Source organism: Trichoplusia ni, chromosome 6 (assembly GCF_003590095.1).
Source record: "Trichoplusia ni isolate ovarian cell line Hi5 chromosome 6, tn1, whole genome shotgun sequence".
Lineage (NCBI taxonomy): Eukaryota > Metazoa > Arthropoda > Insecta > Lepidoptera > Noctuidae > Trichoplusia > Trichoplusia ni.
In genome coordinates this window covers 15,076,392-15,220,570 of record NC_039483.1, presented here as the reverse complement: position 1 = coordinate 15,220,570, position 144,179 = coordinate 15,076,392, and the positions used below count along the sequence as shown (strand labels likewise).

Sequence of the window (144,179 nt, the reverse complement as noted above, 5' to 3'; positions counted from 1 at the left end):
ACTCGTTATACTTTTTCAAAGTATGCTTACATAAGTTTTTATAGTTGCTAAGTGTATTTTGCTTTTTCTCCTGATTAATTTATTACTAAAAGTGGCCACTTAAACCACCTTTTAAGTGATTAGTTACGTGTCAAAGTAACAAATACTTGAATGTCAAACCCAGCTTTCACGCGAACACCTATCAATCTACAAGGGCTTACAGACCCTTTTTTACACCTAAGATTAAAGCCTATTTAGCTCAAGACTAATGAAACGGAATGTCTAATACATCATTTAATCAGCTCTTTTCATTTATCAGGGAGGATAATGGGTCTTTATTTCGTCATCTAAATCATTCAGTATTTGCCGAAGCCACCCGATGATTGCCGAAGTTACACGAAGCATCACATCACATGTTTTGTATCATATAGAAGCGTGAAATTGCTTGTCGGATTATGATGTCGGCCCCAAATGGGCACTCGTAATTATATCCTTTGAGGTCTCCCCTCACCGCGGCCATATTTGAATATCAAGGATGAATGAAAAAGAAAATTTCGTAATAAATTCTTTAACATCTGTGCCTGAATGGACGTCTTGAATTAGTTATTGTGTCTTTTGAGTAAGGATGTTTGGAGCCTTGATTAAAAGATTAAGGAAGGATGTAAGGTAGGAATATTATGCAGGCCTCAGCTCCAAGGAGTCTTTAGTTTATTATTTAAGGTAATTTTCCTGCTTCGGTCCTTTACATGTTGAAAGAAGTCGTATATTTTGATCTCATTAAATGCAACTTCATTATGTTAATTTTAAGATCAGTACAATAACACCTTAGCATCAAAATGATCCTGTCAACTAGAACAAAAAAAACCATGAATAAAAATTACTTCAAAACAGCATTTTTTTCTGTGACACGCATTAATACAGTTATGACCTAATTCCACGTTACTTTCCGTTGCTTTATTTTAACAATACACGAAAAAAGGTGGAATAAATCGCGATGCCCCGCTGAGCATGGCCCACGAACGAATAGCGCAATAAAACTATAAAATCATAAATCCCTATGAAGAATGCTTGAGCGTGACTCCCTAGGTCACCATGCTTTGCTAATTTGAAGGAATTTCATAACAGTTATTTTAAAATGTAGCTGATGTGACTATAGTAAAAAAAAATTGTCGTCGATATTGCACTTGTTTGAATGTAATAAGTTTTATGTATGAATCTCCTTGCCCTACAGTTGTTACTAGGACGTCTATTGCTTTTGGCATGTCACAATATCGGGCGCATCAATTTAAAAAAGAAGGCCGTGTCTGCCATTGCCACAAAAATAAAAAGAATTTCCTATCATAGTAAAGTATAAGTTGTTTTTTTTATTTTGACACATATGTATTATTTTAGAAAATAGTATCTAACATCTACAGTACCGAAGGCACAAAAATAATTTGCTGTCCATTTTTTGCACGAACGGTGTATTATAACTTAAATGTTAATAGAAAATAGTACTTAACCTATGTAACATTTAGGAAGAAGGTATATAAAAACTAAAGACATCCGAAACAACAAGTCTCATTCATTTTTTCTCCGCCTTTTCTCAAATGATCAATACAAACACGTGCATACGTTTGAAGAACCCTAACGCTAGGGTATTAGTACGTATTAAGACGCGTGAAATAAAGGTAAAGTAAAAAGGCTGTATTGTGAGCTGGGGCGGGAACAAAGAGAGCCCTCTTATTTGCGGTGTGCGCTATCGTTCTATCGAGATCCGGTATTCTTGTCAATGTTGCTGTGTTTGATACTGTATGTTGTACTGGAAAACAATACAAATATTATTAAATGACTAGCTGTTGCCCGCGACTTCGTCCCCGTGGGTAGAAGATATAAGTTATGATTTAGGTATACCTGCCCAGTTTTTTTCACACTTTCCATTATATCTTAGCTCCTATTAGTCGCAGCTTGATGGTTTATAGCCTAAAGCCTTCCTCGATGAATGGTTTCTTCAACACAAAAAGAATTTTTCAATTTGGAGCAGTAGTTCCTGAGATTAGCGCGTTCAAACAAACAAACAAACTCTTCAGCTTTATATATTAGTATAGATAGTATAGATGAAACTGTTTAATCACGTTTAATTATCGGGTTGAAAGACTAGTGATTAAGGACTCCTGTTGAGTCCGAAACTAGACGGGCAATTCCGATAAATACATGTACGAGTAAATAAAATACAAATATTTCATACACATAAGGTGTATGAACCGAGTAAAATAATAATAGGTAATAGGTAATCCAGATATGTGATACGTATGTATTGAATATAAAAGTACAAAGGAAGAAAACAGATCAATAAGTCGTTTCTAAACCATTTTAGAGGATAAAACAAATAGGTGATCAAATAATCAAAACCTATTTTTTTTTTGTAGGATTAACTTAAAGTTACTAAAAATGGAGCGTATGATTAGAGAAGTACAAGTATTACAGAACGTCCAAAAAATAAAAAAATAATTAAACATACTACTAAATATCTTACTTAGTTCGAATGGAACGACATTAACGAGAATATTCGCTAAATCGTCGATTGTTTGACGTCGGCATTAAAACAGCGAAATGTCAATATTTGTCGGCAGTGCTCTGGCAGAGGGCAGGCCGTAATCCCCTGTTCGCAAATACTGGGAGATTCCGCCGATGTCGCCGTTCGGGCCCCCAACGCCTTTTGTTTACATACTCATTAATATACATGGAAATTTGCGGTAAGACGCAATGTTACGCTGAAGGATTTTTTAGTCTTAAGTGGGTAAGAAGTGAATTTTAAATTAGACGTTAATTAATTCTCTTGTTCGAAGCGTTAGTCTGAAAGCGTTGGCGGAAAAGATTACTGAAACGTTTGAGGTTTTTGATGTCAAAAATTAACTTAGCTTTTGTTTATGTTTTATGTGTCTATACAAAATAAAATAGAGTTGTTGTAAATTTGACATTACACGCAGGTTAATACATAAGATTATTCAAGTATGAAAAATTTGAATAACACAGTAAAACTATCGTAAACCTTAAACGACCATGAGATATGAGTGCAATTTTTTTTTTCACTATAGAGTGATGTAAAACACAATTCGTAAATCTACTACTACAGAACTCTCACGAAATTGGTAGAAAAAACCAACTGCAAGCTCCAACACAATTCCCACACCACAATGACACAAAAACCCCAAAAAATCCCATATATTAAACACACAAACAAGCCGTTTACCCCACATTACAAAAGGTACACTTGTAAATAGAAAAAAAAATGCAAATAGGGTAGACCGCTATCAATTTCCCGCAAATATCTCGGGACAAAGCTATTTATAACTCGTATGTGACCTGGACACCTACCACTAACTCTTAAACAACGACTGTCACAACTGTGGAAGGGAGAGGCCGCTAGTCAGAATGTAGAGCACTGTCTCATCTCTACATTTCAAATGGTACTGATTGAAGAGATGTTGGTCGTCCCGCAGCGACTCGCACTTCAACACCAGAGACCCTTTGTTCGTTTGTCCGGTGATGTATCGAGGGCCTGTCAAAGGTGGGCGCTAAATCATTTAGTTTTTGTTGATAATATAATAGTACCTACTTGTCCATTGGAATTATAATTTCGATGGCTTATGATATTTTGTAGAGATGATTACAAGATATTTTTAAGTTACTTGATTTATTTACGTTTACTATATTTTAACGTACGAAAAATAATGATACGTATGTCTACACCAATTAAACACACCACTTACTGTAGAAAAATAACTTTACCTTAAAGTAGAGCTTAATACTTTACTTGTATTAAAGAAAAAGCTAAATAGGTTTCACTTTCTATCCACTGAAAAACTCATTATGACTCATTCACGAGAACATTCTGCAGTGTGCAAACATGAAAAGAAAATATAAACTTCAGTAATTCAATACTTTCCACTATTTTCTTTCACAAAACACTTCAAAATCGAATACTTTAGAAAATCAAGCTGTATAAGCGTATCGATATCTTAGAGCGCTTTGTATGAGAACGTTTTCACTTCATTTTAGTATTTGTAAAGTCCTGGAAAATAGAATACAAGTTTTATATATTTTTGTAAGGTTCTTGAAGCTTTTGTAGTAGTGATCTGCAAATAATCATGTTCAAAGTGTATATTCGCGAAACAAAATCCTTCTAATATCACGACTATTTAAATTTGTTCTACCGGTCCAAAATACTTTAGTTTTTGAATAATGTTTCACTATTTTTCTATTTTTTTAAGTATGAGCACACATGTATTTAAAACAATTTGTTTCGGTGCTTGCGGTACGAATATTTTTTTGTCCTTCATCAAGATAACGTTTAAAACTAATACCACTGTAATTCACTTGTTATTCACTTACAAACTCGATAACAACACGAAGATAACTCGCGTAAGTCAAGTTTGAGCGCAGACTGTCGGGCGTCGCCCACTCGAGCGGAAGCAACGTGAAATATTGCGGACACACTACATTTAACCAGATAAGCGGGTGAGAACGTTCTGACGTCCGTGGTAGCGGTAACGTGAGTAATCATCGAGTTTAGACGTGTTAGTTTAGATGTTCGGCTCAGAGTTTGTGGGTGTGTTAGATTTAAATTCAGAAACGGAGGTCAACTGAAAATGTGTTTGCATTATTATTGGGGGAAATTCCTGAAAAAGTCAAAACCATGAAATGTATATAACGTAAAAATCTATATATTCTGAGAAACACACGTATTGGCCATTACTAATAATAGTCAGCAATGCAGCAATTTTAAAACTTTTATAAATTGAAATTGAAATTGTGATATATAATATGTGAACAGTCTGAAAGAGACATACAAACTCTATTTTTTATATTCGCAAGAAACAGTAAAAGCTTGAGAATAAAATATTATATTTTAATTTACTTAAAACGAAGCAAGAAGCTGTTAATCACGATCACGGCATTCGTAGCAGCTGCTACGAATTTGCTACGGAAATGCTACGTCGCTTCACAACATTCCGGCCATTCGTAGCAAGAGAAACGCAAGTGTTTATTATTTAAATGTTTACTAGTTTCTTGTTTTTTTTTAATGTACAGTCTATTTCAAAATTACCATAATACAAAGGAATAGTATAAAACGACAAATTACATTTCAAATACAGAGAATTTTAAAACAACAAAGGCGGTCGTTTTATGACAATTATTTCCCGATAGCTGTCGGATATTCCAGCAATTGCCTTTTGCATGTATAATTATTCTAGCCGACAATCACTTACAGAAATAGCGAACAAAGAAAAGGCAGTACAAAGGTATATTTAATGTCACTTGTCAAACGCCTCTGTAATATCTAGTGGATGTCATTGACAGGTATTTACTAAACAGGTACTCGAAATTACAGGTTGTTTCATTTATAGACCATTTTCATTTTCATATTACGGCCCTGTAATCAGATTTGATTGTTTGTAAATCACATATTCAGGTAATAATATTTGTACTGTTTTGGAGCTATATAATGTAAATGTATTAGTTCAAATTACTTTTTAAGATTATAATGATTGGTTAGGACTGTTTTGATGCGTTTATTTAAAGATTTGTTTCTAGAAAAGTATGCTTAATTACCACTAGCAATTAAAACTACATTTTATTTAAGTTTTAGCATTGAGTATACTAAAAGTTGATTAAACCGTCGAGACAAAGACATTTAAGTTTAAGTTTTATTTTCATCTGTTAGTCAACATTGTTTAAACTTTTAAAGTAACATAAATCCCACTTCTAACAACACTCGTATAACGCTACACATTATGTAGTTAAAAATACAATGTGTAACATTCGATTATCTTTCTATTTAAAATCAGTATTAAAATTACTGAAACAAAAGTGCCTAACGGATACAACGATTTATTGATGAACTATTTAAAGAGGGTCAAACTCCTTAACAACGACCTATTGAAACAAATTACAAACTAAAACAATTGAACGATCAACTACTAAAAGTATTCAATCATTACAAAAAAGTTTCTATATCACTTTTTTCTTCTTTTAATTTCACTGGTTTTAAACACAAAAAGTCAAAGTTAAGTTGTCAAGCAAATGTTTGTTGAATAAATAAAAAGTTAGGTATGGCAAGTGTCCGTGCGTTTATTGGCCGGTATTAAAAGAAAGCGTCAGTATCGTGACGTGCCGGGTGGCAACGTTCCCTCATTATTTATTTAAAGCTCGATCCGATTGTCGTATGTACTCTCTGATTGTATGTATCAAGTTTTGAGAGGATAGCGGATTGGCAACTAATGATCCAAGATGATGTTAGCTGTTTGAAAGTCGGTTTTACTGCAGTTTAATTTGTTTTGTGAAGTAGGAAGTTAGTTAATTTAATATTGACTTAAAATTAAAGTTTAATTTGCAATAGATAAGTGTTTGCGTTTGTAATAGAATTAAATCTGTGTAACACAAATTTAAATGAATAATACTGTGTATCGTGACTGGCTGTAAAATATCAGTAGTGGTAATAGTAGCCATACAAGTAATCTCGAAAACTTCAATAAAGGATGAAACACAAAACCAGAGAAATCAAAACCATTTCAATGCCAATATTTTACAAATTAAGTCAAGAAAAATACTCGCTTTCTCTCACTCTTTAGACCAAAACTGGTTCCAGACGGAGTGCTTTTAAAACTTAACCCTTATTTTCTCACTTTGAGCACTTTAAGGGATTACAAGAGTTGCGTCTGTCCTCTTCGATCGGATCGTAAAGATGCGTCTGATTCCTGCATCCAGGGAGCCTATTACCACCTTTTAAAGTCACACTGTTGCAATTGTGGAAGCGAGAGGCCGCTCTACACTGTGTAATTTGCTGTCTTGCTTCCACATCTACCACAGTCTTTATATAAGATGTCGTAGCAGTTCTTCAGGTCCAACTTCCCTTTTAAAATTCCTCGTTGATTTTTTAAAGAGCAAAATGTTAATCGGTTCCAGTTTACTTTGTTGAGATTTGATGGTTGTTTGTTTTTGAGCAAAAAGTTTTCAATGTTCGTTTTTACTTCTTAAAAACTCTGACTATTTCGTTTTTGTAATATGTTTTTGATAGTCGTTAAATGTTATAAAAAGGACTGGTAATTCTTAGGATCTCCCAAAATAACTTTAATGAATAAGAATTAGTTTTTCGCCGCGTCATTTTTTGTCCATTATTACCTTCAACAAAAGCTTCTAAGATATATTTCTGACATCGTTTCGACAATTCTTGCAACCTAGAGTAATGATCTCCACACAATAAAATAATTTAATTAAAGTATCAATTGCCTTCAAGTTCACTTCAGTTTACCTTAAAATTCATAATAATATGATGTGACAATTACCTCTACGTTCAACAACATTAAAAACAGCTCTATTATAAGGCACCAAGGTTGAATTTTGCTAATCACTAACGTCTAGCGTATCTTTACCTAGATTATTAAATAGGTGATATATTGATCTCCAATTATGATTGTTATTTGATGTGTGGGCAGTGTGAGTGGGTGCCTGTCTAAAGTAGAGCGAACTCCCACTGAGAACTAATGACGCATAATATTAAGAAAATAAGGTATGAATAATATACTAATAATACTTGATAGGTTATTGTGTGCTAGGTATAAATAAATGAAAGTTAATAAATAGTGTTTTTTCTATTATCATCTAATGCCTATTTGCTCGAAATTATGTTTTGTGAGTACAACTTTCATTCGATATTTCATAAACTCGATTGATTAGACGTTTCATGAATTTGCAATTAAACATAGTCACCTCCATCCCCTCTTTGTAACAAACAAAATAGATAAATAAAAAAAAGACTCCTATCGCGGCTTACTAGGCCTATATAAGCCTCCTCCATTTTGCGTCACAACACTCCGTGCAACCGGCTACCAGAAAATATTAACTTACATAATAACATAACACCACTAATCTCATTAACATAAAATATTTACCACAATAGAGACAAAAACACAAAACAAAAGACGAAAACCATACTTAATCCAAACAGTCCGTTTAATCGGCCGCATGATACTAAAATTTGAGAAATATTTAAAGAGGCGGGCTCGAGCTAAGCCCCACGACCACATACTGTGTACTTCTGAAAAAGCATTCCATATAAACCGCAAAGGGAAAGTTGTCCTGTAGCGGGCTTTGTTTATGTGGACACCGGAACGCGGCTACCGGTAAGTAGCCTATGTGTTACTGGAAGCGACGGTTGTTACACTTTCTAGGCCTCCCTATGTTTATTGAATACGCTTGAATATATGGAGATGATAAAGTCACGTGACTTATCGAAACAACATGGCACTGACTGGATAGGAAAGTGGTTTAGGTCTCCACGCCAAACCCACAAATAGAAATAAGAACATAATGTAGTTAAATTGTAGAAATGTCGATTGGCTGGTTGGGCAGTAGTTCTAATAAAAATAAACCAAAGATTTGCTTAAAAATGATAATGGGTAAACCATTTATAAGACACACATAACACCATACTACGACCGAGCAACAAGAACAGCAGTGTTTAGCTAGTCAATTTTCATAAATGCGAAATGTTTGTGTATTCATACAATATTATTAAAAACAATCAAAGAAGGAACCATTTTAAATGACTCACTTAACAAGAATCGCCAAGCGTTACCGCCCTTGAACCTTACCCTACATACAAATCACCTTACAAGGAGACTCCCACATAAATACTTAAGGAGGAAACACATAAACAGTCCTCTACTACCACATCCAGTAGTCGCCTTGCATCCGTGAGAGCGTGTTTCGGGCACGTGAGGTGGACGATAAATTCTATGCTTTGTGCTCCTATGCAGTCTGCTTGGCGTTTTTTACAGCGCATTTTGTGAGCTAGAGACGGCCGCGGCTTGAAATGATGTAATGGCACTGAAAAATGTATGTTTGTTTGTTTTGTTGACGCCACACTGCGCTGGGTTTGACGGGCCACTTTTATTGTTAAGTAAGCCCGAGTTGGGAGCTCGTTCAATTGTCAACTTTTTTCGAATGAGTCGAGTAGAATGTTATTGAGGGTGAATAGTTTTGAAGTAAATGTCGGTACTGTTTAGAATTTGATGTTATTACATACAATTTGTAAATGCCTTCAATTTGTATTATATCATTTTGTAGGGTTTTTTTAACAAAATATACGTTGCAGTGCATAAAGTAGAAAAGTATTTTGAATGTTGAGACCAACATCATTAAAAAAATCAATTAAGGGAAATTAATGTGCTTAATATTTATTAGTTATTTCAAGTAAAAAGAAAAGATCCTTAAAGAAATGATATCTGGTTTTAACCTACAACAATAGGGATGGCGACAATTTATTTTTGCAGTGTCCGTCTTGTAGTTTTTTTGTATAATAATGGACACGTATTTTTTAATTTGTCCCGCAAACATAAATTGACCAAATTACAGTGAATGAAACTTACGCATGACGTCACGATTGAGTATAAATTTTACTCTATCGTTACGTCACAAGCCCCCTCTTCTAAACTTTAAAGCAGTTATTCCTTGTCAATTCTAGTTTTTCTGAAAAAGGAAAAAATACGTGTCTCATACTTTTCAATTATCTAACTGAGGGACTAATTAGATTTTTTCCTTTTATACCCAGTCGACATCCCTATTCAATAACCAATAATAAGCTTTACACGTTATCTCAAAAGCAATATTCTTTTGAATTCCTCAGTATGAGCCAGGAATAAAGTATTCACAATTCTATAGCGATATAAAATCCCCGGAGCTGGTTCCGTACAATGCAACGTCACATTACGCTGCACCCAGCATTACTTATTCACCCGTATCTTGTGACATACATGCTGTTTCCCTGGATTTACCTGCGTTTATTCGTATTTTATCTGCAGCGGTAATTTTCAACAAAAGGTTTGTATTTTTTTTAAGGTACTTCCTTTTTTTTGGATTCACAAAATGTATCGTTTGGTTCCTTAATATGTATTGTTTATCAAATTAGAACCGTTTTTACTGCAATAAAAAACTAAATGGTGTCACATTATTTTAATAGTAAATTTATTTTTAAGTGAACGAAAAATAATCAAGGCTTGGTTTCCGTTATGCTGTCTTTTCTCGGCCTTTTTAAGCATTCAGTATATCAAAATCTAATTATCAATAACAAAAAAAAATAACCTTCATTTATAATGAGATTTTATCAAACGCCACATAATTGTTGTCAAAGAATCATTAAAAAGTACAATAAAATCACTTCAACAAACAACCGACATGACAAATATTTCGCACCAGTTAACGAATTCTAAAGTGCAGGAGATAGGCATCAATCTTTTACATCACAAAGCGTCTTCGGAGGGTCCGCAATAAAACTGCGACGCGCCGCTAGGTGGCGCGCTCACTGCACAAAAATCTATCTCAAATCGAAAAGTACCGATCAGTTTTATATTCTATCGAATTATGTTTATTTTTAGGGTTCCGTACCTGAACCGTTTTCTGCCGTCTGAATATCTGAATATCTGTAAGTCCATCTGTCATCAAGCTATATGTTATGAACTGTGATAGCTAGACAGTTGAAATTTTCATATATGATGTATGTACATAAGAACTTGTTGCTACTACTTATGAAAGGCCACAATGAATTTCGACCTAAAGTAACCGTTCATAAATTTGATGGATGAGGATATCGCGGATGATTTTGGAGGCAGGAAAAGAGTCATGTAAATTAAATGATGCCTGTCTAGACCAATTGTTTGCGTTTTAGTATTATGCTAACAGACATTTTGCGTTACAGACACACACTTTAGATCTTAGTCGCATTAAAATTTTTACATAAGTTCTAATTCATGCCAGGTCTGCCTGGTAAAAAATGTAAAGGTAAAAATGGTTTATAAAATAACTAATATTGTTCATTTAGATTACCGATTGTTTTTTTAACGTACCGATATTTGTAGTCAAAATCAATTCCTCTACCAACTCACCAAAAACATACATCAAATAAATAAGAAAAAAAAATACACGAAGAATTAAAACATTGAATATAATAGTGAAAAGCGCAAATAAATCAGGTCTTCCACTGTGTGCGGGTATTTGTGCCGCGTGTCAATAAGCGCGGCTCAGTCGACAACGCGGGAGCGTTAATGAAAACAAATGAAAGCACGGCTCCAGGAAACTGTTAGGCAGTGGACACAGTACCTCGTGGAATGCGGAATGTGAATATTATACTGGCTGAAACAAATAATCAGGGAAAAATTTTGTACTAAAAGAACGACTCTCGCATTAAGAAATTTAATCCTTGTGTCGTGGTCCTTACATAAATATTCAAGTCACATGCACAAAATCACCGAGACTCAGGACAATGCAGGGATTCGTGGATCCACACAAATGTTCGTCCTACGCGAGGATTGAAGACTCGATACATCGCGCACAGTTGACCTCAACCTCAATCATTTGGCTATCCGTGCAGTCATACTGTATGGTTCCTTCTTAGTCTAAACTAGATCCCACTTTTGGGCAATAGCCTTCCCTTTCGCTTTACAAAACAAGTTCTTTGCTATTCTTCTTCTTCAAAGCTTCATTTTTATAACAATTTCTTTGAGAAATATTTGATTTTTGCCTCGTACTTTACACCATGAACACACCTTTACCAGCATCCGACAAAGCAACACTTCCCTGCCGCGGGCTGTGACTCGCTACAAATTAAATCAATTAAAGACCAACGTTTTTGTCATCAAACGTCCACCATTTGTCCGAATTAAGCTTATTTTTAAACCTTTTTGTTTTGCACTGTACTTTCAGTTAGAAAATTATGTGATCAAGGGGAAATAGATGAGGCAGTTTAAATTAATAGTTAAATTTGATTACGGTTTACTTTGGGGGGTAAATGACGTAATTAAGTGACTTTGAAATTGATAAATTGATTTACTAATTATGAGTTAAAGTCTATGAATGTAGAGTCGAGAATAATATCTGTGTCTATTGGTAGAGATTGTTTGTTAAGCGATCTAAACCTATTCATTTGCACGGTACGGGTACTATACGGGCTCGTTATTAAGTGTTCTCGTTTCAGCAGTTGAGACCTAGCTGTTAGTCTACCAATGATTTGTGTGCTACGTCATACAGTGTTGCCATGATTACGATACTTGAGAAACATTTGCGTTTCAAGACTTAACTAAGTATTTATACAAAAACACCTTACATTTTTCACTTAAACTCACATACACATGATTAAGGACTGATGAATCTTTAATACGACATTATAAAACACCGGTTGCTCTAATGCACGTCCGTAGAGAAATACGACCAAACTAATAAACCTAAGAAAAGCATAGTTAACCAATAGATAGAACCAGTAACCAATAGAACTGTTTAATTGTAGGACACGTACCAAGTTATTCCTCTGGGACAACGCATCGTTTTGTATTGTAAACTACTAATACGTGGGTCAATTTGTATTCGAACTAAATATAGGGAATTGTGCATTTGCAATTAATTCTTGTTGCATTCGAAACGATTCGGTCTTACATCTTGTTTGTAGGTACCTTTCTTTTCTCTATCCTTGTAGGAGTTGTTCTTGAGGAAGGAAGAATAGGATAGTAATTAGGTCATTTTTAGACATTTAAAAGTCACTTTGTAGCGCAGTAAAGTGTACAAAATCTTAATTTCGAATCGATATTTCTAAGATTACATTACTCTACAAAAAAAACAGTAAACATTTTATCCTGCAAAGTGTAGGTATGTGAGCTAATCATATACCAGAAAAAGGAGTTTCTGAAAAATAAACAAAGATCTTGAGCGTTTTGCACCAATTTATAAAATTAATAAAAGCTCTAACCCTGTAAAAAAGGTTTTCTACTCACCACTCACATTTCAAACCAACTACGTATCCAACGAAAACAAAATAAATCAAACTCCTTTACAAAACCAGTCGCATATGAAACAAGCAATGCATTGAACAATTTAATCTAACAAAACTCGAAAAGGGTACAAAACAACACCGCATTGTATAAAGAATAATCCACATCGGAGTTTTTGTCACCGCTCTGCATATCCAAATGCCTGCAAAGCGCAACTCTACTCATAAAACATTTCGGAAAAGCAAAAAACGCGTACAAACTCAGACAGAACTGCGGCAAAAAGTTGTAGAACAAAGAGACTGTTGTTTCTAACTTTTGCGACGTTAGTTGTTGTTTTTTTTTTTAATTATTATTTGTGAAGGTGACTGGTTATGGCGTTGTATTTGAAGCGAATACAGAATAGTTTTCATTGCTTTATGTCTGTTTATTATTTTAATCGTTTTCTTTAAAGTGCTACCAAACGTAGTACAAATATACATTCAGATTTTGTTTTTCAAATTTTTTCAGATTAATTTAAGACAATATAATAACATTATTTATTTATATAAGTATTTAGGACAACAACAGTTTCATTTCCCGAATATTAAATTCACATTTCCATTTATGTTAATTTAAATAAATACAACAAAATTTTGTGCTAAATAGCTACATAAATAAATAGCGAGATAATATACAGCTATTACTTATAATGGAATTTCGAAAGTCCTGAAGTCCTTTCTTGTATGTCCAATAGTATACAACTAAAGACTAATCAACATTCAAGTATCAAGTTCAACAGTCGTCCGTCAGAGCCTGCGGTCACATTCGACGATTGTTTTTTGTTTTCCCCACTGCTATTTCGTCGCTCACCTGTTGCCATCAACTACATGATATATATGTTGCTATATATATATGTATGAGAAATTTAGGATAGTGTTTATTTCAACTGATAGAAAGAACAAATCCTGAACAATTTTAATGTATGTATTTTTTTTAATTTGACATTCAAAACGGCTAATCGTAGAAGTAGGCTAAGTATTTAGTGTTAGTAATCCTGTTAATACTGTACATTAAAAAACTAGCTGATCCAGCAAACGTTGTTTTGCCTAATAAATTATTTCTAGTTGTATGTATTTTTAATACCACATTATAAAAAGAAACCAAAAAGTTAAAGAATACGCATATAAAATTTGGTAAAAATCGGTTAAACCGTTTCGGAGGAGTACGGTAACTAACATCGTGACACGGGAATTTTATGTATTAGATACAGATTATTATTATCACAACTGCTTACTAAAGACAAATACTCCTGATTTTAAAGTCGACTTAGCAGAAAAGTTCTTAAAAACCTCATTCCATCAAAATAAACTTCCTTCAAATAATTTATAGCGTAAAAGTTTCCTTTAAAACTGTAGCAATATTAAAATTTCCTTTGAACAGTATTGCGGTGAACCGACACACAATATTTTAGAGTGAACTCTACTAGACGTCAGACCCTGTACTATGATTATCTTTAGGTGAGCTGCTTTCTATTGTAAAAGTGAGACAGTGCTCTACAACGCACGTAGCGGCGTCTCGGTTGGACAAAAGCGACAGGTCTACGTTAAGGTATCATAGTACAGGCACTGAAGCACGTAGATTTACAATCCCATTCGATGGACAGACACGAATTATTATGTCAAATTAAGTTAAAGTATTCGTTACGAATGGCAAAGCTTTTTGCTTCGAGTTGAGTTGTCTTGTTTTCATTTTAAAGTTTGTTAGTATAAGTAAAGTTACTCAATTGTTAGTAGACCGTTTGAAATGTTATTATACCCATCTCTGAACCACTGTTCTTTTAGTATGTTACTTCACTGAAAAGGTTTAAAGTACATAGCGTCTTATCGAATCTCAAATATACCTACTGCAATTTAATCCGAAACAGGAATCATTGAAAAAATAATAACAATTTAAAAGTACAAAAGGTATAAAAAAAAATTGAAAGTCCTTCTTTTGAACAAAAAAAAAAAGAATTTTCACTTACGACTCATCTGAAATTCACGGACGCAAAAAAGAACCCAAACATTTAAAACCTTAGAATTAAAAGGAAAAAAGCAGTGTCGGGGCAACATCGACATAATCCCATTAATCTTAACGTGACAACATAATTCAATGGCGTCTCAGATAGGACGGGGAACAAGAAAAACGATGGAAAACCGTGGAAATACCAGGTCAGTGAACTATTGTAGTGGAAATGGCGCCAAGTCTGCACTTCTTGTTATTTACAACATTCATCAAATTGGAAATTAATAATATATTTTATGGTGTATCAGCTCTTTTAACACAGCGCGTAAAGAAAATTTTTAGATACCAACCTTAAGATTGTTTGTATTCCGACGTTTTGGGTTATGCCTTATTGTTGGAACTTTTTCTGTAAATCAAAATATTACGATACACCTAATGAATTATAAACCTTAAAGATTAAAATTATCAACACTGTTTTTAATTTTTTAACACTAAACTAACATTATAGAAACATGTACGTATCTATAAGAACAATTAACAAATTCCTTTTAATCAAAATCAGCGAAAAAGTCGTCTCACAAGACGTTCCTTATTCATCAGTCCGTCGCATTACCAGATTATTACCTGACGAATATAAAAAGGGCCTTTCTTCTATCATCGTTGATTAAGGAGCCTCCCTGTTCAAATTATCCGGGCTGGAAGGCCAAGTAATGCACCTTATTGGATTATCTTAAGCTTTGATGTCCGTCCCGAGTTTCCTAGTCGTTTACAGCGCGTTAAAGGTAATAAAAAGCAAGTAATTCTTTAAAGGGAGTCTTATTAGGGAGGAAGAAATGCAAGGTAACTAAGTGAAGTGTATCGGAGGCGAACGATCCGTCTGATCTTGGATGCCATCTGCCGGGACATACAATTTGTGAAATAAGATTTTCATCGAGCTCTTTTTGTATACTTGGGTAGACAGGAAGGTATTGCAATCAGACTGTAGGTACAATCTGTGTTCTTCAGTAATGTCGATAAAAGATATTGCTTAATTTGTTCCTTATATTCGTGATAACAGGTGTATTAAAAACACCCTGTGTCTCAGTTAAGGAAGGTTTTAATAGGAATAACTTCGAAATGAATAGTTACAATAACAATTACTTATACCTTATTTTATCAATAAAATATACAATTATAACTTCAAATATTTTTCTAATCAGTCACTAATGCCTATCAATACATTTTTGAATGCACACATCGTTAATTCCGTACAAACATACAGAGTTCTCTAAAATCATAACACAGTTACATAAACAAACAATTTACCGAAACCATTGAAACAGTCCATCGCATGCAAGCAAATCAGCATCATTCACACATTGGATCACGGCACTAGAGTAGTTTGCAATGATAACTGACAACAGACTGTTTCGTCCATTCATGCCCGCATCACGATCGCAATCCACCGGATCGATCTAAACACGCAAACAGACAAACAATGAAAGCAAACCGAATGACGCGAGCAATGCTTCTCAAAGTTTTTGGTTTTTGACAAAACTGACATTTTTGTATGACTGAGTTGAAAAGTTCGATGTAATGTGAAATTTGAATAACGTAACTAAGTCTTAAAAGCTGCATAAAAACTAAAATGGATATGAGCTGGTCACATCACGAGATATAAAGAGATGGACTTTGACAGTAACATCGTGGAACGGCCCAACTGAGAAGATAAGCGGGGGAGACAATCAACGAGATGGGAAGACGACCTTAGATGGTTAGCTGGCCTAAATTGAACCGACGTAGTACATGATAGACACGCATCTTTGGAGGAGACCTATACCTAAACCTGGGTTGTAGTGACAAAATGTACGATCCTAAAAAACCTATTCTGTATACATAATCTTGTTATAATTATTTAAAGTATGTAAAACAAAATATGCTAGAAATAAAAGGCTTATCCACTCGGTGTTGCACACAGTGGTATCTAACATTAAGATGTTTTTATACCTAGCGAGAGTGGCCTTCATTTGCAGCATAAAGTTTTATTACGAAGATGAGAAAAAAAAATAGATACTTACACAACTAATAATTCAAAAATACGTTCTCTAATAATTTGGGTTTAATAACACAATTGAATTGATAAAAGAACGTAAAATTAATAAAACGCCATCAAGCATGCAATATGGCGCACACTTTTACTCAAAATTGTCTTACATGAATAGGGTCGTTCAGAAGGGGCCATGCAAATTGCATTACACTACCCTACGACAAAAGTCCGATGCATCTATAGACCTCTCTAGGGAACATTGAGAGCCGCTGCGTAACACTATCGTATCCTAACGACGGTTTTTGCTAATCAGCTATCCAACGAACGCAAGGCACTGAATTATTGCAGCCGCATGCTAATGTACGCAGTTATCTAAATGTTAATCTGTATCGCACTAATTACGATCAAGATTCCATTGCTACTGCACATCGTTCAGTAGTCTTTATAAGCTTTGTTTATTATTGATCTGATATGTTAGGGCAAGGAATTTATTGTTGCGTTCGGGTGGAGTTCTTATTTGTCTGGTTTGGATTATGTGGTGTCTAGAATTTGGAAAATGGTATGAGGATATCTCGCGTCTAACAATTTACCGTAATCATGGATATGACTAAAATTTTGATTTGTCTTTCAGATAAATGGAATGTGACAATTATATAACGTTTTGTCTTAATATGTTTAACTAAAAAAAACTCGCAATGACCACTTGATCTGTGATAAACTTTTTTCACCATTGATTCCATTTTGTCATAGTATTTACCAATTAAAAAATTACATACCCATGGATGATCTAGTATTGAAAATTCTTTACTATACTATTATGACAAAAACAGCCACCGTTCGTAAGACCTAAAACACTAAAAACAAAAGAGAGTTCGAGGTAAATTTCATGTTTAACAATGAAATAGATTCTGGTAAAGGATTCATGCGTTTAAAAGCGTTCATTTATATTCACGGAGAGCGGGACTACCCACATGTATACGTACGTGTGGTCGCTTGCACCTCACTGAGCCGGCCGAATGTTAAACACCGTGTTTTATCGTTTCCACTTGAAACCTCAAATATATTTGTCGAGGAACGTATTTTTTTTTGTAATAATTATTAATATTGAACTAGACTTTTCTTTTAATTTTTTCAGCTGAACTGGTATCCTTTCACAACTCTGACGACTCATATGGATAAATGCATAATTAACATAGTATGTTAGTCAAAAATATCGTACTTATTGTCATTTACTTCGTATACTTGTTTTATTTCTATCGTACACAGAACTTTTGACGTATCTCTCAGAAAGTGAACTATTTAAGATTCTAGTACGTGTAGTAGTTAAGGGCAGTCAGTAGTATCATAAACGAATACATAAATAAGAAAGAAAGAAATAAATGCATAAATGACAACTAGACGCGGAACAAATCATCATCCTAGTCACATAAACATTTGACTTGGGTGGTGAACCCACAGCTTCTGATGTAGCAGTCAATGCCACTAACCACTAAAACAACAGGTGAGTATATCTAATTATAAAAGTAGTATTATACAGGTACACTGAAGAATTTAAAAAGATTTCCCTTTATTTATAAAGGTTTCAGGATGCTCTCTTAAAAACCAGTTTCACAAAACTCGAATAATTTTTCTTTCCCTTAAAAGCTAAGGAAGTCACTTCTGGCAATATTTCTTGAGTGCAGGTGAAATACTCTTGTACCGAGAGAGGAAACGAAAAATTTTGAGTAAATTTTAAGATGAAAATGTAATAATTTTATACTACTCTTTAACATAGTATAAAACATAATATAAATGTGAAAAGAATTGAGAACTAAAAGGATAGTTTTGACTCAAGCACAAATAATAATTTTCCATTTTATTGTTTAAGAATACACCGAACTAGTGAAAGTATCTAAACAAAAACCAAAGTAAAACTTGGTTTGTTATGGAAATAAATGACAAAAAGAACTAAAGAGGTTAGCTGTAAGGCTTTATAAAAGTTAAATTATAATAAAGTAAATGTTTAATAATAATAAAGTTAAATAAACAAGCTTGAACTGCGAGGATTACAGTTGAGCTGATATTAAAAATTTAAGTAAGCAAAAAGTACAATTAAAACGGTTTTAGATCTATTTAAAGAGTTTTGTTTTGATTTATGTAGTTAAAGTTGAACTGTTTAGAGCTGATGTGTAAGCTGTTTAAGTCTAGTTGTATGACCGATAAGCAAAAATGATGTAACGATTTCTAGAAACTAATTATCGCTTGCTAAAAACCTTGTATCAGAGACCTACGGCCGGTTTAAGCTATGACAGCAGATTGTACATTAACTATACGAAAGGATGAAGCTAATGTGTAATAGCAACTCAAATGATATTAATACATCTGAAAAAGATTATAAATTATATTCACAAACAGTGATAATATACCAACAACTTTAATCCGTTGACCAAAAGCCATGATTAATTAAAAAGAAAAATCCGAAACTCTGACAAACTCAATCAAACCTCGACTGACTACCGTCAACTCTACAACCCGTGAAACACCACACGGCTACATTTGTACCCCGGCCTTTCGACTGCACTTCGCACGTATAATTCCAGTAATTTTCGAGCCCATTGGCCGGGAAAATATGAATTTGCGGGCGATAGTTCAAAGAGCTTAGAGAATTAACTTGACGAGTACTTGTGTATATTTGTAATTACAGGCTCCGGTTGGAGAGACAAGATATGTAGGGGTAATTATGACGGTTTCGTAAAAGTACTATATTAAATTGGAAGGTTGGGAAGGGTTAAAAGTAGATTTTGTGTTTTATTTATGTTTGTATAGTGAGATTTTTGGTTCGATATAATTTGACAAAATTTTAGAATAAATCAAAATCGTAATAAATAGGATAAATGATATCCTAAATTAACTACAAGTAAAAAATTTTGTAAAACTGAACACTCTACTATCGGAGGCATGGTGATATGTGTGTAAAAAAAGCATTAATCTTCATTCGCATCAACAAAATCTTATAATCTTGCAATATTTACTCAGGGTTTTGATTTTGTCTGAACTCATTGGACGTGACGTAATAACTTAATTCGGAAGTAAACTGTTTCGTATGATTTCATATTAGTCCATTTACCTACAAAAGATAAATTATTTATTAGGTAACTCAAACAATCAACGCCTTACACACAATTTCTCCACAACCACTTAACATCAACGAATTTCACAAAACTCTACAAGCACAATACAATTCTTCCAAAAAGTGTCCCGCGTCGCATGACGTCACTCTTCCATTCGCGTTCGGTCACCGTTCACCGTTCACTGAATGACTGAGTCAGTGAGCGTGACCGACACGTGCCTACGTCAGTGTCGAGATCAATTGTTCTAAGGGGACGCTTTTGTTCGAAAAAATCTCGACTGACTAGTGACTATTTTTGTAGTCGTTTTGTATTTGGATTTATGATGCAGTAGTTTCGTATTAGATACTTTTTATAACTTCGATGTAATACATTGAAGTATGTAAGTAGTGTGTGTAGTTTCTAAGTTATTAACGGTGTGAGTTTAATGATGTGCATCGCTCATTTTTTTATTTGCCAAAGAAATGAGATCCGAAATTTTTTTGCACGTCTCTTTAAGAATGCTGTCTAGGTCCCAAACTAAATTTGTATTAGAAGCACTAGACAACTGATAAAAATACTTGTATAAACATATCAAAATAATCTCATATTAAGGGCAAATTACACCTTAGCAATTATACAATATACTGTATTTTTCATCTGACAGTGTCAGTACTCACCCCATTTTTTCATCACACAACGCAACTAAGTCTTCTAAAAGAGCACTAACTATCCTTAATTCACATAATCCTTTACAGAAGCTTATTCAGTATACTTTGACATGAGACAGTTGCAACTTTGACACATGATCATCGGCGCGAGATCACAGCGGCTCGTTAGATGGCGCGTGTGTCGCACGTGCGTAAGCGCCGCCTAAACTAATTGATTATAATTACGACCCTCAATTTGTCCCCTTTCTTTACTGAATTGCACTCTAATTGGCGAACGGTTTTTTTTTACAAAATAATGCCCTTGTTATGCGTGTGACTAAAATTTCAGAATCGTGTTGCTTTTGTTATTTGGCTAATTGTTTTTAGATGTGTGTTGTGCATGAGGTAGTGGATATAGGGTTGAAAATTGCGTAAATTGATTTTGCTAAGTGTGATTAAATAGCATGTTTAAATAAAATGCTCAAAAGTTGAAGGAACTTTCAGCCATTTTTAATAAAAAAAAAGACTTTGTAAATGGTATGTTTACTTATAGATCCTGATTTCTTTGAACTTACAGAGGCTGTTATCCTTTTTATTAAATATGATTTGCAAACCTATATATGTCTTAATCAATATTCTAAAGCAGATTTTGTATCAAGAACTAAATTAATTTTAAGCTTAACGACAAATCAATAAATTCATGTTGACAGGAGAAAACTTATTTTCTACACCAATGAATTCAACAATAATAGATTCATACATGACACAGAATAAAAAAATCTCAAACAGATCCCTTTGAGATAACATCTAACAATTACAACCCTTGCAAAGCCATAAACATGTGGGTAAAAAAATCAATTGAAACATGTCTATTTTGATTCGATAAAAACCGGGTCCACTTCAAAGGAAGCTTATTCCTTGTAACGAGACCGAAGCCATATAAATTATGTATTAACGTTTATGTTAAGCCTATTTTCGTGGCGCCGACTGCGGTTCTTTCGTCACAAATAGGATCGCCCTGTGAGCACAAATCTGGACGGCCATCTGTGCCCGAATCTTTAAAGGGACACACGGGCTGCAAGCTTGCGGTGGATTTAATTTTTTAGGGTTCCGTACCTCAAAAGGAAAAAACGGAACCCTTATAGGATCACTTTGTTGTCCGTCTGTCCGTCCGTCTGTCCGTCCGTCCGTCCGTCCGTCTGTCAAGACCCTTTTTCTCGGGAACGCGTGGAGGTATGAAGCTGAAATTTATATCAATTACTCAGGTCTACTGTCCCTTGAAGCTGTGAAAAAATCAAACTTCTAAGGCAACGCAATCAAAAGATACAGCCGTTCATGCCGCAAATTTTCGACACTTGCAAGGGAATCAAAACCTACAGGGTGCTTCCCGTGAACTCAGAATCTTGAAATTTGGTACAAAGCAACGTCTTATGCCATAGATAAAGGAAAAATTACAAAAACCATAAATTTTTAGTTACATCACATAATATTTTTTTTTTTAATAATTTTAAACTTACTACCTATTTCCTCATAAACGCGTAGAGGTATTAAATTGAAATTCATACCAAATACTCAGGTCTATAATACCTTTAAGCTGTAACAAAATCAAACTTCTATGTCAACGCAATCAAAAGAAACAGCAATTTAAGCTGCATATTTTGAAACTCGCAAGTACTCGCAAGGGAATCAAAACCTAAAGGGTACTTCCAGTCGACCTAGAATCTTGAAATTTGGCACGAAGCAACGTTTTATAGCACACATAAAGGAAAAATTCCGAAAACCTTACATTTTTAGTTACATCACATAATAATTTTTTTTTTAATAATTTTAAACTTACTACCTATTTCCTCATAAACGCGTAGAGGTATTAAATTGAAATTCATACCAAATACTCAAGTCTATAATACCTTTAAGCTGTAACAAAATCAAACTTCTATGTCAACGCAATCAAAAGAAACAGCAATTTAAGCTGCATATTTTGAAACGCGCGAGTACTCGCAAGGGAATCAAAACCTAAAGGGTACTTCCAGTCGACCTAGAATCTTGAAATTTGGCATGAAGCAACGTTTTACAATCGAATCATATATATTTATATGACTCGATTGTCGTAATGAACGAACTTTGTAAACCTTGCAGGTTTGTACGGAACCCTCGGTGCGCGAGTCCGACTCGCACTTGGCCGGTTTTTTGTTAAAGCTTTGGCTTTCTGATGAGAAATTTATATTTTTAAAAGTAAGTAGAGATAGAAGACTGGTTGTAATTCAAGAAATAGAGTTGTTTTATTCGGTCGTAAAAATGAGTTTATTCACACCTATCTACACTCCAAAATTGTTTACCAAGATTTTTATAAGTGCAAATAAATTATTTAGGAGCATTTCATAAGGTTCTTATTTTGTTTAAAAATAAAAATTATAATTAGGAATTTTTAACAAGATTTTTAGAAAACGTTTTTTGTACAGATTTTGTTCCAATTAGTTATTTCCTTTCAGTTAGAAAATATATATCATTATCTTTAAAAATTAAAAATAAAATGCTCGTGATGTAAATATTTTACCTGAGCAAAGACAAACGTGCCTGCCTCTCCAATCTGTACGAATATTTAATATTTAGAACACATAGCTTAGATACACTGTAACCTCAACATTATTCTCCGTATGTCACGAATATTATAGGTCATTAAAATTCAATTGTTGCTGGCTCCCCACCGGCCGCCCCTCTATTGAAGTAATAAGTCCATTGAGACTGCATAATTGCAAATCATTTGTGGGTTTTTGTCGCTAGTTCCTGAGACCTCTATTATAGAGTGCGGTGAGACGCAAATTCTGTTTTAATCGATATCTCATTAAGTACTCGAGAGTCGAGAATGAATTGAGTATTTTGTTGGGGTGTAAATGAGGATGATGCAAAAAGTTTCGTCGTTAATAACATGTTTATTTGTCTTTATTTTTTTCTCATGCGCAGGTACAAAATTTTTGTCGCTTAAATGGACTATAGTCAGTAAAACCTTGCTAAATACAGAATTTATCAATGAAACAATGAATCTTTAGTTCATAACGAAATTGCGAAGAAAAATCATAATATACATACAGTCAGCAAAAAAAGTTGACTAATGGGATCGAATACAATTATTTTTATAACCTCACTTTCTATAAATGTATTCCATATGTAATCCCCATTAAATACAGACACAAAGTCCCCGAAACCCAGACAGTAATCACTGAGGCATAACAATAAAAATACAGCACCTATTAACATTAAAGTACCCAAGTCTGGAAGAAACCTTTCAATATCCACAGTTTTCCCTGACTCTGTCAGCGAGTGACTCATCCAACGGTCAATGTCATGCGATACGAGAGCAAACTAACATACGCTTACACCCCAAAAAAATGATAACACTCTTATGTTGTCACACATAAAGTTGATAGTCGAATGGTTTCTTGTGAAGTAGGTGTGTGAATAAAATTGTATAGTAAAGAGTGTAAAAAAATACTTTTATCCCTCTTATGTCTTGATGTTTAAGGTTGAGATTCCAATGGCATTTTGTTTTATAGCTGTAATGAAAGCTTGTTTATAAGGGTGTATGTAAGAATGCGTAATGGGGTGGACGCGACGTATTCGTGAATTGGGGCCGAGATAAAGCTGTATAGCGTTATTATCTGAATATTGGTCGTGTCACGTTCGGAAAACATGTTATTAGACGTTCAAGATTATGAATAGATTGGGATAGTAAGAATATTGGTTTGTTTGTCAAGTATGGTAAAAGGCTTTTTGAATGGCATATTTCGTGAGATCTGAACTAAAGTGCAAGTGTTAAGAGGTTTTGTACTAAGTCTATTTATTAACTACAGATTGATACGAAAAAAAAACAAAAGAGATGGAGAGGTATGTTGGTTTAGTTTTTTCAATATATTGATGCGTTTCTGTGATCTTATTATATTACTTTGTAAAACCATAAACGCACACTTTATGTGTTTATTGGCTTTGGTTTATTGGATAGTTTAATTATATTTTTTTTTAAGTATTCTACCAAGTACAATAACAAAACTCATCTTTCGTTTTCTAGCAATTACAGCAACAAAACAATTTACGAAACACTCTTCCAACCCCAAAAAAGTATCACTTACCTACCCAAATGGCAAAGATTTATCCCTCTTTTCCCAGTACTTAAACCAGTATAAAGTATAACACTACAATAGCAATCTAATTGCGTAGTATCGGTAAGGAAATCTACAGGGTGTCCAGACAACTTCACAACCGCACGCTGGCAGTAGGCCAAACTCCGGTTATCCTGTTGGTGGTCTTCGATACACCGCCAAGACAGTTTATACTGTTGCCATTTATAAATATATAGGTATACATGTGTTATGAGCTTAGTTGGTATGGCATTTTGATGTGATCATTTAGTGGTAAAAATAAAGAAAATATAATATGTTTATTTAATTACTAGGTGTTGCCCGCGACTTCGTCCGCGTGTTTAGAAGATATAAGTTATAATTTATACCTGCCTACTATCTATCTTGTAGGATTCAGTCAGCGTTTGCAATGTAAGCGCAAAAAATGTGTTTTTTACGACCTCTAATTAGAAACCTCAAAAATTTTAGCCTATGTGTTATTCTGATGTATAAGCTATATTGTGGTAAAGTTTCATTCAAATCCATTCAGTAGTTTTTACGTGAAAGAGTAACAAACATCCATAAATCCATACTTACAAACTTTCGCCTTAATAATAGTAGTAGGATTAAGTAGGTAGCGAATATTAATTAAATAATAATTCCAATATTTGGAATTGACAAACATTGAAATTGATAAACATTGAAAAAGTTGCATTGGTACTTCACCTGCGTAGGGATCGAATCTGCAGCTCGCTCATACAACTCAGCACATAGAATGCTATGCCAAAATGATTTCACGCAAGTATTTTAATCGTTTTTAACTGTCTTAAATAGACACGAAAGATATTGTAGAGTCCACTTTTTATAGACCTATTACAGGTATCCACAGAATCGTGTCAAATCCTTAACTGCCATAGATACCTAGTACTGAAACTTACACTACTCATACATAACCCGCTACATAAACTGTAAATCCACAGACAAGCAGATTGTCAATTAGCAGAAATAATAAATCCGGCATGGTCCTGTTTATCTCGGATGGTATCGCCCCTCGCCGCCAGGGGGCAGTAGCAGGCGATGCCGGAGAGATAGCGGGCGTCTGGTCCACTGTGGGGTACTGATTAAACGCGCATACCCAAGGATTGGATTGGATTTGTGAACTTGTATGAGCTATGAACTTTTGATTAAGTTTTTGATTCGAATTATATCAGTATATATCAATAGATAATAGTATATCAGTTATAATTTCGTTTTTTGTTCTGGCTTTGTGGTTTTTTAATTTTAATTCTACGGTTAGGTGTTTTCAATCTACCTTGATAGAAAACCCAAAGTTCTTTAATAAAGAAAGATCTGAGTACCAGATTCCAGAATCATTAAGAATTATTGGCAAAAAAAAATGTAAAGGAAACCAGTCGTAGAGAAAAATTACTAGAATCAAGTAAATATTCGTAAAAAAAATGGTCGGGTGAGCCGAACTTGCGACACTTTGGGTTCTATACAAATAGGCTAAAGGTAAAACGCCCAAATATTTATCAATATCGTGTGATGTGTGACACAAATCAGCAAAGGATATTTCCAAAACTTTTCCTCCAAAAGTATACATATATTTCCAGAACAATAACATCAGTAACAAAACGTCACTTTCCCCCCAATTAGTGGAAACACTGGCTCAAATACGAGTGATAATCCGTCCAATCGCAACACAAGCCGCCTAATACCGTAAGTCTTTAAATAAGCCAGACAAATGAGGTTAAACACGTAAAGAATTAGCGAGCCCCTGGATAATTGCCCTTGGCCACCCCTGACAAGTGGCAGAGAAGGGTGCAAAGTGCATGCTCTCTGCCTATTACAGTAGTTTTTAGCACTATGTACTTGTAACCTATTATGCATGTGTGATTTGATGTAATCTGAGGGCACGGCAGTGCCCCTGCCTTGCTTTATTGCGAGCAAAGAAAATCGTTTAGGCTTGTGCTTTGCTTAAATAGCCCGCGAGACTGACGTTTCCGTGTAAATAGGCTGAAGAAAAAATAATTGTTTCACCGGTTTAGACTTTAGATATCCCGGTTCATGAGATACTGCCTGGTGACAGATCGGTGGACAGCCTGACTGACAACGTTGCCTCAGTAATAGGGCTGACGTTGGGTACGTTCTATTTGTGATATAATTAATGTAACTAACTCGTGCGTATCCAGGTCGTGCGAATTTCTGAAAATGTATTGTTCAATGTAATTTTTGACCAAATTATGAAACAAAAAGTTATTTACTAAAGATTATTTTGTCAGTTTTGGAAACGCAAATAATCCTGACCAAAACCAAAAAAATAAGACATCAATTCAACTGCAGCCCAACAAAAATCAACGTCAACAGCTTACTACACAAAATAACACACACAACACAAATTAGCATACCACAGCTTTTTCTAATTAAGTGTCCTTTGCAATGATAATTACCGATTCAGCCTTTGTAGGCAGGTTTAATCACAAGCCTTTACAACAATTCTGCTTACCGCTAATGACGTCACGATGACATAGTGTTCAGGATAGGGCTGTACTCTGTAATTACCCGGAATCAGGGTAATTCGGCGCGCCGAGTATGCCAAGCTTTTTGCTCGTTAGGTTTGGGGTGGAGTTGCAGTGTAAGCGATGGGTGTAGAGAGAGTTTTAAATATGATACAGGTACTGTGTTTTTGGTTCAATGTCTGTCAAATTTTAGTTTGTCTTGTTTAAAGACCCGAATCATAAATGCAATTAAAACTAAAGAAATTCTTTCATGACTGTCTTTCGCTCCTTGACAAAAATTCATTAAAGTGCAAATATAGTATAAGTTTTTGTAAAGCTGATTTTCGTTTAAATTCAATAATAAATAAACAACTCGCAGGTTATTTTTCTCAATGCAAACTTGATTCTCAAAAAAAATGACAAATCGAAAATAACTATCGCTCAAAGATAGGCTCGAATGAATAGAGACGTCACAAAAGTGCGTTACAAGGTTAAGAAGTGAAAAACAGCGAACAAAAAAGTTCGAAATAAAGATTATTATACGTTTTTATTTGTTCTAATATCTATTGATCATAAAAAATAAAAACAACTCAACCTTAGTACCTTCTATCTCTGTAACTGTGACCCCACACAACCTCCGTGCTTCATAGAGCGTGGAAGAGCCGCGTCACCGCCGCTCAGATTGCCGGCGAAACGGCTGGAACGAGGGATGTAACCTCTCGACATCAATACACGGCAATAAAGGGACCAGCAGATTTATGAGCCTGTAATGAACAATCTTAAGTATTTTACCCCTTTACTATAAACAGGGGTAAAATTACTTTGAGTATTGAGTAGTCTTGTTTTTTGAACTGAAGTTCGTGTTTGTTTCATTTTTTTTTTGGATAGTGAAAATAGAGCTTAAAATAAAGATTATAAAAATAATTTGAGTGCATTTCACGACAGCCGTTTTTATTTCTCTGTCGCGTAAATATGAAAATGAACATGAAAATTATCAATTAAATATTTTTTTTCTATCAATAAGGTTTTTTGATTGCAAATCAAAAAAAAATCAAAAAAAATAACTGAATGTAATTGTGATAATAAAACGTTACACAACGTTACTGTTAAACAAAAAGTTAAACAAACACCTTTTTTATTTTAAGATAAAGACGTTAAACAACTAAGACGTAAATAAATAAAAATGCAATAATAATTTCAAACTATTCAAAATTAATTCTTTACACAATTGTTTCGGCCTCTGGCAAACAAACGAATCTTAAAGTACTTAATTTCATTAGCCAACTCCAAGCCACAAAAATAAAGAGACATTTTTAACGAAATCACCAAGACGTTTGCTGGCTTCGTAATTTGATAAAGACAATGGACAACATTACCATATAAATTAAAACTGAGTTTTTAAAAACTAAGTTTAATATGATCGAGTTTAAAAGTTTGTTACATGAAAGCAAAAATTGAAGAAAATTTTAAAATCAAAGCTCAGGAACCGATTTCGTTCAATGATAACAGTAGTTGAGAACTACACTATTATTTTACCTATTCCTAAAAGTCAATTTTCGCAATCGCACAGTACATTAGTTTCAGGCACTTGAGCTGTCGAAACGACGGCAGAACTGGTTCATTTTATTGTGAAATCCGTCTCAAATGTTTAAGATAAGTGAGTATCGCGGTCTACCAGTGCTTTGCAAACAATACGACAATTAGACAAAGGTCTGTGAATAGCTTAATCTGGAAGCAAATGCTGTTAACATCTCCCGTACCCTGTTGGAGACAGACGGGCGTTCGGGACGCTGACCAGAATTTTAATTAAGTTCTTAAAGTTTAGATATACTACTAGTACAGCTTAATGTTCAATTTCCACTTCAGAGAACATTTTTGTACTTTTTTAGGGGTTCGGTAACTGTCCTTTTTTGTGAGAAAAAACTGTTCTGTATCTCTGTTTCCTGTCCAAAAAAATCTAATTGAATCAGATTATTATTGTAATATGAGTATTTTTATCAATAGTTAGAATGTTTAATAATGGGGTTCAAGAAGAAAAGAAGCAGACACATTTATAATCAATGTTATAATTGAGAAAAAAGATTCATACCATCTTCATAGCTAGAGCACCCTTGCTACGAGTATTCTCGAAGCAGTTACAAGCACGTTGACCTTAATAAAATTTAAAACATCAGTCCATTATTTATAATATAACCCAAACACCATTCCACAGTCAGCCTACTTCTATCCAACGATATCACACTGCATTCCTCTAGATTGTCAGCCCTCTCGTCTGCATCTCCCGTCTTTTGTTACCATCTCACTGTCGCCACGACCTGGTTTCTCAGAAATCTTCGTAAGCGTCATTTGCACTTTTCTTACGGTACAAAAACATCTCAGAAATGAAAAATGAAATATCACGAGCAGCCCTCGGTTCACGAGATTTGCGCTATTTGTTTGAAGATAATAGCTTTCTGAGGAAACAATGGATAAACATTTCATATGGAACGATTCGCTGTAAATTGTTTGGAAAGATAATATTTAAGAGTAACTAATAAAATAGTAGATAACTTTAAGTTCCCTGTCGGTAGTTCAAATTTATTTTAGTAGTAAAACCTATTTAGAGTTCCGGTAAATGCAACATAGTTCGTAGAGGCATTTTTAATTGAATACAAATAATACAATCAAGAAAATCAAACGGTTATTTGCGCCAGTCGCTGTTAAAATCTACCGAGGTCGCATATCAACAAGAGTTTGAATTTGTTCATTGTATCGAGACACATATTATGGTGGACAATAGTTTGCAACACATTCAACGTTTTCAAAAGTAGAGATAGATATATTTAGATAGACTGAATCTAGTTTATGAGATAGAGTCAACATTATTTATGTTAATTTTGTCAAGTTTTCTGAGATATGGACTAATCACTGATTGCGAAACAAGCGTCAACTGTTTTATAATTTATGACATGAATTACATTATTTTAGTAGAAGCTTGTCCCACTTTATGGGCTCAAGGTCAAATTATGACGTCCCAAGGTCAAAATCCGTCCACTCATAATTCGAAAACAGATGTTATATCAGCAGTGTTTTTGAACGAACAAATATATCTTCAACAACGTCATACTGATCATTTCCGTCATTCATACGTGACACAAACACACCCACGTCATCGCGGGTCCAAAACAATTGTACAGGCAGTGACAAAAGGCAAACACGATCAAATTTACAAAACAAACACCCTATAAAATATATACAACCTAATGTAACACAAGATATGTTATGAGAACTAAGAATCAAAGTTGGAGTGCAGTATGTCATAATTATAAGTTCAATTGTTTTATAAATTTGATTGCGTGTAATACATTTTTGTTGCTCCTTGTACCACAGAAACACACATCTATGTAAGTACTTACGTGAACATATAAATATAGAATGGCACTTCACGAAATCCTTATTTATATATATGTTGTATGTTATCCTCTCTCAAAGCTCCGATCAGCCATTTCCGTAAAGCGACAACCTTTTAGCGCACTCCTCTTTCATCGTGACATGTATCAATTTGTTCTGTAAGACACAATTTACATGTACAAAGTGTGTGTAAACCTATACGCTGTTACCTTTGTGATGAGTATATATATAGTATTTCTTTAATCGGACGTCTTTCTTAACAATGAAGCCACAAGGATTTGACTTTGGTATGGGAGTTCTATTTTACATTTAAGATTGTTTTGTCTGTTCCTATTAATAAGGTTATAAAATATAAAAAAACCTCCCTGTCTTTTATCTGCTTGCGAAGTTCCTTAACCTAAAAAGATTTTGATGACAAATATACAATTGCTTAAACACCAAAATAAGCCATAGGCCAATTTTGTAGCGATAACTTATTTACCAAATGCTGGCAAAGAAAGTTTATAATAAAAATAGCTATAACTACAACATTTACAATAACAATCTAGATACTGTGCCAAAAAATATGTTTGTATAATACAATACTCTTAAAGACTTGATTTTATTACTACGCGAAGTTTTCCTGACCGCAATTTTCTTTTCTTTGTGTCTGTGCCAAAAACTATTTGGAACAACAGCATCAATCATAGGAGCCTAGATATAATCGAAATAGTACTTTCTCCTCACAAATAATAGTAATAAATATGAGTCCTAAATTAGTTTTCTTTGGGAAAACTAGGTTGTTCGAAATTACGTGTCAATGTCCAAAACGGTTTTACGCCTGAAATCATTTTTTTTCTCTACATAAAGAAATTTACGCACCAAGATTGTTGACCCTTTGAAGTATTTAAGTAAATGGAGTATATTAAATGTGTCTGAGTCTCTATCTAGTGCTAAATTCGAAAGTTTAGTCCGGTTCTTATTTAAGTAGGAAGTCAGTCTGGCAGAGACTCAAACGAAAGCTAAGTTTTCAATTTGATAGCCAAAGTCTGCTCTCAGGCAGACGGACTGTATATTTCTGAAAAAAAAACCTTTCCATTTAAATTTCTCGCTTTCAAATACAAAGACCAAACAGACCACTCAAAAAGAAAACACAATCGGATGTAAGCCGCGGAAATGGCATTATACGAAAGACATCAAGACGTCTGAAGGCAAAGTGAACGGAAAGTATCATTAAGTATTGACGGACGATGGGGTTGATCCGGAAAGCAGACTCATGTCCGACTGGCGCGCCCTCTGTTAAGTTTTATGGTGAACGTCATAAGTTGAGACACAAGGGTTGAAAGGTAGACAGTTCCTCTTAAGAGTTTCTGGACAATGCATTGTTGATGAACGTGACGAAAAGGGTTTAGGATTGTCGAATGTTATTGGGTTTTTTTTTAACGCTGTTACTGAAACACTGCTGTCTGTCCATCTGAACGTTTTCGGGCATCATTTTCATTATTATAACTATCACGATTTATGAGCGGAAAGAGATCAAGGTTGATCAATGCTTGTAACAGTTTACAACGGATTGATTAGCTAGCCTATGTAATGTACGGAACGACAAAAAAAAACTAGCTTTCTTCTATCTTCCTTAGCAAATTCGTAAGTGTGACAAATATCTACATTATTAAATTGCCCTTACGCAGCAAGAGCACTCAGGAAGCGATGCAGGGAGGATGAATCTGAGTACTGTCCATTGAATGTTGACCTCCAAAAAGTATTATTCTTAGCCAATTTTTTATTAACCACTTCTGCTATTCTCAAATTGCTCTGTGTATCGTAATAAGTAATTAACCTTACACGCAACTTCTCATATACTCGCATTTACATAAGAAGTGCAGTTAATTCGCGCACATCCGATCGCGGTGCAGTGTTGCGGTGCGCGCATAAATTGTTGTATCGTGCCATTCGTGCCATTCGCCGTTATTTACGTATGCCGTGGATGCGCGATCTCAGACGCATAAATACGAAACGGAGATTTGGTGAGCCACTACCAGTGGTTACTGCGGAAGGTAAAGAAAGGATTAACGAGAATGCTGGTACATAAATATGGGAGAAGTAGAGGTTAATGAGTATTGGTGGATGGTTGTAACGTTTGTTTGTGTCAAGACTTATGTTTAACAGCGTGTTGTTTTTGGAGGGAAAGGAATCTTGAGAAAAATGTTTGTGTTTGCAGTGAGTTAGGCAATAAATCGATGGTTTGTAAACTTAGAAAACGGTCAGACATGATAAAAAGCAAATAATATAAACGTTCGAACTGTTTTAGAAGTCGTTGAATTTATTTATCATTACATATAGTGCTGAATGCTGGTATGTGATAGGATTGATTTATACACAATTATAGGTATATGGAAATATCTATATCCACATGAATAGCAGGTTTTAATTTTATTTATGAGTTAGAATTAGGACACAGTTGTGTAAAAAAATAATCAAAATTAATAGAGACTTATTAAACTACTTGTCAATCCATTTTACATGTGCATATCGATTTCCAAATCTCAACATAAATAACGGTCATCACACCTAACACGTGTCTTGTCCCCAATACAAATAGTAGGGGTCCGTTCACGATCGGCTGCCTCTCTGAATTATAAGACAGCACTAAATTCCTTCCCTCAATTTATGAGTTATCGTAAATTTTGACGAGTTCCGCTATCATCTTATTTAATTACGCAGTAGTAATCATTTCGCCGGTGTTTCGAATCGTCGCAGATGACGTCACGAGTATATTAATGTAGTATTTTATGATCCTATTAATATTCTTAGACGACAAGCAGATTACGCGTTTCATTTGTTATTTTAAGTCTGTGACGTAATTATATGAATGTTTTAATTTGGTCATGGAATCTTAAAAAAATAAGTATCGTGATAAGAACCCCTGCTGATAACAAACTTTTTCATTAAGAAGACCAACTTTAAAAAAATAATGTGCACACATTCATACATTTTCAATGTCCATTTTGAACGGAGGATCAGATCAGATTTTTTGCGGAGGCTGTTACGTTTAGTCAAAAGATCAAAAATTAAAAGATCAAAAGTTAACATGTTTTTCTTATCAAAGAACCGCCTTTGTGATTTTAAAAGATACGTGGCAAAAATTGACAACTCAAATATAAAATTGATTTTTGAATTGATAGTTAGAATCAGAGTTACCAATTTTACATCAGCAATCTTTAGGTATTTTATGCAAGGTTAAAATGTATGTTTCTTTCCTTTTCTTACTTTAAAATACTTCATTGGTGACAGGTGATAAATTAATAAAGATTTTGTTTTACTGAAAAAAAAAACCAATTTAACGAACCTTATCGCAAAACTCGTTTCAAATTTTCCTCTTTACATTGAATATTATATCTCCTTGTGACCCATATAAAATATAACACACTATTAACGCCCAAACACCGGCTAACGCCCGCGGAATCCGGACCCAACGTTTTTGCAAACTCCCAAAGTTTCTTTCAACGGTATTCTATACATCGTTATCACTGCTAGTGATGTGAAGTTATGATATTTCGGATATGGATGCGGATATTTATATTATGCTTTTAATTTTTGGCTTACTCTGCATTACATAATGTACGACTCAAATGGTTAATTGCAGATTAAAAAGAGCAGAATAATTTATTAAATTATCGTGATGAACGAAAGCTTAAAAAATGCATATCCAAAGTATTTTTGTACATGCAAGTTAAATATTTTGAATAATAAACTAATAATCCAGAAACCTGAAGAATTAATAACTGGGCTCGTCCAAAATAACTGAAATACCTAAGAGACATCACAGCTGCACTTAATTAAAAATTTCCGAAACATTTCGGATACCAAAACATTCGGTTACATATCTTCATCTACCATCACTAGTCAGGTTCTATAGAGACGCGACGCGACGCACGGTGATTGATATTAATGGTGGGCGGTGTGCACACGGCCTTATCTCAGTCGCCGACATAAATCCAAGCGGACGACCTTTTCATAAACTGGGACGGAGATGCCGAATAGTTTGTAGTATTAAAGAGGCTTCAAGCGAACGGGTATGGTTAGGCACGGAAGGGAATTTTAGAAATAATGAGAGTTGGTAGAATCGTGATTTTCCTTTCCCAAATATTTTGTTATTAATTGTAATTATGTAGAGCATTTATGATGAAGGAATAAGGTTAACATTATTATGTTTGTTAAAACCCTCTGCTGGGGATATAGACCTTGTTTGTGCTATTTTTTTCTTTTTCTTGAGCTTTACTTCCATTTTATACCTGCTATGTTTCAATGGCATATGCTTAGGCATGAGTGTCCTATAATTAAAAACAAGAGTGCCCAGATAAAAGTAAGATGGTTTGTACATTGCATTATAATTTATAAACATCCGTCTATTTGATAGCTCTTTTATTCTAAAAGCAATATATTAGTGGTGCACCACGGAGGCGTTTCCGATACACGACGATAAATTAAACGCAGTGCCGGCCACGAGCGTAGCGGTGCAGCTCTATTGCTACGACGCTCACTTGCTACGCCGTTCAGTGGCTACGCCGTCGAGCGTTTGATGCTACGTAGAATGTAGCAAGTTAGATACGATAGTTTATTATGTAACTCGTATAATGATATATACAGTCACAGATTGATGTTTTATTCAAGTATAGGTGAGAAATCGAAAATTATAAAATAAGTTGCTGACGATGGAAGAAAGAAACGAAAAAACAACAAACAGTCGAAAATTATTAAGAAAATATATAAATATCACAAACACTTTACGTATACCGGAACCTTTTTCAACAGATATTCGATTATATTGAAGAGATCAAATCATTCGATCGTAAGAAAATAATGATGTGAAGGGTTCATCCAAAAAGGTTTACGTATTGTCTTTTATATTAAGGCTTAAAATGTGTAACATTCAGGAAAATGTTTGTAGTAATGTTATTTCATAATTTTGTACCATCATACATTTCATTTCATCTGTTTTTCCTAACCTCTAACCTCTATTCTATTCTATCTGATAATATTATACTTATTACTTACTTACTTTCTTTGCCAACATACTATTTGATATACTTATCAATATCATATACTTATGAAATAGTATGTTGGCAAATAAACCCTTCAAATGGATACTACACTATTGTGTACTCATTTGTTTAAAATAATGAGCACCTTTAGTACCGAAAAATAAACAAAAGAAATAGATTAATATTTAAAAACTTAGATTTTTTAGTATTTACTCTTAATCACTTATCACAGTCTCGCAATTCAATAAGTTCCCTACTCAAACAAGTCACTTTTTTATAATTCACCTCACGTAATCTAAACGTAACTTAATGAAATAAAAATCCTCAACCTTATCCAGTGCCCTCCAATCTAAGTCCCCATACAGCAAAGAGCGCGTCGCGTTGGCGCCAGCTCCTTTGACCCTGTACCATTCAGGGTACCCCACAAATCTTGCTAAACAAACAACTAATGGGCCAGCACACTCAATGGGAAAGCTTTATAGCGAAAAATAGGACGTCCCGTGATTATGTTGCTGTAATGGCCGCGTGTAATTTGCGATACATGATGGGAAAAACGTTAATGTGGGTTTATTTTGGTAAAACGTCTTGGGCAAAATAGTATATTAAAATAAATTTAAACACCTTTTTTGTCTTACTGATTCTCGAACCAAATTTTTGCGAGAACCAAACTAGGTACATAACTTTTTAAATGACTTTTTCTAGATAATCGAACATAAGGCATCATTAATACATAAATGCCCAAGCTTTTAACGAAGGACAAAAAACTCTCTCTAAAACATAACCTTAATTTTAAACTTGCACAAGAAACTTTATCCGGCTTAATGAAAAACCATCGGACCGTTATGAAAAGGCCGAAAATCACTTTCCATACAGAGTTGTGAACCCGACCTAACCCTAAACAGGCTCCCGAACAGATAAGAAACACTTCTAGCTGACGCGGCCTTATTACATGTTACTAACTATTACCGCGCTTACGCACTACTTAAGTGGAAACGCGCGACTTACAGCTATCAATTAAGTACTGGTCTGTTGGTCTAGTGGATATTGGCTCCAACTGTAATAGCGATCTTTGCGTTTTCGATTCGACTAATTTTCGTGTGACAATTTTTTTGTCGTTTTCTGGGTGTAATTTATCTATGATTGTGTTGGTATGTGTTAAAAAATAGTTAAGTTTTTTTGTATGGTATAAGTTATTAATATTACTCAAAGTACAAGCCTTCCCTAGTTTCAGATCAGATGGCATTGAAGAAAAGTTGTACATTTTTTTCCATGAAAAAGAATTCCTATTGTATCAATAAGCTAAAAAATGTGGAATTCCATATTTTTGCAAAGGCGCGGTTGACTGAATGGAAAAGCATAGAGTCGCGCGTTGCGTTTATCCCTTAGTGCGTACGAGCGCTTAGGTAGTGAACTAATAGGGTACAAAAGTGAGGGTGATCCGCGCCTTGCAATTAGTAAGCCCGATCTAATGACTCGGAAGTTTTGTAGCGACCACTAATTACTGACCGTGGGAGGCTGGTGTGTGCGCCGAGCGGCAGGGGTCGACAAATGGATGGACGTCGTCAAGGCCAAAGAGTTTTACTTTAGTTTCAGTTTGTTTCATCAGTACTGGGTCAGCTATTGTGGGTGAAATGTTGACAAAGTTAGGTCTTATATTTTTTGACGAAATACTACGCGCGTATGCATATTAGCATACGCGCAAGTAAATAATTAAGATGCAACTTGAGATTAGTTAAGTAAACCTTACTGAAGTACCCTAATCAGCATCCACGAAATTGAATCATCATAAAAATACATGAACCCTTAAATAATCGCTATCGTCCATCACTTAGAACTTCATTATGAAAATTTCCACGTCAATGAAAATATATTTAAGACCTTTAACTTTCTGGTTTAACATTCAAATTATTCGACAACGGAGCAAAATCGGAATATTTGGAATTTGACTCCGACTTTTGCTGGCGAATAAATTAGATTGTAGGTTCGTGTTCCAGAAATAATTTTAAACAAATTATGTTAAACAGAGAAAGAATTTGTTTACGAGTGTCTTTTACGAATTTAGAAATTATCAAATAAATGAAGATTTTAAAAAGGAAATCAGACTCTTAATTTATTATGTGCATAATAATTATATGATCAACAATACATCTCAGTTTAGTAAAAACTTCGTTAATTAACTTACTGGCATAATCTAAGTACCTACCACAGTATTTGTAACCTTATTAACCAATATAGGTAATGATCGAAAAGTTTGATGTGACTTTTTTGAATGGTTTCTATTTTAGAAGATTTTTTGAAATGTTAACTTACCGGGCAAAAACCTCCCAGCAAAAAACCACATTCACATCCCTAATTCTAAAGCAGAGCGACCAAAAAACCGTTATCAGCGTCAAATTCGTTCGGCTGGTAAAAAGGACGTTAATCCTGCGTCTCATCTACCCTTACTCGGGGTATTTCAATTAGATTTAGTATTATCTCCATCTTGCGAGCCCCACTGCGCACTGTACGAGTCTGCGATATTTCTGAAGATAAAGGACTTGCTATTGTTGGGCAACGTGAGCCGTAATAAGTAATGTGGGACTCATAAATCTGGGGACTTTAATTACTAATGTGCTAGTTGGGTGGACGCAAGATTAGTGTAGCTATAGTAGTAGAAAACGAGGCGGTGAGTAACGGGTAATGTGGCACGGCAATCGGAATTAGAAACAGGAATCTCATACTGTGTTCGCATATAGCGAAGGTGATTGGACTTCGATATGATTGATCTTGTCTAGTCAACAAGACTATTAAGTTGATTATTCTATTGATGAAATATAAAATTAAGGGACGCTTCAATCAAACCACCGCACCCATCAAAGACCGACCACAGAGCGCGATAGGTCGGGGTTCGAAACCGCATGGGACAAGTATCGAAACTACAAATACTTCTTCGAATTCTGGTATTTTACGTATATGAAGTTACATACTTGTGACTACCAAAATACCAGTAGGTACTTAATTCGTTTATAAAACAAAAACATGCACAATTGTACACATTAAATGTATATTAAAACATAAAAAGCAAATAACAAACTATACAAGTTCCAAACTTAGCACGTGAAGCGCTAACCCTTAGTCGTCATAGTGTATCAACGTCAACAATTTCAATAACACACTACCGTGCAGAAAAAAAGTTCTCTAAAATTGGCGCGAGGTTTAATATTGGCATTTTTAAAAGGTACACGGTTACATTCACTCGCTTGCCTACGGATAGCTGTAAGGGCTAGAGACGCCCTGTTTTATGATTTCCTCTCCAACACATTTCCTGTTTTCGCCTTACACTTGTTTCATGGTCTGATTGGCCTGACATAGCCCCACTATATTTTTGTTTTTGCAAAAGTGTTGTGAAATGTGGTTTGGTATAATGGTGTGATACTTTTTGGTTGAAATTGTATGGAAAATTGGAGTTATAATATTTTTTTGTGTTTGTTTTGGAAGGTACTAAAACAAAAGTATATGATACCAACCTATAAAGATACGTCCCACTGCTGGACACAGGCCTGATCAAATAGAGGAAAGTTTAGGGTATTGATCACTAGATTCCTTTATTTGGAATCCAGGTTTCCCCACAGTGTATTCCTAAATCGTTTGTACTTCGCGTCTTGGAATAGCTAATAAAGTACATAAAAAATAATCACATTGCCTACTATTCACATGACAAGCCACTATGAGACATATGTAATTTTTGTTTTGATATAGTTTCAGTCTATTTTTATAGAAGGCGATATTTTTTTTAGAAAATTAACTAGTTATATTTTTACAGATTAATTTTCATTTTGTATTGAAGAGTATTTAAAATACAATCAGGACCCGTCCAAGACTATCATAACCATATTAAAAACTGTAATTAAAATAAAATCATCAAAACGTTTTTTAAAACGATAGTTATCTACCATACATTTTACACTGTCACATGAACCAGATAGGCACTCTCATAACTCAGCTTTGACAAATTGAAAAATGTAACAAAGCTTGGGGGGTTTAAATTTTTCCTTTGACATCGTTGTTACTTTGGGCGGCCCTCAATGCGAGTGCCAGCGTGCTGTACTTTAGAAATATTAAATAATCAACGTGCTCTCGCCTGAGCCTTATTTTAAGATTAAATGGCCCGACGCTGTAATATTTCATTATCAGGGTAGTAGGTATTAGTTATTTTAATGAACCTGGACTATCGATAGTAATTGATATCTAAAGTTGTTTTTTTAATCAACGAAGAGTAAGATATTTTTTGTAGAATTATTATCTAGAAATTTGCCTAGGTTTTTTTTTCAAACTCATAATAATCATTTCATTCAAAATCTATCCAGATCGTATTTAATTCAGATATCATCTCGAAAGTTTTCGAGGCTTTGTTAGAAGCCATTAACATTGGCCTTCTGGCTTAACATTCTGGGACAAGGTTTACACCAAACATATGAAAAGAAGAAAATCATATTCTTCGACATTTAACAATATTATATAAAATCAATACATACTTTGATCAGATACGATTCGCCTTGAAAACTTGAAAGAATTTAAAAAGTTTGACACTTATCACTTTGTAACAGACGAAAATTTTCCTTGTACCTCATAGTTTGGGATACGTAATTAATAAACAGGCCAAGATTCCTGAACACGCAAGTATCTGACGGCCGTACCCTGCCGGCAGCCGGGGCCACTTGAGGCAGCCTGCTTGCAACTCGCTAATTACTTCGCCAAATATTTACTTTGCCGAGATTCTCCTTTCTACGAGGTTTAGGTGGAGGGTACAGTGGTTATAGCGATTTAAATTTACAGTTTAATTTAAGGTATTTTCGTGTTCATGTTTTGTAGAAGCAGAAGTTTAAATATAGACTCCATATTTATTTGACAGATGTCAAATCTGACATCTGTCACTATCTACCGCTGTACTACAAGCATTACTGATTTATAAAATATCGACCATTTCTTTTTTATTTGAATGTAACTGTTACGGTGCCTATGACTGGTTAATTAATGACAATATTAAAAAACAATATTCACAAAAAACTTAAACACTTAAATTCTACATTTCAAAACAAAATATAAATTTTACTTTTATTAAATATACCCTGCTATTTAACGAAAAATAGTCTCGTGCAGTTTAAAAATAAATAATAATCAAAAATTGCTCCTGCTAACACTATGTGTACTACCTTAAGCACGAAGGAACGCCTTTGCTACTTACAGTGACGAGTTAGGACATTCTTGACAGTCACTAAACAGATTAAAACAAGATAAGATGAATGTCGAGACTACTGACCCAAGAATACGTTATTTATGAAATATAATTAGCTACTTATTAAATAAAAAATAAATACGTCGAGGAATTTGGAGACAATTTGCAAGACGTACGGGTACGACACGAGGACTCCTTAGTGCAAAAGTCGTTTTAATTAAACATTAAAAAGTAGTTTTTTGGACTACATGAAATGTTTCTTTAATTCCATGAAATGTTTCATTCACGAGAGCAGTTAGCCTGAGTCCGTGTTGTATAGTTAGGGTTTATTTGCTTCCACTAATCAGGTCTAAAGGTTGAGTTAATCGCAGTTTAAGTTTGATATTGGTTTTCATGACTGTCATTCTATACCAGCAATTTATAACTATAATCTATTCTCATATACCTATGGTGATACACACGTACACGGTGTACACGGTGATTTTTAGTTGTCTTACAAAAGCAGCCCAGTTCATGTATTTGACGTAAAATACCCCTAGGCGCGATTATTATTTTTTTATCAACAACTAAAATAATAAGTACGAAGAAAAATTTACTCTTAAAAATGATAAAAACGCCGCCGCCCGCGCCCCTCACCATTGTTACAAGGCTCGGACCGCGCTCGCAACAGAGCTGTGTTTCTAAAAAACTACGAATTGCATCATACACTACAATACATCTTTATTCAATAGAATAAAGATTGCATTTTAAATTTATTCAAATCTCATACATACCTATTTTTTTATCATGAACGTGTTCTAGTCATTGGATACATGAATTGGGCTGCTTTTGTAAGACGACTAAAAAATCACGGTGTATAACAGCGAGAAAATCATGCTTACATTAGCTCTTACATCTTTGCTCACCATTCATCGGTATATTGTATGTGAACAAAAAGCCACTACATGCCCTCATGTCTAGCCGGTCCCCACCACTATTGACTGATTGAAACAAAAGCATGGTTTTATCGAAACAGGAGTATTTGAGCATGCCGTGCGTTTGTTGTTGATATGATTTCACGGGAATGGTACATGGATTTCGATGGAATCTATACTTGTATACTTATATATAAAGCTGAAGAGTTTGTTTGTTTGTTTGAACGCGCTAATCTCAGGAACTTCTGGTTCAAATTGAATAATTATTTTTGTGTTGTATAGACATTCACCGAGGAAGGTTTTAGGCTATATACCATCACGCTGCGACTGATAGGAGCGAAGATACAATGGAAAATGTGGAAAAAGCAGGGAAAGTTATTCATCTTCGAGGGCTTCCGTTCAAAAATTCCTAACTTATATCTTCTAACCACGCGGACGAAGTCGCGGGCAACAGCTAGTATCCATATAAAGTCCGTAATGAAGTAAAGAGGTACAGCCGTAGACAAGAAGCGGTCGTTTAATAATCCTGTTTTCACTATGGTCATGTAGCTTAAGTTACAATTATTACTAACTTTTCCTTTGTCTTTGTTTGGATGTATTTGGAGTACGCGGATAACTTACTATATATCGAAACTTTATAATTTTGAAGATATAACAGCTAGACAAGTAACTCAAACTGACAATGGACAAAGAACAATAAACTAGGTAGATACTTCAAAAGATGCAGTAAAATATAAGAAAATACCAAAAGTGACCGCAATAGCAGATAGTAACTGTCAGTTAATAATCTCTATATCAATTGTGAACATCAAAATACATTAAATACAAGCAGACCAGAGCAATGTGGTACATTTCGAATGCTTAGCTAATACTAACACTGTAATACCGGCTGGATGTAGGCCAGCTGTCTGTGGCGGGCCGTATTTACAGTGAAGACATCTCAGGATTTCCATAACATGCATTGTCAGATGACAGGGATAGTTAGTTTGTAATAATAGTAGTAGTAGTGTCTATGAGCGTCGTTCTGTTAATGATCTATGGTTGATTTCGGTAACCAGAAGAAACTGTTGATTCAATTGTATATTTAACAAAATTTATCTAATTAGTATGTTAAATAGATTTAAAGAATGTATCGAATATTTTTTTATTTTATTACATTAACAAAAGATTATAAAGATAGATTTGGTTAAAATATCGTCTAATCGATATTCGTACTTATGTCACACCGATCTCACCGAGTTTAAGTTTAATGAGGACGTCTACAAAGTAACTAAAATTCACTTTAAACCATTTTTTTTAACTTTTTTTTAAACCATTTACGTTGTAGCAAACACAGCAGGTGTTTGCTACAACGTAAATGGTTTAAAGCCTCATTATAAAAATTACCGTTACAAATAGTGGCTTATGACGTTACTAGCCGATGAGACTGACCAAACCAAATGGATACGACACTGACGTTAGCATTTTACTAGAATACTAGGAGGGCATAAAACGAACGCCATCATCCCGTTTAAATATAGCAGTAAACACTTTTTTTCACAGTATATATTTACGGTCGTAAAAAGCATATAATATATCTCCTGACTACGCATACGTTCCACATAAGTAGCCTAATTAAAAAAAAAACACAAAAAAGGTTGTATACATTTCTCTACCTGTCAAAAAGTTTCCACAAACCAGAGTTCGCATTACAATATCCACAGTTTCGAACGTCCCCCGGCATCCATCATGCAGTCTTAATTGAGTAATGGCCGTGTGACAGCCGGCCCTGATTGATCGAATCGAACTAAATATGATGTATTGCAGCTTTGACTGCTGTTTAGGGACTTAATGCCCGTGACATGTTTGGGGACCCTTGCGGTAGTTTGGGTAATTTTGCTTGTAAATTTTCGAAGGTAGTCTTAGTTTAGTAAGCCTTCCTCTACCTCTTAAAGAGTGCTATTATAAAAGAGAGATGCCTTTCAGTTTGTTGAGCACTTTCAGGCTTCCAGAAACGCAATAAAATGTAGTTTTTTAGTGTTCTTTTACTTTGAAGGTTAATTTCTTTTTTAAGGAATTTGATTGCATTGTGGAGATTTTTCAATGTTGGTGAATACCTCAAAATATCTGTCGAGGTAATTAATTATGTCACCTTACGGATTATTATGAGTTTTGTTTAATAAAGCACAATACTGAATCAATTACTACATTGAGTGACAGCTAAGCACTAATAACCATTCTTAACTTAAATAAAAGGAACGTCATCTTTGAATGTCAATTTGAATAAAAAGCCAATCTATAAACAACACGGCACATAAAACATACGGCCGAATTGAAAACCTCTTTTCCATACTAAAAAAAGATATCATTTCACAGATATAAAACCTTCATACATACATCTCATTTAACGAACAGTCTTATTTAAAAAAAGAACGTGAATACAAAATACGCTATTTGCATGTAATGAACTTGTTTTACGCAACAAGACAAGGTCACAGCGATCGATACCAGAAGCTATTTATTTAACTTAAACAAGATTGTATATGATGTTTGCGACAAGTCAATTTAATAAATCATATTTACTATAACACAATGATATTGCAATTTACGTAATATTAGACTTCTTATGAAAACATTTTATCGATAAAATGGAATATTATTGCTTTGACATTGATATTTGGTTAAGGGAGGAAAGAGAAAAGGAATAGCATAAAGATATTTGGAATAAACATGTTGGTAAACATATATTGAAATATGCTATTGGAGGTTAAAAATTAACATTACCTTATTTGCGGCCCCATTTTGTTTCTATGTCTGCCGCCAAATAAGTAAAATATTAAAAAAAAAATACGATTAGTTCAACTGGATAGGCAAGAAAAAAAACAGGAGAAAAATCCGAACATATGTTTTTATTTTCACCGTCATTTAAATGATCATAAATATTATATTAATAACCCAAAAGCAAGACCCATTCAGAACTGGACTGGCCTTTGAACTATGGAATTGGAATACTTCTCTCCGCCTGTATTATATTCAATAGGAATGTTATTTATATTGCATGAAGGGTAAACACATTAATTACAGTTATAACAGGGTGCACAAACACCCCACATCTTGGTATCACTACAGCTATCTTAAGATCGCATAAATCCTCTTTGGATACATCCGAAAGGACCAATTATACGCAGGCCAACAGGTCACATGACTAGGGACTACTCAGACCAATTGACTTTAAAACTAGTGCACACATAAGTAGTTAAAACTGTTTTTTGGCCTCGAATTGAATATCTGAGGAATGAAGCTTGATGTTGTGAATTTGAATACATCGTAGGATAATTGGTTTAGAGTTTTCGGTTTGATGTAAAGAAGTCACATGTTGTTAGCACTTGAAAAACCACGATCCTGTGACACATAAAATACCTCTTTTTTCGATTTTATTCTCCATAAATTGCTAATCGCGCTTAAATACGAAAGTATTTAACACTGACAGAACAGCGAAAAACAATAGAAAAACGGCCCCTTATAAAGACATGTGTTATCAGCCATGTAGAAACCACTCGATATTACTTTTCGCGACGATTTATTATCTGTAAGCATTTGTTTGCAATTGCATTCTATAATATCTTTTCGATTAAATCTCCCCTTCAGCAACATTTTTTTATTCCTAACCTTATTAAATTGCTTAAGTCAAATGATTATACAACAAAATGACTTTTGATTGCTTCAGGTGATTAGTTGGAAGATCAAAGCGCAATTTTATTAATTGGCATTTTATGAGATGTTCATATCCTTCTTTTTTAAGGGATAGGGGACAAACGAGCTGACGGACCGCCTGATGTTAAGCGATTACCGCCGACCATGGACACAGGCAACACGTAGAGTAGTCAAAAAATCTTTCAAATTGACATTGTAACGGTCAGGTTCTAAATAACTAACAAGCGACAAAATGGATTTAAATTCTATGCAGTGTCATACAAGCACTGCTATTACAATCAAAAGTATAAAATTAGATCCAAATATTTTAGCTACCTTTTTTAATAAAGTACATTTTAACGTTAAAGTTAAAGATGATACCAAAACATCACTGACATTAATAAATTCCTTGTCTCTTATATGCTAAATAGACCGAAAACGTGATGAAACGTGGAAATGAAAAATAAATCGAAAAAACGAACTCACTATTAAAACTAACAATGAAACGCTTGTGTTTAAACCTATTAAATCGTGTTACTTTGTCGCAGCGTTGTTAAACGTGGCGTGGTAAAAACCTTGTTTGTGGTTATTTTTCTTGGTCGCGTGAAAACCTCTTGAAATAAAGGCTTAATTGAATAATCAGATTGTACACGAAACGGGAAAATGTCGACGATATTCGTTTATAATTCGTTGTTTGTATAAACTATCGCCACGATTATGTTTCGCGAGATTACAGGTGGATTTATTGCTTGTTCGATACAGTTCTTTTTATTATTGTTTACGCTAATTGGAGTGATATTATAATGTATGTATTGATAAAGTGTTCCATTTTCTTTAGACTCATTTATGTACCTATTTGCGTACCTACTCAAGTTCTGGCTTATTTAATTTGATATTTTAAGGGGATTTAGATTTAATAAAACATCAACATTATTCACGAAATCTCTCATTTTTACATCTTTTTATTTGTTTTCCGGCGACAAGAGTCTGAATGGCGTACTAAAGGTAGCTTTACTATCAATATACTGCGACCATCACAAAGAGAACAGAATTGAAAACTCGTTAAATTATTATCTGCGCTATAACATTTTTATTCCTTTTAAAGTGACAGTAAAACTTCTAAACTAAAGAATCAACAATAATTTTGTGCGAGTTCAAGTACTATAAAATTTAAAATCTACTTAACAATGCCTCATACCATTGGCTCTCAAACTGTGCGCCTGGGGGTTCCCCGCAAATTGTAAAAATGCTACGCCGTAGGTCGATACTCAGTTATTATCCATTTTGTATGCTTGCATTAATGTTTCTTTAAAGTGAGACTTCTTAGGCGACTAGCAACAAGGTTGCATTAAACGTTTAATGTTACCATGGAAGGGGTATGAAAGCTCTTGGGGAGGATAGAGACAGAGTGAGAGTGAATGATTACCAATCCAATTAATTTCCACATAAGTTTTATTTCTTCCAGGCAACAGGACTCCACGCATTTTTTTGTACCGATTCTTAGAATTGATACCTCAATTTTCGATTATGTGTATATTAAATAGCTAAGGGTAGGACACCATAGCAAAATTATAAACTTGTATGTAAAGCAAAGCCCAAAAAAGATTGAGAACCGCTGCCTTATACAAACTTTACGAGTATAAGCGTCGAGTTATGAGAATTAAAATAAAATGTCTGGTCTCGTCTGGGCTATGTGGGCGAGGAAAGACAAAATTTATATAATATTAAATTCAAAATTTTCACTCTACCGGCTATGAGTGTTGAATTAGAATATTGTTCATGGTAGACTAAATAAAGAGCGTCTGTCTTGAAATAATTGGTTTCTGAGTTGTTTCTGCTGGCAGATGTTTTACGTTATGATTTTGGAATATAGAACATGATGTAAAATAAAATACGTGAAGTAATGCCAATTCATTTTTTTTTTGTATCTCTTTCAATTAACCCAAGAAAATAAACCCATGAAATGAAATACCTTGTAAGCTTTGGTTGTAATATGAATAATGAGTGGGTATTAAAAGTAAAAATCTTATAAGTCTATCAGATAATATTAAAAAATATCGACCTGGTATTTTGTTTGACCTTAATAATATGTATACGCAGGCGTGACGTCTCGTGTAAATACGACGGGTTGAAAGAAAAAAATATAATAAAATCCCTATTATTCTAAAATAAAGATTTTTGCGTACGGTGTTCAGAATTTTAATGATGTCCACTCAAATTAATAATAATTCATTAACGACCAATTTCGATAAATATCCTAAACACTTCCGAATTTTATTTACGACATCCTCACCCTTAAAAAACAGATAAAACGCACGAAAAATGAAATCCTAATAACATAATAACACAATATGGCGAGCGGGGATCGTGTCTCAGACAAATTGAGGCAATCACCTCACCTAGCTTTCCGGACAAATATTTGCAGCTTCAGAATCCAGTTATCTACAGTACCAACTTAATAACGATCTAACTTTTACAATTACTCGCTAGTAAGTTTGATGTGTGTTAAAACGTGGTCGGTTCGAACCAAACAAGTTATACCGTTTTGCAGATAGTTCCTAGTGATGCATTTGCTATGTACTGTATAATAAAATAAACTTTGTATGTTTAATTATTTCGACTTCTATAAAATATGAATAGTTCTCTGATAGAGGGAAGATGGATAGTCCTCGGTAGATGCCCCATCACATTTTAGATTTAAATTTTCATCAGGGCCTCAGCGTTCTGGACTTGTGTCCCCGACTATGCCTGTAAAAAGGTTGGGGTCTTCTCTTTGAGTTATTCAGTGGGTTAAAAGAGTTACAAATAATATGAGTCTGTAAATTACTTCTGGGAACTAAGGGGTATCGTGTGGCCCAGGTAACTGGATTGAGGTGGTCAGATAGGCAATCGCTCCTGGTAAGACACTGTTACTTATCTGCTTGCAGTTAGAGTGGCAGTCATGATTGTGACATGTCACTTCCAAACGAGTGATATCGTATGATCTAAATTTAGGATTTTCTCTGCCTTAACAAACAATTGTAAAAATGTCATTGGTGGTTTATTCCATTATATTCTTTACACTTTGATAAGAGACCCATGACGGTACTTGAATGGGCCCCTTGTATACTATTTAACCATAAATATTAACTAACGTTAACTTTATCAAGTTCCGCAGATATAATTTTAACTAACCCATTAATTTGTTTAACGACTGTGAGAAATAAAATGAATTAAAAGACTGTTAAGGCACTCATAAACTTAAATAATGGCAACACTTAGAGTGGTTACGAAATATTTTTTTATTGTGATGTGTTATAAGTACTAAAGTTTTAGATATTTATCTTTTTTTCAGTAAAAAAAACAATGTAAATTTAAATTATGTCAATAAATATTAGATTAGTCTTTCATTACAGCATTTTACAACGACTTTACTAAGTTATTTTTGTTACAGACTACCGAAAAAATCATTAGATCTAGTCTAACCTTCTCTAGCAACTTTTTGACGGAAGGACCGAGGGACGATATCGAAGACAGAAGGAAGCGAATCGAAGATAGCGAAAACTTTGTAATAGAATTCAGTAGTAAAAACTAAACTCAAAACTTAACCCTTAAAATCACATAAAACACTATCAAAAACTATTCACAATACAAGCTACATTAAAAACTATACTAAGCAAGTGATAAAGAAGCGATTTATTCCCGCATTTCACCCCTCGGTCCCTCAAAGGTCCCACATCGGCGGGGTTCGTCATTAGGACGAAACACTAATTGTTTCGCAGGGAAGTATCAATTTGCAAGCAATTTGTAATACCGATTATTTGAAATTAAATGTTTGGATTGAAACACCCGTTTTTAATTGTTGCAATGGTGGAGTTTAAAAAGTGAAACGGTTCTAGAAGTTGGTCTAGTTGCAACCAAGCTCACAGTGGTGCCCTAGTAGGTAGGTAAACGGTTCCGGTTTATGCTTTGTAGTACCGAAACCTAAAACAAGTGACATTAAAAGAAAACATTTTCAGCAAAAAAAAAAAATACCAAATAACAGACATGGAATATAATTAAACTTACGCTATGCAATTTATATTCTAATACAAAACTAATGTTTCTGTATTTCTTAATTACATTATCAAAAAAGTTAATAAAACAGAAAGTGGAATGCAAAATAATATTCTGCATAAAAAGTTACGACACAAACGTTTACGTTGAAAAGAAAAATTATGTATTCAGGTCAACCAAACTTACACAAAAAATATTAATTGGACTAATTACGTTTGAATTAAGTAGTTCAACTGAACCAGGTTTATGAATAACAACATTAACGGTTAAGGCAATGTGTACATTTTGTGCAGTATTCTGGTACTTACACCTAAATTACGTTGTAACATAGCATGCGCTGGTATTGGGTATGTTGCATTTTTATACCTACTTACAATAACAGAAACCCGGTCAGGTGCGATTCTTCCGTTCCGGGCTGGTACGTTTGGTGACACATTGATTTGAGGATGAGTAGGTACTTACCCAACGAATCTAAACAACCTTTTTACTTAACCTCTATCATTATTTTAAATATTTTCTGCTATAGTGTCAACAGAATTTATAAATCCACACTGACAGTCTTTTTTGTTCTATAGGACATAAACAAAGACCCCATAAAAAAAATAGTTAACAGAAAAACCTCTCAGTCCACCGAAAATCATGAAAAATATGAACATGATTCAAAAATATGAAGCATAAACTTTTAATCAAAACTATCAATCCACATCAAAGTAAAATATCGCTGCTGATATCCGATGTTCAGCATATAGGGCCCAATTGTATCAAAACGGTCTTTTTCACAAGGTTTTTGTGTTAAAAAATGTGAAAAGTGAGTGAAAAATGAAAACATCAGGAACACATACACGTCCCCACTCTCGCCCCCGCCGTAGTAGCGGAGCGCATTGTCACACTACCCACCCGCCGAGCAGAAAAATGACAAGCGCAAAGAGTAAGGTGGACCAGATACGACAATCCTTTTATTATTTCGGTTATTTTTTTTTATCTTCTAAAATTATTGATAAGCGAAATGATAATGACAATTCAGATTGAATTATTTAAAGAATTTTCTTCTGTTGACTGTATAGCATGAAACAAATAGTTTTATTTTTGTAATATATTTCTGAAATAGAAACTAAATTTTCATTTCCAAATTGTATTTTTTACTGTATTATTTCGTATTTCCTTGAAAATATTATTCGATTCGCAATGCTTTCTGCGTATTAAAATAAATAACACATTTTCCATCGTAACATAACATTTTACGTAAGTAAAAACGTTATAAGTAGTGTAAACGTTTAAAATAAGCCGAATATCGGTAACACACCAAATATAGTTGATCTATGACCTACACAAAGGGCGGATATGTCGGAAATTTTTCAAAAGTTCGCTGTATCCTGCTTGTTGATTGTATGCATCCAAGTGAACGAGTGATTTTTTGTGTCTAGCCTTCATGGGGCAGCACGCATGGGCTGCGGAGGCAGTCACCTGCAGTCGACAAGATTCTGTAGTTCATTGTGAAGTTGGAACGGTGTTTTTAACTGTTCAGCTGTTTTTACTGAAACTTAGGCAGATTTTCTTTATTATTTATATAATACACCTCAGAGGAGCTCGTGGCTAAGCTGACTGCATAAGTTGATCGATCACAGGTTAAGCTACGCTAGATGCGGTCCGTCTGTAGCTGGGTGACCATCTACGTTATAACGAGTTTCGCCGTGTTTCGAAAGGTACGCTAAATTGTTGGTCCCGGCTGTTTTACATATAACTTTGACAGTCTTCACGGGTAGTCAGAAGCTAAAAAGTCTGACATCCAGTCTTGCTACTGGGTATCGTGATGCCCAGGCAACTGGGTTGAAGAGGTCAGATAGGCAGTCGCTCCTTAAAAACACTGGTACTTAGCTAAATCCAGTTAGACTGGAAGCCGACCCCAACATAGTTGTTAGGAGGCTAGGATTATTATGATTTTAGATATGTCATGCCAGGTCACATCACACCTAATTCAACAGAACTTTTTGATAATGCTATATCATCGCTAGTAGCCTTACTATACAAAAAATCTCCGACAATGTCTATAACAAGCGACTCAGGAACTACGAGAGTTATTTCTCACAAGCAAATTAAACATAAACATTTCAGGCCTATCAAATGAAAAAATCAAAGAGCACTTTTACTCAAACATCTACAAGACACATCAAATACGAGTATATTATGTACCGTTCTGTGACGTCATTCCTATGCAACGCAAGCATCTTCAAAGGACTCTGTGAATACATTCGTATATACTTTGATTCCACGGCTCGGTACCGTCGTTAGCAATGCACCCAAGTAACTTGATCTTGATCTTGTTAAATCAATCTTCTTTCGACAACTTAATGGATTATATAAAACGTCTTCGAGGGGAATGCGTGGAATGGCAAAAAGTTGTAAAGACAGAGGAAGGGCCTATGGGTAGATAAAATGTAATAGTAGGTAGAATATATATAGTTGTTTCGAATGAATTCATATCACTATGTATGTTGTTTTAAGGTTACTTACTCGGAGGGTAAAAATGTAACACTATTTCTGAGACACCGCTGTTTGTCCGTCTATCCCTAAGGTGTGTGTCATGAATCTTCGCAACAAGAACACTCACATTTGCCTGTTTAAATTACCTATTACTTGATCATTTTGATTGCACCGTACCAGCTATCAGGCACGGTGCAATCCAATCTAACGTACGAATGCAAGCTGTAGATATATTGCCTAAATTATTTTTGCTTATCTATGTGATTTAACTGGTTTATAGAATACAAAACTATATCTTAAATATTTACAAATATTCCTATTAGGTATGTTTTTATTCAAATTGTTCCCCTCATGGCTCTTACCAATACTGTTGCTACAGTCCGTCGCCGTCGAAAAACAATATTCCAAAGAGGATTTAAGCAAATTCAACGTATGCAATAACTTAAAAAGTCTCGAGGAACTTCCTATATGTCCATATTATCTTAGAAATGAGATGGTATTGTCTTAAACTATAATGATATGGACCCTTGAATAGTGTCTGCATGCAAATCACTGACTTGAAGTTGAGAGTAAGGGATTGTCAATCATTACTAGAACAGATTCGTACACGTAAGCTGTCATTATTTGTCATAAGTGGGATCTACATATAGCTATCTTTTGAATAACGGTTTATTCACACGTATTTATCGGGATTCACTTATGTTGCGAACATAAACTTGGCCCTTATTCATAAGCTGACGCGGCAGCGTAAGTAAACTGTTAATGAATAGTTATAAATTCCGTCTTATATTTAGATACAAAATTATATAAATATTTACCTATTCTGAATCCTATATAGGTATGGAAAGAATCTACTTGAAATCAGTGCTAAGTTTTTTTTATTTTCAGTAAGGCTGCAAAAAATGCTGTCCCAGTAAGACAGTACGAAAAGTGACGAATAATCGGAATGAATCTAGAACCACACATCGAAAATCTTATTAACCTTGAGGGAGACGTCGCATACCAATTCATTATCAAAACCACTCAACCCTTAAAACCAAGATTTTCCGCCAAAATTCCTAAAAAATATTTTCCTCACGCAAACTTCTAGCAAGAGTTCAAGACCTTCCCTCATGTCTTATTAAAGAAAAACGTGAATTCATTTCGGTTGCGTTGAAGCGGTCACGCCCCTGCTTTTAGTCCGAACCCCGGGATCCCATACTAATAAATTGCCGGGATTGGTGGGAATGCGGGACTGCAGCGGGATGCGACGCGCCGGCGCCAGCGATGGATATGCAAAATACATTTGAGGAAAATAGAACAAAAAGACGTTTGACGCTTTGTCGAATGTGTGCTCGAAAGAGGTGAGATATGACGGTGTATTCTTATGAGAGGTGTTTGATGCTTTTGTATTAACCTTATCATATTTATTTCACAGACGATAGTGAGAGATATGATAGGAGTGATAGGAGAGAAGCTTAGGGTTTGGAAAGGTAAACAAACCCTTGATGAAGAAATGTTAAATAAACACATTAAAAATATTTAACAAATATTATTTTGATGATAAAATGAATATAAAAACATAGAAAATAACACTTACTTGCATAATAAATAATAATATTGGAACTGACAAAAAACACCACTTAAAACTTTCTTTTCAACGGTTTCACAAACGTTATAAATGAAATTAAACGAACATGGTATGTTTACACGTTTTACGTAGAAAGAGAAAGAATTACAATTTAATAGTCTGCCACCGACGATATTTATTGCTCATGTTATTAATTTTGCCATTATTGTGTCATTGGCAGAACTCCATAATACCTCACGCACAATGAAATACTGTCATAAAAATACTGTTGACATTTATGAGTGGCGCGGGAAAATAAAAGCAGTTAATATTAGTGCTCATAAAACTATAGAGGTTTGGACTTCGTTGATAAAATACTAAAACTGGCTGGTTTTCCATTTACCGGTTTTATGCGTTAGACAGATAAAAATAAAAACAAATGAAATCGAATGTTACGTGCTTTAAAAATGGAATGTTTAAAAAGGGTCAAAGTTTTAGACCAAGAAATTAAAACTATATTAAAAAAATAGGTAACTTCTTACAAAAAATGTAATATAAGAATGTGTTGCCTATTTACACTAATTGCATTACATCTAATTAGTCATAAAAGTATTCAAAAATGTACATTTACGAAACCTAAACATGTTTGTTTACATGTTTTAAAACATGACTTTAAATTCCCAAAGAGATTACGTTAATATTATGTTACGCTACAAAAACTTGAGTTTCACGCATCAGAACCCGCACGCGAATACTAAAGGTCCGTTTATTATGTATGAACCCACCCTGTCATACAAGATGAAATTCAAATGAGGACAAATAAATTTTTATGCGTTTCATGTTAACCCTCTAAAACGTAAAATATTCTCGTTGAAAGATCTCGTGATGACGGAATCTACCACCATCTCTTAAACCAAGACTGTTGCTGTTGCTAAAGAGAGATAGTGCGCTACGCTGTGTATCGTCGTTTCCCTTGCACATTGGTTACAGTCCACATTTAAGAGATCTTGGTACGCCGAAAAACCAACGTCTTTTCGTACGCAAAAAGTCACAAAGAGCTCACCAAACTTTTATATCCATTACCCCTTTTGTACGGAAATGCTTATCAAAACGTTTTTTGAAGTATCAATGGACGTCAAACCAAAGTGACCAGGCAATGAAACGGGTTTTTGTGTAAATAAATAAAGAGTAATTGACATAAAAAGTTTTTATGCGATGAGTTAGAGATCTCTACTAAATATTTATTATATCGTTTGAAGATTTTATGGTGAATAGGCAAAGTTGTGTAAATAAATGCTTTGGTAAGGGAACGGTGAGGTAGATGATTTAATTACAAGCTTTATTGATCTTTTTTCTTAAACAAAATTAGTCAAGAATAAAATAGCTTTTTAAATTATAAAGATATCACTCTTTTACTGGTAAATACATTTTGTGAAATAAAAAAATCAACTTAAAATTTTAGTATAAAAATTATGTTTCGCAATTGTGTAAAAATAAATTGATCTGGAAATGTATTGCTCACAATCAATTAATGTTGACATATTTAGATATTTAGTTTGCTTTAAACTTCAATATTTTACTGGTTTCTAACTTTTCTCAAAAACTAATCTATCGTGTATTTAGTCAACTGCTACTTCATTCGAAATTCTTAAAAAGCCAACCAAATTAATCAAATGCTAAAACGTAGACCTTTATTTAAAACTTCAACTACTTTCAAACTTCTCACCAAGAATTTCGTTCCCACATTAATATCGAAAATTAATTTGCTATTGAGAACATCTATAGAGGTCGTTGTGATCGATCCAATGACTATTGGACAAAGTTGGCAACTGTATATTAACATAAAACATCAAAACTCGCATTAAAGTGTCCAAATTTGGCGTGCCTCCCCTTAAAATATTCCCCCTTGCCCTTGCCGACTGTGCTCATTGAGCCGAAGGGACGACGTCTATGCAAGCTATAGGCATTAGCGAATGTACGGAGACGTTTAACTGATACACAGAGAACATATTAAGAATGTTTTATTAAAAAAAGTAGCTTTAAGATGAGCTTTCGAAAAAGGTCATATACATGAAGGTCGTATAAATAACGAAACAGTTCAATAGTTTTCTCAAAGAAAGTAATGTAGGCATTGCCTGAAGCGTGTTATAAAAACATGTCTAAGTGGATAAGTCAATACTTACTCTCTTACTCTATTTTAGGTCTTGAATTACATAATACCCAGATTTAACCCAAACAAATACTTGTCTGACTACAACACGCCACGAAGATCCCAATTCCGTGTCCCAAAGTCCATAACAAAACTTCTTTAACTTAGACTGTATCCTTTAAAAGCAATATATTACGAAACTACATCGAAATACTTGAACAATATAATAATTATCAATGATCGTTACAGGTTTTATGTAGTGGAAGAAATCGCGGGGGTACAAGCCCGCTAACTTGCGAATACTATTAAATAGAAAAATAGAGGCCGTATATCTTACGCAGTTGCATTTTTATTTAGATTTGTATTGATAATAAAATTTACGGTACATGCGTGGAAAACTGATGGTAGACCTAAGGAATTGTGTAGACAATGCTGTGAGTGTAGTCGGAACAACAAAAGTCAATAACTGCTTTGCAAGTTAAATGATCATAATCAAATGAAATTAGTATTTTTTCCAGTGCCGTGATAACAAAACTCAAAAAAAAAAATAACCCAATATTCTGAAGCACATTAACTTAGCATGGTGGCTTGATAAAAACATTTTGTTTCTGGCCATTCAGTGTCATATGTAGATGATGTAATTTCCTGATAAAATCCTAAGACAAAAAAGTAGTAACGTCAGGAGAAGTATTAGAAATAACGTTGATTAAATGCTACATGTTACAGAAAACTGATTGATGAAAACAAACAATGTACAACTCTTTTTCAAATAAGAAAACAAGTTACAAATGAAGTCGAATGAGTTGATAACGTAAACCCGATAAAAGCAACGCAAACCCGAGCCAAACGGAAAAGAACGGATCTGTTTTCCTCTAAATACTCCATGCGTCCAAGTACTTAAGATGCGACTGAATCACTTTGATTGCCAAGTGGACTAACTACGCAGTAGAACGGCTCATTAAGCGGCATTTACACGATTTCCCTCATACGAGCGTCTACGATCTTACAGACAATACCTCATCAAGTCAGGATTAAGGGATTAACACTGCGAACTGCGGCCAACGAAGTAATTTGTTCAACTTCAACTTTAGAACACTTTGGATAATATCGGAAACAGACTATGTTTGTTTTTGTTTTGTTTGCGGACGCCATTTTTAAAGTTCTATCGCCGGCCAAGTTTTTATAGTAGTTGTAAAAATATTAGGTGGTTGCCTTCGAAATTTTATTACTTTAGATAGCTTTTGTTTGGGAAGTATTTTGAAATTCGAAGGAGTTGGTGACGTAATGAATGATAGCTTTTTGTCTATCTTGCTGTAATAATTTTATTGATATTGCTGTAGATGTGTTTCTTACTTTTAATAACAAGAAAAGTTAATGCATTTTTCTTATCTAGCCCACTGTGTTCCCCTGCTGAGCAAAGACTTACCTCAAATCCTTCCACGATTCTCTGGTCTGGGCCTCATGGAACCAGCCCGCGCGGTAAGCGTTGGAAAATTCTGTCGATTCGTTTAGTGTAGCTAATCGTCATACAATACTCAGCAACAAACAGAACAGCCCAACAGCATGGCTAATTAAAGCAAACATTCTCAGTTCACTCAGACTCAGAGAATTCTTCTCCATCAATTGTCGTCGTCAAAGTGTCCCTGTTCCGCGGAAGTTGTCACGATGAGCGCATGAATACTCGTCACCCGTCACACGCTTTGTCGTGACGTCACAAGGCCCGACTCCGACAAACACGACAAACGCGACGGATCGTAAACTTTATGTGCAGATTCAGCGTTTTGTTCGCATGGATATGTATTTGTGCTTGATGTTTGTAGCAACCTTCCGGTGTTTTATAATTTGTCCTTTCGTCTTCACATCAAAGATTTTTTGTCTGCTTTGGAGTTGTTTAAACGGAAACACTTGTATGTATGAAACATATTATGTAATACCTGTACACATAAGACACATATAAAAAAAATAACGCAGCGATCGATAGTTGAATGGTCCTCAATATAAAGTAACTTAAAATAAAAGGCTCACTTGGAATCAAACCAACACAAAAGTACTTTCAATAAGAACAAAGAGAGCAAACACATCTGATCCCGTCCAATCTAGTCCGGTGATTGAATACAATACAATTGGCAACACATTTATAAAAAAAATGTTATACAAAAAGAGATCTTAAGCCATTGTGATAAAGCTGCTATAAATGGCGAAGCGTGTGGATTTGTGTGGTTGTATGTACATATTGCACTTTTACTTAAATACCAGTGACACCCACTGATTCGAGCCACTGGCTCCTGTCAATCTCCGTTTCGGTGAGGGGAGAGAAAGTGTATTGTCGTGTCGAGACCATGGGGGATGATGCGTGCTTAAGCAAATACACAACCAAACACGATGCTATGATCCAAATAGATCCATACAGATATATTACATTATGAAAACAAAACAGTACCTCAGAAAGCAAGATCAGCTGTTGATCTTGAACAGTTTTTTTTACATGTAATTGATTAGTGGAAATCCAAAAGACAGTCATTGTATGTAAAAAAATATTTAATTAAACCATAGCTTAAGAAAAACCTAAGCAAAAGAAGATGCTGATAAAGTTGCTAAACAGAAAATATCCCAAATAGCTCGAAAGATTCCAAAACTCTAAGGATAAGTTGATCGAATCAAAAACAGCTTCGCAGACGCTTTTAACTGCATAAATAATAAATCATGGCTTAACCCTTCAGGAGTTTATGAACTTGTTAAAAAATATCCCGAATTCCGGAAAGCACTCACTTAGATTAGAAAAAAATATTAACGGGATGGTGTAAACATAAAGTTTTCGCCACCCACTAAGCATTAAGAGGTTTTTAAATTTATTCACCCTTCGATTTTCGCCAGTTTCTTGTGGAAACTTTTGGAGAAAATTTGAGCGATTAAACTGTACGGAGTGCACAAGTTAAGGGTTGAAATTTGCATAGCGATCGACCTATACGTTGTCTGGCAACATCTTACACTGACGAAGTTCGGCGCAGACAGTTTGTAATCACTTAATACTTTTGGAAAAACTCAATACTAACATTAGGGTATAGACTTAAATGTTACATCAAAGAGAAAAGCATTTTAAAGACAGAGAAAGATAGTTCAGTATTGTTTAAATAATTAAATATGAAAGCTTAGCCTACTTGTAATATAAATGTGCTCACGACTCGACTTTAATACTTTACGCTTACAAACTACTCTGAGAAAAATAGTAGCGCTGTCGGGCTGTTTTTCTCTTGCAACTTTTATGACTCTTAGTACGTCTCAGTAAGTGCAAATGTATTAAGAGTTAGATAAAGAAATGAAAGACTCTGAAATAAACATCTACCATTGCTAACAGCCCCTAACCTCCATCATCAATATATGAAGACCCACCACCTATTTAAAGTTGGTACGATCATTGTAAAAGTGAGATGCTGTTCTGCACGGCGACATTTCCCTTCCACTTAATTGAACAAGCAGCGGTGGCCCTTTAACTGTACCAAAAAAAGACATTTATTTGAAAGGTTAATACTTAGTAGCCTATACTAAGTAGTAATCTTTGAAGGTCAAATTACATTGGACAGCGTCCATTTTTGGCTACCTTTCACCGCTTTCTAAGTGCTTTTGCTGCAACAGAAGAAACGGCGCAACAAACACCCCGGCAGCATGCCGTCTCACAGATTCCAACTATTACAACATCAATATTGAGAAATGTGTGTAGTTAGACACCTATTTGGCGTTGCTGTAAGCCTGTATGAAAATAAATATCACTTAAGCATGTATGAATGTTGTGTAGTGTAATTCTCATTATTATTAGTTTTTCGTAAATAATCGTTTCTGATATATTTTTTTATTTCCTTGTATCTTTAATTGTATCTTTAATTTACATCTATCTAATTTTGTGTTGTACCGATTATATATAAGTTACTGTTTTGATAATAAGTTATGTTTTATGTGTATATGAGTAAGTAGTGTAATTGATTTTTAGCCTATTCAATAAATAATAAATTAAGATCAGACTAGTTACAGCTATGGAAACGAGACGACGCTCTACAAGAAGAATGGCATCTCGTTTTAACAATTCCAACAGTCATCCTTTTTGAAGATGGTGGCAAACCCCTGGAACACTTAGGTACATCACCGCTTATCACTCCACATCGCTCACGCATCGCTAACCTGATGAGCGACTGTAAATCAACGCCGAAACAAAAGTAGGCAACAAACGAGTATGTTAAAAGCACAATTTGTTATCCTTTGTGCGTGCATTGTTGTAGCAGATGAGTATTGCGGAGATATGAACTCTGGAAAAGGTAATTGATGTGGAAATGTTGAGAATGGAGGTGCTTCTTGGACTGCGGTTTGTTATAATCATGTATGAGTCGTCTAATAATGGACTGAGGTCTCTTTTTTTTCAGACACACACACAAAATGTACGCAGGTTTTGGATCTGTGCTCGGTTTTTTTTTATGTAGATCTATCTCTTATAGTAAAACTAGTTGTGATAAAAACATGTTTACATTGCAAGCCAATATAATGGTGTTTACCTACCTACTGGGAAATTTGAACGGGAAAAAATATTAAAAGTTACGAGTTATAATTTTTCCTGCTAAATATCATTAGCTTAGCCTTCCAAGAAAGCTAATACGTTAATACGTAAAAAGTTTATTATTATTGTATATACCGGTGTTGGAGCAAAAAAATCAAGATTGCAAAGAAATGTTGTGGCTACTTTAAACTAATACATAAATTAAATAATCCATAAGTGCAAAGGATTGGAAAATACAATAATTTCCGAGAATATTATCCGGAATAAACTACCTAATTTAGAGACAGTAAAGACTACATTTAAAGAGTATAAACCAATAGTACGTTAATGAAGTCACTGAGCCAGCACACAGCTTTATACAGCATATGCTTCAGCTGTGAACTTACTAACTGATCAACCATGTAACATTAAGGCATGCAATAAAGAATTGAATTGAAATTTGCATTAAAAACAACTACAAAGGCACTGAAACTGCCGCAAAATTGTTGATAAACATAACTCAAAAGATAAACAAAAATACAAGCACGTCCTTAACTCTAAAACAGTTGAACTGTGTGAACTCGGTATTAGTACAAAGCTGTAAGAACAAGCCACAGTTGTTGACGCGGAGGGCTCGTGAACTAAGTGCCCTCCAATTAAGACCTGCCCTCACCTATCTGCCTGGACTGGCAGTTTTTAAAACCTATTTTAAAATTTTCTTTTCTGCGTTTAGATTGGTGGGTTGTGTTTTGTTTGCGGCTTCGTTTTTTTTTCTGTTAAGTTAAAGGAGTTTCTGATTTCATTTGTTTTATGTTTTTGTTGCCAGTATTGAGGTTGTTTGTTTTTTTTTTTTCAAGGTAAATACTCTTTGACACCTAGTTAAGTTACTAATGTTTTTAACTAGTAGAATACTTAAAATCAGAGCTCCGAAACTATTAATTTTATTTAATTGGATTGGATAGTACTAACATTGCTCAAATCATAATTTAAGAAAAAAAAAATACCAAGCAAAGTTCACTCATCAATGTACAAAGTACTTAATTCAGCAAAACATACCGAAAAAGATAAAAAAGCCATTAATTCACCGTTATTCTGAAGACTGACCTTTGACCAAGAGTACGCATTTAACAAAACACGATCTAATCGCAAAGAAATAAAAAGAGTCTACAAAAAAATCATCGCGCAATTCCACAGTTGAAATTCATTTAACGTTACGAAATTCATGTTGGGATATCACTAAATAATTTGGTATCGCAACACGATACGGTATATCCCCGTTCTCTGACCCAAATACTAGGTATTCAAGTATTAAAGCTAGGGTTATGCCGGTCGAGACGATTGCATTGTTTAATAATTGAGTCCGCGTTCCTACGGTGTGTTGGGGGGTGGGGCAAGTTATGAGTTGAAGCGAATTTATTTTCAGTTTTGTGTTTGTTTGTGAGTTTCTATTTTGTAGGTTGAAGGATAAATAGAAAGTAGGTGTTATGTTCTAATTTTGTTTTGCTCTTGTTTTCAATATTCAGAAAAAAATTGTTATTATGTCTCCGCTATTCGTCTTTCACCAGGGTTTTTGCAATAAAAGTAATAGCTAGACAGTTGCCATTTTCACAGATCGAGGTTAAGTAAATAAACAGTAAATTTTCTGGGTGAAAAATAATTTTGTGAAAATGACTCAAATTTACTTTTCAGCTGACCAATTTGTTTCTCTTTAGCCTATTTGTACGGAGTCCTTAGTGTTGCGAGTCCGACTTGCAAATTGAGCAATTTTCTTGTAATATACAACCTTATTGTTTGTTTTAAATACTTTATATTTCTTAACATTCTAAAAAACATTTATGAAAATTAATAACAGTAATTCTACTTGTTTAATTCCATCTTCAAGGAACAAAATTTCATCCAACTATTAATATTTACGTAATATAAAGTAAGCCTTGAAAGTTCTATAATTGCTAATTAAAAAAAAAAACATTCTTTAACGTATAATCATAAAAATTATCAAATCGTGAGTTTCTTGTAACTTGTCCCTCACGTAACAACCTTACCTGTTTCCGCTCGCTTCCATCGAAGAAATCCCCTCATAAACTGTAGGTGTTATGGTTATTATTTCTTTTTCCTATTTTATTACAAAACACGCCTCTGATACAGCCTTCGCTCCTATCAGATCTCCTGCCAGTGTTATGAACTGTTTTTATAACATCATATTAATTACAAAGCTATTTATTATAGTGAGACTATTAATCAATCTTGAAAGATATTTTGTAGAGAATTTTTCAGTGGGAATTTTAGTGTTGTAGAAAACCTGATTGAAGTATTTTAGGTAGGTATATCAGGACTTGCTTGAAAAAGGTCTAGAACAAAATGATTGTTTTTGTTTCAACATACAAACTTTTGTCTCATATTTTTTATAAGTTTGATAATATAATTTATATTTTGCTTCGGTGTATTTAAATTGATAATTAATCAGTCATTGAAATATAAAATTACTTGGATCGGAGTAAATAAAAGTACAAAAATATTTCCAAATGTTTACTTTAATTCAAAAACTTGAAATCACTACTCAATTTTCTTATCTAAACATTACAGTATCTATTTGGTTCATTAATATTTATTTATATACAACTAATAATGTTTTTCAAACATACTCTTTAGTAAAATATTAAGCATTTCTAAGATAATACTGATTAAAACGATACTAGATTTGCACGACTAAAAGTGAAAATTTGCTTACAAGTGAAAATATTGAAAACAGCGATCTATGTTGAAAGGAGATATGAACAACATAATTTGTAAAAAACTAGACTTAATATATAATAGAAGCTATACTGACGGTTGAAGAAGGACTTCAATTCATTATTCTGTTAAGTTCTTTAACGAACTGAAACAATATACAAAGTAAACAATCTTCAAAGGGAGTAGAAATATAGAGATTCATACAATCGACAAAATAAAGCTTTCTAGTATTTCCTCTAAACATTTCCTTTATAAAAGAAGAGAAAATATTTCGATCCATACAAACTCAACAATTGTTTCACAATTCTTTGTTCCCATCAATTTGGGAAACACCGCCTCTCGACAACTGTCGCGCAATCAATCCTGCCCATTTCCCTGAATATCCTTGACAAATTGACCAGCATGTTGACGTCGTTATTCCTACACAACCATAAATTCAATATGTTTTCCGTCGGAGAACAAGTGTTCGAGAAATAATAATAGTAAGAGCAAATTTTCAATTTCTCCGCCAACAGGCGCCAGTCGTTCCCTTTCGCTGTCTGAGAGTCCAATAGTTTACACAGTATCACTCTATCGGACTTCGTCAACACATTAGTCCGGTAATTATTGTCAACGTTGAAATAACTCCTAAAACTGTGGTTCTTATACACAAAGTCATATCTCCCCTCTTTTTTGGTCAGTGAAGAATAATTGAAAGGATTCTCTAATATATTAACAGTCTCTACGCTCGCACAACTAAACCTCTTATTATTGATATTAAAATCATTTGTTTTCAAATTGAAATTGACGGAGTTTGATTGCTTTTGTTTCTGAAAAACGGTAATGTTCAGTTCTAAACAATTTATTGAATCTGTTTGTTGGAGCACAAATATGCAACTTAGAGATCTGACAGCCATGTTCCAAACTTGAGAATAAGGAAGTTCCTGATATTTTCCTCCGGAATGTATCTTCCAGCCTACCCCGACATCCCTAATATTAATACATAAATCCGAACAATTTTCTTGATAATAAAATGTTTTCGGTTCACAGAGTAACAAACTTCCCGATCTCTTTTCACTCTCATAACAATCATAAAAAGCGTAGGGTGTATCGTTAAACACGTGCATCTTTAAACTATAGTAACTGTCGTCCATTCGTTTAGATATAAACAGAGCGAGTTTGAACAGCTTCGCGTCTAGACCGCTAAAACTCCTCCCGACTAGAACAAAGTCGCTTAGAAATTCGCTCACTAGGTAAACTTTGGAAGGGTCGACTTGGGCAAACAGTGGGGTACCGGGGGTTTCTTGGCCCAAAGTCAAAACTTTCCGCCACTCCCTCGAGTTGATTTCTTCGGGCCTTTGGAGGATATATAGAAGCCAGCTGGTGTTCTTCAAAGATGCGCAATGTGGAAAGGATAAAACCACACCCTTACAAAAGTGAAAGTTTTTGGGTCCGCACCGTATAACCGGGCTCAGTTGAGTTTCACCTGTTAAAGAAAAACATTTACTGTATTTCAAACGACTAGAAGGCCATCAAGACATCGGGTATCATTCACATTAATACGCATGTAATCTCGTCCCCTGGAGAATAACACAAACTTGATCTATTAACTTGATAGCAACGTTCATTACTTATTGAACGGACAGCACACATAATTTGTGATTCCACGAACGTCAAACAGGTGGGCTACTGCTCCAACCATGTTTCATATTCCAAGGCAATCAATCGTGACCCAGCTCGAAAATAACATCGCGAGGTTGCCGAAGCGAACCAACTTATAGGTCAAAACAAGCTGACATTTCGGATGTAGGTCGGGCTACGGCTCAATGTAATCCTTTTCAGTTCAACACTTACGGCTAAGTTTAATATTAAGTACAACTTTATGTCTACGTTATTTGTTAGAGACTTCCGAGCTGTTAATACTTGTAGTTTGTTATTTGACACGTTTGTCTGAACTGCGAGCTTTAGAAAATAAACGTAGGTATACGTTCAAAACTAATACACAAGTTTTTGCTAACCATATCTTTGGATCAAACTAGATATTCTGAAAATGGATTTCAGCTTCATTTTACATAACAAAATTTAGTTAAGTCAAAATCGGAACGCTATTTCGAACCTGATCTAAATCTAGCGAGTCAATTTCGATAGCATATCCAGGTCAGAAGGCCTAATTCTAAATTCGATTTACCTTCTTGCAGCAGCGGCCTATTCCAGTCGTCGTCTGCGACCTCAATCGAGAATAGCTCTTCGCCCTTATCCACAACTCCATCGGGGACGAACAAGCTAACCCCACACTTATTAAGATTCAACCAATCACCGTCAGATGACAAGATTTTCGAAGTAGCTACATCTAGGTTCTTTGCAAAGAATTTTGAATCTACAGATGCGTTGTTTTTCAATGATGGTGACATTTCTATACTTTCATTGCCATACGACGAACCGGCTGGAAGAGAAGACTGGGTTAATATTGAGTTTAGTGATAAGCTCATACATGATGAAGCTGTTAAGCTAAGAGGCGGTAGATTACAGAATTCCCAAACAACTAGCATAGAATCAGTGAAATAATTGTATGCAGTATTTAGAAGTGCAAATGTGGTGCTTCGCGTTTGATTAAGACCGTCACTCAGAAGTTAGTTATGGAGTTTCAAATGAGTATTAATAAGTTTGTAATCTGCCTCTCGATAGTGCATAGTAGAACTCACAGCTCAAAAAGCAACTGGAGTCAGATCGGTCTGACTCGACGCTGTCCTTGCAAGCGTAATTCCTTTCGCTTCCATTTCTTTCGGTTCTTACCTCGTGGTCTATAGGCGTGATGTAGCTGCAAAAAAATGTCTACGTCAAAGTTTTGTATAGATTTTTATAGTTTCAAAGTTTTTTTATATTTTCTTTAGAATGATTATTAATCAGTACTCTTAGGAAAATTAAAACGAAAATGATAGCAAAAAATACTTAATTTCTGCATATACGTAGTACTGTGACCCACCTATTTCACAAACAAATATAGAAAGAAAGACATAAAACTTAACTCTTCAAATTTTCAACTTCTTGAAGGAGTTCTCACTCAAAAGTTTACCTGTTAGCTAATTGCGGTACTTCATATAAATGTTCGTGTCTCGCGTTAGTGGATGTGCTCATGTGTCTGTGCGTCCTCCGGGAGTCAATAGTTTGGAACTCTTCATGTATAGTCAGGTCCGGTTGATTGGTCAAAGTTCTTTTGATTACGTTCCCGAAGTAATTGGATCCTGTTTGAGATATGAAAGGACAAAAGTAATAAGTTGTATGAGCTTCGACTTAGTTATTTTATTTGATATTTCTGGGAGATAGAGCGTGTAAGGAAACTTTGTTGCTTGTTATCTAAATAATTGTATTGTAGAAAATGTTTGGCTTTCGTAAGCAAGCTATTAAATAACCAATGAATGTATTTGAAATCTTAGTCACAAGACATGGATGTTAGAAAGGAGTTAATACCTGAAGGAGGTTTGACGTAAGGCGAGGTTTCATTCATTTTAATCTTCAAATATTTGATTCCCAGAATAACCACTACTATAAATATAAGGAACGCTATTGATAACGCAATAAAAAGAGGCCAGTACGATGATCCTGTAAAAGACAATTATTGTAAGAATACAAAAAAAAGAAACAATTTAGGTAAATATAAACTCAAATCTCGTTTTCAATACCAAAGTACCCATGTTGCTGCTTTGAATGAAAATCCAAGGGATATCAATCAATTAATAATAAAAATTAAATATCATATATTTAATTTTAATTAAAATGAACTTTTTTGAATGATAAATCAGAGATGTGGAAACTGGTTAGTATATCTTCAAAATTAAATAACCATGAATAAGAACATAATAATCCTAATAGACTCACCATCGATAATATCAGATTTGGAAGTCCTGATGCAGAGTGGACACTGGGCGACCTGATAGTCGATACCCCGACACGCATTGATAGTGAGGCATCGTCTCCTCCTAGTTCGGAGGCAGTCTACGTCACATCTTGACCATTCAGACCACTGAGACCAACGACCTAAAGTAAACCATTGATTCAGTAATGCAGTATTTGTAGAAAAAGATTAAGGACAATTGGGGCTATTAATGAACTCTTACCTAATATTATATCTGGAGACTCATCAGCCAACTCGTCCAAATCATCTAATTAAAACAAAGAAAATTAAATAAACAAATAATGGGATGTCAGGGACACAAGCATGTTAGTCAATGAGACAAAGTGCGAACAGCCAAATCATTTTGGTTATATATAAGTCCTGAATTCCATCATGAACGTTTTGCGAATATATTTAAAAATAAACTTAATTTCATTACACATAAAATTTAAATTTACTTACCAATATCACAATCCAAGCAGTCCTGTGTCTTCTGTACATTGGGTCCCACACAGGGCTGCCCTCCATTCAGGGGTCGTGGTGCTGAACAAGTCCTTTCTCTCTTTCTTCCAGAATGTCCCTCTCTTCCTTGGTCATCACAGAAGCAGTCGACCCAAGCCGACCATGTACTCCACCCACCGTTTACTAAGATACAAAATATAGAGATGAAATTAGTTTAAAAAGTACTAGTAAATTGTTTTTTTTCCGGCACTTTAAAAGGCAAAAGAAACAAAAACTAAAATTGTGCAGAAGTTATTAAATTCTGCTTTATCTACAATAAGATATATCATTTTAAAAAGCTGTATTAAGCACAATATTCATTAAGGGCATCGACTCCTTTAATCTAATTTAAGAACATCATGACAACCAAAAATGTCACATTTTCCAAAAAAGTCCAAACACAAATATGAGAACGACACAAAAGCACAATTTACTTCAACTTCATTCACAAGAAATAAATAAACCAGAGCTGGGAATAACGTACCGAAAACTGTCAGCAGAGCGGGTTCGGATATCCTTTTCCCAGCTAAATTTTCTGCGACACATGTGTAGTTCGCCATGTCCTGAAATTGTTTTACAATTGAAATCTGTCCGTATCCACTGTGTGTGACACGTTCTTATTTACGTATTTAATTTTGTTATAAACGTTACCGTTTACTTGTTTATTTTAAAACTTTGAATTGTGTCTGTTGTCTATTGGTGTTGGTAGAGTTACTACTGATTTTTTAAATAAGCCCACTGTTATATACTATTTAATACTGTTATCGTTCTATAATTTTTACTTTTACTGGAAAATTATAATTATTTTGGAAAAAAGTTATTTGCATCTAATTTAAGCACACCATTATTTCAGTATAAAAGATTATTTAAAATAAAATAATCACACAATTTTTTTTATTATTAATATCCATATTACCAGAAATAGCAAAAGATAGAAGTATAGCAGACACAGAAAAAGCGGCGCAGTGGGATTTGAGACAGGCGATATTAAAAAATTGCAACAACCCTCATATTAAATTACAACACCATCAGTAACGATAATTTCAGGTTTCAACGGGAATTTCAGGTATTCAATCACATTTTCACGATCATTTAAGTCTTCTAACAGACATGCAATTAATCGCCTCCGAATTCTGAATGCATTACTTGACTTACCAATAACGTGGCTTGCTTAATGAACAAATCTCCTTCCTTAGAGACCTGTACGTTATCGTCGACGACGACTGGCGCGCCATTCTTGAGCCAATAAATCTGGACGAAGGGGGCGGCAGGGGGGGGCTCGCACCGGAATGTAACTGATGTGTATTGTTTGACAAGCTGAGATTGGGGAGCCACTGAGAAGTGCTTCTTTATATCTAGAACAAAACAAGAGCTGTATATCATGAAACTGCAAGTAGACTACTTGTAGTTTGTGAATAAGAGTTGGAATACAATAAATCAAAATTTCGTGAAGATTGATGTCTTGATTGCAATGGATTTGGTTGAAAACAAAAGTGATGAACAGAATTCGAAGTAAAATATTAAGAAAAATATGATAATAAGAAAATTACTTGAGCATTTAGAAGATTACAAAATGGGATTGATGAGTTTTCAAAAGCAGAGAAATACGAAACTAGGGAAAATTATACGTTAAGTATATTAATTTAGGAAAGGTTTTTTGAGGATTAAAGAAAGAAACATATTGAACCAAATTTTAAAAACCAAATTTTTATTTAAAAGATTTTTTTCAATGCGACGTTTAAGCTTCCGCTAATTAGGTGAGTACAGTAATAGGAAACATAGCTTATAAAAATAGGATGTATATGTGGGATGTATGTATCTTAAACATATAGGCACTTACAAGCTAGTTCAATAGTCGCCGGCTGACTCCGTATATGCCCTCTACTGGTCCACGCAAAACAAGAGCATTGATACTTGTCACTTCCGAAGTACTCCTCGACGTTTTCCCGCGTCACTTTGCACTCTCCCTCAATGATCCGCACCCCTGTTTGAGGGTCCACAAACTCAAAGTTCAGGGCTTGAGTCTGAATGCCATTGCATTTGAAGAATACCTTCGGATGTTTTAAATATTGTTAATGGGGGTTCAGGTAGTGTTGGAATGTATTTGATGTTGAAATTTATTTACAATAAATATGGTGGATTTCCATAATATTTTTATGATAGTAAGAAAATTATATATCTGATCTTTTGAGCTGTTTAAGGGGGATGATTACCCAAACAAAAAAGGAATAAAATTCTAATTTCAGACTGTATCAAAAACTTTTTGTAGCACAAAAAAAAAATCTTTGTCCAGATATTTTAGAAGATCAATAAATGATGACATACCAAAATATTGTAAACAAATTTAACCGAAGTTACTTACTTTTAACGCATTGGCAGCTCGACATTTCAGAGTGGCCGGCTTATTTTTAACTACATAAGTGTTTTCGGGTTCCAAAAGAAAAATTGGCAAATTATCTTTAGCTGTGTGCAGCGGTATCTTATCATCTAGGGATGACACATCATGTGTATCTGTTTTGACAGTTGCCAGATCTGGAGAGTCTTTGTAATTACTTTCTTTGCCATCATAATCATAATCTAGGTACGTGTTTTCATCTTCATCATCTTCTTCCAAATTGTCATCGTGATTGTTGAATACCGGTGGTAAGAAATAGTCTGTTTCTGGGTTGTTTGGGTGGTTAATTAGGAATTCTAGTGGCTTTTCATGTTTGATGTCTGGGTTTGAAGTATCATCTGTTCGATGATGGGAATCTACAATGGAAAGTGGTTTGAAAGAACGTTTTTCTTGTTAATTTACCAATGTTTTTAGTTTCTTATTTTTTTGTATATTATGATTAGAAATGAATTTATGTAAAAAAACGTTCTACTCAGACTTTTCTTTTAATAAAACTTTACGACTGTAATTTGTTAACTTTAAACATAAAAAATGGCTGAGAATACAAAACAGAACACACTGATACACTACAAGTATCTCGAGCAATTTCTTTAAAGTAAAAGTCAAAAAATTAGGCTTAATATTCAAACTTCATGTTTATCTCAATTTTAAAAATAGTATTTTCTACAATTTAATATTTCCTTGAAAACTTAGGTAAAAGTTAAATTTATTCAGCTAATAAAAGTTGTTTAAACAATGTGCAAAGTACATATTTAATTAATTTAGTAAGTTCAACATATCTATTTTTTATATTAAAAGAAAACGTAATAATAGTATAAAAATATAAAAGAGATTACTTACTTTTGACCGTATTTTCTCCTTTCACATTCAAAGCCAATTGCAATATTATTAACAGGCAAGTCCAAATATTCACTTCCATTTATATAATAATTAATTTTCTGTTTTAAAATAACCGAACTATCGCGAACATCGCGTTCCATTACTGGTTTCTTATCACTACATATTATAACACCACTTTCAAACCAGCAATGTTTAATTTAAAACTCAAACATTCATATTTATAAAAACTGTCATAACTTTTCACAGTTCAAAACTCTATTAAATTACTTTCAAGATTTTTTTTTTTTATTACTTCACTAATGTTTAGTCAAAATGTTTTTGGAAATCGTAAAAGTTTTCGTCGGTTCGCGCGCACTGCGTTAGGTGTTGCCACCGCGGCAAATAATATTCAACTGGGGTATAGGGATGAATGGGAATGACTCCAACCCCAAAAGCTTTACTGCGCATGTCCGAAACTTGGAAGTTTGAACAGCTTAACAAGACTCAATTTTTAATTTTCACTCTTAAGTTTATTGTGGACAGCTGAATGTTGTCATTATTGTTGAAAAAGAATGTTGTCAATAAAACCTTCTTTCTCTAAATTACTGCAGCAGTTAGTAAAGCTGGCATTTTTATTCAATTCTTTGCAATCACGTAATAACATAAAAGTAATATGTTACGTAACCAGTATTTTACGAATAATTATAGTATAATTTTCCACAACTTTTCAAACATCCCCATTTAATCTCAACTAAACAGAGCTTGTATTATAATAAATAGACAACTGATAAACAAACTTATTTTTAAATAAACCTAGACACAGAATCAATGATCGTGCTTATCATAGAGCCATATGTCCTGGTTGAGAATCGAACACACGACCTCCGGAATAGCAGTCAAGGCTATAACCACTAGACTTAAAGGCAATTATTGTGATAGTATACACTATGTAATTCATGTATGTAAATTTTGAATTGGTTGGAAGTACATTAAGACATCTAATAGGTTTTTGCCGAGCAAATACTGGGCCTTACCATGTGATAACTACTCATCTTACAAAAGTTTTATTTTCAGCAGTATATTTGGGTTATGATGGAGCTGATATGGTCTAACATGAGACCACAATAAATAATGCAAACAATAGAAAACATGCTGAGATGCCTGGTCTATTAAACACGTTATTACATATAACATATTATCTTACTTTAGTTTATTTAAAATATAAGTATTTCAAACATTAATTGTATGGGGTGTAACCTTGAATTGCCCAAAAAACTTTCCCAACATCAATGCTTGCTCCTCAGCCCTGATAATGAATATAAATGGATACTTCAATATGATTCTTCGAGGGAACGGGTGTCTGTCGAAATACTGAAAATACTTAGGTACTTTTCCTAGAATGAAAATGAAATACAAATACAAAATTTAAACTTATATAAATATATATATTTTGTTTCAATGACCGATGACAAGACCCATATTGAGACGCCCTGAATTCCAAACAATGGAAACTCAAATTTCCAATCCCGCATATTATTATGAGCAAACAAATCACTTGTTTTCATTTTTAGATAGAAAAAATATAAATTTAATTACAATGGATGCTATTTACTTTAATCCCACTAATATTATCCCATCCTACTAATATTCTAAAGGTGAAAGTTTGTAACTGTCTATGTTTGTTACTTCTTTACGTCAAAACGGCCGAACCGATTTTAATGAAATTTGGTATGGAGTTAGCGAACACCCAGGATTAACACATAGGCTACGATTTATTAGGAGAAAATATCGCGGGTAACAGCTAGTATTTCATAAAACTTACTTACTGTTATCTCCGCAGAACAGCTCAGCTGTTCAAGGCATGTCATTTGTGGAAAAATAATGTCATTCCTATGCACTTGAAGGTTCTTTCTGTTGCAAGCGAATTCTTTGGCCCTCAGAAGCTAGCTCGACGTCTAGCAATGTACATATAATATACTTACGTATTATATACCAAAACGATAGTCAATAGTACTATTATTTAAATCATTACAGTCAAAAGAGTCAAATATTTTATGTTACTTAGATCAAGTTTATGGACGCAAAAAAAGTTGTGGGTACAACTATAGCAGTACATGGAAAGCTTTCACAGAATAAATAACACATTTATTTTTTATTAAATTGTAACAGAAAATAAGCTTAGATAGTAGAAAAAGTCCATTCTTCAATTTGACTAGTGGTTTTTTCCCAAAAAAATGCGTGACTTCTAACAGTTTTCAACCACAGATCCATATTTTGCTTTTTGTATCTACTTAGCTAGCTAGATTGGATTTTTAGATAGAAATTTAGTTTAAGCGATAAGAACCATTGAGATGTTTATACCAGAGATATTCGTACTTCATTTACGTTAGTTTGAGTTATATATACCCATAACCATAACTTGTTTGTTTGCTCTCATATAAAACAAAAATGGATGATTAACTAAAACTTCTTCGGGCCGTTGAACTAAATCACTGACTAATGTCATTAAATTTGCTGAAAAATAAAACAAATGCAGATTTAAGATTCAACCTCTTTTTTATCACAAATGTCAGTCATAAAGATTCTTGCAAAGAAACCTGAACTTCAAACTGTGGAAACTCAATTCGCAAACCCGCATATTATAAGCATACGTAGCAACAGCATTATCATTACAAAATCCTTTCAAATGTTGGTTATATTGGCGACTGTGTGTGAGACAAAGTGTAGGTAATAGGTAATTTAAAGAAGACAAAGTAATAAGTTATTTAAACGGCCTGTTGGTCTAGTGGTTAATAGCCCTGACTGCTATACCGGAGGTCGTGATGAGCATGATCAATTGTTTTATATCTGGGTGTAATTTATCTATAACTAATGTAACTAGCTGACCCAGCAAACGTTGTTTTGCCTAATAAATTATTTCTAGCTGTATGTATTTTTTTAATGCCACATTATAAAAAAAAATGTAAAATAAAAAATTGGTGTTGGCAACCCTTATCACTTAGGGGTATGAAAAATAGATGTTAGCCGATTCTCACTACCTACCTACTCACTGACCTACTGAATACGCATATAAAATTTGGTAAAACTCGGTTGAGCCGTTTCGGAAGAGTATGGTAACTAACATCGTGACACGGGAATTTTACATATATGATATTATATATGCATTAAAAAATACTAAAGTATGACTATAAATTTATAAATAAATAATTATAAATGATAATTAAATTTCAAGGATATGAAAAACACCGCTGTTTTAGAGTAGAGATAAATTTACTTCTAGCCACTTAAATAGGATTTTGTCCATTAAAAATCCCCAAAATTAATACTTGTTTGTTTGCCCTGATTAAGAATAAAAATGGACGATTCACTTGCATTTCTTCGGGACGATTAGAAGAAGACCTTGTTTCAGGATTTGCTGAAAATAAATAAATTGAAAAAAAAAACACATAATTAACATAACATTCTAATGAAAAAAATAAGAAAGCTATCGGTGACGGAAATAATCCCGAGAAAACCTGGATTCCAACTTCAGGAAACTAAAATCGCTAACAAGCAAATAAGGAAAGTTCTAGATCATTGTTCATTAATTGTCTCTCCAAAATGGGGCTCGTCGACAAGTGAGAAGTCTTTGCGGATATCAAATGGTTCCAATGTATGGAAATGACATTTAGAAGAATCAACTGACTTTAAAAGATTTGATCTCTCTCTTATCTAATAATAGACCGTATAATTAAATATCCCGACAAAAATACAATAAAATCATTTTATTCCATGTATTACTAGGACTAATTCGGCATTACAATACATTGGTGCGATACAATACATTAATTCACAATTATAGCCTGCTAAAGAGCACTTGTATGAAGGGTTTATCATCTTAAAGTAAGTAAGTTGTGTAAGTGTGACACTACATAGCGAAGAGCAGCATCTCTATTCTCTTTCTCGATTGGAATAATTTTGCTTTTATATGTGGTTGCATTCTCCTAAGTATTTTTCCAGCTGTGGTTCAGTTGTACCCTGATGTCTCATTGTTAAAGTTATCCATTGAACACTCCCGCAAACAACACATCTTTTTCAGCTCGTATATAAAATAAAAATGGATGATCAACTTGCATTTTTTCAGGGGGAAGGTGGAAGCCGGAGGATTCAACAAAAAGAATTGCTGGAAATGAAAAAAAAAAAGAAACAGAATAAACATTATTGTATTTACTGATGCGACGAATACTATGTAGAATAGAAAACATTTAAATGTACAAAAATAGTTTTTTAGATCACTCGGCTTAAATTTTTCACTTTCATAAATTCCTGAATATAATTTTGATTCTATCAGCTTGGAACAATGAAACTACTTAAGGGAACAAAATCCCTTTAAAATAGCCACAGTGGAACACTTATGGACTGATGTCTAATAATTTAAATCATCCATTGAACACGCCCTCAAATAACGGTTGTTTATTAGCCCTTAGAAAGTATAAAAAAGGATGATCAGCCTGGATTGCTTTAGGCCGAATGGCTGGTATGCTGGCCAGGATACCAAGAACTGGAATAGAAATGATGGAATTAACATTATAATGTTCAATCGATCTCGAAATAAAATAACTGTCCGAATGCTAATCCGACTCACGGCATAATACCTCAAACGGTAAGAACATAACATTTTGTGCACTAAACAATATCTATAACAATCTCCTTATTGAATAACCCTCGTAATGACGTTTTTTAAAACATTTTAAGTTTAATTCTCGGTTCGGAGATCGAAGCCTGTTCCAGCATCGAATAAGTAAAAATTCTACATATTTCGCTTAAGTTTCAACAATTTCTTATTTCAAAGTCGCTAATATTTGAGTAATCCTAAAAAATAACGCTTTTTACAGTCTACGATTAAATAAAAAAACCAAATCACAATTTATTACTACTTTTACTTTAATACTAATAAATTCTAGAATTCTTTTTGCTTTCTCCTTTATCTTATGCTCCTCTGTAAGTACCCGCAAACAAACATTCCTTTTGTGCTCTAATGTAAAATACGAATGGATGATCGACTCTCATGGTTTTGGATAAATAAAGAGCCTTTACATCTATAACAATTCCTGTAAGTACAAGGACATTACTTAAACACTTCTTTATATGTATATAAATTGCCTGCTATTCGTAGGTAAGTCTTTCTATGAATGAACTTTCGCACAGAGTGATAAGTGATAACATCTCGAGTATCTTTTTTTTGGACAGTTTAAAAAAAACGATCGCGAATTATTGAAACCTATCATGACTCATATGATTTATGACTACTTACCCTAACCGTATGTCAATTTAATGTCGCTAATGTAGCGCCACTTGTATAAATATAATTTGAATTTCAGGTGTAATTACCAATACAAAAACCCGCAAGCAATTATATTGATACGATCTTATATAAAACTAGCTGACCCAGCAAACGTTGTTTTGTCTAATAAATTATTTCTAGTTGTATTTTTAATTCCACATTATAAAAAAATAAAAACAAAAAATTTCGTCCAAAAAATAAAATATATTTTTTTAGTGTGAGCAACCCTTATCACTTAGGGGTATGAAAAATAGATGTTGTTCTATTCTCAGACCTACCCAATATGTATACAAAATTTCATAAAAATCGGTCGAACCGTTTCGGAGGAGTACGGTTACTAACATCGTGACACGGGAATTTTATATATTAGAAGAAGATGAAAACGGGTAACAATTAATTCACATAAATATAACAAATAAACAACAACTTCCGTATTTAATTATTCAGAGTTCAGCCCTCAGTCAATGTAGATCTCAACTAGAGAATAATCCATACATATTATAACTTGTTAAACATCCTAATATGCACTTCTAAGTAAGTAACAATCTTACAATTAATACAATAAGACATTTAAATAAAAAAAATGAAAAAAAAAATTACGAAGATACGTACATATAAAGAAGTGGGTTAATATCATCACTTATCGCGAAATTGTCCACAATAAGATAAGTCGCATAAAATTTAAACTTTATCAACCTCACTTTTTCTGTTAGTCTTTAAAAGAAAATAATACATTTCCGATATATACCCAAATGAGGTTGTATTTAGCAATTGTAATTTTTAATGTTGGGCTATAAGGTATGTTGGTATGTCTATGGGCCCAAAAATATAAAGATTTATAATTACATTTTTTTCCGGCAATGGTTCAGTTATAGTCTGACGTATCATTATTAAAATTATCCATTGAACACTACCGCAAATAATGTTTATTTTTCAGCTCAAATATAAAATAAAATACAATAAAAAATAACTCGCATTGTTTCAGGGGGAATAACGACGCCGAAGAATTCAACAAAAACATTTACTGGAAATGTAAATAAAAAAAATCCAGAAAGAAACATTTATTTGCTTTATTTAATGTTAATCGATGAAAAAACCATACTACCAAAACTAGCCCTTTTTCACTTTTGACATTCCTGAATATCTAACAAAATCTTTTAAAACAGCCATAGTAAAACATTTATGGAATGATTTCTAATAATTTAAATCATCCATTGAACAGGCCCTCAAATAACGGTTGTTTGTTAGCCCTTAGAAAGTATAAAAAAGGATGATTGGCCTGCATTTCTGTAGGCTTGGCAAAGCTGCTGGCCAGGATACCAATAACTGGAATAGAAAATGTTGGAATTAACATTAAAATGTTCAAAAAATAAACAATCATAAGGAAACCTGCACTTCAAGCAATCATCCCATCTCGACATAAAATAACCGGTCGAGTGATAATCTGACTCGCGATGCTAACGCTAATGACGCTAAGGCGAGGTTTTGGCTGAGATAAAGTTCCATCAAGAATTTGAAAACAACTTCACAATAAAAACTGGGGGTCAGTTATATTTCTCTAAAATAGTACCTGAAATTATGACAAAAAGCTTAGTGACTTTAAAAAGTATACACAGTCTAATCACAAGCAATAAAATGAGAACAAAATAAACAATAAAAAGTGTTACTAGACTCGTAAACATTAATTTAACCACATATAGTAAAAACAATCGCCTTTTTGGAAAACGTCTCGTAATAACCTTTTCTTAGACCGATTTAACTTAAATACGCGACTAACTGCAAATAAGTAAATTTGGCGACACCTCTTGGATACCTATTGAAACTTGTTACACATTAAATCAGCAAAAAAATGTGTTTACAGTTTTGAATTCCCGTACTTCGCAAGTTAGGAGTTTTAACATTTTCGCATGTAGTAGTGTTTGTAGAACATGAAATGCATTTGAATACTGTTACAAGATAGAACCTTGTTTGTATTGACGATGACGGAAGAGATCATTTACCATTTCAGGGTGGAAAAGTGAAGAACATAAAAAATATATTTACATGGTATGGTGTTTGCGGTAATGGCTAAATTGCTACTGAATCTTGAACTGAAACTTAGAACTTGCACCGATATTGTCGGATCTTCCATTTTAAAATAGATTGATGTCATAGCTTTATCTTAATTTTAAGATAGGTGGGTAACAGAAACATTGGTGAGTTCGGCCAAAGCGTTGCTGAATAGTTCCTGACAGAAAAAACGTAGAAACTTTTTGGTAGTTTCAACAACTAAGCGCTTTAAAGGTAGTCTATAGGACCTTCCTAAGAGGTGATTAGGTAGATAGTAAGTTGTACAAGAAAAATTACAACATTGCACAACATTGCTATGTTTATTGTGTAACGGGTCCATAGTCCTTGTTGAATTAACATATCCCCGTCTACGATATAATAAAAAACTAAATTATTTTCAATTTGATTTACTTAATAAAATTTGGACGACTTTCTTTGCTTTCTCCTTTATCTTATTCTCCATTGAAAGTACCCGCAAATAAACAGTTCCTTTTTGCTCTGATGTAAAAAAAGAATGGATGATTGACTCTCAGGGATTCGGGAAACAGAGCCTTTAAATCTAAGACAATTCCTGCAAGTACAAGGACATTACTTTAGCACTTCTTTATATGTATAATAAACTAGTCGAGGGACATCTACTACTATCATCTAGCCCTATCTTCCCATTTGTCTTTTTGGTATTTCCCACCCTTTCTCGCTATAACCCTATTTATCTCCATAGATATTATCTATTTGTCAACAAAGCTTTTTATGAATAGAGCTGTTAAAAGCCGATGATTATCGCATAAGGAGTATTTATAAAAGCCCCATGACGCACATTTGAACTGCTTCTACTACATTTGAATTGAAGTGTGTCAACATATTCCACGACGAAACAGTGTCTCCCAAAAACCAAATTTATATTTTGTTTAGGCGTATCCCTGTCTTAATCTTGACTAGTTTGCCTCAAGAATAGCCGAGTGGTTGAGGTAATCACGCCAAACCCACTAAGCACGACGTTTCGCCGGTTCGATCCTCACATAGTACAAGAGTTTTTGTGACCCACGAATACGTGTCGTGGGATTGGGTGTCCTTTTATATGTTAAACCACTCGCGGCACTAGGATCAAAATCCTTAATGCGACTCGATTTCAAAAACTTAAGTTTTGTAAATATAAACTGTGTGTAATATGTTTACTGTATACATGTTATTGTTAAATAAAATAAGGTAGATTGTTCAGTTATGTTTATTAAAAATAAGAGGCCATGAACGCGCCAGTAAAGAATTGTTCCCCAAAACCTGTGATGTAGAAGAAAAAGGGGTGATCGGCATCAAATTTTACAACTTCCAGTTTGGCCGAGACAAATTTGGAAAATATTTTCTTACCTGGAAGCAGGGAAATACTGTTTTATATTGCAACAAGTATTTATTATATTTGTTTCAGCCAATTTGCCATTCGAAATTAAATCAACAGGTTAGCGTTTCTACTAAATGGTCAGATAGCAAAATACGTTGAATCTAGTTTAACTTCACTGATTAAGCTGGACTGTTGATTGGACCACAAATAAGGCTAGCTGGCTGCTACATGTCTATTTAATATTTCTTTTATATTAAGATAACTGAGATTCATAGCAGAAAAATAAAACATTTTTTTTTAGAGCCTGTACGACATCCCACCACAACTTATGCCTCCCCCTTTTTCTTCCAGACCTCTCTATCTTAGGCGATTTCTGGCCACGTAAAAATAGAAATAAGTATTTCCAAGAAATTTTAAATTAAAGTTGAAACAAAACCTTTAATTATTTAATTTGGGATTAATTATCTACCTTTATTTAAAACATTAAAAAATATATTATTAATCATGTTCTAAATGTTACTCCCTAAAGACGCAGCATAAGACTTCGACTCATCCCTGAGTAAATTGTCCAAGTATCTCTAAGTATAACTGCGAAAGAAGGAACGAAAAAGAGGACGGGGTATAGAATGATGATGTCCGACCAATCCACTGCTTATAGTGAAGCGTAAACTAAGTAGCTGTAATTATTTGTTGGAAAAAGAAGAGCATCTCAGATCAATTTAATTAATTTTAAGTAATATCGTCTAAAATGCGTAGATCGTTCGATTGACAGACACTGAGAACTTATAACTAAGTCGAGTTTGGTAGTTTCGAGAAATTCACAAAATTCTGATAATTTTAGTCGTCAAAGATGTGCACAAGAAATCTTATTTTGTTGTTATATGAAGTCCTAAATTTTTTTCAATTTTTAAGCATGTATATGACCTTCAAACATCGGACAGGGTTTTCCACACGTACTGTATATTTAATATGTTTAAATAAAACTAACTCTTTGAATTATTATTATTCTCCTTTTAATTATTTGCAGTATTTTGTATGTGTATCCTACATGAAAACAGTTTGACAGTTGTTTATTCGTTTTGTTTGCGGTTCCCGAGTAACAAGGAGGAAATTTAATAAAATATTATTTTTTGTTCAGTTAATAAACTTTATTTTTTCATGAAATTCCATCGAAATTATAAGCGAAACTTGCTGTTTATCAATTGTCATGATATATAAGAATGGTTACGTTTCCTCAAACTGTAGAAATTACGTCATCAACAAATTGAACTGGTTGCCTTATTAAGTGAATTCCTGCAACCATTAATATAATTAGAAAAATCTTGCATTTGCAATTATCAAATAATCAAAAAAACATGAAAAACAGAAATACTGTTTGAAGTTACAAAAAAAGGTTTCAATCCTAAAGTTCTAAGCCCATATCATAAAATCAAGTATTCTTAAAATATTGAAAACAAATTTCAAAATTTTCTGTTTTTGGTCTGTGACCTCGGAAGCTTAATGGATAAAAGCGACTGGCGCGTATAGCCGAGAGTCAAAAGTTTGAGTATCGTCTGAGGTGTACATTTTGTCTTTGTTCTATTTGTGTGAATAGCAAACGTTATAATGCTTCGCAGCTCTTTCCGATTATGAAATAATCAAGATATGTGTATGGTAAAAAAAAACTAATATTGAAAGGATAAAAAATATTTACATTATTTAATTATGGCTCGTAAAAGATCCCGCAAACAATTCCTGTTTATTAGCAACAATGACGAACAAAAACGGATGACTGGCCTTAAACTCAATGTCCACGGAAGCTGTCAACGGGACTACTTGCATCCCTGCAACCATAAAGTTAATAAAAGTATGCTTCCCATTCAGCCAGTCTCAAATCAAAACCCAAAGGCAAGTAACAATTTTAGAAACATATGCATTGCACTATTGTCATTTCAATACATTTGAGTCATTTGACATTTTCGTAATAATCAACTCAGCCTATCGCACGTATTGTTCGACGAGTCGCGCCACAACATCTAGTCCTGCGCCTTCCAAAACCAGTCCAGTTACTTTTTTAAGGCACTCCATCAGGCTAGAAGGCGTCCAACACTGCGTTTGAAGATAGCCGTGGTCGTGCCGTGGTCTCAAGGACACGTCAGCTCCAACGACCATCAGTCCTTGTATAGCCATGACCAGCCCACTGCCATTTCAGCTAGCTAACTCTACAAGCTATGTCAGTCACTCCAATTCTTCTCAGGATATTCTCGTTTCTGATTTTAACCTTCAAAGAAACTCCGAGCAGAACTCGTTTCATAGTTGGCTAACTTTAAGTTTTGTGGACTAGCCTAACTGTAGGCCTATAAATAGTTAGTGACTTGAAAACTTTCCTCCTCAAACATTATTTTGTGGTGGGGACAAACTTTTAGTGTGTGGATTGATATGCTGATAATACACTTATACATATGTGTTCCATAGTTCTGCGATTATTCATTTATAGGTATTTCAAAAAGTTCAGTAATGACCAAAGTACCAGAAGGTGTTAAAGCTCATAGTAGGATAATAAACTTTGGAGTTTCGCTAGCTAGTTGTTAATGTGTATCAGGACGTGACTCATTATTTGTTCTCTCTTCTTTAAATATTTTTAATTACCTGTTTTTGATTGAATTTGACTGAGCAGTGCCTACTTAAAACCTACCTCTTAACCTAAGTTGCAAATTAATGAAACATAAAAAAACAAACACTTGGTATCCTTTACTTTATTTAGACAATTTTACAAGTTTTTTATCCTGAATATATTCCAGTGAACACCTGCTCTTTGTTATATATTATATAAAATAAAAATGGATGATTAGCAGTAAATGCGAAGAAGTTCAAAAGAGACGACAGTTGTATGACGTCGACCGCTGAAACCGAGAAAAAACAAATGAAAGTCACATCACGGAATAAGGATAATACATCCAAGAAGAGAATTCGTTACGACAATAGAAAATAACGTAGCATAAGACTCTATTTAGATAGCCAGACTGAATAAACCAGAACTAAACTTTCACCATTATTATTAAAGAGGAATGTAACGGGATTATTCATTAAAATTCAAAAATGTAATTGAACACACGCCGTCAAAACCAAATACAAACGGGAAAGAACAAGATGACGCACACATACAAACAGGAAAGAAAAAAACGAATAGATAAGAATAAATCCGATCGATACATTCTGTTTTTTTTTTCATGTATATTTTTATTCGGTAAACCTAACTACTTAGACCCCCTTTCTAATAAATTATTGAAAAAGACTGGTTTAAGACTGGCTAAGCCTCTAAAACAACATAATGTAAAAGATATTAAAAATTAAATAATTTCTTCACCTTTAAAATATTTGACCCTAAAAAAGCTTTCATTGCGGTTATCAAGGCATTTTAGTTTCCATCAGTTTGTGAATTCAGGAATTCCTTCGTCTTATTTAACAAGAGATTTTGGTATCGATTCAGTACTACTGGTGGTTTAATAGTGCAAGGTCGTAATTCGTTTAATAATGCAAGATAATAGTCGAATGCTTACCTGTAGCGGCAGATGCCTCTGTTCCTTTTTCGTTTACTTCTATAACAGCTTTATGTATCGCTTTCGAAATATGAACTCTACGCCTGTTAACAATGCCAGTTAATTTTGTGTTTGCTGGATCAAATATATTTTGCACTCCAATCTGAAATGGTATTTCTCTTTTAATAGTTGTAAAATTTGCAATCGACTTCAAAAACGAGGTTCTTAATTTGTCTGTATTTTTTATTTTTGTTACTTCAGAACTTCGGACTGGATGAACCGATTTTGTGCATAATTTTTCATTTAACGTAAAAAGCTGTCTTTTGGACCAATATTGTTTTATCAAGCTTGGCTAAGTACTTTTTTCTTTGATATCGATTGTAAAACAAAATAAAGAATGAATTGAATAAATTCTACTTTTTTTGTTTTAGACTGCAGAGTTGTCTCGAATTTCATGCCACCAATCATCCGTCACACTAATCACACTATAATGAAGATAGTTCTCAAATATCTATTTGTTGACTTCGCAGAGACTGAAAAAACATCAACCAGACACCTTTCATCTTCCAATATGAAATAACGATTATTGGCATTCTCACCTTTTGATACAAAGCTGTAAGATCGAATTCCGATTCGATCTTAAATTTCGGTATCGACAGTATAACACTCGACGGCTTCATCCTGTCTAGAGCTTGGTTTAATAGTTCGGGAGCCAGTTTTATTGCTCTCAGTAACACCGGGAGACCACTGCTGCTAAACGGAAGGACCACAATCATTGAAGACTGGTTGCCTTCGTAAGGTATTTCTATAAGCTGTGAAAGAACAGAACAGTTGATATATTGGCATTGAGTTAAGGAAGGATTCTGGATGTGTTAATGTTCGAAGTCATTGTGAAATTAACTACACTAATAGTCAGTCTTCTAAAGCTTAGCTTTAGTACTTAGTGTACGTACTGAAAAATGTATAGAGTAGCTTAATAGAGTAGATTAGCGTAGTAATCTATGAAGATGTGTTCAAGTGCTCAAGATGTTTTTCTTTTCTCTCTACCTGGGCATTCAAAGTCTCGCACTTCCAATATTTGTACTGTCCTTGCCGCGTCATCATAGGAATTCGTCGAGTGCCGGCGGGAGCATGAAAATCTTCAGTATGGACTCTTTCAAACTTTTGTTTCCATTGGCCCTAGAATAGGTGAATCAATTGATTGAATATAAACATTTCTAAGGTTTAGGCGTGAAGAGTGGTTTAGTTGCATTAATGCTTTTGTGATTACTTGGCTTTCGAGCTGTACCAATCAGAAATACTTTAATAAAAAGTCAAACAGTCCGATAAATAGGTACGCATAAATTTTAGTTTTATTGAAGTTTTATCTTTTCAGCATGAAAGTTATTGTAAAAATGCCTCCAGCTTTAAGTTTGCCATTGTACATTTTATATGCAATTAATAATACATATCCACATTAATTCACCATCTGTATGTAACCAATAAATCCGATAATCGAAATTCTACAAACTCATGACATACCAGAAAGGTTGTTTTTTTAACATAATTGTACTTACAGCAAAATAGACAGCGTTGACTAGGATCACTGATGTGTCTCTGGTGATTTCCGACGGATTTATTAAATTTCTAATCTTTTGCTTAGTTTTTAGGGATACCTAGATGAAAATAAACATAGGTTCAGTATCGTTCCGGTGGATTACTTCAGGTAGTGATAAGCATGATGCATGATACATAATTTCGAAACCAAAGAGAGAGAGAGAGAGAGATGTGTTTTGCGTCAGTTTCCTTTTTCTAAGTTGATGAAAGCCAAAAACTACTATCCATGGACAAGTCAAAACTTGGCTTTAGTCACCATACATGAAGGTGCGTCTGAAGGTCAACTCAGGATTTAGTGCAAAATATAATTTTACCGTAGACCTTAACTTAAAAACTTCGAAGAAATACTACACAATTAACTCTGTCAGCTTGACTCTAACAGCCATACAATGCAATCACATGTTTTCACATACAAACACGACGGTGCTATTTTAAGTATAATTTTACATGTAGTTACCCAATTATTAATTGCTGCTGCACAACCTTCAGGATCCTTAGTATTCATCTTCTTACAAGTAGATTGAAAAATTGATTTGGTGTTCTTTAGAAAATTCGTGTTGATTTTTGTTTCGGTACCAACGTATACTCGACTCGCAACGTCTAGGGTTACACCAGGCAGATATTGCATATTTTTTATAAGTTTCGTGAACATCGGTTTCAGCTGTGATGACAAATAAAGTATTTTAGTATTTTTAAATTTATCAATGAAAATCAAGGATAAAACGTCATTATATATTTTAATCGTGTTAAAATTGAGGGCGAGTGACGTCACTCGCTAGTAAAAAGTGTACTATTATGCAAAGGGCAAATTCGCAGATTTGGCTGATTTGCTAGATTGGCTAGGTTTGCAACCTTATCGAATTCAGCTGAAAAATCTTGAAAGCATCTTCCAGTTGAACCTGCACAACCAACATACTAGGCACCTTACCAGTACTTCCAGGAGATTCTAATTCTACTTTACCATTCCAATAATTAGTATTTCATAAGTACTCAATATTTGATTCCTGTTCGGTACTTACTTGTTTTCGATTATCTATACCTATTGCAGCTAACAGTTCTGTTTCTGCCTCGTCTTCCGCTCCTAATAATAACTTCCCCAAAGGCATCAATACAGACAATGGGGAGCATATCATATTACGAGCATGGTCCAAGAGGGCTGCTTCCTAGAATATACATAGACTGTATTTTAATTTTCTTCGTGATTTCAGTATTAAGATACCCAAACTCTGTGGTACCTAATAGTTTCCGTTACCGGTTTTTTCCAAGTGATGGTCATGGTAACGCCATACAAAGTTATGAAGGTTCGTATTTATGAATGCATCCTTTGTTCTCCAAGTTTACTAACCCTAGGTACTGGCGTTTGTAGACAGAATTAGATAGCGATGTATTGTCTAGAAAACTAGAAACTTTTGAAAAGGTGACAACACCCGGTACACTGGTATCCGAAGCCATTCTAACGAATCCTTTGACGTAAGCCTGTAACAAGTTAGGAAGCGAGACAGCACACTGTAACACGTAGATCGGCATCTCGCTTCCGCTATTGCAAGATTTCATAACAATTCGAGGTCTCTTCTGATCATGAACGTCGGATAGTTTAGATTTTTTGCCAATGTGAAGACTAGTTTTAATATCAATATCTCAACAGTGCTAATCGAAATTGTATTGTTGTAGTTCTTTTTACTGTTCCTAAGTAAACAATTTAATATATTACCAGCGCGAAATCCCTTCTGACTGTCCCTCTGAAATCCAAAACTGTATCTACTATAGGTACAGCTTCCTCAGAACTTTTTGCCCTGCCTTTTTGTTTTTTCGCCGATACCATAAAACTTAAATAAATAACTGGAAAAAAGAACACATGACATATAAAGGTTTGTTACAAAATTTATAATGCTTTCGCCGCCATAAATAAATATGTGTAAAAAAACAGTAAATGTCGGTTTTGGCGCTCCGAAAATGAAATCTTTAATTCACAAATATGAGGTCAATTAGTACATATTACTTACATATGAAGGAAAGTTTCATTATATTAAATTAAATGGAAAATCCATAGGTTTAAAGGCACTACGCAAAAAGATACACATTTGTACTGATATGCAATCAATATTTCAATTCCGTAATTCGTTCCTCACGGTACAGAGATACTGTGGCCAATTGCAACCAATTCTGTTATCGGGTAGTTAGTAATGTAAGCTACTCTATACTTCGGCTTTAAATAAGATTTAATGTAGTATGCTTGTGATGGTAGACTAACTTACTTTAGTCTCAACATCCTCTAAAACGCACAACAAATCATTAATCCTGCTTGCAATGCATCTAGTTAGCTTCTAAAGAACTAATGAATTGCCTATTGAAACATATGAAGTAACAGACGAACATACCCGCACAAATGTATAGAAGTAGGTAGGTATCTGCGTAAATGTTGTTGTTGTGTCGTAATAATCATTTTTTAATTAGTTTGTGTTATGTGATGTTTTTGTGGAGCAGATTCTTATGCCTACTATAGTTTTGTCATTAGTATTTGCATATTAGTCCTTGATAATACTAATAATGTTGAAAATTTTACCAAACTGTACGGAAATCATCATTTATGAGATATTCATGAGTTAAAACTAAGAAAATATTATGGAATCGATAAAGTAAGTTTTTCACTTATTATAAATTAATACGAATTTAGTGTTTTTTTATTGCTTCAGAGCCCATGTCCAAAATTAATATAATAGTTTGGTTAAAAAGCCAAATTATTGCTACGTTCTCTATAATTTAATTATCCTCTTTTAATAAAAAAAAAACATTGTATGTTCACTTTTCGTAATAAAGTTTTAACTAGTAACATTTTAAAGTTCCAAAGCCCATTAAGCTGTCAACACTGTCAATGTCAAAAAATTACGAAAGCGACTTCGAAAGTATTGATTATTTACTGTGTTTAGTGTTCACTTGTTTCGAACTAAACAACGCTAAGATAAAATTTTAAATTAAAGCAGACTTACGCAGACAAGCTGTGTTAAGCTTTCCAGTAAACGTACATTGAAAGAAGTAATCCTGCGTTTCAAACGACTTAAAATGATTCCTAGTGAAATATTTGCCGAAGATCTAATGAGTACAGTTATTCGTTATGGCTTGTATATTGGTGCGGCTTTTCAGCTGTTCTGCCTTATGGCTTGTGTTACTCTTACCGATGAACAAAGCGAACCTCATCCTTATGAAAAGGTAAGAATTAAGCTATAGGCGAACGCTATGACGTGGAACGCGTTTCAGACGTCGTTCACTTGTTTGTTTTCGTTCGAATTTTGTTTTGAACTATCTTTAAATCTAAACAGCCTATATCTGGCTGGTAATTATGTCAAAAAGAAAATAGCTGGGCCATTCAGTGATCAATACTGTATGCGCATAAGTTGTAAGTAATAAATATAACTCAATTAGTCTACTGCTTTTATTTTTAAATTATTCTGCATCATCCTTAGAAAATGTTATTTAAACATCAAATCACTGTTATTCAGTTTTATCCTACTTCACAAAAATGCTTCAGGCTTCCTTTATATCTGACATGTATAATTCAGATTTCCAAATAATATTTTCTCAAAATTTAATTTTACATTTCAGGCTTATACTGACAGTGATGAATGCAGCTCAGAGCAATCATCTCCAGGGCACCGTGCAGCAATGTCCAGAGCTAGACGGCATGACAAAAAGAAGAGACGCTAGATGAACTACTGACAGGCTATGTTTCAAAAGGCAAATATTAATAAACATTGCTTGGTATATGCCAACTCTGCAAAAGGTATAAAAGAATGAAATCATGTGATAGACCTCTACCATGCTACTGTGTGATTCAAATATATATCCTTTAGCAAGTACCAATATTTAGGAAACCAATTACCAAGTATGTTTATTGACTTTATTCAAGTATCTATGTTCAATATCTGAGTACAGGGGCCTGTTTACCACCTCTTAAAGTATCAACACTACAGTTGTGGGAGAAAGAAATTGTTCTACACTCTTCTGTCTTTCACTACTACACTCACACAAGACAAACACACACACCAGTGTTACTTTAAAAGGTGTTAATAGGCCCCTGTCATGCTGAATTGCATATAAAAATCTTGACAACTATTCCCTAAGAAAAGCTATCTTCAATAGATATTTTAAGTCTGATCTATCTGATATTATAACTTGGGTCTCTACCTAGATATTATGTATATTATAAATGTATACAATTTTAGATCTCTATGTCTTGATGAATATACTGTTAAATTAAGAAATTAAAATATTTAATGTGGACAGGAAGAAAAAAAGATTTACCAATCTTATTAGTAATTATCGAATTGAGTATTTAGAAATTGTATTGTCCTGGATTATTGTCTTCTAATCAAGAAAAATTGTTGATAAAAGTTTTAATGTTTATGTTGGAGTGCATTTATTCAAAATATTAAAATTAATAATTATTAAAAAAATTGTATGTTAACAGGTAACAGTAGAAAATGATGTTTTTGATTATAATTATCAATTGGTATTTACATCTGTGGTACAGCAGTGGAATATTAAAACTATAAATATCTGCAGAACTAAAAAAACAAAAGCAATCCTCTTTCTTTGATATACTTATTCTGACTATAAAATAAACTTTAAACTTAATGGCGTCACTTTTTAGTATAAACAATCAAATCCATTCAATGTTTGAAACAATCACACCATCATTGTCCAACATCCTCATGTTCATTGACTGTGAATGTCATTACTATTTTTTTAATTATGTAGTTGTCTGATTGACTAACATTTTGTGTCATGTACTTGTGTATGATTTAAGTTATGGGGTTTGACAGTGTCTCAGAGAATTATGGTATCTGTTGAACTATGATTTCATTATGGCTACTGTGAAATATAAATCAGGGGTGAAAGCTCTTGCATGTTGAAGTGGCGTAGGAATTATCCCATACTTTCCCATGTAGGTCATAACTTGGATGTTGTATGCCTTTTTTTTTGTTTATCATGAATTGTATAATTCTACACCTATGATGTTAGTTTCGTACGTACATTTATTTGTATTCAGTAAATCGTAATCATCTTGCCAACTTCAAATTATTGCCATATATTTAGTAATTTCTACTAAAATATTGAACAAATCAAAACCTTTATGATCTCAATGTTTATATCAATAAAACAATTGAATAATTATAAAGCATTTTATTTGTTATGTGGACTAGAAAACTTACAGCATTACAATTATCGCATTTATATAAAACAAGTGAATAAAAATCTCATATAAAATTATTCAACATTTGTACAGTTTTAAGCACATTGTAAGTACAACAACATTTAAGGCACTGGATTTCTTAACTTAGATAGCACCAAACATTAGGTTCCTTACGTTATTAACAACTTCAAGTCATAAATTTAATTTATGGCACTTTGTCCTCCCTACAGGGAACATGGCATTATTGGCGAATATTTTGTAAAAATGTAGATATAGATAAAAATTTGCTCTGTAAAATTACACGATTACAACATACCCAGTTTGTACACAATGTATATAAAACAACAAAGTTGCAATTTTAGAATAAATATTTTAGATTAATCTTTGGAAGTGTTAACATAATTTCTGGCACAGATATAATAGACAAATGTTTCACTTACAACAATATGAACATTCGACAAAACTATGACATTTATAAGTTAATATACTCCTATTCCATTCTTTAAACTTGCTACGGCAAAAATACATACATATAACACAACAAAACACAATTATTTACATAAAATATAGCTTATATTGGACAAAATATCACGTAGGAGAGACTAACAGCTCAGGGATGCAATGCAAGAAACTCAATGCTTTTGTACGTAGTTAAATGCAATTGTTTATAAAAGCTTCTATCATTAGCTCGTTGTTAGATTAAAATTATGTGATTTCAAGGCGTGAATCAGGTCGTTGTCTGACAGAAACTGCTTGAAAGCGTTCAGTTTCTTAAAACATATAGTAACGCAACACGACTTGTTGCCGTCACAACAGGCTTCCTTGGTTTCAGATGATGATACTTTTTCACCGCACACTAAAGACTTGACAACAGAGTTCGAGTCAGGTGTTGCCGGACCACATGCAACCTTCTCGTCATTCACCTTTTTGCTACAACACGACTTCTTTTCACTTTTGACAATATCTGAGATGACTTTTGATACCGCCGGAGAATCACAAGAACACCCTAAACTCTTAGATACCAGTGGTGTTTGGTCATCACATTCGTGGAGTGTATAAATGCCTAAGTCTTCTAAGTTAGAATTGTTATGTCGTCTATGATAATGCAAGAATGTGTTGTGGTTAGTGTCCGTCGCTTGGCCGCAGCCGACCGCGCACTTCATCGCTGCGTGATCGCACTTACAGTCAACGCAGGAGCAAGTGTCATCCGTACAGCGCTCCTTCCTAGCTGGTTCACGGCCGCCACAATTCCTACACTCTCCAACACTTGGATCACACTTACATTCCGAACACGCACAAATGCCGGCATCAGCTGTCAACTGTTCCAGAGCATTCCTTTTCGGCATGTTCTTACCGAATATATTCTCTGTCCTCACAACGTACATGTCAGAAGGTGGCTCGTTATCAAACAGTAAAGTGTCTTCCAAATCTAGATCAGTATTGAACAGGACGGAGTTCGCGGGGTTTATTTCAATGTTCTGCTGCACTTTGGACGGGGGCGGAGTATTCAGAGATCTATCCGGATCAGATCCTAACAATATGTCTAAGTCTGTTTCAATTTTATTGGTTCCAAGATTTGTCACTATTTCACTATCGTTAAACACTTTGTCGCCGACGTCGAGCACACTTGGTGTATCCAAATCGAATGAGTCATGGGTAATAAGGTTTGCGGTCGGCGCAATTTCGGTATTTAGGTCTATGTAGCTTTGCATATGTGTGGGAACAAATGTTGCAAGTGTGAATATGCTTTCCGGCGTTTTCTCTTCAATGCAAACTGGAGTTTCTGATATTGAAGCAGCTAAGGCGCTAACGTCAACCCATGGAGCTTGGTCTTCGATTTCATTGGCTAAAGCTAGTTGCATGGCTTTAGATTTCACTTCCAATTTATGGCCACCCAGGTGCATAGGCGGTGGTTCCATCGGCTGTACCGTTGGTTGTAAATCGTTGACATCGACCCAAGAATCGACGCTGAAACTCTTCTTGTCACTCTTTTCGACTGCGAAGGGAGATAAAGTGAGGCTGGCAAGATCGTAATCTACAGCTAAATCAGTAGTTTGAATATTTTTAGTGTTGTTAGCGTTGTTCGGGAATAGTAGTTCTGTTATATCGACGGTGTTGACTTTAGTGATGTCCTCTAGACTTCCGTCTGTAGAGTTGGACTCTGTTGTTATTCTGCCAAAGGACTCGAGAAGGCTGTCCCAGTTCATAACATCGTCAGCTGTTTTTGTCTCTTGTGACGGATGTTGTATTGGCTCCGCTGGTTTGTTTGTAACTGGCGGCTCGGATTTTACCTGGAACACAAAATTATATAAGATGAGAAATGCCGTTAAATACGTGAATCATGAATTATTTAAAGTAGATACATACTGTTAACATAGAAACAAATCTAATAAACCAAAATATGTATTTAGGGCATTAATATCTTACGGCCTTAAGTTTGCCTTAGTTAATTATATACCACAATTGCACATTAATTTTTTTGTTTAATTTACTCTTATTTCACATCGTTAGGGATTTGTGTTGAAACACTTTATTCATTTTTATTACTGTTCATTTCTTTTCTTTATAAGTTACTTTTGAAGTACAATTTATAAAATCTTACGATTCAATAATCTTACATAATGTGCTATTTAAAACAATGACTATTTTCACCACATTTTTTTTATTTATTTATTTTTATTTATTTATCAAATAACATACACAACATAACAGTTTACACCAAATCGTAGTCTACAAATTATAAAATTTACACATAAACAAGAATTAAACAAACACATAAGAAACAGTAAACAATCACCTTTCGTTCCTCAACTCACAGAATTTCAAACACATATAACAAAAATCCACCCATTTCGTCGCAAACAGATCGCATTCAGGCTCTGACTTCAAGAGAGCGTTGAGCAGAGTGAGCGCGCGGATGAGCGGAGAGTTAGTGTGTGAGACAGTGCGAGCTTCAGGTACGGCCAGCAAAAAGGATAGGTGCGTGGTCTGAGCTGCATTTTGGGTACCATGGGAACATAAAGACGGACTACCTGGGACACTAACTCAGGGCAGTCGGATTCACCACGTAACATCTTACAGACGAATGAAATTAAATGGTTATTGCGCCTTACTTCCAGAGAATTGAATGTTAACATGCCTAATAGAAATTTTGTTGGATAAAGATATGGGTAGTATTTGTAGTTTTTTTTGTATAAAAATCTGAGAAAAGCTTTTTGAATTTTTTCTAAAAGTAAGGCGTAAGCACTTTCATAGGGATTCCAAATGATCGAAGCAGATTCAAGTTTGCTTCTAACCAGTGCCATGTAAACAAGTCTGATAGCCGTGGGGTTATGGAACTCCCTCATGTTTCTAATTACAAAACCTAATCTACGATATGAATCAGTAGCAAGTGTTCTGACGTGGTCATGGAAGTTCAATTTGGGGTCAAAAATAACAATAACATGTTCTCTCTATGATTCACAGATTGCGTAGGATTAACTGAACCACGATATTATAACGATAATCTTTCAACGCAAACAAAGAATACAATTTACATTCATAAAAAATCTGGCTGCAAAAACAGATCTCCGAAAAAAAAACAATTGCATAATTCCTTTAGAATTGATTATGAAATACTCTTTAACCTGTTCACATGTTGAATGGCTGAATATTTATCTTTCCATCAAAACATTAATTTGTATTTTGAAAGAAAATTCAATGTTGGATGGCAGCCAAACTTTTCGTTCACTAATTACGAATATCAACGGCTTGAGTTCGCTGTTTTACTATCGGGATTAGTTCTCGACAAATTTTTGTTGAATAATTTTAATATGAATAGTTATTTTATTAGGTTAACGTTCGTAGCGAGAATTGCACTAAACTACTTACCTAATTGGGTATTTATTTTGTGTTATAGATTTTATATGCGTATAGAAACAGTGTTAAGTTTGCGAGTGCATAATAGAAATTCACAGTCAAATGACTGTGACGAACTCCTTCGTCTTAAAAAATGTAGAACAAGATGATGAAGCATTCGAAATAGTGTCAAAATATATAAATAATGATGTTACGAATAATATCCCTATTTTTTCAAGGTATTTGAGCTGAATTTGTGGATTTGTGGTTTACACTCTGGCGAGCCAAAAGGTTAAAAACTTACCTGATGTTTCAAAATATGCGCCTTCAAACTGGTCGACGTTGAGAAGAGGCGTCCACAGTCGGGCTCCGTGCAGGCGTGAGGCCGAGCGCCCGAGTGCGTGCGCCCGTGAGCCTTCAGGTGGTGGGACGCGGTGAACGACTTGCCACAGCCTTCCGATCGACATCTGTGGATTTGGGGGGAAATGGTAATGATTACTTAGAGATAAGAGAACTCTCGTTTGATTTCTCCAGAGATAAAATCAATATGTTTCGCTTAATCCCCTTCAGATTTAGGTGCACAAGGCATTGATAAAACAATTTTATTAGATTTTGACGTATCCTTGGTAGAAACGCAGCAAAAATAGTATAAGAATATTTTAACATAGTCTGGTGGTTTGATATTATTATCTAAGACCGCAATCTACAAGTAAGTTCGAAAAACATCGGTTCTTTTCACTTATTAAAATAGCAATAACTATAACGTATATTTTCAATATTCAATTTCAGTATTCGGGTGAATGATTGAATTTCAGTGTTACATTGTAGTGTATGTCTACATTGTAAGGCAAATATAAGAACAGTTTATAAAGCATTTGATTTACTGGCATTGCATAAACATTCCGCACAACAGTCTACCCGTGCACTCCCACAGCAAACTAGACCGGTATAGAACGATAAGATCACAAAACACATGTGTTTACTTATTACATAGAATTGGTCTGGACGTAAGCCAAACTACGCTTTCTAATGTTTGGCAGTGAAACTACTACAGCAGGGGTTCCCAAGCCATGGGTCGCGATCGCCGTAGAAAATGAAGAAAGAAGGCAGTACTTAACGGAAACCATGAGGTGTGGAGGTGCCTAAAACCAACATTTTAGGTGCTCGCATTATTGATTCGTGAGTTTGCCATTGCCTAAACTTATTATTAATTTTGGTTCATAATTAGTTTATTTTTTTGACATTTTTTAAATCTGTGATAAGTAAGCGATTCTGCGATTATGGCTGCGGCAATGATGGGAAGGGGTGTAATAGGTCGGTAAAACTCGCTTGATATCTTTAACTTTCTACATCATTACAAAAAGGGAAGTGCGTCATGATAACGCGAAATTAAACGAAACAGATTGAGAACCCCTGTACTGGATTCTAGAGAAACACGAAACCTACTACATGTCCCATTTGTCTTGTCAGTCAGTCCGTCATATCTAAAATTATGAGGCGACAATGGTCAAAGCACTATGACGTTGAATGATGCCAGACATTTGATGTATGATGATACAGACGTTACGTGTCATGAGTGCAGTAGACTAAGTGCCTGCTAAATATATTGGGATTGTGAAATTATGTTTGCATGCAGTCGAGCTGAATAGAATTTCATATTTGATCTAATTGATTTTGTTAAGAGAAAAGGCTGCGAAAAATATTTGCTGTTGATGTTTTGTGTTTTATTCAATATTTTAGAACAAATATCTATACGAGTGAATTGTTAACTATGTTTCAATAACAAGTTTGTATATAATGTAATTCGGAAAGTATAACAAAAAGTTGCAAAATAAATTTTACTGTACAACGCTTTTGAAAAAGCCATAATCCTCCATCATTGTTTGCTGGATTTGGATAGGTCTCATGCAATGAAACAGAATAAGCATGAGTAGATGGATCGTGTTCTATACCAGACTGCGTCATACAAAAGGGAATATTTCACACTTACTTGTAGGGTCTCTCTTGTGTGTGTGTTCGTATGTGTTTCTTAAGATCGCTAAGTGTTGTGAAGAACTTGGTGCAGCCATCGGCGTTGCAATTGAATGTGTCGCCACTGTGCAACCGCTGATGAGCTCTTAACCTGAAAATAAAAAGCGAAAGTGTAAGAAAAGTACTTTTAACAATTGTTTGAAATCATACTATAGTTCAGCTATCCAAAAGTGGATGGGGATCACGATTAAATCTGAATTGTTCTATTTTGCAAAGGATAGAGATCAAAACACTCAGCAAACCAATATGCCTTTTAGAAGCCAGCGTAAGGAGGATTTTGGAACCCCATTGGATTTTATAGGATAAAGATAGAATGCAACAGGTGTCATCCGAACTTTGTTAATTGGAGTAGCACTTACAGAAGTCCAGCTAAGCTATTTAAATATTTTTCTCTTTGAAAAGGTTAATGGATAGATCGTATGTCGTTAAAAGTGTGTCGGACTCTTAGCCAACGTCTCCTTTGTCTGTGACATTTAAACTTTTGCAGGCTATTTTTGTGGAAGATCCTAAAGATTGACGCTATTAGAAAAATTGACATTTATAACTGGATGTCATTTGGCTATAGTTCTCAATTCTCAATTACAATGGTATCTACTGTTTACCGGACAGTCAAAGAAAGAAAGTAATACTTCTATAGAAGATGTCTAAACAAATAGCAATTTCATAACAGTTACATTCTAGGCCGACCCAGACGGAGATGGCGGGATGATCTTCATTCGTTCTTACCGTACTGGTCACTCGCAGTTCATGAAAAAGACAAGTGAAAGAATGAGGAGGTCTTTGCGCAGCCGTGGAACGTTCCAGACTAATATTAATAAATTCAGTGGTTCTTTTCCAATTAATAAATAGTAATACAAAACAATCGAGCCCACCAAATAGTATGACAACGTTATCTACAAAGATAAATACGTCGGATAAAGTTTTCCACTACTCGTATATACCCCCAAAAATAGAGGCGTGACTTAGCTGAATATAAATAATATTACGTAATTACATAATATCAATAATAACAGCGATATCTTACCGGTATCTTTAAAATATAATAGTTTGCGTAGCGGTGATATTCGGTTCATAAACAATGATAACAAAAAGATGTCATGTGATCATTGATCTCTCTAATTAAACTACGTCATTTATTTAAATTAGAACTTTATCGCCTGTACATAAGGATGAAAGGTTCAATGTTGTGTCTTGGGTAACTGTTACATGAAGATGAACCGTAATACATAGTTTCGTAAGTGCAATATGTGTAAAAATATTTGTACGAATGTAGTACTGTACTAAGCTGAGTCGCGTTTAGTTCATGTCATTCGATATTGGTCTTAGTCAAACCAATGTAAAGGTGTTTGTTGGTAAACTTTAACTTACATGAAATAAAGAATGCTACTAATTCCGTCTTATTCAATTGTTTGATTATACAAAAACCGAATTGTAGCGGTATCAAGAAAACAGAACATGAAATTATGCCCATGACTTTGACTACACGTAATGCCCTTGAATTTCGTTTTCAAAAGTGTTTTCCAAATAACAACTTTAAGTCTAAGAAAATAGGTTTGTTTTTCACTAAAAATGTAAGAATAACAAAATATTTGTTTGCATAACATGTTAATAAATGTAACGCTACACGAAAATTGTTCTCCAACAATTTTATTCAATAAACTGGCAACACTCCAGGCTCATAAATCATGAACACTTTCTGACTCATCGTGCATGTTTGAGATTTAATAATTGATGGTTGCAGACGTCAAAAATATAGATCGACTGGCTTGCAGATGAATGTAAGAAAATCTAGAAAATCAGTTCTCTCTTTTTTCGTTTTATAGTAAAATCTGATACTAAAAATAATAATACAAACAAAATAATAAATAGCAGGCATCTTTCTGTTTTGCAAATGGTCATTCAGCATTTTGTATGAAAATAGAATTTATTTATAGCAGCCGAAACCCGCGGTGCAGCGTAAAACCGGACTAATAAAGAAATTAAGATAAGAATAGATGTTGATGACAAAATTGGTTGAGATTATCATCGATGAATTAGTAACATCAGAATGTATGGTATAAACAATTACACTGTTACTCTACACAACAAAATTGACAGATTTCATTGAATTTATCATCGGTCGTCCTCTAACGAATACCTACAAAGAGAGCAGCCTCATACCTAAGCTTATTTAAAAACAATCCACGGCAAAATACAAATTAACGCTGAGTTATTAATAAAACAATTATTATCTGATGTCGCAGTTCAATACTTCATTTAGTATACACCAGTTTATAACTGAACGAAACGAGTATAGCCGTTCAGAATTTAATGATCAGTCATCGTCACCTTAATGTGATGAAAGAGTAGGTAGGTGCATGTGTAGTTAAACGTTTATCACAAACACAGTTCAATTTATAATGTTATAATTTATCTCAAGCTCTTGCTTGCGGCTTTGCCAGCTAGTATGTCGATTAAAGCTGCAAAAAAATTACCTAGCTTCAACGAAGTCTGATTAAAATAGCTGTGTGTTTGTGAAGCTACAGCCATACCAAATTTCATCGAAATGGCTCCAGTCGTTTGAGGTGGAGTGGTGACAAACACACTCGTAGGCGCACAAACAGACTCACAGATTCGCGTTTATAATATTAGTGTGATTTACTTCTGTTATTGTACGATAAAGTTTTTTATCATGATAATAATGCGAGACAAGTTTAAGGTAGCAAAATGACTTGATAACAAAGATAAAACAATACTTCCGCGGAAAGGTATTCATCTCGTTCAAATGTAGATCCCACGCCTAGACCCATAGCGTAGGTCAGGCATGCAGTTAATTGATTTGGTTCAAAATTATCAATCGCGACGCAATAATTTGGAAACTTGCCCAATAACTTCGTCGAGTTAATATCGCAAGAAGAAAATCTGCTATCCATTGAAATTCCCCTCCTACATAGTGGAGGACTTGAAATACTATCCAATTTGAACATTTTAGTGAATACTGATATTTTGGATAAAGCTTAGGATGATATTAAACTGCAACATATGAGTAAAATAAAACAAAAAAAATGCTATAAACGGTAACCAGATCTGGGGGGCCTGGTAACACCTCTTAAAAGAAGATTGTTGCAAGTTGTTGATCTTTCTTGCTTCCGCCACTGCAAGGGTTCTTACTAATAGTACTTAATGACATGGCGGTAGAGCTTGGGTGACCCGTGGTCAGTGCGTGATGACCACACACTGGCCAAAGCGCGGTAGAAGATGCACGGTAGTGTAGGTTAACTCAGTACGTCTGACACTACCCTCTTCTCCCCCTCAATGGGGATGGGGTGATGAGTAACCAAGGAAAAAGTGAAATTAAAAACACTACCACACCAATAGACAAAAGGCTCACGGGCCAAGGAAATGGCTAAGCAAAGCAAGGACTCTTTAATTATGGTAACTGTTAGTGTCCTTATTTGATACTATTACATAAAAGCCTGTAAAGAAAAATACTATAGACTCGTCATTTTGGATAACTACATGTCATAAACTATTGATATTACATCAGAACTGATATTTATCTGTAATATTAGATATCGAATTTAAATATTACGCAATATCTATATTGGGATATAAGAATAAGATTTGACTAACGTAAGTCTATTCTTCGTAATAAAACACTATTGCAAACTCATATAGTTTTAAGATTTTATCTACTGTACTATGTTGCCTGAAAATAAAAAGAAATTGAAATATCTTGCGTATAAATTCGTGGACAATTAAAACGGAAAACATTATATTAGTTTACCTTTAAAAATACCAAGACCCTTTAACCGACTTTTGGATAACATGAAAATTAACAAAACAACAAATTGCACTGTCTGTCTCCATGTCGTTTGATGCACAAGCCTGTTAAAAATTGACTTGGCTTCACACACTGAAAAAAATCTGGTGTGCTAGTTTCTCACATGTAAGAGTTACAATTAAGTACAAAAAGTATTTTTGTACTTGTAGGTATACTCCTTCAATTACAGGAAACCTATTAAATAGGAACAAGGTAGGTTACCATTCCGATGCAAGGTAGAATGCAATCAACACCAATTCTAAATAATCATTTATAAGTATCTTATCTGCGTATTCTATAAAAAAAACTTTGCACTGTGCCGTCATCAATTGAGATAAGTAGTAGCTACACACACCCCTACATTGACGTTACTGCCATGTCATGTTTTATTAGAGAGACTTATAGAGAAATACTTAGTATTTATTAATTTGTGTGCCCTAAATGCCTGATATTGCTGTGCCCATGATTGTTACTATAGCTTTAAGCCATTGTTACATCTGTCAAAACATTGTGGAAAGCAAATAAAATATATGAATATGTGTGCTTTCCATCAACGCACATAGTTCTGGTTATAAGGGACAGAAATCGCGTGATACTTCAAAACAATATAAATGTTTAATAATTTAATCCTAAAAAGCTTAATGATTGCTGATTACAATAAATTATATGTTATCTAAAGAAGAGTGTTGATGACTTGCATACATCGACTAAACAAAACATTTTATTTACAGTGTTGATAAAGACGCCAGTGGCAAGTTGCACTGATTGATAATAATTGATTGGCAGATAGGTCGGACTGTCCGAGACAATCAGATACGAATTACCACTTACAAACGTTTGTAGACGACTGCACTACAGACTTGAAAACGCTTCAAAACGCTCGTCCTAAGACGGAGAGTCTTTGTGCGTTTGAATATTTTTAAAACGCCAAGCCGCACAAGGATTAAATTGTCCATGTTCCTTAATACGGGATTGGTTAGTATAGGTAAGAATACGATATAAGTACTTACCTGTATAATGTATTGAAGGCTTTCCTACATCCACTTATGGTACAAGCGAAGGGTTTTGCCTTTGTGTGTGCGCGTATGTGAATCTTCAGACTATATGACGTAAGAAATGCTTTATCACATAATTGCATCGGACATTTAAACCTGTATTCACCTGAAATAATAAAAAAATACTATTATTATACAAATCAGTATCTAGAAGTAAAATCAAGGGTTAACTTTGGTATTTGACTTAAAAAATTAGGCGGACTAGTTAAGTCACCATCTTAGATACGGTTTTTCTTCGTATTTTTTCGTAATAAAGGCAAATACGTATCCAATACTTTTTAGACATCTAGTAAACGGAGGGATAAAATTTACGAAGCGAAGTACGGTACGTTACGAAGTAGGGTAGCGAATAAACCGCTTCATCAGAAGAAGTTTTTAGATTATAAGGAATTTGAAGCGAGCGAAAAGCAGCCTAGATGTGATTTAGATCAGTTATTAACTGAGTTTTGAGAGAATACCAATATTTTTATAATTTTTAACTTTATCTTCGATTAGGCATTGTTTTATTAGAACAACCAAAATCTCATCATTTAACTTTATTGTGCCAGCGATCTATGCTCGCGTTTACATTAAAAAAAACTTGGTTATTCTTGTATAGTATATTATATTACATTAGGATATTTTTCTATAAGGAGCTTGATAAGAGGTTTGAAAGTTCGTGTCTTTTTTAAAACTCCGATCGCTTTATGACTGAGGATTGCGTAGAAATTTTCAATTTTGGGTACGAAACCCAAAACATATTGTTATATTTTTACAGTAATACTTAATTTCCGCATCTGACGATAACAATCAAATATTTTTTTTTTAAACGCATAGATTTCTATTAATAATTTAGGTAAATTATTATCTCTGAGATAACTGGAGTTCGTAAGTTCAACCATGATACATGACACGTTACGTAGATATTATATAACAGAAAATGTATTATCGACGATAAGGAAAGTGTAAGTTAATCGCTTTCTATGTGAATCGAGTTTCCTATAAAACCTCTTCCTTGGTTTGTCTCTGTACGATTTTCTTTTGTTCATTTAGCGTAAATCTGATAAATGATTAGCGATATCGTAAGCACTGACGTCGAAAATAAAAAAAGAAGTCTGTAAAATTGGTAACAAAAAGTACGTTTGCTGACTTTAAAACTAGAAAAATGATCCAGAAACACATGACGCATTCTATCTCGATTAAAATGATATGACAACTACTTAGCAAAAAGTAGAAACACGGAAAGTCAGATACTTAGAATAATTTAACTACAAATATTCCACTTTGCACCCGATCATGTTTGCCGAGAATGCCGCGATGTCTTTGCACACGCCATAAACGGAAAAAAATATCACGAGACTCGCATCTTCGCCATAATTACCTGATAAATAATTTAAAAAATAAGAATGGCAGAGTAAATGTTTGTACTTGCAAATATCGTCAAAATTTCAAATTGAAAATAAAGAATATTTATTGTATGCGTGTCTATAGTGCGTGGGAGAGAACGAGAACGATTTATATCTACTTAATAGGTGCCCGAAACGGGACGAAACTAGTTCGAAGTCAAATCGCCAAAATAAACAGAACACGTGAAAGTGGTTTTTAAACGTTGCTTCTTCGGGTTGTGGGTTCTGATAGCTAGTCTAAATTGACGAAATGGGCCCTTTGAGGTTTCCGATACCCTATGATTATAAGCATCACACGACAAGTTATCTAATCGGAGACTTTTTAAACTCATGTACAAGCAATCTGTCTGGACTCACAAACAAAGAGTTATCTGCCTATTATAGCATCTATTCGAAGTTTTCATATGACCTTATATAAGGGCGAATAAGGTACGTGACCATGTGAGTCAGTTAAACTATAAGAATTTCCATTCCACAACATTATGATTGGGTCAAATACCAAGTCTGGTTTGTCTATTTTTCCCTTGAAAGAAGTTCCTAAAACAACTATCGTAAGGTGTGGATATCAATGTAAACTTTAAAAAAACTTGGTTAAAAATATTAGATGCCGTGGACCTCTGACAGTATTTTTTCATTACGAAACTAAAGCACGCAATTTTTTGTAATGAAACTTTTTGTGTGAACTTTTTGCAAGAGAAATAATCATTTACGCATTATGGACTAACAAAAACATATAAAGAGTTCTTAATATAAAGCTACGAGTCAATGAACTTTCGTCGGACAAAAAAAAATCACAATTTGAGACGAATTATGAGCACTAGGTCTATCTATTATAAGGACAGATATACACATACTTAGAAAAGCCCGAAAGAAGGTTATCCAACTCATTTTTTAGGAATAAAATTAAGGGCACTTAGTGTTTAAGCTATCATATAGCAAAGCATTAAAGTGAGTCATAACGGGAAAAAGTGGTTTTAGTTACCAACAATCACTGCAATGGTTAGAATTGTAAGTTTTTTTTTTAATTTTATTTGTATATTTACACATTATACACATACTTTAAAGAAATTTACAGATGTATCAGAATGTCATTGACATAAATTAAAAGAATGTCTTAAATTATTTATAACCAATTTGTGTACTAAAAAATTAATTAAGGTATTTGTTAGCTGTATTTGTGTATGGTACTGCTTTAATTGGCGGCTGCACTCAACTGACAAAAGAGTCTTACAATATTGCCTCAGCGAGAAGTTCTCATATATTATGTAACCAGACTAATAAATTATGTAACAATGTAGATTAGCTATGTACCTATTTTAAATACAGTATGTTCTGCATTCATTCAATGTTATTAGAATTGCTTTTATATTTAATGCTTAAAGTCAGGAGAAATTGATTTAATCTTGGATTCTATTGCTAGAGCAGATTAAATCATTTTTTTTTAACACATTTCACAATAAGATATTACTATATTATTTAAATTGGTGTCTACTATAGCATATAATGTTAGGGTTGACATCCAACTGAGTTTCCTGGGTTTTTTTCAGTAATGACATGTATAGTTACAAAAACAATTATAATGTTAATTTGTCCTGCTGTTTGTAATTGAGTAAGTTTTAACCTAGCCAAAATGTAAAACCATAAGTGATATTATTTTATCAAGGACAAAGAGATTTTCCTAATATGATTCATCATTCTCTGCATAAGAAAAAGCTTATGCTACGTAGTGAAAATGTTAATGGCCAAAATTATAATCTAAACTACAAAATAATGGATGTTACTCGTCCTAATTAAATAAATGTTTTAGAATCAAGTGCAGTGTAGTGCTACAATAGTCTCACCCTTGTGTGTTTTCATGTGTGTGCGCAGGTTTCCGACAGTGCTGTATGTGCGTTCACAACCCTCATATTCACACTTGTACCTCGCACTGTTGTCCTCCGGCTTGCGTTTGTTTTTATCCATGTTAGGCTTTGCGATGTCAATAGTCGGCTTTGGCATGTCTGATACTGTGTCATTGTGACTGGAAAATAATGTTTTTTGTTTATTATGTTCAGTTTTATTACTTTTTACACATGTATGTAACTAACTATACAGCATGTTTTTATGGATGTTATCTATCATGAATAATACAGACATTTTGTTTAGTGAGTTGCATTACTAAAACAAAATTAATAAGAGGCAAGGCTTCTATTATATGACCTACGGAAAATGTCATCATAATAGCTCTGGATTAATCAAGAAATAGGTTAATGAAGTGGTTTTTGATGTTTACACTCAGTTTCTTATGTCAGTTCTCATACTAAAAAGTAAATGATACACACACGATTGACATACCTCTCAGTCGCTTTTCAATAGTTCACTCATTGGTGAATACAAAATTAGGATATTCGCATCACATCATGATGGTAATGTACCAAAATAGAATGCCCAAAAACGATACATCGGCTAAAAGACCACTTATATACAACTCCATAAGTGCAAGCGAGATAGAACACTATTGACAAACAGCTGATTGGGTGCGAGAAGTTGAATGCGGTGATATACGCAATAACTTTTTCCATAATATTATGATATAAAATGATACAAAATAATCAGTGCAACTTACGATGTCAGTCCTATAAGATTTTCTATGTTTTGATCCTCCGGGATTAAATCGCTTTCCGACGTCACAACTTTATTTCCAGGTTTTTCATCGTCCGTACGCACTTGACTAATAGGATTCTCATAAAACTCATTCACGTCTAATTTTGTGTTGACAACAATAGAAAACTCATCAGGTGTAAAGGAGCTGAGAGCATTCTGTGTGGATTTATCGAAGAAGCCGCTGTCACCTACCCATGCGGCCATATTTCGGAATAGTGTTGTTCTGCTTCTCGGTGATGACAAATTTACAAAACGAACTGTCATAATCAGCGTAAAACCGGTAACGATGAATTTGTAACTAGTTCACGTTATAAACTACAGATGGCGCTAACACCAACTATTTGTAGAGAGCTACCGCTATGGAAGGTAAGTAGGCGCCTTCGCCCGCTCTGAGGACTCCCGGCTGAACTCCCGTTATAATGAACACCACTTGTTGTCTGCGCGGGCAGTGCGTCGACCGCACGCCCTTCCATTCACGCGAATGTATCTTCTTCACATTCGAAAAATAATCCGCGTATAGTGTGTCGCACTGTTTAATTATTATTATTTAATAGTTAATAATCACAGTTTAATTAGTAAAATGTGTTCAAGAAGTTTATCTATTTATATTAATTTGGTAAGTAAATAAACATTAAAATTATCTATTTATGACTAGAGCATTTATTAAAAAAAAAAAACAAGTAAGTACTACGCTTTTTAATAAATTTTACTGTAAATACATTATAAACATACGATTAGGTACAACTTGCTATGAGAGACCATTCACGATTTCCAATTCTATCGATTATTCCTTATCAAACTGTACCGCTCATGTATGGTTTTAGAAACTTGTATACTGATCTAAATTTATTTGGTATAATTCTTAAATCTTAATGTAATAAGTCGTGCAAAATGTAAAAAAAATGTATTTATCAATATTTTTCGTTATACTCTAAGAAAATACGTTTATTTTGCTGTTCTGAAAACACGTTATAGGTTTACAAATATATTTATGTTTAAGTGTTACTTCGCAAAGAGCACTAAACATAAGTCATAATATACTGAATGGTTGACTGACTCATTGCCAATGCATTTAGAGCGAGCAAGCGCTCAGGAGATGGGTAAAAAAAGTATAAAATAGTGGGTGAAGTTATCTTTATTTTACTGTTACCCACGGCACCCATTCGCTGTCTAAGCGCATTAACGTATCATTAGTTGAAGGTTGCTGACCGACATCATGTTCTATATCTTAGAGACACGGTTAATATCCGCAAAAGGAAGTCGCAAGTCTTGTGTTAACGAACATCACTATGTCTACAGTAAACCTCTTTCCAGCACTTAAGCTTAATAACTATCTTTACGAGTAAATTATAGGCCTTCATGCACGTAGAACTATTAGCTTTATACGCATCGTGACCATAAGTTGATTAACATTGGAGCTTAACGATTTATTCAAATGAACAAGATTCTTGAGGCGGTACATGGCTGTTCTATTAAACTGTTTCTTTCTACATCCTTGTCACTAGGAGAAAAAGTAGTCTCAGTAAGTGGGACACCGAAGTCAACTGTAAACTATTTAAAGTATCGTTATTCGTAGAGTTATCTTTAACAAGACACAAAAATCAGTGTATACTTAAAACGAAAAATGCTTCATTCAGATAACGCATGGTATGTACAAACTTGCCGTTACCGAGCTTTTCTGTACACAGAAAGCAGTAAACTTAGCTGACATAGTAGAAAGTTGTGTGTCAAGTAAATATAAAAGCGTCAGCACATCGTTGTAACTACCATTTGATAACGTGCCAAAACAAACAGTGAAACTTAATGCCATAAACATGCAAAGAAAGTATTGAAGCTTTCGCGGTCCCGCGGTATACTTCCCAAACTAAACGTTTTACTATGACAATAATCGTTACTGCTCGGAAATCGAGTCTCAAAATGTCGTGCAAAAACGTGTTCTCCATTACAATGGACCCCAGAGACCGATGAACACTTTCGCTACTTTTTCTTTATTCAAATTTCACTCTTGATCAATTCCTAATGTCCGCTGAGACTTTCAGTGCACATATTGATAACTATGAGTAAGTAATTGATCCCAAGAGAACAGGTACTTATTGCATCAAAGGAAACGGTGTTACTTGAATTATAAACTAACGAAAGAAACTGATGCAATTCATTGATATTATTTAGCCAGACCTGTAGCATCCCAAAGGACAGGCAAGGAATTTCATTAATGTCTGGCCGTCGTCGTCTTACGTTGAGTTTCGCCTAAACGACAGGGGCATATGGGAAGGTGGGGTAAGACGGGGTAGCGAGGTAAGATGGGGACCCTCCAAAAATATATAATACAGTATTAATTGAAAAGTTATTTTGACGCCATCTAGTCGTATTTATCAGTACTTGTTAGAGTCGCAAAAAGTTTGTTCGAAGGAGCGCACGATTCTTCATGGTAAGTACATTTTTAAAATTTGAAGTGGTTTTATCTAATTATTGAAGCATATAAAGTGCATGACTGTTATAATGTATGATAAACATAATGTGTGACATATTTTTTTTGTTAATTTGTATTTATTTTACTATTGTAAACTCATTAATTCATGCCGGTTTCTTTTGATTTATAACCTCTAAAAATTCAATACAACTTTTAAGTCCAGTTTGGGAAAGATGGGACACTTATGTGGGGCAAGACGGGGTAGGTACCCGATCTTATCCGCTGAGTTGTTATTCAGTTTGTATTGAGATTGCATTCAACATTAACTATTTTTTTATAGTACAGTTCCAAAAACAGTAATGTTGTCATTTCCTGATGCTTAAATGGCTACACCGCCGTAAATCATTTAGCAAACTCTCCACCTCCACCAACTGCTTCAACCTCATGTCTCAAGCAGGCAACAGTAAATGATTATATAGATAATGATGCATTCCATCTGGTTAGCCCGAAAAAGTTAATGCCTTATTCGCGATTCGCCGAAAAAAGACCAAGACAAGTTCGAAGAAGGGGAAAAGCAGCTATTATTACTGCTTTTCTATATAAAAAAGAATGAGAGGAAAACTAAAATAGGTAGAAACTAAAACCACATGTAACAAACAAAAAGTAAATGACAAAAATAACAATAAAGAGAACTTGAAAAACCGAAAAAGCGAAAAGGCACAGAAGAAGAAGATACAGAATGTCTATACTGTCGCGGCTTGTATTCCGATTATCATACTTGTATCACTTATCGTACTTGAGGCAAGTGAGCGCATTGTGTCTGTGCAGGAGTGGAAGACAGCGATGACGAAGCTGAACATATCTGCCCGGTTTGTGAAGATGACGGCGCTTAAATAGTCTATACCCCATCTTACCCCAGGGGTATACCCCATCTTACCCTATAGGTGGGGTAAGATGGGGTGATTCAGTTATTTTTTAAAAGTTTATATTTTTATGAGAAGAACTTATTTTTTTTTTGTTTTGACTGATTGTTATTAAAAGAAGAAAGACTGATTATTTAATTAATAAAAGTTCCTACGTTGTGCAATTAAAAAAGATGGGTTTTATTTATGAAATACCTTAAGGTCCCCGTCTTACCCCACCTTCCCCTATACTTGGAGCAAAACACTAAGTGCATCGTAAATAAATTTCTTCCAACATAACAGATACTTAAGTATTTACTTTATAGCTTCACATATGGTAACTACTTTATGTGAAGTTTCACTCTTGACAGCTATAGTTTATTCTCATGACAGCTAAATTAGACAATATATACACCTGATACTATAGCCTGTTATACGAAGTGAGTTCAATGACATGTTACTCACATATGACCTAGAAATATGACACTGACACTTTCTTCTTGAGGGACTTTTCGATTCACCGCACATAACTACGCTACCCTTTCATTTCCAGTGAAATGAAATTAACTGCAGATACTGTACTTGGAATTTCAAGAGCTTAATGATACGATAATGAGCTTATTTGACTACTTAATGTTTACTGTGTCACTTTAATGCTACTCTCGATACTCGTAGATTATCGAATTAGTAAATTTCAATAGTTCTTTATGACACTACAAGAAACATTAACAAGTAAACACTTCCATCAACTCAATTAAACCTTTAATCAAAAAAGGTTGAGGCTAGATTCAAACGAATATTATTTTCCAACTATCGGTTCGCGACAATCTAGCAATAAACCGTTCCTGCGATAGCTATCCAATAGAATTAGACAAGAAAAAGGACTGGTTTTGTTTGTCAAAGATGGTTCGAGGCAGCGGGATCTGTGTCATTCGGCCACGACACACATACCGCCCTGACAGCAACTCACGCGCCACCGATGAATTCGTGCGGCCAATCATATTTTATTTATATAGCGTCTTGATTTCCTGTAGGTATTACATGAAAATAATAATATTGTATATTCTTTAGTTTTAAAATGCACGTTTAATCAAGTTTTAATTGTGCAAAAAATCAAACCAAAACGCGGAATTCATATTACCTTCTATCTTCTAATATATAAAATTCCCGTGTCACGATGTTAGTTACCGTACTCCTCCGAATCGGCTTAACCGATTTTTACCAAATATTATATGCTTATTCAGTAGGTCTGAGAATAGAACATCTATTTTTCATACCCCTAAGTGATACTAACTACTACGAACTACTTGAAACGCAAAAAAAATTTTTTTGGCCGAAATGGTTTGTTTTTATTTTTTTTATAATGTCGCGTTTAAAATACGTAAAACTAGAAATAATTTATTAGGCAAAGCAACGTTTGCTGGGTCAGCTAGTTATACTATAAAATACCCACCTCATTTTTCAAAACCTTCTTTCACATATGGATTTCGCACTCTGATATTTATTTTTATGTATATTCCAGGCATTTATCGCATGCTGCGTTGTAGCCGACTGCGGTCCAAGATTAAAATACACGTGGGGTGATGCATTACAAGGAACAGATTGTCCAGGACCGGACGGAGCTGCATACCCCAGGTAAATTTACTATCGGTTTTTAGATTACGGTTTTTCAATTTTAAATGGTATAAGATACAAAAATGCTGAACTGTTGTCTATGATTTTTTTGGATATTGTTTTATTTCGCATCAGCAAGCAGCACCAGCTAATAAATTGATGTTTAGTTTAGCAAAGTTCGTCCCACGATTAATTTTTATTAAGAACCAATTTTGCAGTGTTTTTAATATTATGTATGGATATGTATGTATGTATTTATGTATTTTATTATATGTATGTATTTTAGCTAGATATTAGGTACGTATCATAATATTAAAACAGTAGGTAGTATAAATACAAAAAAACTAAATATAAAAAATATATTACGTTTAATGATAATGTATATTATTATGTAAAATATAGGTATAATTAAGTATAAACTTAACATTAAACCCCCAAATTATGTACTTAAATAGAAAACGTTTACGGTGTTTAACAATAAATAATCTTATTATGACAGAAAGTTTTGCCGCCATGACTGTGATTAGGTGTTTGAATAATTTGTACTCACACAAACAACCTGCGATCAATCGCCACTAAAACCTCATATAAAATCACTTTCTTTTTCGCGGTGCGTGTACAGAATGCGTTTTCAAAAGTGACGTGTGATTACTGACGCGAAGTGCTAGTTTAAGGCCTACCTAACCAAAATCTTCAGACAATATTTCCTTTTAAAATATAAAGCATAGCTCTTACTTGTTACATAAAAACTGATAATGTAGATAGGTATTTTTTTTGCTTACACTTTAATGTGTGATTTTGCCCTTAATAATTAACCATTGAGAAATAAAAATGTTTTACTCTCAAGTTTAACGTTTTTCACGCACTTATAAAATAATTATGACTGCGGGAGCACGGTTCTCATAAAATGTTATTCCTTTGGAAAAGAACCGGCAAAAACCTTCATAAGTTGCGTACCCTTAATTTTACAGTCAAGACTAAAGTATCCTTACAAAAAAAAAAACTATCTAGCAATCACGGTTCATGAGCCTTGTGCCAAACGGACCGAGGGACAGACGCCGGCGCGGTGCCTTAGTATAGGTTTTCACACATTTTTCTTCTGGAACCTTAAAAAGGACCTAATGGCTACGAGAATAAGAATACACCTGTGGCATAGCCACAATAGCTTACTCAATTAAAAAATCGTTTAAAATAGGAGTGATCTTTTGAATTCGATATTATTATCCATACATTCCATACCTGTCAACCTAATAATGTTTTGTAAATAGTTGTAGTAATTATAATCATATATTTATATTATTACTAAGCTATAATAGAAATGACGCAAAGAATAATACTTTTTGAAACAATTAAACATATTTGTGTAATTTGAAGTAAACATTATTATGTCCTTCCCACATATGCTGAGAAAATAACGAAACTATTGATAAACCGTAGTCCTTTTGTTGTGCTCTATGAAGTTTATTGCATGTTTGCCGGCTTATCAACTACCGTTTAATATTAACCCACATATCTAACCCATTTCTAGCTACAGATTCACTTCATAATATATATGCAATAGTCCACGGTACCAAACAGATGTTTAAACAAACGTTTATCGGCCAATTTTGATATCGAGCGTAAGACAGACAATTAGAAATGACCATTAAATAAGTTTTAATAAGTAGGAATAACATAAAACGGCTGTTTTACTATGCAACCGGTTAAATAATTGGTAAAGTGCACTTCATCCGGGCGCTATGAAGTTGAATATGTATGCTAGAGAAAGACCGAGTTTCGTTCGGTTTTGCCCGGCTCCGGTCGGACAACTTCGGGGATTGGAATATTGACGTGCCCGCCATCTTGCTATTTCGTGCTCTCCCCAGTCAGTGTAAATACCGAAAACCGCGGCGGGTTTTATTATTACTAGTTTTTTTATGAAAGTACTTGTAAAGTTGTTCTAATTGTGTAAATTTTCTATTTATAAAATGGACGATTATGAGTCAAATTCATCAGATACTGAAAATAGTGACACTGAAGATGTTGATAGAGATGAATTTTACCGGAAATTGTATCAAGTGTACAAAAACAAAAGAGGACTTAATTCTGTGTTACTGGCGCGAGAGAAATATAACTACCTTGTCGCGAGAATAAAGGCGGCAAAAACAACGTTGAAAAAGACGTCCTCGGATTATCATCGTTTAAAGAAATTTGAAGTTATTCGAACGACGGATGGAGACAAACTGTTCACTCTTCCTACACCCGGTAACAAAAAGCGGCAAATGATGGTGCCGATGGATGAAATGTACGACATTATTAAAAAGTATCATATTATGTTAAACCATGGCGGCCGCACTCGCATGAGGGATGAGTTAAAACAAAAATACAAAAACATAACTGCAGAAAGTGTTTTAGTATATTTATCAATGTGCAAATCTTGTAAGAACAAAACTATTTATAAACGTGGAAGACCAGGAGAAAAACCTGGTTTTAGTCCATTACATGAAACTCCGGAGGAGGATTTTTGCATTCCGGCGGATCCTATTTCCGAAGGTTCGCCAACGACTGTAAAATCAGAAATGGAAACTGAAGAGGTAATAAGAGACATACCTGCACCTATACCTATATCCACATACAAATATCCAGAGCTGTATTCACGCGGCCAAGTGGACATACTCGGTGTGACTACTGAATTAGGCGCAGACTATAAATATTTAATGATTTATAGAAATTTAACCAATAAATACATTCATTTGAAACCGATGAAGGAATTAAATGTAGAAGACGCGGTGGAAGCTCTGCTTACAATATTCTTAGAATACGGAGCCCCAAACATATTGCAATCAAAAAATGGTTTAGACCTAATAAAACCTATTTGTACACAAATAGCAGACTTACACGAGGAAATAAAAGTGATTCCCTCTGAGAAACTTTTCAACAAAAGTGATTTTAAGGGTAAATCTAATGAGGATATATTGAAAAAGTTAAATGACTGGTTGATCACTTCACTCAATACTAAGTGGTATCAAGGATTGAAATACGTACAGCACGACTTCAACACTGTTTTCCACGAGGCATTATGTAGAACGCCTTGTCAGATGGTCTTTGGTTCGGATCCGAGAAGAGGTATAGCAAGCGTTTTTCCGAAAAATATATGCGATGATATTTCAACGGAACAGGATTTAATAGCAGTATTAGAGAACAAAGGGCCTGTTGCTCCGAAAGAAGTGAAAGAAGAAGAGTCGGTGACATTACCTAGCGATTTAATTAAAGAAGAGGCTGATAGTGATGACGAGAATGTCGATGAAGATAAAGAACTGATAGCATAGGTATCTTTTTGTAACTGTGTATTAATTAATCATGTAACCTCTTTGATACAAAATTTAAAATATTTGTAATTAATATTCTTTTTTAATATTTCATAAATAAAAAATAATAGTTATTCGGTCGTCATCGTTTTCAAACTAAATCATACAAGTATAGAGACATGACAAGTTTAAAGAAATATTTGGTGTAACGGGTGTTTTTATTATAATGAGGTTGATTTGAAAGCGGTTACTATGCCTATACTAAAATAAAAACAGTACTTTGATACTTGAACATATTTGTTTGTGTAGATATTTATCGAAGCAGGGCAGAGGCTCAAATTGTACTGATGACCCTGTTTACCTGGTCAAACTTACAATAGGCATCTTTATAGAGATCACAATGATAATTGTTCGCGAGAATGTATGATTCAATTTATTAATATTTAAAGGTCATTACTACTATCTTTTAAATAACCATCACGAAGAACGGAAACCTTTTTTTTACTAAAAATGGTTCGATATTTGTCAATAGGTTCTAACCAACAAGTCACGAAAATTTACTAGTAGGTACTAAAGTGTTTTACAAAAACGTCAGAAACTTGTAGGATTTTTCTCCAAAAAGTTTAATAGCGGAGAGCCCAGTACAAGAACAAAGCATTCAGGTTGACAGTAATAAATTATATTGTAAAGACATCAAACGGAAACAATGAACGCAAAAAAACAGTTTGACACGAAGGTAATATGCGAAGTTAACAAGCAAAGCTCCGTTAACACTAATGCACTTGTATTTTGTACGTGAGAACTTTCCCACTGCTCATCTTTGTTCGCTCACCATTACAGTGTCCCTAATATATTCTGCGTTTATTGTAATTACAAAATTATGATCACATCCGAAACGAAACGTAAGAATGAACGCTTTTTACTTAGTTTAGCGACATCTAGCGGTTGAAGTCGTAGGCTTGTTGCCAATTAGTACTTTAGTCGCCACATTCGTTCGTTTTTCTTACGCAGTGGACTGGAAACTATAAATTAAGTTTTTCAGCACTTAAAATCTATAACATGTCACTAATTTACACTTCTTTTCTTTTACTCGTGAAAACGAAATCCATTGGCAAAAGCAATATGTCTTGCCGTGGAGAAAGTAAATTCTCTAGAACATCCAATTCAGATCCTAACCATTACAGACAGCAATGAGAGTCAGAAAAACAATCGAATTTACAAAACAAGCGATATGTTAAAAAGCATGCATCAAATAGTAAATATGTTTTGACTAGACACACAAAGATATTCACCTTCTTTAGCTGTACAATAGCAGCTTTTTTAACAGGCTTCAGGGCCCAAATTCCTCTATTTATTAAGTATGACCCATGAAAAAATGGCAATTGGATTAAATTTGACTCTAAGTATTTTGCCAACACAACAACTGAAAATTCATTGCATTGACCATGAGTTCATTCATCGGCCATTGTAAATCGCAGAATTGGGGTCCTGATAAACTGCATCAATAAATAAATTTCGCTCAATCAAAAATGCTAAATATTTTTCTCTTAATTTCCAGGCATTTAGTGAACAGGGCGTTGAAGTCAGGACCATGGCAGTCGTCACGGCAGGGTCGCGGGGTGCGGACAGTGGACCCTGCGATCATGAGGAGAGCACTACTTGATGCTCATGCCGGATATTCCGAGAGCGCCAGAGTTCATTCAGGTGGAAATAGAACTGGTGAGTGAATTAGTACTTTTTATTTTTGTAACAGAAATTGCAGATGAGAATGGAAAACATTTTGGGTGGTAGACCTTTTGGTTCAATCAAGGTCTAAAGTAGAGAAAGTATAATAATATGATAGAAATGGCTTATTGAGACTTTCTGAGTACTGGTTCAAAGGTCATTTATTTATTTATTTTTATTTATTTATTTAGGCACATCAACAACATAAACACAAACATAAAAATAAACATTACACGAATCTTAAAACTAGTGTTTACATCAATTATAGACGTGCACAACAATTACAAAAAAAAGAAAGAAAGTCTTCACAGTATTCACAGGTACAATATTGCTATATAAAAAGGAGTAAAATTAAACAACTTTGAAAAGTAGAAGATATTAAGTAGTAACAAAAATAAAAAAAAAGTACAGTAATAATAATAAAAAAACATCATCGAAAACAATTACTTATTACTATCAAGTAACTTTATAGTGTAGCCGAAAAAATGAAACATACATTTTAAGATATACGCGTTTGATATTTTCTTTCAAATAATGATTTTACATACAAATTATGAACACTAGAATAATGGAAACTAGTAAACGTAAGAGAGGTGTGATCTTATTAACATCCCATTGTCACAGTCAATCTACATCTAGTAAACAATAGGGTATCATTTACAGTACTTTTCTGTGTCAATATGATCTCGAGTTACTCTACTTTGAGGATGCTATTGAAACGATCGTTCTAATTATATATCTATACAATGAATAGATTCTTTATCCCAAGTAGAAGTCACAAATAAGAGACTCTCTATGCCATGAATAAGACCACGGAAAAGATTAAGATCTTTTTTTTAATTGCCCATAATCTACGTCTGTAATTGCGAGAAACCTTGCTAGATTATTCTTCTGCCTGAGGAAGGAACAATTCACATGCACTTCCGGATCATGCGGAGAAAAATTACCTTTCAGCACTTACAACTAATAGTACCTATTTATAAACATCCATATCCATAATATAATTGTATTTCAGGTCGTGCCACAAACCTGCCAGGATTATCGCCGGCACCTACAAACTCTTGCGGTGGCACTCGCCTCTGTAGGACGCGGTACAACACTACAGCCCCCATGTACGGCGTGTCACTGACGTCGGGTCAGCCAGTCACTATCGTGCAGAAGTTCCCAGATTTACTGCAGCAGGTCGTCTTCGAGGTTTGCGAGTAAGTATTCATGAAATATACGTTGAAAAGAACAACACTTAGCATAGTCTCTTACCTTTTCATTCGTTGAGACGTTGACAACGTTAAAAGCGATCCTTTGCTAAACGCTGTTCTTAAATACCGCTGACACTGTATTCAAAATTAGTGCCTTTACTATAAGCGTCGAAAGCTCCATTCTACCGCTTAGGTATTATGTATATGATCAATGAGAATTGTTCCAGAGTTAATGATTTTTACGTCGTAAGCCACAGAATATACTTTAGTATTTAGTTTATATAGATTAAGATAATGGGAGACTCAGTCATGTGTAAAATAAGTATGTTGACATGTATCGTCCCTAATTTAAAACCTACCTTCCGAAAATCTAGAAAATTCCGTAGCTAGTATTGAATCACGGATTTAAGACAAAAATATTTCACAATACTTGTTAGATTTTATCAATCCCTCACGGTTTGGTTCTTCACAAAACACATTTGTTTGTTTCTACTTACAAATCAATTTTCGTTAGAGAATGAGTGCTATGTCCCCAAACTATTGTTGAAAGTTTTGTTACTTAATTTCAATAAACACTTCTAAATTCTCTGTATCATTTCAGATCAAGTGAGTGTTCGATGGTCCGAGGGACGTGTTCTCAAACGTACGTGCCTTACCTATTTCTGGTACTACCATTAGGTCCCGTCACGCTAACCGGTCAGGACTACGTGCTCGTCGAGTCTGGCTGCGTCTGTAGACCAGACCCGGTCTCGTAGACCTAGACCTACTCTAGAGCATTTAGTGTGAAGAATTAGGGGAACAATTAATCCGTCCACAAGTAATCTTTATTACGAGTTTCGAATCGTCTTTTATTTTTGGTTTTTGGAGAATAGTATGTGCAGAGAATTATGTTAAATGAAGATATTTAAAAAAGCTTTTTTATGTCACTAGAGGTGTGAAATCATGAGAGAACTTCTATCGATTGCTTTTACATAATTTATTCAGCTTTTGAAGGTTTATTCAACCTTATGTTTTTGTAATGACAAAGATGTTTCTATGACCATATTTAAATAGTAATTAATGAAAGAAGCTTTTTAAAAATATTTACAAATTAACTAAGTACATAAAGACTTGTTGTTGCATTTAATTCAATTATTTTTATAAATTGGTATAAAAGAAGTATTTTAAGTTAATATTCTAAAAGGGAAGATAGCTATTGGTATTAAAGGGTGCATTTATTCAACTGTAAAATCGCCGGCAAATTATGAATATAATTTTTCGGCCATTTTTCAATAAAAGTTTACTTAAACAGACTGAATATTAATTTTATATTTTTGTTAATTTATTATAGATTTTTATATTTATTTTATTTACCGTTGTTCGACGGTATTTATTTATTTAACGAATAGATTTTATAGAGATCTAATAATTGTGAATAACTTATGATTATTTTATAACGATTTCTACAATCGCTCATGTTACGTTTAGTTACGAACAACGAATGTATCAAAGATTTAATAAAATTTAATGGAAACAAATTGTTTATTTTTTTTCTATGTTCTGTATTTCAGCGTTGGGAAGTATTTTATATCACTACGGTTTGATATTTTTACAAAAAAAAAAATAGTTTTTACAAATCGAATGACTAACTGCACGCAGTACCTAAACATAAGCATATGAATGCACGTGTTACCTATAGCAAAATTCGATAAGATTTTTTAAAATGGAAGTATTAAAAATATGACAGCTTCGCCAAAACACGTTTTAGGCGTTTGCATTGATAACAACTTTATTCGAAAATGCAACAGTGCATTCCAAAATGCTAGTCTCAAACAAATTGATGATGGAAGTGATTTTGTGATGTGGGCCCTTGGTTTGCTTTTCCGATAAAGTTGCCAATTTCCATGCATTAATTGTTCTAAACAAACATCTGTGACATAGTTATTCTAAAATTGTGTAACTTTCTACATGATTTAGAAAGTATTACAATGTTTGATACAAATCGAACGTTGACCTCACGACCTCACTGTACTTCACTTGTAAGGTACTTAAAAACGTAAAGAATAACAGTGCGCCATTTGTTAAAATAAACGTAAACGCGCATTTGTTTAAAAACTCAATTAAAAAAAATGCGACTAAAAACCAGATTGAAACATCAATAAAGATTACTAAATCAAAATGGTATATTTGTAGACTGAAATATCAGCCGCTTATTGAGTCAATAATTATAGTTAAAATATCTATGTTTTCTAATAAAAAAAACTCATTTTTTTAAGTTCGGCACTTATTAGATATGTATTAATAAATAAAACGACAAAATAAATAATAGTAACTTTATTATCATTGAATAAGCTACATATTTTTTCGCAATCACAAAATTTTAAATAACATTTCTACTACATTGTATTTATTCACATTGGGGTTCCTTGCTTTGCCAAATATGGCGTCTAACTGTACTACAATTTTACTTAGCTTCCATAGGCTTAATCCTATAGGTACAAAAATATAAATTAGGATATTCACTAAGTTTAAAATGACCGTCTGTGTGTATAATTGTCTTATTCACACAACGATACAACATGTAATTCAATTGTAATTTATAGCTTTATTCACGAGGCACACAGTAACCTTATATCCTATTTTATACACACTAGCTAAATTGTCTACATCTACGCAATATTGGTTTGAATTACTTAATTAAAATTATGACTTAATTTCAAACCGATTGGAAACTCATACAAGGATTTTATTATTGTTGGCAACCCTGTATTTATGATAGCAACCCAGCACAAGTTTGTAATCTGTGCTTGTCAATTTGACATTTCTTTTTTTTAATTTTCCTTTGCATAGAAGTAGACAGGTAGGTATTATTTAAACTTATTGTTCGTAGCGGTAGTATTGTTGTGGGGCGGGCTGCTGTGGCCGGGGCTGTGCGTGAGCGGCGTGGCCGGCATGAGCGACCTGTTGGGGCTGGATCAGAGCCTGTGGCTTAGGTGTGGGGATCTTGACTACGATGTCTGTGGGCTGTCTTGATACCTAGAATATAAAAGTATTTTTATATGCTGATTTGTAAAAGAGACAATAGGCAGATGTATTTGTAAAGTAACTACTTATATAATTTCTAAAATAAATATTGGCCTTTGTTTGTTAAGTTAGTATTAATGTGGTTGTATTAATTTAAATCATGTCACAATTTTGCCACTAGATCTGTGACAAAAGATTTATATAGCCTTTTTGAGGAGCACCGAAATTAAAAGTAAGTGATTAAATTTTGATACCCTCGATTAAAAGCATGTCCTGACAAGCTTTGATTCAGGAAACAGATTTTTATAAAAAAGTGTAGTCTCAACTAACCTCAGCCTTGAAACCTTCCTTAGGATCAGCGGTGTAGGTCACAGTTCTGATGAAGCCATCGCTGTCGACCACGGAGTAAGAGCCCTTGATGACGTCACCGTCTCTCTGCTCCTTACGGTTCTGGTAGTTCGTGTACTGGTCATCGTTCACGTCGAAACCGAACTGGTAGGAAGGGTTGGGCTGGAAAGAAAACGTGGGTTAATTAAGGATGATATAGCAGTGGAAGGGAATGATACGGTGGTTCTAGCCAGTAAGACTCTGGTATAATTATCTCGCTACCTATTTCAAGATGAGGAAAGTCTCTGAGAATTGCCCAAGGTAAGAAAGGAATATCAGACTATTTTACCTACAATAGATGCTGGAATATTACAAGACTCATAATTAAGCGTAGGTCTTGATCGCATGGTAGCCGCGCAAAGGTGACCTATCGATCTCCAAAAACCTACATTTTCTGAAATCAAATTTAATGGTCGAAGTAAGAACGAAAATATACAAACGGCTTCAAATTAAAACTACTCTGAATCAAAATCGGTCCATCCATTCCGGATGCTGAGGTAACAAAAAAGTAACAAATTCAAACCAATTGAGAACCTCCTCTGTTTTTAAGTTATACGTCATTATCAACGTCAGTCAGAAATAAACTTACATACTGTTATAACCGTCTACCAAGTAATTAAAAGCGCAAACCATGCATTTCCGTCATATTTACCGTTCTAACTATACTTGACACTTAACTACATAATTCCTGAACGCCTTGTTAACTAACTAATGTCAACTAGTAATTAATTCCAAATATCGCCACGCAAATCAAAGAAAGTTATTTCCTTGACATCGTAAGCCGATCTTATACGCAGTACGCTTTATCTATACTACCATTACCTGTGCCGGTAATATGAACTGTATTAAATAAACTGTTATCGTTGTGGGAGAGAGATAGCGTACTATACACCAGACAGCGGCATCTCACTTTCTCAAAAGCGACAATCCTGTTTCAAGAGTTTATGGTAGAGCGCTGAATACGGGTTTCTTAGTGAAAGTTGCAGGCAACAGTATTCCTGCTCTTGTTAATTTGATCCATCCGTGTTGTCTATAAGTACCTACAGCCGTTGGACTGTGGACATTGTATCGATATAAGGAAATAAGATCGAACTAAACTGGGTCAGAACGATTCCGGAGTCTACGTGTTATAGTAGAGATTGTAAATAAAACAACGTGAGAATCGAGAAGTGGAATCGATTAAAATAAATATATTATCTATCATTGGTTTTGTCGTTCGATTCATTTATTTTATTGGTTGTTACTTAATGAAATGTTAAGAGCCCTGTAATTATGTTCGTCTATTTATCGAAACCTCTCTATTTTACACTCTGTGTTTATATTATAGTAATATACGACTTCCTAAATCCATCCCGACATACTTGCAGCAGAATTAAGAGAGCACGATTTATTTTCCAGATTTTATGAAATAATTCCTAATTTTCCAAGCACTATTTTTTTACCATCGTACACGTATATCTACGGATCCTCCTACTATGAGATAACAAGAAAAAATATCAATAAAAACAACTTACGTCATATTCCTCGGGCTCGCGTTGTTCCTGTGGCCTTGGGGCTTGAGCCTGATACTGTGGCCTGTACTGCTGCTGCGGTTGGGGTTGCGGTTGGTACTGAGGCTGAGGTTGGTACTGCTGTTGGGGTTGAGCTTGGTGCTGGTACTGGCTCTCGCCTTGGAGCGTGTACAGTTGTTGAGCGGCCTGGAGGACATTAGATGTCGTGAATTAAAGTACTTAATAAGATCGGGAAGAAGTAGGGCTAAGTTTGATCTATGACCAAGCTGTGCATATAAGATAACGAGCATTTCGTGAAGTCTAGTAATAGTAATGTCTTCATTTCAGAATTTATCTTTCTTGGCATTATGGTCATGATTCACAATTTTATCGTTAGTTTTTTTTTCCTAATTCCTAAAATGCAGTTTGAGGATGTCTAGTTCAATCTGGCTCTGACCATATATTAATGTAGATGCTGAGCCTTGCCTTGATATTTTATTTAAAATCCAAAATGACAAGCTAAAACGCGTGCCGTCTTTTAAATTATGGTCTTAAATGAAGCTCATTACAGCTCATATTGTTTTTATTTGATATCAAATTATTCAGTGAATCAGAACTGCACAATTGCAGGACAAATTCAGAAGACCAAAGTGCTACCCTGTTCCACTTGAATTGAGACATTTATATATTGAAATCGATTTGTGCATTGTAATATTTAAGTTATCATTAAGTGTCAGGTGAACATCAATGCTGTAATATAAACCTTTTGAACGTCGAGTCATAGTAAGTTTTAGGGGGATACCATATGACACAAACGTTTAAAGGCTTGATAACAGTGCAGAAGTGCTTAGTGACGTAGTTAATAATCTTACAGGTCTGGGAGCTGCCTGCTGTGCGTGTTGTGGTCTCGGTATGATCTGTGTCTGTGCTGCCGCCGGTCCAGCGCCATGCTGGTCGGCAAGGTACTGTCTTAGTAGGTGTGGGTCAAAGCCTGCCTGCAGACAAAGTTGATATGTGACTAATTGAGTAAGGGGTTTTACTTGCTTTGAGGTGTGAAGTGGTAGAATTGGACTTTGATATTGGGAGTGGATCTAGGTCAGTACTTAATAATGATAGTAAGCGGGTTAGTGTATCATATTGGTTCTTAATGTTTACTTTTGTATTCCATTGAACTTCTTGATGGTTTTCAAAATCATCTATTACTTTCATATTTGGCTGACATAAAAAGGAATGCGATTGCAGTCTCTTTAAGCAAAATGTTACAACAATGCCGTAATACTTATCAATGACCAATTATGCACGACCAATAACCTCAGAGGCCTAATTTCACGGCGTTGCACTCGAGTCATTAGAAAAATAAAGCTAAGTACCGACTCGCGTTAATCAGTGCGATCAAAAGGCCGTTGCATAACGTAATCCAATTATATCTCGTTACAGTTCGTTCGGAAAAAACACGGCGCTGACGTTACGAAACGTCAAAAGTGTAACAGACATGTAACATGTCTGCCAACTCTGGCTGTATGTGGTCTTGTCTTGGCCAATTTGTCAAGGGTTGCCAATGCCAAATACGCGCATGTTCGTTGTGTAAAAAAGCTGTGTTCAATTGTTTTCCGGTCTGTTTTGCAGCCAATTACAGCGTTTAGTGAAGCAAGCGAGTCACATGGATGTGTTGCGATGAATTGTAATGTTGTGCCACTTTCTGCGGCTATGATCGATTTCTTCCTTTTTGTTTGTAGCTAATTGATGCAGTTATGACATGTCGTGTAATAGGAACCGGTTTTTGTTTAGGTAATTAACATTTTTGTGCTTTGATTGGTACATTTTACTTTTAATCTACCACATTTTTATTTAAGTATAAGTAAGTAGTAAAGTGCTCATCTGTATATTTTCTTTTCAGTGTTATGATTTGTCGGGAGACAAAAAACATAATTCACTTTTACATTTAGAGGAACAAACAAACGGCCTCCCACGGTCTTACCAATTTCATAGATCGATATTTTGCTAAAACTCATCACAATATTTCGATATGTCGGATACAGACGAAATGTCAATATAATTATAGAGAATATATCAATATACTTTTTTAAATACTATAAAATTAAAAGATAATTATGGAACAGAAGCACACTTGTTAATATTTCTTGAAACTTGAAACGTTCTTGAAAAGAAAATCTTATTAACAAGAATATTTTGCAACATGTTGCAGTCGGTAATAACGAACGTGAATTTTATCTTTATTATTGTAAGATTAACGGTCTATATTATGTAAGTTTTCATTGACCGTATTAAAAATGTATATTCTAAAGACTGCCTAAGGTCGAAATAATACTTACATATGTTATCTAACAATAAAATCAATTGCAATCTGAATTGCACTTTGTTCTCTTTCGAGACTTATCAATTATTTTAACATTTAAAATGTTGGACACTAGAAATCAAAATTATTTATCACTATAATGATATTAAATGCCAATATTTTAAATTAAACAATATTTAGGTAATCGCAGGCAATTTTATTCACCGGTTTATAAAATGTCAGTTTTTTTTTTATTTCTAGCTACAAAGTTCGAATTTCAAATAGCGAAAATATGTTTCCCACCTCTCATATTTTATTGTCATTTCGAGAAAGGGAAGATTTTATGGCTCTTAATAGTCACACATGATATTTATTTCCACTTAATTATCCATTACTATTTTATTTCAGGCCATTTGTAGCTTACAGCGGGACAAAGGCCTGCCTTCCCTTCTTTTAGGGCCGAGTTTTGCGAGAAGGAATCGATTTTATCCCGCCTTCTGGGCCTGCCATTTTACACCCTGTACCAGTTTCACCTAATCTTAAATTACGAATCACAATTTCTGTTGCAATGAGAACAATGAGTTACTTAGTTCACGTCTCAACGGATAATGACTCGCGAAGTTAAAGGTTAAACCTGATGGATATAATTGACTAGGTACTATGCAACTTGAACTGAATTTGTTGCTAAGAAAATTTATAGTTTAATTCATTTAGTCGTTTTATTCGTATTGAATTATTTTATGACTATTTATAAGGTTTAATTCAGCTAATTAAAAGGGTTTTCCTTTAAACAGACGAATTGTTAAAAAAAAATAAAAGTTATAAGAGAGAAAGTTGCTACTGGTTAAAAAAGTTATTACAGAAAAAAAAATATTTACTTCATTTTAATTTTCGTCTATTCGAAAATGTTTTGTTTATAATCGCTACAAAAAGCACAGTAATTTCTTAAACTTCAATATCAATTAAAATTAAAACTATCTCAATTAATGCCTATATACTTTAAACTTTAAATAAAGACTCACTTGTTGATGCTGGGGTTGGTACTGATGCTGTGGCACGGGTACCGCCAAAACACACCCCAATACTGCCAACGTGACACACTGACGTAACATGTTGCACACACAAAAAATATTTATCAAAAAAAATAAAATTCAAAATGGCCACAGTACACTCGCGACTTATTTACGTATCGTGCGGTGCGTGTAAGTAACTCTCACTATATATAGAGGCACCCCTTCTAGCGAAGGTGGTTAAGGCGGGAGTAATGTGGCTGAATACATGTATGTATGTGTGTGCCACGAAATTAAAATTGGAGCATCTGTTTTTGGACTTGGATTTTTTTATGCCTTGACCATTAAAAAAAATATGTTTTAAGATTTCAGACGTTGCAGAAATTTCAGTTTTTACGTAAACGTAAGAAGATTAGTTTTCTATCTGGTTATTAGCAAATTATAACGATGAACTAAGACCGATCTTTTTATGTTTTTAAGCTCTACATTGAATCATTCTGTCATAGGATTATTCTAACATTTTTTATGCAAGCATAAGTCATCTTATCCAATCTTAATCAATCTTTCAGCTTTCATACTTTCTTAGAAGCTTTTAGAAAAGTCCTTTTTGAAATTTTTGGTTGTTTGATCTAGATAGCTATTATGTAGTTTTTTAGTAAGAAGTAATTTATAGAATAAACTTGTTTTTAATCATGGTGTAGGGATATGGTTTTTAGGCTTATACTAGGCATTCATCCAGACCTCTTCATTAGAAAGGACTTTTTATGATACATTTACCAATCAACTGTTTAACTTCTTTCAAACGTCGAGGTACCTACTTAAAACTAAGTTCAGTTGTAATAATAATTAACTAAGCTGATGCTTGGCAAGGTAACTTACGAATTTAACCTTTAAACAAAATTAGATAATGACTAGGTAAAGCTTTTGTTTCATTGACCATTCACAAAAATGGCTAGTTCAAAATTAATCACTTATTTTCTTACTAGCTGTTGCCCGCGACTTCGTCCCCGTGGGTAAAAGATATAAGTTATGATTTATAGCTGCCCTGTTTTTTTTTCACATTTTCTATTGTATCTTCGCTCCTATTAGTCGCAGCGTGATGGTTTATAGCCTAAAGCCTTCCTAATATTTTTTCAATTTGGACCAGTAGCTCCTGAGATTAGCGCGTTCAAACAAACAAACTCTTCAGCTTTATATATTAGTATAGATTGAAGCAAAATAAACAACAATATACTATCTACGTGAATAGATACTTAGTGTATTGTATATTGCGGTCTTAGCCTTGCTAGTTCTTAATGCCAATGCACTCTCAGATGTGCAAAATATCAATTGCTCAATACTGCGTTCACTTTTGTTTTAAAATACCTTTTTCAAGATAATTCATTAGATCAAGAAAATTGATCACCGATGATAAGTCATGAGTGTTTTGTTGATTATTGAGGTCAAGGTTTTCTGCTGCTGTTCCAGTGATATGTGTTCTAAAGCTATTTGTGCTTCTTGTCTTGTTAAAACGTTAAAATCGGTATACTAAAGGGAGGCTTCGATAATAAAGATTCGGACACCATCCTATGATTAAGGTGCTTGAAAAAAGGTGAACCAGACTTGGTTAATTTTGTTCTACAACTAGATACTACAGTATTTCTTTAATGTCGGTACTTAAACTAATGGAATACAGAAAGTAATTACGGATCTCATGTTAGGAACTTTGATACCGCCATCACCTATTATAGTAGAGCTGTTGCAGTCGTGGAAGCGAGATAACGCACTAGACTTTATAGAGCGTCGACTCTCTTCAACTTTAAGGGATGATGAGAAGGCCCTTATTAGTGAAGCTGAAGGCTTCACTAATAAGGGCCTTCTCAAAATCTCAATCAAATCTTCTCAAAATTACATTAGAACTAAATAACCCTGATTAAAATTAACTTTATTGTTAATCCTGAGGGATTGATTTTATTTCTGGACGAGGCAGCATTCCTGTAGGCTTATAATATATTTGAGATATATGTATCTTAAAATTAATCGTTACAAATATTAGTCTGGTAGTTTACAGTAGAATATTTAACAAGTACTTTAAGTTCATTTTTAACTGTTCCTTTATTAAGTTCATCTCTGATGTCCTCGGGAAAGCTATTGAGAATGTATGGAAAAGTTATGGAATATTTTTAGACTAAACCATAAATGCTATCTACATTAAGAGAAATTAGAATTGAGTGACATTTCGCGGTCTTATTAAAATAGATTCTAATCCAGATTGCTTAAAAACTGATCTAAAAAGAAACTTGTATTAGAGCCTGCGGCGTAGATATGCAATCGTTTTGCAACACTTCGATAAAAACTGAGTCACTTATATATTTAACTATTTCTTACTGTTACGTAATCATAACTATAATACGTTATACAATATAAATGCCCCTGTTATACATACTTATTTGGGCATCAGTCATTTAGATTTTAACTCTCAATATTTGAATAATTTGAATATTGTTAGTTGGTATTTTGCCCTGAAGAATACTCCCGCTGTAAGGAATTCAATCCATGTGTCTCGAGGAGTTTCACAAACATTAAAGTCACGAAGGCACCTAGGCTGAGAGTTTAGGTGGACCATACAAAATTCTTGTCCTAAGCAGGATCGAACTCGTCAAACGTTACGTGCGGTGGGTGGTGCGTGAGGGACATTTACGACTCGGCTACTCGCTTAAAATTAGACTATTTAATGCTCTTTTTCTCTTTTTATTATATAATTGAGCCGCAATAAAACATCATAATATAGTGGAATTTTGCCCCTTCCTATCTTTGTAGATCATCAAAAGCTTGTGGATTTATCTAACTTGAGCATTATATTCATATCACGTTCTATCTACTTTCAGTATTATGATAGTTTTATTTCTTACCTATGTGGCATACAAATACACATTTGTAACTAAAGCATCCCACTATCATGGATTATAAAGGAGTACCAAACAAAGAACAACAAAAAATTAATGTTAAAAGATTTTTACCTGCAACAAACTAATTAGGTTTCGACCAATGGTAATACGCATTTCTCTTCCCTACAGTAAATAAATACCTTTTCAATAAAAAACAGGAACTGTGTTATTAGCTGTCACAATAAATAACGTTCTGAGAAAGCTAGTTTGAATCACCAAAAGCTAATCGGAACTGTTCTATGGAACCTCGATACAAATCTAAGTTATTAGTGAAGTACCTTTGGTTAGTGACAAATTGAATAGAGGTTCTTTAAATATACAATGCTGGGCTCGCTTATCTTAATATGTGCATGTAAACATAGCTGCATGGTGGTTTCTCACGTTTACGCCAAAGTTAGACATTGAAGTAAAACTACTTTTACAAAAAAGTAGTTATTTCAATAGCAGCATGGTTCATGTTCAGACAAGTTATTGTTTAATTAGATACTTATATAAAATCTCAGCAAAACTTTTGAGGATAATATCAAAAATAACCAAACCAATTTTGTTAATTCTTGCAATAAAAGCAACTTTATTTTATCCGAGTCCCAGGCAAAATCCACGTCATCTAATCACTGTTACCTAGCACCAATAAAGAAAACATATATTATACTTACCTACTCATTTAATACACATTATGTTTTCTATCCAACAAACAGGAACTTTACCATGTAATTATTAGTTCATAGTTCACACAACCCGAACACAAGCAGGTACATCATGACATTTAGTCAGTATCTGAGGTTCCCATCGATGTTCGCAACATTGTACATCTTCACATAGTTATATGGAGATAGATATAGAACTAAGCACGAAGCGCTGTGATGAAGGTAACTGGTTATTTTGACCTAGAATAATAAGGTTTGTGAGGATGTTAATGTTTTTGATGTCCGTTAGGTAGTTTTCTGAAAAAATAATTCACTTATCACTTATATGTCGCCACGATCCCCTTTTTTTTTTTTTTTTGTTTAGGCGGGGGAATCCTCATGGACACCCACTCCCTCGGGGGAGGAAATGGGTAGTGTCAGACTTTTACTGACTAAACCTGAACCGCCGTGCTACGTCATCCGCGTTTTTGTGTCGGTGTATGGCAATGCGTTGCAATCCTTCATACACCGACCGCGGGCTTCCACCGGCCAGTAATGTGGGCCGGTAGGTCACTTTCTTGTGTTGTGTGGAGGCCGACGTGTAAAGAGCGTCGGCCTCCTCGCCTCATATTGGGACCGCATCCATAGCACCGAATGTGGCCCCCCGCCGTGGGTAATATACTCGGACGACAGACACCCGCGTGCCGTCGCCCAGAACCCTAGTTAGGGCGGGAGAGCGCGCTCATGCGCGGCTATGCGCCGCCCCACTCGACGTCGGCGTATGGCGGGCGCGCTGCGGTCAGTTTCCCGAACTCGCTCCGCCGCCTCCTTCTGTGACATCACTGTTTCACAGAAGGAGGCCAATGCATCCCACGCCTCCCGGCTGCCGATCGCTGCAGCGATGACAGCCGACAACTCGGCGACGTCCACTCCACCCAGCGCAGACACAAGTTCGGCGCGAGGCTCCGCAAAGACCGGACACGCGGCCAGTGTGTGAAGTGCGGTGTCATCCGCGTCACCGCACTGATGACACACTGTGGTGACCTCCCTTCGGGCCACCCAAAACAGGTAGTGCCCGAAGGCACCGTGTCCGGTCAGCATCTGCGTGAGGCGGTACGTCAAAACACCGTACCGCCTCTCCACCCACTGTTGGAGATGTGGGCGGATTGCCTCCACCGTAGCCCGCCCCGCCGTCGGATTGGCGAGCCTTAGTTCCCAATTTCGGAATGCGACGAGGCGGGCTTGTCTGCGCCAGGTCTCACGCTGCCCCGGCGAGGGTTCGATGCCCCGAGACCGGAGCGCAGTGCAGCGGGTGTATAGGTCCGCTAGCACACTCGTATCCAAATCCCAGGGCGGGATTCCCGCCAAGGCGCACGATGCCTCACGTCCGACGGTGCGGTAGGCCCGGACGATCCTGTTGGTAACCACCCGCTGTGCACCAAGCAGAACCGCCCTGTTCTTAGGCGTTAAACTACCGCACCATATGGGTGCGCCGTACAGGGCCATCGACCTAATGACCCCTGCGTAAAGCCGGCGACACCCAACGTCTGGGCCCCCAACGTTCGGCAGGAGCCTTCCGAGAGCGGCTGCGGCGACTTGGAGCCTTGGTGCCAGCCGCTTAAAATGCTCCCGGAAGCTCATCCGTCCGTCGAGGACCAGGCCGAGATACTTCATCGTGCCCGACAGTGGGATCCTTGCGTCCTCCACTGTCAGGCACGTGTCCATCTGGGGTTGGCTCCGGGGGCCGTGCAACATCAGAGCTTCGGTTTTCCCCAGAGCCACGTCCAAGCCGAGCATCCGGATGCGACCTACAACCACCTGGACGCCGCAAGTCGTACGCTGGATGCATTCCCGGGGGTCAGAACCCGAGGCTAAAATTAGGGTATCGTCCGCGTAGCCGCCACGATCCCCTAGTAGGAGAAGAATTTGTATGGTCCACGAAAGCAATAAATCATATTAAGAAAACCACAAGGTTTTATTTAAGGTTTTTTCATAAGACTCCAAAAAGAAAGAGATTCTCAATTCCTTCATGTTTTTAATTGAGAACTTCGTATTTGTTGAACCAATTTTGTTGATTATCTATGCATCTCAAGTGAAATAGCTGTCATTTGGTCCTATACATTTTATGACTGGCTTGGGCTCGTATTTATTTGCATTACGAGCTTGGTCTTAAAAATTTTACTCTTTGAAGGAGTCTTGACTTTAACTCTTTGTTTTATTACCAGTTTTGTTGGTTTGGACCAGCTTGAATGTATCTTACCCATAGTACGCTACGAACTTCGGTAAGATCGATGGTTGTGATAAATCGACAGCTTTTAATAGTAATGGGCTTTCCGTTCAGATATCTGCTATAAAATCCCTTATTTGGTGATTAAACCTTTCTCACACAAACCTCTTAATGTTATACATAACAACCAATTAAGTTTAATCTCTCACCTAACAGTTTCGATGAATGATCTGAGACTCGCGTATCGTCGATGAAATAAATTGAATGACTCCATTTAAAGGTAATCGATTTACGTTATGTGAAAAATGGATTCATTTATAGACTATCTATGTGTTTACAACTGTTCCTTATTTGGTCAAATTTCAAAGAAAATGCAATATTTTTACAGTAACTCTCGTCATAATATTTTTATGTAATTATTGCCTAAATATAGGAATAAATATTTTATAGTTACAATAAAAGGTGAACACTCCGAATAAGCTTTAAAACAACTTGTAAGATATTTTTGAATACAAAGTTTGGAAGTTTTTGACATCCTAAAAGCCTACGATTTGAGTCTAAAGCCGACATAAAAATGTGCGAAGGTTAAAAGCTACTGTGGTATAATGGAAAGTTCAACAGTCATCAACGTTGTATATTTTTCTGCCCTCTTTCGATACTCTGTGTTGAAGAGTCTCAAGAACCTGACAAGCATAACCTTCAAGCATTAACTAATCTATACTAATATATAAAGATGAAGAGTTTGTTTGTTTGTTTGTTTGTTTAAAGGCGCTAATCTCAGGAACTCCTGGTTCAAACTGAAAAATTCTTTGTGTTTACTAGACCATTCATCGAGGAGATTTTAGGCTATATAACATCACGCTGCAACTAATAGGAGCGAAGATACAATGGAAAATGTGGCAAAAACGGGGGAAAATATTCATCTTCGAGTGCTTCCGTTCAAAAATTCTAACTTACATCTTCTAACCACGCGGACGAAGTCGGGGGCAACAGCTAGTCTTTTATAACAAGTCAACGGCATATTGAACAACTGAACGTTACAGTTCGATATTTCAATTATCAACATTTTGTTCGATCTTTTAACCTTTACGGTGTGACCTACATTTTCGCATGCGCGTGAGTGTGACGTCATTAGATCCTGAATTGCTTTAGTAAGTACTCTTATAGTTTGACATTATTGGTAGATTTCTGGCAGGAGCTTAAGCCTACAGTATCTAGAAGAGTGACAAATTCATAGTACAGTTGTTATTTTCAATTTTAATTGTTGATTGGAAAACCTCTTTTTGAAGATTGAATAGTCATAGCAGTCAATGTGAATATTCTTCATTTACTTGACAAACTTTCATCAAGTCCATAAAATCATCTCAGCCCATAGCAGTCCACTGCTGGACGTAGGCCTCTCCATAATTTCTCCAGCGCGACCGGTTCGTTGCCACCTGCATCCAACGGAACCCAGCGGTTTTCACCAGGTCGTCGGTCCATCTGGCAGGTGGACGTCCCACGCTGCGCTTGGTGGTACGTGGTCTCCACTCCAGAACTTTTCTGCCCCATCGGCCGTCCGATCTTCGCGGTATGTGGCCCGCCCATTGAAACTTCAGCTTGCTAATCCTACGGGCTATATCGGCGACTTTCGTTCGTCTACGGATGTCCTCATTTCTGATTCGATCCCGCAGAGAAATGCCGAGCATAGCCCTCTCCATAGCTCGCTGAGCGACTTTGAGCCTGTGGAAAAGTCCCTTCGTGAAGCACCACGTCTCAGAGCCGTAAGTCATCACTGGTAACACACACTGGTTGTACACCTTTGTTTTAAGGCACTGAGGTATTTTGGACGAGAAAACGTTGTGCAGTTTACCGAACGCTGCCCAGCCGAGTTGGATCCGAAACTTTACTTCACTACAATGTACCCAGAATATTATTTGATTATTTTCATGAATTATGGTATTTCTTTCTTGCGTTCTTTTTTATTATAGCCATAATAAATAAAGCATTAGAAAAACTTTAAAATAAACTTAGTGAAAGAAAAGCATTTTGATAAAGCCCTACTTTAGTAAAAATATAATTCTGATCACCATCATGATTGGATTTCTTGAAAAAACCATTTCCATGCAGCAAAGCGTTTTGAACAAAAATACAACTCGCACATACTTACGATGTTCCATATAAAATCAGTTCAACCTTTTCAGCATACGAACGAGTACAGTCAACAGCAAAAGTACCTAGAGATTTTAAATCTGAAATTCTATACTAATGAACAGAACATCAGAACTGCTTTTTTTTCGGTTGTACTTCGGTCCGCATATTTTAAAACTGTTTCTGTTTTTAATTTTGAACAGCTCACAGCAACACAGCTTTGACGCGAACTTCTAATAATATTTACCAATACCTATTATGATTAAAAGACAACTGATAAACATACCTATATATTTATAAATACTTACATAATATAAAGTAATTATACCCAGACACAGAACAATTAATAAACTCATAGCTCATCACGCAAACTGAAAAAAAATTATCCTTCGTGGGAATTGAACCCACGACCTCTGGTATAGCAGTGGCAAAGCCACTGGCTACTAAACCAACAGGCCAGACAAATTCAATTGAATTTCTAGTTTAATCATCTACTTTTGGTGTTGACTGTACCACCTACATGTCGCACGGGTTGCGCGGCATGACCGACCGACTTTTTGTCATAATGTAACTGATAACCGGTCGGCACAAACGGTTGCGGCACATGAACAGCTTATGTTATAAGTTTATAACCTAATTTAGAGCGGACTTAGTACATACATGTTATGTATGACGAAAATATGGGCGGGGACTGTCTCTTGGCGAATATTTGGATGCTAAGTTTGATAGTCTTAAAGATCTGGTTTTAAGCAGTGCAGTGCCTGTATTATTATATCAAGAAAACAAATATTGTTAGAAACTTATATAAGCATGTAATGCACCTGCTGGACGCATTCATCCCGTATTTAGAAGGATAATACTTGCTTTGTGCCAATATTATTGAGTTCTAAAATTTTGCAACGGTCGGAAATTTCTTGAAGCTGTCTTTTTTTCGACGACCGTTTTATTCTGTACTAGCTGCTGCCCGCGACTTCGTCCGCGTGGTTAGAAGATATAAGTTATGATTTATACCTGCCCTGTTTTTTTGACATTTTCCATTATTGTATCTTCGCTCCTATTAGTCGCAGTGTGATGGTTAATAGCCTAAAGCCTCCCTCGATGAATGGTCTATTCAACACAAAAAGATTTTTTCAATTTGGACCAGTAGTTCCTGAGATTAGCGCGTTCAAACAAACAAACAAACAAACTCTTCAGCTTTATATATTAGTATAGATAGATATAGATTCTGGATACAACTTTGAAAAAATAAATGTATTTTGATTGACCTTTACCTACTAAAATACAAACTCAAACACAGAAAACTATGTGAACAGAATAAAAATTATAAGAGTGACAGTGACAATGTACGAGGAATTAATTAAGTGTATAATTACACGCGCGGTAACAGTGAAAGTGCAAACAAGAAGTAGAGGTTTTTGTATTGCTGTCGTTGTAATAATGCTTTTATTAATAACGGGGTAAACAAATAACTTGATACTTCCGAAGAGTTCAATGTGGTGACCATTTGGTCACTTGACATTTGGCTGGAATGTCCAAAAGGCTAGGTTGCACATCGTTGGCTATCATGCAACTAGCTTTATTCTTAAATACTGCCGCATCATCCTTTACTGGAACCATTTCGCCGGATTTTCGGGCCCCTGCTTGAAAACCTTTGGATAAGACTAGAACGCACAAATTTTCACAATCCAGTGATGGTGGTGGTGGTGGAATATGGTTATATACAGTGCAACTGTCATGTGTTCTAAGATAGTCTCTCACTATATCGGGAACACTATTTCGCACATTCGAATTTGAGCCGGTGGATTTCAGGTTCCACTTGTTGTCTCGCTGTTCATAATCCTGACGAATAAATAAACAAATAGCTTTAGCAGGGTTGTATTTTATTGGTGAGAAAAAGCATACCCTTTTGCATTCATTTTTAAGAGACGTATATAGTATGCTAGGTATCGCTTGCGGCTCCACCCAAAAGGAAGCTATAAAACACTACTCTTCTTTAACTATGGCGCATAAAGGCAGCATATGTATGTGTTAATCCTAGGTGTCAGTTTCCTCCATACAAACTAATCGGACCAGCCATTTAGAAAAGGTAACAAACATACACCCATACATATATTACACAGGTAAAAACACACACACACTCACATACTTTCGTATTTATAATGTTTATGTGATACAAATGTCTTGGAGTTTGGATTCCATATCCATAAAACCTACGAAATTATTAACACTTAAACTCTTTCAAAAGCGCTCATTAAAATACCTAAATACGTAATCAGTTTGCCAGAACCATAAATATAAAGTGCCCTAATTGGTGACTCGGAAATCCGACCCGTTATCTCGACAATTTGAACTACAGTCAGCAACAAAATTTAATCAGTATGGGTGACTGCTAGAGAATGACTCAGGCATTGAGTCCGCCCTTGTACATATTTTCATACAATTTCATACAATAAACAACTATTGTTTTTTGAAGTATGGCTAAGGAAAAGAAGAGAGATGTCACTCTTCTCAGAAGAGAGATGCCACTCTGCAGTTCGTCTGACGGTCTTCAGGAGATGTTTTACTTCAAAACTTATTCGTTCATATTTAACCTTAAAATATTAGAAATCCAGCATTAGTGTTATGGATCAGAAGACTAGTCTGCCAGCATTCTGGGCACGATTTTGACAGGGACGAAGATGTATTTTTTGACGCTTTGTAATTAATAAAAATCTTTTTTGTTTTGTATTAATACAGTTTAAAGGTATAGTTCATTAAAACGTTACATGCTACCTGTACCCATGAGATAAAAAATGCAGATTGCATAATAAACTGCTCTTAACGGACAGTAACGGCCATTGAAGGTAAGGTTTAAAGTAACATATCCGCTGACTTTCCAACTTTCGGATAAAAAAAATGGAGTACGATTTGTTTAAATATGGTAAATACTGTGATCCCGTGAAAATGTCAGGCTGAATATAAACTACCTATGTGACTGTCTACTTAAGTTAAAATTAAATAAATCAGATTTAAAAATGATAAGTATAAATTGAGGCTAATTTATGACGCTTCCATCGTAGTCGTGCCTACTTGATTCCAAGTTTAAGACATTGTTCCTTCTTAAATACAGGATATTATTCATCATTGTACATATTTTTGTTTTGTACTACAAATCATGAACATTGATGAGTCTGGCAGCACGGATAGCCGAGTGGTTGAGGTCACTAGGCCCAACCCACGATCCCCGCGAAGGACAAGCATTAAGTGTTTTCCACGAATGCTTGTCCCGAGTCTAGGTGTCTTTGTGCATGTGAGTTGGATGCTTTTGAAAACCCCTAATGCGGGAGTCGTTATATGAAAAAAGTCACACTACTTGTGATCAAATGTTAAATAAAAAATGCATAATCCACTTCTCTGTTGGCTGTTAACTGGCAAATTGTCTACGGATACTATGAATCAAAATCAATCCCATAGATTGCAATCTTATCTAATTCTCTTTGAATATAAATATAAATGTTATCTTAGAATCAAATGAATCGAAATAACCATCTCTCCCCCCAACATATTTACAACAACAAGTTAAAAACTAAATTATTATGTCATACACAGGCGTTTCAGTGACAGTGGGCACACAAGAACACGTGAGCCGTGAGGCAATGCGCAAGGCGCGGCCAACACGACTGCGACTGCTTTATCAAATAAGTGCAACTTGTAACTCAATTATATGAGAATACGTAATGTTACAGATTGCTGTGCTGTTTCTCGGAATATAGAGACCTAAATAGGGTTGATGTAATCGAAATAATAAAAAGGATACATGTGGGTATACGTACAAAGGCGGACTGAATGCCTGAGGCATTCTTTACCAGTCAACCATAGGGTGATGCAAATATAACAAGAAGTATATATATTTGAGGAAGGCATGTCTAGCTTTAGTATTGCCAATAAGAGGGCCTGGAAGTTAATCTACAAGTCTCAAAGTCTTTTTCTAACAGTTTTGCCGAATCTTACGGTGGTAGACAACAATTTCGTTACAAGTTTTTGCTCATGGCCAAGTCGGAGATTAGTTTTTAAGATATCCCTCATCAAAGAACAAAAAAATCGTAAAAAATAATATTCTGAGAAGTAGCCCTTCATTGATCAAAATCTGACCTCTTTAATGTTCTTTCGAAATTTAAATCGAATGTGGGACAATATTTTGAATTTCTAATCCACAAAATCAGAAATGATTGTTAACGATTCTCCATGGTTTTTGTAAGCCAGAACGGCACGGCCACGCATGAATTTGCGTCGTGTTTCTCCAACAAAAGGGAAAGTCTTTCAACCATGCGGGCTACTTGCAATGCGCCCGAGGACTGGTATTAGTCATTTGTATTAACCGTGCTATACAAGCTAGGGTTTAGAAGTAGTAGGATTTGATGACTTCATGGGATAAGTGATGGTAAGTGGGATGCTTTGCATTCCGATACAGTGACTGTAAGTATAAAAAGTTCAGTCGTAGCAAATGTTCCTTGCTTAGTTTAGGAATGGTTGTCCTTACTATTCTCCTAATGGGATGACTCAGATTTAGGTTAAATAGAAAAGCAAATTCTGAAATTTATTATGTATTTTTTGGTAGGAAACTTTTATTTCGGTCTCGAAATTTATCTTAAATTAATATAATAACGTAAAAAAACTATCAATCTAAATTAAAGTAAACGACAATAACATCTATAAGTACAATTAAATAAATTATAAGAGCAAACTCTTTAAGGGACTCTACTCTTGGGTTTAAGATGCGTATTTGTCCCCCACATGGTGTCGAACTCCCCATTTGTAGTTAGCATTCTTATCCGTCTTGACAAAAGTGTGTACGGGTCCGGTGACCCCGCTGGTGCCTTTGTGGTCATGATCGTAATCGTGGTCGTGGTCGTAGTCGTCGTGACCACGCTTCGGACGCTGCCTTTCTTTCTTGTCTACGTCTGTTGATTCCACTGGAAGGGCAAGGTTGAAATGTTTTGTCAGATGATGGAACTTCCATAGGTCGTTGGACGGCCTTTGTAAATATACTTTGATCGAGAATAAGCATACATTTAATTTCGAAAAAGAATCTCCATGGATCTGTTTGTTTGAAGTCACTCAACAGTACACTAAATGGATTTTGGAAGACAAATATAGATCGTTTAACTCGCGATTTCTGGCAGAGCAAATGAAACAAAAGTATGAGTTTCTTCTAAATTGATTCAAGAATTCAGTACTCACCAGGATTCTTATGTTCCGGCTGTAGATGCGGTTGAGAATGCGGCTGCGAGTGTATTTGCAGTTGATGCTGAGGATGTATCTGTGCACGTAAGTGAGGATGCAACTGTGTGTGTAGATGTGGGTGTGGGGGTAGCTGTTGACGCAGTTGATGTGGGGAGGGCGCATACCGCGTGAACCTCATTGGTCCTCTCGGCCCTGGGTAGTATGGAGTCCATGCTGATGTCATCAGGATTGTACAGGCTAGGAACAACTGGAAGAAGAAAGTTTGGAATTAGTCGAGAATAGTTCGAGTTTCTTCATTATTTTATATAATTTAATCTCTCATGTCAGGAAGGTGTGAGTATTGATCACCACGCCAGCTCACTATGGGTTGGCAATGTTACATTCCAATATTTGGAATCCAGGTTTCTTTACGATATTTTCCCGAACCCTTTGTCAAACGTTTGTTGGTGTCTTAGCATAACTAAAAAAGTACCAACAAAATCTACAAATCGTCAAAAAATACATCGTCCCGAAATGACACTACAGTAACTTAGAAAACGTTGCATTGATACTTTGCCTGCGTTACGAATCCGTGCATAAAAATCAAGACATAGAACCACTAGAAACGCCCGAAATATTTTGAACCAATCTTTTGCTAATAAACAAAGTTGATAATAAAAATAAATATGGGCAGTGATATAACCGATATAAAAACCAGATTGAAAAAGATTGCGGCAGACCAAACAAACAACTTACAAAAAACAAAGAAATTTTAACAAACACATCGTGCTCATTAGGTACAAGACTTAAGTATACGTTGTTAAAGTAATTCATACCTATTAGACGCTTAGCAACACGTTATTACGTAATTAATAGAGTCAGTGATAGTAACTGGCCATTATGTATTTAGAGCAATGAAGTTGTAAGCCCTTTAGCGATCTGTTTAGATTTTCCGGTTCACAAACAGTTGAATAATCATATTTTTATTTGGAAAAGTAGTAGGCTTATTGTTTTCATTAACAGCGACGAATGAAATTGATTGTTCGCTTGTATACCATTTTTAAATATTAATTCTCTTATTTTTTTTTATTACAGTGTAACGCGAAAATTGAAACAGAATAGGAATTCGTTATAAAATTCGGTCAATGTTAAAACATTAATAAAATAAACAATTAATTAAACCTACGTAATCATCACGTCATTACAAGTTCACTATTAAAATTACTCAATATTGATAAAATTTTAAAATACTCCAATAACATAACTTATATTATATTTATAACGTTATCTTCTAGATCTATGACGTACGTTAACACATTTGTAAAATATTATTCAAATTAGTTACTTAATTACAGTACTAACATTACAAATATCAGTCACAGTACATCAGTCTATAATTACAAATATTTTTATAGATTTGACAACTGTCATAAAATGCTTAGATAATGAGCAATGATCATATAACTAGTTATTATGTATATTACTACACACAGTCTCATCATTTGCATGAAGTATGCCACTAAAACCGCAAGTGATTAACTAATAAAATTCCTGAACTTAATGATATTTTATATAATTATGACACTATTGCATATAAACATCTAAACACTATTAGTTATGTAAATGAAAATGATACTTAAGAAGGAAACAATGAAATAATAACAAAAAACGAACTTACCAATATTCTAGAAGCCATTTTTGTTCTAATGTTCTCTGTAACAAGTAAACGCTATAGTAATGACGACCACGGTGTCAATCAGCCTCTTATAAATAAGAAAGAAAACGAATTTATAACACTTTCTACCGACAATTGTACGCTTGGTTGCGTTTTGTCGGACAGCATCGGCAAATCAGAATACAAAATGGTTACTAAAGTTTCGAAGGGTTAAGGAAAATCAACAACCAGAACAATATTCTAGTTTTCAAAATTGACATTAAACCTTTTTATGAAACAGAAGATATGGGAAAAGGAAGTGACGTAACATTTATAGGCAGTTATACAATTGAAGTACCTGTTCTGTTGAATAACATTTAATAGTTTAAAGATTTATGTAAAGCTTAATAGATAGGAGGCAATTACGATTAGTATTGAAATGTTGGAATGGATATTAACGCTTTTCAAAGGATCGGATTGACTACACATTTTTGACTTCACACTATTTACCTTTTTGCTAGAGAAAAATTCTCAGTAAACGAAATAAAAATACAAAAATAGTTGATCAATAGCTGTGGCGAATAAAATTATCGTCATTTAAAAATTATCTTAAATGCTACACATAATCTTGAGAGACTATTGCTTATCAATGCATCACAAATTAAACTCTATTGTTCATTTATTAAGTGTTGTGCTATAAACTGAATTTTAGACATCAGTTAAATAGTTCCAGAGTTATATTTAATTTAGTGCAATAGAAGTTATTGCAGAGACACTAAACGGCCTATAAATTTCTAATAATAACATTTATCATTGCTGCTCTGCTCCTTTTGATGATTGCGTGATTGTATTTTTGTGAAAAAAAACGCCGTTAAATTAGGTACCGATATTATTCCTATCTTTTCCTCTCTTTTTAAAGGAGTTACGAGAATGGGCAAAAAAATATTTTTGTCGTCGGACATCCCACAGACATGCCAATTTCTTATTTTTTCATGTTTGAAGCGATTTGTTGCTAAATTGAAGTGAGTTAGTTAATTAACCGTACGTTTAATTACCAATTGTTGGAATGCCCGATCATATCAGTAGCTTACGAAAATGTAAACGAACTGCATTTTGACCGGTGGATGTTATTGTAAGGTTTTTCAAAATCCCGGTTCAATCAATCAATCAAACGTCATTATTATCAACATATACGTAAACACATAAGACATTATATGCTCGACAAAACCGTTTAAATGGTTTGACTGTGGGAGAAATCGTTTTTTCTTGGGGCCCGTCACCACCTAAGGAAGTAAGATACAATAATTGTTTTTAATTTTAAAACAGCAATGCTTTAAAAAAAATATATTTTGACCACGCATTCAATTGACAGTCTAATACGACTAATACATAGTCAACTTGCAAGCAGTGTCCATCAAAAGTGTAAAAAATTCTCAGGTAAAATAACATGTCTGTTGATCATTTGGATACATCTAATAGTTCAATTTACATTCGTTGTGGTTCGATACCAACATGTTCGTGCTTGGTCTAAGTTACAAGTTACACAGCTAAAGATAACCCTCACTAATGGTCTAAGTTGCAAGTGGTTTAGATAAGCTCAAATATTGTTGCGATATTTTTTTGTTCAATAAATGCGGACAACATTGTATAGGTACATTGTTCTGAACCCAAAGTAAGTTGCCGTCTGAATTCTATAACACAAGTAAAGCACTTGTACCACAAACACCCAGACCAGAGACAATGTAGAAATGTGAATTTTTACATTGACCCGACCGGCGATCGAACCTGGGACCTTAGAGTTAGCGACACCTTGAAACCGATGCGTACGCCACTCGACCACGGAGGTCGTCGTATGCTTGTAAAGGTTTGTTAACTTTATTCCAATAGGGCCAATAAAGTCACAGCGCTCTGTAGAAGCTCTACCCAAAAAGAACTTCTGAGACGAATTTTTGCCGAACACTTTAAGATCACTCAAAATGGGCTTTGAAAATTTTCTTCGCTTTATGCTCATAAATTGCGCCTCTCAATTATTTATTGTTTGGTTGCAGTTCGTGATGTCGGCCTATGCGGGTATGATCGGAAATCGTATTACTCTGACACACTTTCATGACGACCACGTTTCACAACCATACTTTGGAAGGAACCTTTTTGTGAGCTTTGTAAATAATTCGTTGATACCAATAAAGTGGGTTTTGTTTAAAGATTACTGTCTTCCTCGTAATTATATTAGATTCGATGGTTAATGTGTGATGTTAGATCAAATACTTCACTTTTTTACTCTGATGAGCAGGACCCACCGCCATGTCTTAAAGTAATGCTACAGCGAGTGTGGAAGAGGGATACGCCTCTTCGCTGTTGTCACACTTCTACATCCATAACAATCTTATTTAAAGACGTGATGGTAGACCCTTTGATCAGGATGACCGGTGAGATTTTATATTACTCACGTCAGAAAATTTAATAGAGTGTGATTCTATTAAATTCACAAACAGAAGTGTGCACTGTGTACAAATGAATAAAGTTTAAAATCAGTCTGCTAGTTTAAACTGCAGCGAAAAAGTAAACCAAGTAAAAAATAAGATTTAATCTCGATAGGCAGTTCTCATGTTCCTTTTGGTGCAGCAGAGCATTGGCTAATTAACGATCACTATGAAAGTATAGCGTTACGAAAGCTATTCGCGTAACAACAATTAGTTTTATGCGGTCTCGTTGCGAGCGCATTTCCGTAAGGAGTTAATAGAACAGCCGATATAACTTGGAACGTCGAGGAAGAGCTACAAAATATAGCTGTCTCTATTTCACACAGCCAGCTTGTATAATTTGATCACCCTCTAACAAACTTTTATATTTTTTCTGAAGCGCCAAGTTACATCAGTCGTCCTGCACTTACTTGCGTATTCCGTGACAACACCCAGATGAGGAAGGAGCCGAAGAACATACTCTGGGTACCTACTGTACAATGTACACAAGTAATTTTGACCAAATTTGGCAAGAATACAGAGGCCGCAGAATAAGTACTATCAATAAATGCACGGATAGCCGAGGGGTTGAGGTCACCAGGCCAAACCCAATGTGCGCGTGGTGTCGCGGGTCCGATACCCGCGTAGGAGAAGCATTTGTGTGATCCACGAATGCTTGTTCTGAGTCTGGGTGTCTTTGAGTAGAGTTGTATGTTTGTAATTCCTTACTGCGGGAGTGGTTTTTTTTAAGTATGTCCACGTATATACTTGGCTAAGCTGTAACTGCAAAAATTTATAGCACAAGTTAAGGTACGATAGGTACGGTCAAAACGTGTGTGGGTGACTAACGAATTCCTCCGTGTTTTGAAAGGCATGTTAAATTATACAAACAAAAACAAATAGAAACTGATCGTCAGTTTTGACTGTAACTGTGACTCTGATGAGCTTGTAGTAAGCGAGGTAATAACAATGATGACTTACGATTAAGTATCAATTTGCTACGATTATTATAAGTACTTTTGTTTTATAAATGTATAAAACACTGAAATTAAGTGGTAATCGACGCTTAGCAACTGTGTAATTTTGTAATAAATTACTTTCAGAGGTCTTTTAATCTCAATTAAGTTGTAGTGTGTTGTAAAAGTATGCTAGCATGTAGTGCAGTTAATGATTTGATGGAGCCAGGGTTAAGTCTTCATCAAAAGCCCGTATTGGAAAATAGAATTAAAAAATAATAACTATTAAGAGTTCCTATTGATATCTACGAATGGACGAGGATGGAATTAACAAAATAAATTTCACAATATCCCCAAAAATTACCCGTGAATCGTAATTTTAGAAACTATTTGAAAGAATAAGTATAAAAAGAAATAACCTTCAATATTATATATTTTCTACTACAATAATGTCATTATCACTACACATGTCGAAATAGAACAATGCACTATCATCTTATTAGATTCTTCACACGGGGCCGATTTGCAATCTAATGACTAGTTATGAGACATTTTATTATACTCAGTGTTGCAAACAGCATTGTCAAAATTGTGTTGAAGTGTTTTGAGGTAATAGCCCTGAAATCAGGGTTGACAATGCAACGAACTCTGGCTTATTACGTGTAAACGGTTCGCAGTTAGAGGAAAAATAAACAGAATATTGTTGGCAGTAACTTTCGTGAGGCAAATTAAATCTTCAATTACCTAATCCAGTAAATTTGTAAAATTGATCAATAATAAGGTATAACTAATTTCTTTCTTAGAGCCTAGACTTCGTAGAGATCTATTTTTTATAAAGGCTATATAATTTTATTTTCTTCTCTGAAATTTTGATTACTACTAAGTCACAGGTTTTAAACATACCTTAAAATGTGGATCAAAAGACTGCTGAAAGAATTATTTGGACATGAAAGAGTTTTTTTGTCAATTAATAGACAGATGGCTTAATATTTTTTAGGCCTTTAAATAAAAAGATTATTGCACTCTCGAATTGTGTCACAAAACTAATCAAACGCAGTAATTACGTTTTGTTGCGCAATCCAGCCGCCTGCCTATCTCATTACACGGTCTTCGATTTGGGGATACTGTTTTAAGTTTTTTTTTCAATTTAATAGTTTTAGGAAGCTAAGCGAGGAATGAGCGAGGTTTGCTGCTTCCGTTCCAACTAGAATAGAATAGTTTGGGATGTCTTATCCAATAAGACAATCTTTTGTTTCATAGACCATTTGGGCAAATCATGTCGGGTCAAGCTCATAGTGGCTTGTGACCAAGAATAAGTTACAGCAGTATGACCTGTCAACACGTTGAGTTGATATTGGCTAAGTTATCTTACATGGGGATGAACAAAACAAAAAATTGGCAGGAAATCATTTCAAGCGTTTAGGATTGAAAAAGAACTCAATTTGTTTTTTTTTGTTATTCTTGTAATGTCAAACACTTTTAATTCTTGTATTGCGCATGGTTTCACAAACAATGAAGTGACATGCACAAAGACGCAAGCACTCATGGCAAGGTGCGCAACCTTAAATAGCTCAGCGTATTTTCTGTTTTGTTTTAATCTTTGGCTTATTCTGATCATAGCCTTTTTAATGGTTTTACAAAAACATCTCCATGTTCTGGTTAGGTAAAACAGTTTTTTATAACAGACTGGTCTCCCAAATAGAGCGGAATGTGCAAACAAGAAGCGATTAAATAATTTCTGATAAGAAACAAAGGTTTCTAATTGCGTATTGCGTTTCCGACAAAAAATGAAATTTCACTAAACTAATGTCAAATAGTTTTTATTTCTTATTATATTACGGATTATGAGTGAGAACTTAAGGCGGCGTTACCAGAGATGTGTGGTGGAAATGTGTCGTGCGAGGATGTCCGCTTAGCCGTTTCCACCAGAGCTGTGCTGACCGAGGGGAGGTTAATGAAGCCTTACTATTAGTACTTTACAAACACATCCCTCGCTACGCATCCTCGCACATCTCCGGTGGAAACGCAGCCTTAAAGGAAATAAATTACTGCGGTCGAAACTGAATGGGATGCCGCTGTTATCAGTAAAGATAAACAGCTAAAAAGAGGGGCTATTCGTCTTGACTGACGGCAAATTCGAGTCAGTATGGTAAATTCCAAATTTGTTCAAGTTTTGAATGAAGATTTTGCTTGGTTTTCCAGATTAACGTATTTGCCTTTATATGAAGAAAAAAAATCTTTTAATGTTTAAGTAAAAATAAAAATTATATTCTTACCTTCGCTGAGATTCGCTCGCTCTACTACTTCCTAATTGCTTTTAGCCTTTAGAAATGATTTATCAATTGTTTTTGTTTAACGACAATGAACAGTTACCTCATCGATTAAACACTGGATTACACAATTCTAGATTGATTTACGATTTAAACTATCATTAAAGATTTTGACGATTTCTCTATTACAAGATATTTTTTTAAGAACTTTTGAACTTTGAAGCTTACCTCAAGTGCTTGA

General features: G+C 34.6%; 8 protein-coding genes across 12 annotated transcripts; 3 read left to right on the top strand and 5 right to left on the bottom strand.

Moving 5' to 3' along the window:
- Window positions 1–62,589: 62,589 nt before the first annotated feature.
- Window positions 62,590–86,469, bottom strand: LOC113495214 (netrin receptor UNC5B-like). Its single transcript, XM_026873835.1, has 21 exons — window positions 86,227–86,469; window positions 85,935–86,062; window positions 85,243–85,386; window positions 84,681–84,884; window positions 84,184–84,282; window positions 83,675–83,806; window positions 83,227–83,439; window positions 82,649–82,790; window positions 80,813–80,932; window positions 69,550–69,950; window positions 69,028–69,238; window positions 68,343–68,542; window positions 67,672–67,750; window positions 67,149–67,331; window positions 66,910–66,954; window positions 66,671–66,829; window positions 66,263–66,394; window positions 65,868–66,036; window positions 65,470–65,612; window positions 64,983–65,237; window positions 62,590–64,280 (listed from the first exon to the last, which is right to left on the bottom strand). Exons 1-21 carry the CDS (start codon window positions 86,243–86,245, stop codon window positions 63,133–63,135), a joined length of 4,326 nt encoding a protein of 1,441 aa, XP_026729636.1. The 5' UTR covers window positions 86,246–86,469; the 3' UTR covers window positions 62,590–63,132.
- Window positions 86,470–87,090: 621 nt separating this feature from the next.
- LOC113495213 (protein anon-73B1) lies at window positions 87,091–88,000 on the top strand. Its single transcript, XM_026873834.1, has 2 exons — window positions 87,091–87,430; window positions 87,824–88,000. The coding sequence occupies exons 1-2, from the start codon at window positions 87,284–87,286 to the stop codon at window positions 87,923–87,925; spliced, it is 249 nt and encodes an 82-aa protein (XP_026729635.1). The 5' UTR covers window positions 87,091–87,283; the 3' UTR covers window positions 87,926–88,000.
- Window positions 88,001–89,389: 1,389 nt separating this feature from the next.
- LOC113495210 lies at window positions 89,390–104,493 on the bottom strand. 2 transcript variants are annotated; one of them, XM_026873830.1, is made up of 6 exons: window positions 104,130–104,493; window positions 103,366–103,544; window positions 100,095–100,245; window positions 95,242–95,373; window positions 93,556–93,718; window positions 89,390–91,705 (listed from the first exon to the last, which is right to left on the bottom strand). In XM_026873830.1, the coding sequence occupies exons 1-6, from the start codon at window positions 104,429–104,431 to the stop codon at window positions 90,098–90,100; spliced, it is 2,535 nt and encodes an 844-aa protein (XP_026729631.1). In that variant the 5' UTR covers window positions 104,432–104,493; the 3' UTR covers window positions 89,390–90,097. The 2 variants fall into 2 exon arrangements, with proteins under 2 accessions (XP_026729631.1, XP_026729632.1); XM_026873831.1 differs by lacking the exon at window positions 104,130–104,493 and adding an exon at window positions 103,859–104,104.
- A 107-nt stretch (window positions 104,494–104,600) lies between these two features.
- On the top strand, window positions 104,601–116,228 carry LOC113495212. Its single transcript, XM_026873833.1, has 5 exons — window positions 104,601–104,783; window positions 109,002–109,114; window positions 113,939–114,099; window positions 115,121–115,307; window positions 115,903–116,228. Exons 1-5 carry the CDS (start codon window positions 104,748–104,750, stop codon window positions 116,054–116,056), a joined length of 651 nt encoding a protein of 216 aa, XP_026729634.1. The 5' UTR covers window positions 104,601–104,747; the 3' UTR covers window positions 116,057–116,228.
- LOC113495211 (SCAN domain-containing protein 3-like) lies at window positions 110,748–112,497 on the top strand. The gene has a single exon (XM_026873832.1). It carries the CDS (start codon window positions 111,061–111,063, stop codon window positions 112,399–112,401), a length of 1,341 nt encoding a protein of 446 aa, XP_026729633.1. The 5' UTR covers window positions 110,748–111,060; the 3' UTR covers window positions 112,402–112,497.
- A 1,371-nt stretch (window positions 116,229–117,599) lies between the features above and the next one.
- Window positions 117,600–123,979, bottom strand: LOC113495430 (cuticle protein 7). Of its 4 annotated transcripts, none has more exons than XM_026874145.1 (5): window positions 123,500–123,979; window positions 121,054–121,179; window positions 120,206–120,388; window positions 118,635–118,814; window positions 117,600–118,316 (listed from the first exon to the last, which is right to left on the bottom strand). In XM_026874145.1, the coding sequence occupies exons 1-5, from the start codon at window positions 123,587–123,589 to the stop codon at window positions 118,158–118,160; spliced, it is 738 nt and encodes a 245-aa protein (XP_026729946.1). In that variant the 5' UTR covers window positions 123,590–123,979; the 3' UTR covers window positions 117,600–118,157. The 4 variants fall into 4 exon arrangements, with proteins under 4 accessions (XP_026729946.1, XP_026729947.1, XP_026729948.1 ...); XM_026874146.1 differs by having other exon boundaries at window positions 121,054–121,176; XM_026874147.1 differs by lacking the exon at window positions 123,500–123,979 and adding an exon at window positions 121,337–121,997 and having other exon boundaries at window positions 121,054–121,176.
- A 3,257-nt stretch (window positions 123,980–127,236) lies between these two features.
- On the bottom strand, window positions 127,237–129,304 carry LOC113495184. The gene is made up of 3 exons (XM_026873793.1): window positions 129,301–129,304; window positions 127,925–128,950; window positions 127,237–127,301 (listed from the first exon to the last, which is right to left on the bottom strand). The coding sequence occupies exons 1-3, from the start codon at window positions 129,302–129,304 to the stop codon at window positions 127,237–127,239; spliced, it is 1,095 nt and encodes a 364-aa protein (XP_026729594.1).
- A 6,282-nt stretch (window positions 129,305–135,586) lies between these two features.
- LOC113495498 (uncharacterized histidine-rich protein DDB_G0274557-like) lies at window positions 135,587–136,926 on the bottom strand. The gene is made up of 2 exons (XM_026874280.1): window positions 136,618–136,926; window positions 135,587–136,349 (listed from the first exon to the last, which is right to left on the bottom strand). Exons 1-2 carry the CDS (start codon window positions 136,841–136,843, stop codon window positions 136,147–136,149), a joined length of 429 nt encoding a protein of 142 aa, XP_026730081.1. The 5' UTR covers window positions 136,844–136,926; the 3' UTR covers window positions 135,587–136,146.
- Window positions 136,927–144,179: the final 7,253 nt, after the last annotated feature.

Excerpts from the sequence above, each read along its gene's own strand:
- LOC113495210 (XM_026873830.1), bottom strand. The coding sequence starts at position 104,431 with ATGACAGTTCGTTTTGTAAATTTGTCATCACCGAGAAGCAGAACAACA. Across the intron at positions 103,545-104,129 it reads AATCTTATAGGACTGACATC|TCACAATGACACAGTATCAG; the intron begins GTAAGTTGCACT and ends ATTATTTTCCAG. Across the intron at positions 93,719-95,241 it reads ACACAAGAGAGACCCTACAA|ATGTCGATCGGAAGGCTGTG; the intron begins GTAAGTGTGAAA and ends CCAAATCCACAG.
- LOC113495430 (XM_026874145.1), bottom strand. The coding sequence starts at position 123,589 with ATGTTACGTCAGTGTGTCACGTTGGCAGTATTGGGGTGTGTTTTGGCG. Across the intron at positions 121,180-123,499 it reads ACCAACCCCAGCATCAACAA|CAGGCAGGCTTTGACCCACA; the intron begins GTGAGTCTTTAT and ends CAACTTTGTCTG. Across the intron at positions 118,317-118,634 it reads AGGAAGGTTTCAAGGCTGAG|GTATCAAGACAGCCCACAGA; the intron begins GTTAGTTGAGAC and ends TTTATATTCTAG.
- LOC113495498 (XM_026874280.1), bottom strand. The coding sequence starts at position 136,843 with ATGACATCAGCATGGACTCCATACTACCCAGGGCCGAGAGGACCAATG. Across the intron at positions 136,350-136,617 it reads GCCGGAACATAAGAATCCTG|TGGAATCAACAGACGTAGAC; the intron begins GTGAGTACTGAA and ends TTGCCCTTCCAG.
- LOC113495214 (XM_026873835.1), bottom strand. Across the intron at positions 83,440-83,674 it reads GCGAGACTTTGAATGCCCAG|CTTATAGAAATACCTTACGA; the intron begins GTAGAGAGAAAA and ends GTTCTTTCACAG. Across the intron at positions 65,238-65,469 it reads CTACTATGCACTATCGAGAG|CCGGTTCGTCGTATGGCAAT; the intron begins GCAGATTACAAA and ends CTTCTCTTCCAG.
- LOC113495212 (XM_026873833.1), top strand. The coding sequence starts at position 104,748 with ATGTGTTCAAGAAGTTTATCTATTTATATTAATTTG. Across the intron at positions 109,115-113,938 it reads GACGGAGCTGCATACCCCAG|GCATTTAGTGAACAGGGCGT; the intron begins GTAAATTTACTA and ends CTTAATTTCCAG. Across the intron at positions 114,100-115,120 it reads TTCAGGTGGAAATAGAACTG|GTCGTGCCACAAACCTGCCA; the intron begins GTGAGTGAATTA and ends ATTGTATTTCAG.
- LOC113495184 (XM_026873793.1), bottom strand. Across the intron at positions 127,302-127,924 it reads CATCGCTGCAGCGATCGGCA|GTCAAAATAACCAGTTACCT; the intron begins GCCGGGAGGCGT and ends TTATTATTCTAG.
- LOC113495211 (XM_026873832.1), top strand. The coding sequence starts at position 111,061 with ATGGACGATTATGAGTCAAATTCATCAGATACTGAAAATAGTGACACT.
- LOC113495213 (XM_026873834.1), top strand. The coding sequence starts at position 87,284 with ATGATTCCTAGTGAAATATTTGCCGAAGATCTAATGAGTACAGTTATT. Across the intron at positions 87,431-87,823 it reads AACCTCATCCTTATGAAAAG|GCTTATACTGACAGTGATGA; the intron begins GTAAGAATTAAG and ends TTTACATTTCAG.